Source organism: Phocoena phocoena, chromosome 2, assembly GCF_963924675.1.
Source record: "Phocoena phocoena chromosome 2, mPhoPho1.1, whole genome shotgun sequence".
Classification (NCBI taxonomy): Eukaryota; Metazoa; Chordata; class Mammalia; order Artiodactyla; family Phocoenidae; genus Phocoena; species Phocoena phocoena.
Genome location: NC_089220.1, coordinates 2,721,164 through 2,864,108, shown reverse-complemented (window position 1 = coordinate 2,864,108; position 142,945 = coordinate 2,721,164). Strand labels below are relative to the sequence as shown.

The window sequence follows — 142,945 nt, the reverse complement described above, 5'->3', positions numbered from 1 at the left end:
CCTGAGCCTTCATGATCCTTTCCATGTTTGCTGTCCAGCCATATGTGCTTGTGACAATGCAGCACGGGGATGTCACCAATCGGTTAGACACGACCACCTACAATCAAAACACAGTGATAACTAGGCCTAAGAAGATTTCATATTCTAACTTGTAAGTACTTGTTATCAGCTTTATTATGAACATCTAAGGAACTTCAGTATCGACGAATCAGAAATGCTATTTGCAAACTCAGATACCTGACGCTTTCTTCCTGTGAGTTCTCTTACACTTGAAGTCTTTAAGGATCTTGAGATCTATATCCATCATTAAATGGAAATGCTCAAGTTTTCTATTAGTAAGTTAAGAAAACTTCAGTTTGCAAAACACCTGACACTCCTTTTAAATGTAGGTGAGAAGACTGTATACACACCTTTTCAACTTTCTTCTCCAAGATGTCCTTCATGATTTTGCAGAGGTTTTCGAACTTTGTCTTCTTCTCTTCCTGTTTCTTTTTCTCTTCTTCGTCCTCTGGAAGTTCCAGGCCCTCTTTGGTGACTGACACTAAGGTCTTCCCCTCAAACTCCTTCAGCTGTTGCACACAATACTCATCAATAGGCTCGATCATGTAGATCACTTCCAAGCCATGCTTCCGAAGACGCTCCACAAAGGCCGAGTTAGCTACCTGGTCCTTAGTCTCACCTGATGTGTGAAAAAGCTTCAGATCCTTAACAGGAAGCAGTTTCATTTCCTTTTCTTTTTTCCTATGTAGTTTGATCTAACCACAGACAAGAGCTAGCTCACACTATGTTGCCTATAGCAACCCTTACTAATTTATATGTAACACCACATGGGTAGAAAACACACCCAACTGCTCCTATGGAATCACAAGCACAAAGATACGACTAACATTTACTGCCCATTACCTGTGATGTAATAGATGTGTTTCTGGTTTTCCTTCATTCTTGTGCAGTAGTCCTTGAGGGAAACCATCTCATCACCAGAAGCAGAAGTGTAGTACCGCAACAGCTCCGAAAGTTTCTTTCGATTTTGCGAATCTTCATGTATTCCAAGCTGAAAAACAGGTGAGCTTTAGGAAGACTTTCTCTGCATTAAAAAATCATTTAAAACGAGAAGCCAGTTTGACTACCAGTCCTAATGGTCACGTGTGTTTACAACTAACCTTAATGTTTTTAGAGAACTGCTCATAAAACTTCTTGTAGTTCTCTTTATCTTCTGCCAGTTCAGTGAAGAGTTCTAAGCATTTTTTGACCAAATTCTTCCTAATAACTTTCAAAATTTTGCTTTGTTGCAACATCTCACGGGAAATGTTTAAAGGGAGATCCTCCGAGTCCACCACGCCTCTGATGAAGTCTGAAAAAACAGACCAAATGCGCTCAAGGTCACTCCCAGGACAAAATCGACAAAAAACATAAACCTGAGAAACCACAGACGAACGATTTTTTTCCCCTTTAAAAATCGGGAGTTGATAGGCTGAACTCTGACCTGTGACGGCGACCGCTCTTTACGCCCAACCGCACTTACTCAGATACTCAGGGATCAGCTCCTCGCAGTTGTCCATGATGAAAACTCTGCGAACATACAACTTAATGTTGTTCTTTTTCTTTCTGTTTTCGAACAGGTCAAAGGGAGCACGTCTTGGGACAAAAAGAAGAGCTCTGAATTCCAACTGTCCTTCAACTGAAAAATGCTGTAATAAAACACAGCCAAGATCAAGACAACGCAATCAGCTTTCACCAACAGGTACCACTTAAACCCCAGAGCCAAACACTTGCAGTTACATAACTTCAAGACTTCGGGAGAAGGATGGGGCAGTGGGCAAGAGAAAGCTGCCAGAAACCACCCTCAAATTTAACAGCTTGAGGCAGACCACCTGCAGACACTAGCTTTGAAGCTCTCAGCACTCACCTTCACTGCCAAGTGATCTTCCCAGTCGTTGGTCAAGCTCTTGTAGAACTCTCCATACTCTTCATTACTAATGTCATCAGGATTTCTGGTCCAAATCGGCTTTGTTTTGTTCAGTTCTTCTTGATCAATGTATTTCTCCTTGATCTTCTTCTTCTTCTTCTTGTCACCATCCTTCTTTTCTTCTTCCTCTTCATCAGAGCCAACATCTTCTATCTCAGGTTTGTCCTCAGACTCCTTTTCTTCTTTTTCCTTTTCTTCTTCGTCTTCCTTTTCTTCTGCCTCATCATCACTGACTTCTTTATCACGTTCCTTCTCCACCTTCAAAAGACGTAAGTAAACTCACATCATCTCTCCAGCCCAGAACTAAAAAAAATAAGCTAAACAGCACTGAGGCACTTACACCCCAAACCAACTGAAAGCAGTAAGTAGCCAGAAAGCTTCTCATCAGTTCCTGATGTATCTCAATAGGCCTGGGTGCCTGGGCAGAGCAAGACAGAGCTCCACCCACCAGCCCAATAAACACTGCAAATTCACAACTCTTCTTTTATCAAGGACTCCAAGGACTAAAGATTTCAACTGCGTCGCTTTGGTTACCTACGTGAAAAATATACAGAAACTCACAAAGAGAGTGATGGGATAGCCAATAAACTGGGAGTGCTTCTTCACGATCTCCTTTATTCTCCGTTCCTCTAAGTACTCAGTTTGGTCTTCTTTAAGATGCAGAATAACTTTTGTTCCACGACCCATAGGTTCTCCTGAAAAGGAAATGGAGAAACGAGCTCAATTTCAATCTCAATGGCCTAATCAAGGTTAAGGAACTAGAGCATCAATTTAGCTCTCCTAGCACTCATTTCAACATCTATGAAGCAGGGGTTTACCCTTACTGCTAACGGAAAGACTCCCAGAGCAGTTAATGGCCAAGATAAACCACCTCAAGAACAGGCTATCCCACTTAAGGAAAACACAAATTTGTTTTTTTTTGTTTAACACAAACTTCACAGCACCTTCAGGGGTCCACTGCCTACAGCACCCCACCCTCCACAAACCACTGACCCAGGAAGATGTCTACCGGATGCCCACCTGTATCAGTCCTCACTGTGAAGGATCCTCCTGCAGAAGACTCCCAGGCATACTGCTCATCATCGTTATGTTTGGTGATAACGGTCACTTTCTCGGCCACCAAATAGGCCGAATAAAACCCGACACCAAACTGGCCAATCATAGAAATATCTGCACCAGCCTGCAAAGCCTCCATGAACGCCTTGGTCCCAGACTTGGCAATGGTACCAAGATTGTTGATCAAATCGGCCTTGGTCATTCCAATCCCGGTGTCCACAATAGTGAGCGTCCGATCCTGCTTGTTCGGAATGAGGTTAATGTGCAACTCTTTCCCAGAATCTAGTTTACTGGGATCTGTCAAGCTCTCATACCTGATCTTGTCCAGAGCCTAGTCAAAAAACACAGAATATTACGCACAAGGCCTCTTAAACGGTTAATTTTATACCGAAACTAAATCCAAATTCTACACTGACTTACGTCGGACGAATTTGAAATAAGCTCCCTCAAAAAGATCTCTTTATTCGAGTAGAATGTGTTGATGATCAGCGACATCAACTGGGCAATTTCCGCCTGGAAGGCGAACGTCTCCACCTCCTCCTCCTCCATCGGCTGGTCTTGGGTCTGGGTTTCCTCGGGCATCTGGAGAGGACACGGAGCCAGTGAGGCCGCCGGACGGGGTCCCGCCACGTCCCGCGCCCGCTTCGGAGGCCGGTGCGCGCACGAGGCGCCGGCTGACAAAGGGATGACCTCATTCCGGGGCCCCAGAGCCGCCGCAGCCCACGCCGGCCGCACGGGCGCCGCTCCCGCGCGACTCCGCCATGACACCTCCCCCCCCCTCCGCCGGCTGGGAACCGGGCCCGGGGACTCCTCCCAAGGCGCAGAACCCAGGCCCCCGCCCCCGCTCCCCCAGAGCCCCAAGGCCCGCCCGCTCCCGCAGGGGGGAGGGGAGGAAAGGCCGCAGCAGGCCCGAGGCCTGCGAGACGCCACGGCCGCCCCGGCACCGCCTGCCGAGGGGCCCCGGCGGAGGTGGTTGCACCCGCCGCCGTCTCCCGCCCGGCCCCGGATCCCCGTGGAGCCCCCCCCACCGTGGAGTCCACCCCCTTCGGAGGCCCCCGCGCGAAGAGCCCCCGCCCGCCGCCCCCTCACCTCGGCTAAAGGACCGCAAAGGCTCCGCAGCGACGCAGCACCAGGACGTACAAGCAACTGGCGCGCCGTCCCCGCGCCTCCCTTATATAGAGGCGAGCCCGCCCAGCGCGCGGCGCCTTTTCCAGAAGCCTCCCGAACCTTCCGGAAGAACCCTCCCCAACCGCCGCCGCGGCCGCGCGCCTGCGCCTGCGCCCTGGACGCCGCCCGCCCCTACCCTGGGCCCGCGCGGCCCCACGCCCTCGCGCCCCGCCCCTCACGGCCGCGCCGCGCGCGCCCGCGCGGACCGCAGGACGCCTGCGCGGCCCGGAGCTCTCGGGAAGGTCTCGCGCCTTCCGGGGCCATCACCCCGAGCCCCGCCCCCGCGCCCGCGGCGTTCTGCGCGCCGTCGGCCCCGCCCCCACGACCCCTGCTCTGCGCGCGTCGGCCCAACGGCCGCCCTGGTGAACCGCCGACCCTGTCCAGGCCGCGGGGAGTGCGACCGGGGACTGAGTGCCCGGGGACTGAGTGCCCGTGCTCGCGGCTCTGTGAAGTGCAGAAAAGTAAACTCTCAGTGGTTAAAACGTGTCCCCAGGTTGTGGAATCTTCGGGTCCTCCACCGTCAGGGCCCGAAACTGGGGGCCCGGGGCCAGGTTGGGGGCCTTGAGGCCGCATGTAGGAAATCGAAGCAGGGGTGAGGGGTCCGGTCCCGTGTCACATGTATACGCCCGGCGCACTGATCAGAGGCTCAGAGCCACGGTTAGGGGTTTGGGGGCCCGGGGCAGCGATTGGGCATCCAGGGCTGGGTCGGGAGGTACGGGGCGCACTTTTTTGCCGGGGTCAGCGATTATGGGTTCAGGGTACAGCAATTCTGGTAACAGGTGCCTGCCAGAGCCTCGTTATGCGGAGGCCCGGGGCTCCGGCCTGGATGTGGGGTGCAGAGGTGTGTGAGCGAGGGGTGACCCGCGTATGTGCATGGGGAGCAAAGTCCCCTGGGCCTCGTGGGGCTCCCGTGCAGCTGTTTCTGAAGCTGAGGTGGGATGGGGAACGAGGGCTTCCCTACACATCGCTATAGACCCCACCTCAAGGCAGGCCACCGCTCGTATTTGGGGACTGGTCCTGTCCTTAGGCCTCGCTGCGACCAGGAAGAAATGTTGAAACGGACACAAAATACGGAATTCTCCCAGCTCTTGCTCGGTCCCTTGGGGACTTGTACCTACTTTGGGTTTGTTGTAAAACCGTATCCTTCAACGCGTTGCGGGTCCTAGTCTGGAATTTCGGGACGTGGTGACCATGCAAACTGACCCAGCTACGCGCAAAATGATTTTGTAAAGATCTCTTTTACTTATTCTTTTGTGTAGTTTGAGGTTTCCATACGAAGTATGTAATTCATGGTTGGGGTGATTAACTTGCTTTAAAAGCCAATTTCTAAATGGGAATTCCAAACGTGTTTAGAATAGTGCCAGATCACGGAAGAATTTTGGAGGCGGGGTGGCGTCTTTGGGCTTCACCCAGGTCAGTAAGCGGGGACGGGGGCTGTTCACCGTTGAGGAAACCAACGCCCGGCAGCGCACCCCTGCCCCGCCCAGGCCTCTCCCGGTAAACCCTCCCCCTCCTCCCGGCTCCTTTGTCTCTAACTCCTCCCACCATTGCCCCCCTCCCCCCGGAACAATCTGGAAGCTCCTTAGGTTGTAAACAAACTTGACTGACGACTCCCTCCACTTCCTAGTCTCCAGAGAAACCCAGCTTTTCCAGCAACAGGGTTCTCCGCTGGGGCTGGAGACCCTTCAGGAGGCAGTGAAATCAACGCAGGGCGTCCTGACTATCGTTAAAACAGGCAAAATAGACTGGAAACTACCAGCCACGTGGTGAGGGTAGATGGGGGTTGTTATCGTTCGCTGGGGTGCGTTGTAAAATGTGTTTCTAGCCCCAGCTGTGTGTGGAAGCTCCCGGCGGCCCGGATTTTCCCTGCGGCCTGGGCTGGGGGCGGGCAGGGGGGAGGAAGAGGAGAGGGAGCGGGGGAGGGGAGATGGGGTGGTAGCGCTGAAGTTTCGTTGTCGCCACTGCCACTGTCAGCCGCGCAAGGGCTCCCCTCCTGTAGCCCGGCAGCCGCCCTCCTGTTCTCCTGACTCGGAGACCCGGCCCGCATCTTTCCACTCCACTCGGGCCACTGCCCGGGAGGTGTAAGATTTCTTGTAGATGAGCCGTTCAAGGCCCCGGCTGTGAAATTCTCGGTTTCTGGAGCTTTCTCCCCTCTCCTCCAGAGGCCGCTTGGGGAGCCAGGGTTTCCCAGCAAGCTCCGGCCTTAATACCCTTCTTCCAAATCCTCTTGCGCTCCGGCTCTCGCCTGCCTGCCTGCCTGCCGACCTCAGTCGCTGAGTACAAGGATAATTTTGGTCTCGTCCCTCCAGACGCCTGGGACCGGTTCCACACCAACCGCCGGTGCCCTCCCGACCCCTCCGCTTGGTTATACCAGCAGCACGCTGGGGTTTCCCTCGTCCCCGCTGCTCCTTCGCTGCCCCCTCTTCAGACTCGTCCTCTCCCCCTGGCCTTTCGCTGGCCCTCTTCCAACTCCAGACTCGGGTGCTGACCTCACTTCCCCCACCTACCTGGCTTTTTTCCAGGGCTCACTAGCCAGATGACTATCCCACCACCTTCTAGAACCCCAGGCATCCCCGCAGGGGACCTGGCGTGGTCCCTGCCACTTCTATCTCCTAGATACCTCTTGAGTCTGTCCACTTTCCTCCATCCTCGTTCCCCACCCCTCCCCCAGTGCTTGGAAGCTGCTCACCTGGAAGCCCTTCGTAGCCGCCAGACTGCTTCCTGCCTCTGCTCTGGTGTGTCTCCGCTCTGTAGCTGGGGCGAGCTGTGAGAGCCCAGATCTGGCCCCGTCAGTCCCCTCCTGCACACACTCCCCAGACACTGGCTGACACCCCGTCACTCCAGAGAGAAAGACAGCTCCTTACCTAGGCCTGCCAGGCCTTGTGGGTGCCCCTGCTGCCCACCGGTGCTCAGTTCCCGCTGTGCTCCGCATCGCTCTCCTTTTAAACCTGACTCCACAAGCTGCCCCCACAGCGCCGTGCATACACCCTTCCTTCCACCTGAAACACCATCCCCTCTCAGTGTTCTAGTGGACCTTCCGCAAGAATTTCCTTAGGGACCCCTGCGCACCCCCATCTTACCTTTCTACCAGGCCCCGCCCATCCCCTGATGGAAACAGGTCCTCAGGATGTGGGGCCTCTTCCCTCCTGGCATGGGCACTGCTGAGACCTCCAGCCCTAACGTCCACTCTCACTTCTTCCTTTTGCACCCAGCCGTCTCCTGCTCTCTCAACACTAACACATCTCCAAGTCCTGCAGATTTAGCTCCTAAATATTTGTTGAACTCATCCCAAAGTGATCTTGCTGTCAGGAATCTGACCATTTTTCTCTACCATTTGAAACCTTTCAGTGTCCCTCCATCGATAAAGTGGGACACAAGGCACGGACCCTGGATGCAGGTGTCCCAGATTCAAATCCCAGCTCTGCCACCGCCTATGTGCGTGACCCAGGCAAGTCACCTACTCCCTCTGTGCCTTGGGTTCAGTGTCCGAAAAATGGGTGTGCAAGTGTCTTCCTCATAGGGTTGTTCTGAGGCCTAAATGAGCACATTCTGTTTTTGGAAATGGCCCGAGACAGGGCCTGGCACACAGTAACTGCTGTATACATGTGTATTAAAGTAAATAAATAATTTTCTGATTTTCCTTTTGATTTCTTCTTTGACCCATGGGTAATTTATAAATGTGTTAGTTTCCAAATACTTGGAGGTTCTCCAGATGTCTTTTTCGTTACTGATTTTTTTTTTTTTTTTTTTTTTGGTTGTGTTAGGTCTTTGTTTCTGCACACAGGCTTTCTCTAATTGCGGCAAGTGGGGGCTACTTTTCATTGTGCTGTGAGGGCTGCTCATTGCGGTGGCTTCCCTTGTTGCGGAGCATGGGCTCTAGGGCTTCAGCAGTTGCGGCATGTGGGCTCTAGAGCGCAGGCTCAGTAGTTGTGGCGCACCGGCTTAGTTGCTCCACAGCATGTGGGATCTTCCCAGACCAGGGCTCGAACCCGTGTCCTCTGCATTGGCAGGTGGATTCCTAACCACTGTGCCACCAGGGAAGCCCTTGTTACTGATTTCTAATATTTAATTCCACTGTGGTCAGAGAACATATTTTGCAGGATTTGAATCCTTTAATTTATTGGTTTATGGCCCAGATTATGGTCTATCTTGGTAAATGTTCTCTATGCAAAATAATTATGCTGAGGGAAAGATGCCAGTCGTTTACATAAAATTTTAGGAAACGCAAACTGTAGTGACAGCGGATCAGTGGTTGCCTGGCTGAGTGTGGCCGACAGGAGCAGGAGGGAGGGATTCGGCATGAGGAAACTTTCAGTTGCAGCATGTGGGATCTAGTTCCCTGACCAGGGATTGAACCCAGGTGCCCTGAATCTGGAGCGCGGAGTCTTAGCCACTGGACCACTGGGGAAGTCCCTTGGTATGAGGAAACTTTAGGTGATGAATCTGATCACTATCTCGATTGCAGGAGTGATTTCACGGGTGTTTGCCTATCTCAAAGCATATCAAATTGTACTTTAAACATGTGCATTTTATTCCATGTCAATTATATCTCATAAAGCTGTTTTTAAAAAAATTGATGTGTAGCAATGACCTTGGAGAAGTGTTTACAATCAAATTATAACTATATTGGAAAATCCATACTTTGGAAAGAGGTACAGTTGACTTGGAGCAGGATGTCTGTTATAGCACAGTCTGCAGTTGGCTGTGTGACTTTGAGCAAGCTACGCAACCTCTCTGTGCTTAGGTCATCTCATCTCTACAACAGGGATGTGGGAGGATGCCCCGAGCTAATCCACAGGAAACCTTAGTGCCTAGCACGCAGTGAGTGCTGAGGGGATGGGGGCACTGTTGTTCCCTTGACGGAGAGCAGGGAGACAGGGTGACCATACTGGCAGCCACAGAAGCACCAGGATGCTGTCCTGCGCTAGTGACCATCTGCTGGGTTTGGGCTCAAGTTTGAGAGGGAAGGGAGGGCTGAGAGTAGAGACCCAAAGGCGGTGATGAATGCTGCGAGCAAGGGAAGGGGGCCAGCCCTCTGTTTCTGGCCATATGTGTTTTAGAATCAGCTCTAAGGTAGATTTCCACAGAGCAAACCAGTTTTCCTGTTGACTATAAAATTTTCCTGTTGACCAAAATTTTATTTCTTCTGGCAAATTTTAACCCATCCTTCAAAGCGCACGTTGGGCAGCCTCTCCTGGAAGTCTGGGAGGGGGCAGGTTGCTTCCTGACATGCTGTCACCAGAAGAGGGGACGGCGAACACTCCCTCCCCCTGCTGTCCCACCGTTGTCAGCACTGAGTGTGGCCGGAAAAAACTTGTTTGCCAGTTTCGATAGAGGAAATGGTGTCTCGTTTAATGAGCACCATTCATTTAAGCCCATCTACTGAAAGCCCGTGTCCAGGCCCTGGGACACACTGGGCGGCAATCAGGTCGCTGCCCTCGTGGTGGAGGCACACGTGCAGCCAGCACCACATTGACCCGTGGATTTATAAGATGCCGTGTGCTGGCAGGGTGTGGGCCCCACCAGAGGCTTCCCTGAGAGCTGAGGAGGGTGGGCTTTAGCCGTTGGGCTAGGAGGGGCACCCAGGAGAAGGAGAAGGAACAGTGCTTGCAAAAGCGAAATCTAGAAGGATTACTAGGAGTCCGTGGGGAAGAGGGAGAGGGCAAGGTGGAAAAGCAAGTGGCAGTGGGAAGAGCCCTTCCGTGTGATGGGGGGAGGGGGACACGGAGCAGCCTCAGGCAGGGGGTGGCACATCGTACAGTGCCCTGAGCCAGGGGACTCAAAATGTGGCCCGAGGACCATGGCAGGTATCAGAGGCCTTCCCCGGGGCCCAGTCAGACCTGTGTCCACTCCGACCACGGTGCAGATGAAGGTCTGGACCAGTGAGTCCCAAGGAGGGCCTGCACCTGCAGACCTGGTGGGTGGAGAAGGGGCAGGCGTGGGAGAGCCCAGGAGCGCGAGGTGACAGCCTGGGTGATGTGAAGGAGCCCCGTGGCGTCCTGTGTGCGGGGGCGGGGGGGGCTGCAGTCAGCATGGGGTGACTGGCTCAGTGTCACCATGCTAGGCGCAGACATCTATGAGGCATCCAAGAGGATGGGTGGCCAGTAAACGGGGTGATGGGGATGTGACCAAGAACACGGTGGAAGGGCCGGCCAGGCGGGAGGGAACTGGGCGTGTGTGGACAGGAGCACAACTTCCTGAAGACCACAGTCTCAGAGGAGCTGGGAGGGGGTGAGAGAAGGGGCTGGGGTCAGGGGCTGCACCTGCGGGGGCCTGTGGGCGCGAGTGCGCGGTGTGGGGTGTGGCCGAGGAGAGGGGTGGGGGCCTCTCCCTCCCTGTCCCACGCCCAGCCCTCCTGGTCTCCTTCCGAGCCTGTCCCGAGTCAGGCAGAGGACAGGTGTGTGCTGCGCCCCGGGGCAAGGCACACAGAGCTGGAGAATCCCGGGCCCCGGGTGCACCTTCAGGAGCTTACAGTCTAGTGAGGGGCGGGGAGATGGACCATAAACACGCTTACGAGTGCAGGCCTGTCCTCGGGTCCTAAAGGAACCCGTGGTCCTGGGCAGGAACGCAGACTGCTTCCCGGAAGCACTGCCACCTTCCCTTGAACTCATCTTCCAGCCTCTGAGTCATCGTTGGCTTCTCCCTCAGCCCCACATTCTGACAGCTGCCAAGTCTGCGGGAGCTCTTGCCCACATCCTCGTCACCTGGCCACCTTCAGCTACCTCTCCCTGGGTTTATCTGGTCTGCATTCAGGTTTCACCTGCCCACCTCCCGGTGCAGAAATGTCACTGGGCTCCCTAGACACTGAGCCAGAGTCCCGTCTAGGTATTCAGACCCCCAGGCCCAGCTACCAGAGCTTCCTGCTCCTGGGCCCCTCACTCCTCCAGCCGCTCACTGTGTGACATCAGCCCACATCATGACCTCGGGGCTCTCAGCTCTGAGGCCGGGAACGCTGGCTGCAGACACCCACCCGTCACCCAGAGCCCGCCACCGCCAACCCTGATCAGGTCAGCTGGAAGTTAAGAAGAATATGGCAGAGAGTCAGGTACAGAGGGAGGAAGGACAGAACGTAAAAGCGTGGTGGTGATGGTTTCTGGTTTTGTTCCAGCCACCCTCCTCCCTTCTCGGGCCCCTCCCAGCCTCCCGGCCTGCAGAATGACCCCAGGGCAGGGGATCCAACACACCCTGGTGGGGATGATGGTGGTGGCAGGGCCCGTCACCCTTTCGTTCATTCGCTGGACAGAAACCATCACAGACTTTAAGGCCTGGCGCTGATCTACTGTCCCCGACCCTGCTGTCCACTGCCAGCTGTTTCCCAGACACACCTGGAACCTCAGGGCAGTTCCTCCTCCCGGACACCCTTCTCTCTTCCAGGCAACACTTGTAGGAGCTCAGCTCAGCTAAGTAGCCACCTCCTCCAGCCCTCCTTCTGTCTGGGTGCCTCTTCCACAGCTCTAGCCCACGGGGACGAACTGAAATTAGACTCTGTCTTTCTCATCTCTTTACCCCCCAAACCCAGCTCACAACCGGGCACAGAGCAGGTGGCCATCTACCATCTTTGTGCAGAAGGGGTAACTGAGTGTTGGAAGGAACCGGGTAGGAACCCTCCGTCCATGGGCAGATTAGCCTTTGGTGCCATCTACCGGCCAGGTCATTGGTTGTGTTTGGGGTCTCCAACTGGAGATGGATTTGATGTTTAGGAATTTCATTTTTCTTTATTTCTCATGAACTGGAAAGTTAGGAAAGAGAGAATTATGTGAGTTGCAGTCTAGATCACTATCATTTCTTTCTTTCTTTTTTTTTTTTTTGGCCACGCCGCGCGTCTTGCGGGATCTTAGTTCCCTGACCAGGGATTGAACCTGGGCCCTCAGCAGTGAGAGCACAGAGTTCTAACCACTGGACCACCAGGGAATTCCCTAGATCACCATCATTAATGTCTCACCCTGGAGAGTTCGTGGCAAAGCTTCCAGCCTTCCACTGAGTAGGAATGAAACTAACTCTGAGAAAACAGGAGGCAACTTTTTAAAATTAATATGTGTATATATATATACACACACACACACACACACACATACATATTGTATTAAATTATATATAATTTGTATATATATGTATTTCACCACTAAAACCCCACATACATGAAGAAAGACCGGAGGATAGAAAAATGCCAACTTCAAATCGAATCTTCTGAGTCTTAAGATGGAGTTAGGGGTGTGCTCAGCCCTGCCTGGGCCTCTCAGCCTCCCTGACATCTCCTGGGATCCCCGGGTGGTAGCCCTAAAGCAGGGCCGGCGGGGGCAGCTCTGCCCTCCCTGTTCCCTTCTCTGTCTCGGCCAACGCAAGGGCAGAGGCCTTTAGGCTGAGACGCACCCTAGGGCAACCTCTGGTTCAGCTGGTAGGAGAGCAGACCCAGCTGCCCTGACAGGTGCCCAGAGGGTGGGCAGGTGCCCAGGGTGGGGTGAGGTGGGTCTGAAGCTGAAACGGGGCGGGGGGACGAGCAGGTGTGATGTCCCTGGCTGGCCTAAGAGCTGACAGTTCCTTTCCAGCTGCACTGAGCCAGGGGTCACCTGGCTGTCAGTTAGGACTCTGCCCGTGTGGCCCAGGTGGTGGGCAGCTTGGTCGGGCAACGAATGGGGTCGTCGTTTTTGGCACTGACTCCCCATGAGGGGGTCCCTACCAGGCCCTCCACAGCGAGGTGATCCTGTTGCTTCTCCCCCTGCTCCCCACTCGCCTCAAAACCCTGCAATAAAGGGTTCCCCTCTGTGGCCCAGACTCCTGCCACTTCACACCTCTGCACCTGTGCCATTGCCCCTGCCTCTCTCTTCTAGTCCTGCCTGGAAAACGCCCACTCCTTTAAGAGCCAGATCATCGTTGCCTCTTCCCTGCCCGGTGAGAGGTGGTGTCTGCCTCTTTGTCCCTCTTTTTTTTCCTCCTCTGCTGACTTTGGGGCAAGTCTCTTTAAGTCTCAGTTTCTTCATCTGGAAAAGGGGGGCAGGGATGGGACAGTCAGAGCAGGTTCCATCTGTCTTCATATGGTTCTAACTTTTTCCACTCAAGGCAGATCAACTGGGGCACAAGGGTGTTACTACATAGAACTGAGCAGTGAATGAGCTACTGGAAAATTCCACACTTTGCAAACACCCTCTACCTTCTCTGAAGTTAGGGCAGACAAGCGTGTGTAAATGTGTTACTTAACAACTGTGTCCCAATGAATATGTTATGACACATACGGTGCTGAGTTCACTGTTCAAGTTGCTACTGGATGTATAATAAGAACCTTTTAATTTCTAAACTACGTCACGATCCAGTATTCTGAGCAGCACGCCGACAGCATGCTGCCTGTAAATTCCGAGCCCTTCCAACAACTTGGCATTTCACTTAAAAATACAGGATAAGTAAATCCACCCAACACGACGTTTCAGTCAACGTTCAGTCTCATTATCCAAATTAAAATAACGAGGGAATTCAACCTTACAAGTGTATGAAGGGGCTGGTGAAGAATTTCGTGCTCTAGAAACCCCAGGGTGTTCTTAGGGGCGGGAAGCCGGCCGGTCGTGATCGCCGCTGTGCCCACCACCCCGCCGTGGATTAGCAACCTGCCCCTGTGTTCTCAGAGGCCTTGGTGTTCCTGTCATTAATGCTATCTCGTCTAATCTCTTTTTTTAAAAAAATCTATAAATAAAATTATTATTTTAAAATTCCCCCTTTAAAACAGAAGGGTTGGCAAGCCTCCCAACGTTTTTCCTTTTTCAGGGAGGATGGCAGCAGTGAGGGGAATTAAACTCAGTGAATTCTCTCAGGATGGTGATCTATCGTATATCTATCTATCTATCAGCTAGGGAGCATGTAGTATTAGCAGCCATGTAGGGCCACCCTGTGGAATGTTATTGGACATCACTGATCATGTTTTTAATTTTGAGCTTTATTTATTTTTAAACAATGAGCTTTATTTAAAAAAATTTTTTTGGCTGTGCCACGCAGCTTGTGGGATCTTAGTTCCCTGACCAGGGATTGAACACACACCCTCAGCAGTGAGAGTGCCAAGTCCTAACCGCTGGACCGCCAGGGAATTCCCCACCAATCATGTTGAAGTGCTGTGTTTACCATGTGTGCGTGTGTGTGTGTGTCCATCCTTAAAAGATGGATGTGTCTGAACATAAATAAACGGTTATCACATGTATTCTGTGACTTTTGCTTAACACTGTTTGTTCATATTGGCTCGAATAACTGTAGTTATTCGTTTTTCCCGTTGTATAATATTCCACCGCACGACTGTACTGCCGTTTGTGAATCTGTTCTGTTGGTAAACATTCGGGCTATTTCCAGATTTTTGCTATTACAAGCAGTGCTGCTGTGGATGTTCCAGTAACATTTCCATGTTTCATTGGGTACTGAACTCTTCAATTTCAGCCAATATAGCCAAATTGTTTTCAGAACAATGTTATCAATGGACACTCCCAGCAGAGTCCCCGTTGCATCATCAGTAACACTTGCTGTGACATAGTAAAAATTGTTTTCCAACCTGGTGGGTGTGCAGTGGCCTCTCACTGTGATCTTAATTTGCATTTCCTAGATTAGTAATCATATCTTTTCATGTCTTTACTGGCCACGGGTTTTTAAAAATTTATTTATTTAATATTTTTGGCTGCATTGGGACTTCGTTGCTGCGCGCGGTCTTTCTCTAGTTGCGGCGAGCGGGGGCTACACTTCATTGCGGTGCGCGGGCTCCTCACTGCGGTGGCTTCTCATTGCAGAGCACGGGCTCTAGGCGCACAGGCTCAGTAGCTGTGGCACGTGGGCTCAGTAGCTGTGGCTCACGGGCTCTAGATCGCAGGCTCAGTAGTTGGGCACACGGGCTTAGTTGCTCCGCGGCATGTGGGAGCTTCCCGGACCAGGGTTTGAACCCGTGTCTCCTGCATTGGCCAGCGGACTCTTAACCACTGCACCCCCAGGGAAGCCCCTGGCCACGGATTTGAATCCCTGCTCCATGGCTCATTTTGACCTCGGGGTCAAGTCCAAACTCCTCGGCACAGTCTGCCGGGCCCTGCCTTCATTCCACCACCACCTCTGGCCAGCAGCACTCTCGTCTCTGGACCCGTCGCGCCAACCCCCTCCCCTCCCCGCAGCACCCCCGGCCCAGCGCTTTCCCCCCGTGGGCAGGTGCCCTAGAGCCTCCTCTTCTGGGAGCCCAGGGAACTGGATGCCTTTCTGCTCCTTCCCGGTACTTTTCTCGCATGTACTCTAGCTCTGTACTGCGTGTCAGGTGCACTCAGGCAGGGACCTGGCACCCTCTTGGGCACCGCTTGGACCCTAGCAGGCCCTGAGGTGACGCTAGTGCAACGAAGGAAGAATGGGCAGACAAGGGAATGAACAGCGATGATAGCGCCAACGTTTGCCATTCTGTGGCCCTCACCTCTCTCCAAGGGTGGCATGGAAGGCTGGTGAGCTACTTGGGAGCGTTTAGGGCAGGAATTTTAAACCTTAGTCCCCTTACCCTGAACACTACAAGCAACACACGTGGCTGGCTCCCTTGAGGTCGGGCTGTCTCCCATGGGAGCCTGGTGACCCAGAGGGTGGGACGGGGGTGTGCTCCCAGAGACAGAGAGACTGGGCGGCGGATCCAGACACACGCCCGACACCCAGGGGGCACTTCGGCCTCTTTTGGGTCCAAGTGAACAAGCACCCCACGGGCGGCACAAACACCGTCTTCCGGACTTCCAAACCAAACACAGCAGAGACGAGCAGTCACCTCTTGGTAAAGACAGAGCCCAGTGGGGGCGGGGCCAGGGTTTCACCAGGTGTCAGGAGAAGTGTTCAAGCCAACACGACAGCAGCAGCCGCAACGTTAACACCTGGAAGCAGAGCCGGGGATTGGGAACGAAGCTGGTGAGAGAGGCTCTGCAGGAGGGAACCCCCGAATGAGGACAGATACCTCGAACACACACGTGCCGAGCACCTGCTACCTGCCAGGACCTGAGGGGGGGCACGGGATGAACTTGGACCTGCCCCAGTAGGACATGCCCGGCTTCCTTAGAATTGTCCTGTCACTGTCAAGGGGATTGACATATGTGGCATGTTCTCATCCTGCTTCGAAAGCCAACTTGGGGACCAGAAAGGTGGACAGAGTCAGAGGAAAGGGAGCTGGGTGACCTCAAGGACGTTCAGCTCACCCTCCCCAACTCCCGTTCCCGAGGAAGGCGGCACGTCTACCCTTGGTGTCGGACAGGCTAGAGGGCCTGCAGCAAAGCCGGAACTCGGTGCTTATTTTCCCAGGCTCCTCCGGGCAGCACTGTTCTGACGATGCAGGCGAGCTGAACTGGAGCGTCTGAAGCTGTGGTTGGGCGGCACAGTTGGTGGCTCGGGGGGCAGTCCCCCTGGAAACCCCCCTAGGAGGGCGTCTGTTTGTAGATGTGTGCAGTGGGTTTTCCTCCAGCCTGGAACTGGTGTTGGTTCTTCCTTGAGCACCACATGGGGTGGTTAATTTGATTTTAGGGGCCAAGTTGTATGAAAAACAAGGCTGGTTTTTTTTGTTTTTTTTTTAAACAAGGCTGTTTGCTCACTGGAACTATGTGAGGGCACAGGCAATGGTGACCAGGGCATATGGACACAGCGGTGGGCACGATTCCTGCACTGGTTACATGGCTGTGTGTGTGAAGCTAAATGCATGAATGACATGACCTCTGTAAATCACAAACTTCTGTCCTCTGTATTGACAGGCCCTGGAACCAAACACCTGGGCTCACATTCAGGCTCTGTCACATACTTGCCTTGTGATGGTTTCTCCTCATCAGCCAAATGGGAACGATAATACCTACTTCCTGTGATTATTTTGTATAATTTTTAAAAAATTTATTTATTTTTGGCTGTGTTGGGTCTTTGTTGCTGTGCGCGGGCATTCTCCAGTTGCAGCGAGCGGGGGCTCCTCTTCGTTGCAGTGCGTGGGCTTCTCATTGCGGTGGCTTCTCTTGTTGCAGAGCATGGGCTCTTGGCACGTGGGCTCAGTAGTTGTGGCTCACCGGCTCTAGAGCGCAGGCTCAGTAGTTGTGGCGCATGGACTTAGTTGCTCAGTGGCATGTGGGATCTTCCCGGACAAGGGCTTGAACCCCTGTCCCCTGCATTGGCAGGTGGATTCTTAACCATGGGAAATGCCTGGTACATAGTAAGTGCTCAGGAAGTGGGAGTTGATTTTGACTTGTCATCGTGTCTCAGCAACAGCGCTAGAACTAGAGACCAGCGGCACAGCAGCCTGGAAGATGGTCACCCACCAGCGTGGTGGACGCTGTTTCTGTTCCCCTGGGTGTTTTTTCCATCCCCTTCTTCTGGTGTCAGTACCTTTGTTCCTTGGGGCATGCTCCTATCTCATCCTAACCTATGACTCTGGACACATTGATTGGTTCAGGACAGGATCCAACTGAAATCGGACCAATCAGACCTTTCTAACTAGAATTGCTGGGAAGAAGCTTATTTTCCATTCAGATTCAAGGTTATATGGATGGATGTGAGTCTGGGATGTTGAGGCCTAAGTCTGGTATCGTGGGGAGTGAATGTCACCAGGATGGTGAGATTTCAAGATCCAGCCGTGGAATCAAGCTCCCCATCCCCTGCACCTCCCCTGGTCTGGCTTTTCCCTTTAGCTGCCGAGAGTCGGGATCCTGTTAGTTGCACCCAAAGAGTTTGACTGGTACGTCATGTAAGCATCTTCCAGCATTCTCAGGAAGGAAGACGTCAGAAGAAGAGTGCATTTCCTTTCTTAGGTAGAGCCCAGAGTGTCTTCCGAATCGAAGAGATGGAAACATATTTGCTCATGAACAGGACTCTTGGGTCACATAAGAACCTAAATTAATGACTGTTAAATGCTACTTACATTCACTGGCAGACACTCTTCATTGTCTAATCAGTTATTTCCAACCGCCTCTCCCTTGACAGCTCTCACTATGAAGGCTGGAAAACTGTACTTGCTTTCCCTGCCCCTGAGCAGTCAGAGGGGTCATGTGACCCGGTCCCAGCCAATAAGATGTAAGCAGAAGTCTGTTACTGGTGAGAGTGGTGGTGGAGGGCTGTGGTTTAATGGCTTGATATTTTCCCTTTCATTATAAGTTGCCTCAAATAATTTTTGGCAGTTGACAGGAGTATAAAAATAATGAAAAAGCTAAATGGATTTTCTGTTATAAAATTTTCTAGTTTCTTTTCTTTCTGGATAAGAATAAATATAAGAAAGTATTTCAAACATTTTAAAATAATTTATTTATAAGGTAGATGAATAGAGAATAGGCATTGCTAAGTGCCTGATGTTCCTTCCAAGAGACAAGAGATTTCATTCAACCTTCATTCAACACACACTGATCTAGGTCTGGAGAGTCCAGGGTCCACAAGACTCATTTCCTGGTCTTGGGAACTCACTGTTGGGGAGACAGACATGAGAACAGGTAATTGTACTCCCCGACGTAAGTGTAATGATAAAACTAGGCTCAGGGTGTGATGGGAGCACAGTGAGGGCCAGAGGGGGCTTCCCGATGGCTAATGACACCTGAGCTGAGTCATGAGGAAGAGAGTTAGGGCGGAGGAAGGGCACGCCAGGTGGAGGGGACCACGTGTGCAAAGGCGTGAGGGGGGAAGCAGTACAGCAAGAGCAGCCGGGAGGCAGGGAGCCATGTGGGGAGGAGGGCCCGTGAAAGAGGCAGGCCCAGATCTGGAAGGCCCGGGGCTGAACGGAGGGAAGTGGTCTCCAGCCTGCAGGAGACAGCAGGCCATTTGGAGATTTGTGTTCTTGGCGGCTTGGTGGGATTGGGATTCAAGGGTCTCAAGCCTGGGCGCACGGAGACAATTAGAAAGCTGTAACAAGGGTCCAAGCAGAGAAGGGAGAGTTCCGTGAACTAGGCACCCGGCATGCGAGTCATTTACATCACATCCGTGCACAGGCCGAGCGGAGTCTGCCTTCTCCAGTTCCTTGCTCAGAAGCAGCCCTCGGATCAATGATTCCTGACCTCTAAAAGCACCCACCCAAACAACTGTTCAACCCCTCCTGGAAGACTTTTGCTATTTTTATAGCAAAGAATAGCAAAATTCATTTCGATCAAAGTATTTCATTAGCTTTTGACCTTCAGGGAGCAGAAAAGAGCCACCATTTAATCAAGAACCTTTTATTCTGTCACCTACTGTCAAGTAGGGAGCTTCTTTAAAAAGACATCCTGATTATAAATCATGAATAATCATGATGAAGGCGAGGAGAGGGAAGCGGTAGTGGAGATCTGCGCGCCAGCCCCAGCTCCCCGCTGAGCTCATCTTTTGAGAGGAGGACAAAATACAAATGAAGGAGTGCATCATCAGAGATGGATCCTGGGAAATGACACAATCCCCAGAAACACTCAGGAAGTGCTGCGCTTTGCCAGAAACCCTGAGGAAAACAAAAAGGTCTTTAAGGTTATTCTTAGAGCAAGAGGAACACAGAAGGGATAGATCCACTGATGAGGGGACGATACCAAGTAGAGGGATGCTGAGAGAAGGCAGAAATAGCTTCAGGGACAGAAAAGCTGCTGCCTTAGCAGTGATTTCGGCAAAGTATAGGCCATTTCCCCCCATGAGCTCAGCCCTTTAAGAGGGCCTGGGGATGAGGACTCTGGCAGCTTCAGTGCTGCGGGGTGGGGTGGGGACAGTAGTTCAGGCACTCTCATGGTTCCATGGGGAAGGACTTCAGCTTCAAGAACTATAAGGAATTCCTAACCTTTGGGAGGTGTTTGTGGCTGCTGTCACAAATGATCACAACTGGGTGGCATAAACAGAAATTTATGGAGGCCAGGAGTCCAATATCGAGGTGTTGGCAGGACCTCACTCCCTCCTAAAGCTCTAGGGGAGGGACTTCCCTGGTGGCGCAGTGGTTAAGAATCCTCCTGCCAATGTAGGGGACGCGGGTTCGAGCTCTGCCACGGAGCAACAAAGCCCGTGAGCCACAGCTGCTGAGCCCGCGTGCCCCAACTACTGAAGCCTGCACACCTAGAGCTCGTGCTCCGCAGCAAGAGAAGCCACCGCAATGAGAAGCCCGCGCGCCGCAACGAAGAGCAGCCCCCACTCGCCGCAACTACAGAAAGCCTGTGCGCAGCAACAAAGACCAAACGCAGCCAAAATAATAATAATAATAAAAAATTTAAAAAAAAAAAGCTCTAGGTGAGGATCCCCCTGCCTCTTCCAGCCTTTGGTGGCTCCAGGTGTCCTTGGCTTGTGACCGCATCACTCCAATCTCTGCCTCCAACTGCAAATGGCTTCTCCTCTGTGTCTGAGTGGCTCTCCTCTGTGCGTCTCCTTAAGGACACTTGTCATTGGATTTAGGATAAGCCCAGATGATCTCAAGTTAAAATCCTTAACTTAATTAATCTACAGAGACCTTTTTTCCAAATGAGGTGACACTCACAGGTTTCAGGGATTAGGATGTGGACATTTATCTTTTGGGGGTCACTATACAACCTACTTCGGGATCATAAGCCACCGTCAGAATCTGATGAGAGCTAATGAGCCCTGAATTGGGTCAGGTTCCTGGAAGCAGAGCCTGAGTCAGGGGTTCTTGTACAAGTGAGTTTTGGAGGGAGTGCTCCAAGGAGAAAGAGAGTGATGGACGCAGGCTAGGGCAGGGGAGAAGGGCTAAGCCAGAAGGTGGTCTCAGCGGGAGATGAGCTCAACCTGACCTCAGGAGACGCCCTGGAGCATGAGCTGTGCTACACAGTTGTTCCCACCTTGAGGCCAGGGGGTGGCCTTCGACCCCCCCAAGGCAGCCAGCTTCCCCTGGTGGGGGCAGGTATAGCCCCTCTGGCTTGGGGTTCCCTTTTGGTCAAGGAACATTCGTCAAAGGAGGGGGAAGCTGTGACTAACAGCCAATACTTATAGCAGCCCCAGGTCGTGGGTTAAAGGGATCTGGTCAGAGTACCCACAACACCTACTATAGACTCTCTAGAAAAATATCACACACACACACACACCCTGTTCCATTTCAGGGACTTCACAGATCCTCAGAAGCCATGGACTGCAGGTTTAGGACCCCTGACTACTCACCTAACACTTCTGGTCTCTCATCCCACCCTGCACCTTTTCCTCCTCTCTTAGAGGACATGATTGGTGATGTTTGGGAGGAGAACTGAACACTCTCAAATCAATGCTCTTCTGATAACCTATGTGCAATCGCATGTATCCTGGCCGGCTCTATGCCCCGGGGCGGGGGGCGGTCTGTCATGGTCCCAACAGACTGAGGCAGGGTGGGTAAAATGAATTCAAAAGCAATCTGAACTCAAAGGGAAGTGTCTTTGGCCACAGATGTATAACCCTTCTTTCTAATCAGCTTTTCAGTAGTAAAGCTAATAGCTTAATCGCCACCTGTCCGACTCTTGTGTGTCTCAAGCAGTTCTGAGCTCAGGCAGGGAAGTGAGGTTATTCACAAAGCCCCTGAGACTGTAAGTCATCCCCTAAAAGACAGTGCTACTCAAAGTGTGATGTGTGGACTGGCTGCCAGTCCACAGACGCTCACCTGACTGCCTGCCCCAGGACAGACCCAACACGCCATTTCCTTGATAAAGCTTGCGGCAAAAGAAAGTCAGCTGAACTCAACCCTGTGTGCAGGAACGAAGATGGTGTGCATTCTGGTGCAAGCTCTTCTCGTAGACCAGCACCTTGACTAGCACCGATGTAACCAACCACTGACAAAGCCGGGATGGCTGAACCCAGACTGCCTGATGGGACAGGTGGGAACTATCTGAAGGGCTCTCATCTGAAGCTGGAGGACAGGACAACGAGCAGAAGTTAAAGAGAAGCAACATTTGACTCAAAATAATGTAATGGTGACAAAAATTATGAAAGGATAAGTGTTCAGAGCCTTTGCTGCTGCTGCTGCACGGCCAGCTTGGATCCTGGAGGCCCAGTCACGGCGATGCAGAGGCTCCATCCTGGGGAAGCAAGGGCTGCCCGGGGAAGGACCTGGCAGTACCCGTGGGAAAGAAGAAGGAACAGAGAGGAAAGAAGGGGAGGCAGTCGAAAGAGAAGTCCCGGGCTTCCCGGGTGGTGCCGTGAGCCACAACTACTGAGCCCACATGCCACAACTACTGAGCCTGTGCTCCACAACAGGAGAGGCCACCACAATGAAAAGCCCCACGTACCACAGCCAGGAGTAGCCCCCGCTTGCTACAACTAGAGAAAGCCCGCGCGCAGCAACGAAGTCCCAAAGCAGCCAGAACTAAAAATAAATAAAACAAAATAAATTAGAAAAAAAAAAAAAGGAAAGAGAAGTCCCCTGGTCTAGATGTGGGAGTGTGTTCTTGATTGGGAGTCTAATGGGGGGCTTGGAGTGTTTTGGGGAACAGTTACCATTAACAGGGGAGGTGGACCTACCACGAAGGGTCCCTCACTTGCACGGGCCCCCTTGGACGGGCCTAGCAATGTGCTCACATTTTTGTAAGTCTTGAAAAATTAAGCTACTTCACCGCAAATGGTTCAGACCACTCTCCCTGCTCCAGTTCCACTGACACCCTCCTCCTCCTGTTGGAGAGCTACACTTGGTTTGGGTTCTTGGGCGGGGCGGATGTGATTGGGTCTCTTCTCTGTGCGGTCAGCTGTCACTAGCTTGTCCAGTGAGTCAAGGGTGCAGGACCAGCGGTTTCAAGGAGATGGGAAGGTATCCGACGGTGCCTGGTAACGGTAGTGCGTGTGAAGAGGGAGAGAAGCAGGGTTTGAAATACATGAGGCCAGGAGTCAGCTGGTGAAAATTCTTACAGTTACCAGAGGTGTGAGATGTAAAAGGAGGATTCAGTGCCTGGTCAGAACAGAGGTCTCTTCTGTTAGGGATATACTCTGGAATGCAGTGGACACGATTATAAACACATCACACATTTTTTTTTTCTGTTTTGATGAGAAATACGTGAAGTAGACTTGATCCAAAATCCTGTGTCCTCTCCAAGAACCAGTAGCAATACCTCAAATAGCCAAGTACACCCATGTGTGACGTCATGTGTTTTCTACATCCCAGTCAATTGGAATGCAAATTGGCGTATCTCATGCATCGTATCCTAGTGAAGTTTGGCACGTGAAACTGTCCCAGAAGCAGCAACACAGCGCAGAAACAAGTGTCCCTGTGAAAAGGCTCCCACACATTTTCATCAATAAGTCAATATATGAAGTATAAGAACCTTTGATTGCGACAATGGGGGGGCCATACAACACGGAAGTGGAAGCCCATTTGAACTTTTATTCGTATGTGTTAATGTCAGATGAATGTTGTATATTCTTTCTGAATTATTGATCACACCAAAGTTCAGATATGATGAGAAAGAGGTAACCTAGTGGACGTGAAACACAAAATGAAAGAAGATGAACAGAAAGTTTGAAACATTAAAAAGTGTCATTATATCACAACAACTAAAAATTCTTATGGTCAAAATCATGAAGATAAGGAGAAGAATCATGACAGCCAAGAAAAATAGATAATGAACCTTAAAGCAGTAGAGATGAGGAAGATTATGAGAATCAGGACATTCCCAGATAGGAAATAAAAAAGCAGAAGGAAGATGGACTAGTAAAGAAAACGTTTGTACGTTCGATTGAAGATCAGCAGCAGCTTTCTTTAGATGAATCTGTTGACGTCAATAAATACCATAATCTTTCATTATGGTCCATTACAATGAGCAACCATACTTGTTAATTTGGCAATTTTACTTCTTAATTTTCAAAAGCTCCTTTTTTACACCTAGTGTTTTTTTTGTTTGTTTTTTTGTGTTTTTTTTTGCGGTACATGGGCCTCTCACTCTTGTGGCCTCTCCCGTTGCGGAGCACAGGCTCCAGACACGCAGGCCCAGAGGCCATGGCTCACGGGCCCAGCCGCTCTGCGGCATGTGGGATCTTCCCGGACCGGGGCACGAACCCGTGTCCCCTGCATCGGCAGGCGGACTCCCAACCACTGCGCCACCAGGGAAGCCCATTATTATTTTTTATACAGCAGGTTCTTACTAGTTACTTATTTTATACATATTAGTGTATATATGTCAATCCCAATCTCCAATTCATCCCACCATCACCCCTGCCCTGCTTTCCCCGCTTGGTGTCCATACGTTTGTTCTCTACATCTGTATCTCTATTCCTGCCTTGCAAACGGGTTCATCTGTACCATTTTTCTAGATTCCACATATATGCATTAATATATATGATATTTGTTTTTCTCTTTCTGACTTACTTCACTCTGTACGACAGTCTCTAGGTCCATCCATGTCTCTACAAATGACCCAATTTCATTCCTTTTTATAGCTGAGTAATATTCCATTGTATATACGTACCACATTTTTTTTAGTACATTTTTAAAAACATCTTTATTGGAGTATAATTGCTTTACAATGGTGTGTTAGTTTCTGCTGTATAACAAAGTGAATCAGTTATATGTATACATATATCCCCATATTCTCTTCCCTCTTGCACCTCCCTCCCACCCTCCCTATCCCACCCCTCTAGGTGGACACAAAGCACCGAGCTGATCTCCCTGTGCTATGTGGCTGCTTCCCACTAGCTATCTATTTTACATTTGGTAGTGTATATATGTCCATGCCACTCTCTCACTTCATCCCAGCTTACCCTTCCCCCACCCCGTGTCCTCAAGTCCATTCTCTACGTCTGCGTCTTTATTCCTGTCTTGCCCCTAGGTTCATCAGAACCATTTTTTTGTTTGTTTTATAGATTCCATATATATGTGTTAGCATACGGTATTTGTTTTTCTCTTTCTGACTTACTTCACTCTGTATGACAGACTCTAGGTCCATCCACTTCACTACAAATAACTCAATTTCATTTCTTTTTATGGCTGAGTAATATTCCATTGTATATATGTGCCACATCTTCTTTATCCATTCATCTGTTGATGGACACTTAGGATGTACCACATCTTCTTTATCCGTTTGTCTGATGGGCATTTAGGTTGCTTCCATGACCTGGCTATTGTAAATAGGGCTGCAATGAACATTGTGGTACATGACTGTTTTTGAATTATGGTTTTCTCAGGGTATATGCCCAGTAATGGGATTGCTGGGTCACATGGTAGTTCTATTTTTAGTTTTTTAAGGAACCTCCAAACTGTTCTCCATAGTGGCTGTATCAATTTACATTCCCACCAACAGTGCAAGAGGGTTCCTTTTCTCCACACCCTCTCCAGCATTTTTTGTTTGTAGATCTTCTGATGATGGCCATTCTAACTGGTGTGAGGTGATACCTCATTGTAGTTTTGATTTGCATTTCTCTAATAATTGATGTTCTAGAGCTTTAGAGTGATGTTGAGAAGCTTTTCATGTGCTTCTTGACCATCTGTATGTCATCTTTGGAGAAATGTCTATTTAGGTCTTCTGCCCAGTTTTTGATTGGGTTTTTTAAAATATTGAGCTGCATGAGCTGTTTATATATTTTGGAGATTAATCCTTTGTCTGTTGATTTGTTTGCAAATATTTTCTCCCATTCTGAGGGTTGTCTTTTCATTACACCTGGGTTTTTGACCCGAGCGATTTTGTGGGTGGTTGTGTTGCTGTTTATGGAGATGCAAAAGACTGGGGAAGCGTAAGTTTAGGGGTAAAATCAAGAGTTCTGTATTGTTCGACATCTGGAAAAGGAATAGGTAGCACTATTGAATTATAGGTCATTCATCCACTACTAGGTTGTCAACTGGCGCACTAGCTTTCTGTGGCTTTCATGATCTTTTATGCTCCTCCTGTCTTTTTTTTTTCTTTTGGGTCACACCACATGGGATCTTTAGTTCCCTGACCAGGGATCGAACAAGTACCCACTGCAGTGGAAGCACGGAGTCTTAACCACTGGACCACCAGGGAAGTCCAATGCTCCTCCTGTCTTAAAGCTACCTCTGGAAGGCATGGCCACATGCAGCTCAGATGCCCCTTCAAGAAAGGACTAGCTGCCCAGATGCAAGGCGTGTGCTTAGCTGACCAGCTCCAGCTTTTTCTCCTTCAGGGTCCATCTCAGCTTTCCAGCTGAGGTCATGCTCTCTTCAGGGCATCTCCCAGCCAATGACTGACCAGGGCACTCTCTTTCTTGGGCAGTCCCATGTCAATGACTGGGCCAGGGGGTAGCACGAGGACCTAGCCATTTCCCCTGGCACAGGACTTCTTTATGAAGCAGTCTTTGCTCTGGAGCTCCCTGCTGGGCCAGCAGAGATTTTGCCAGGTCTGCACTTCTGCCCTGTTGTCTGATGGCTCCCCCCTCACATGTGTTATTCTTTTTTTAAAAAAATATTTTATTTATGTATTTATTTATTTGGTTGCGCCAGGTCTTAGTTGGCCAGCAGGCTCCTTAGTCGTGGCAATGTGAACTCTGAGTTGCGGCATGCATGTGGGATCTAGTCCTTGACCAGGGATTGAACCCCAGTGCCCTGCATTGGGAGCTGAGTCTTAACCACTGCACCACCAGGGAAGAACCCCTCACCGGTGTTATTCTTCAGTAAATCTGTACTCCTAACTCCATCTTAGCATCTGTTCTTGGAGAACCCAACCTGTAACACTATTTGAGACCAAAATACAGTCTCAGTTTTCGGCTCTGTGCCATGTATTAGGAAGCTCACACGAAAGCTTAACTTGCAGTATGTATTAATCAGATATTGACACTATAATGCTGTGTAACAAACAGCCACAGAAGCTTGGCAGTATAAACAACAAGCATTTATTTCTTGCCTACACATGTGAGAGTTAGCTAGGGCAGCTCTGTTTTCACGTGTCTCATTCTGGGATCTGGGCTGAAATTATAACAGGGAAGCTCTTTTCATGGCAGAATACCAGAGTGTAAGAGAGCAATCCCAAATGCCCATGCACAAGCACATTTCATGCCTTTGCTCACATCACGTTCACTAGCATTGACCAAAGCTAGGTCACGTGGCCAAATCCAAAATGAAGGGGTAAAGAAAAACTTGACCACCCTGAGGTCACGGCAGAGGGTTTGGATGTATACTCCTCCTCCTCCAGAAGACCAATAATTCACTTACTGCCAATAGTAGTCATATCAAGTCAGTATAAGACTTGACATAACCATACATAGTCAGCTCATACTTCCGGGTTACACACCCTTTCTGTAAGACTGTTAGTGTTCACTTGCAGGGTTTTCTTGGCTTTAAGGATAACTGAGGATTTCTGGGGGAGTCCTGAAGATTATTCAGATTAAAATGGCTTTCTGAATATGCAAAGGCAAAATCTAATGCTTCTTTATTACCGATGTCATATAAAGATTGATAATGCTTCTTGGTTCACTGAACTCCGATTAACATGCTTGGTGGAATATATTCTGTGAATCTGTCTTGCTGTTAAGTAGCTCTTTCAGAAATATATATGTACAGGCAGACCTCAGAGATATTGTGGGTTTGGTTCCAGACCACCGCAATAAAGCAACTATTGCAATAAAGCTAGTCACACGAATTTTTTTATTTCCTAGGGCATATAAAAGTTATATTTACACGATCTTATAGTCTATTAAGTGTCCAATAAATAGCATTATGTCTACGAAATGTACATACCTTAATTTAAAAATATTTTATTTCTAAAAAACGCTAACCATCATCTGAGGCTTTCGGGAGTCATGGTAGTCACATCAAAGATCACTGATCACAGATAATAACAAATAATAATGAAAATGTTTGAAATATTGAGAGGATTAGCAAAATGTGACACAGAGACACAAAGTGAGCAAAGCTCAGTAAAATGAGGGTGTGCGTGCGCGTACTTAAACCAGTCTACCGAGGTATGTTTGACGTAGAGAATGCTGTACTTATTGAACGGGTACAACTTGATGCTTGTTTCAGGATGTTGATGGTAGGCCTGATCTACTGTCAGTATGAAAATGTAGACCTCTAAGCTCTCATCTTCTGATGTTCCTGAATCTAATCTCCTGCACGGATCACAAACACCCATCTTGAATCCTGGATTTCCAACTTTATGGAACAGGGTTATTAGAGTATAGCAGAATTCTCAGAACTTGTTACTGCTTTCATAGTTCTTATTATAACCTAAAATTATTTTTAATTTTTTCAAAGTAATATATAGTTTAAAAATAAAATTGTGGGGACGTCCCTGGTGGCACAGTGGTTAAGAATCCGCCTGCCAATGCAGGGGACACGGGTTCGAGCCCTGGTCCGGGAAGATCCCACGTGCCGTGGAGCAACTAAGCCCGTGCGCCACAACTACTGAGCCTGCGCTCTAGAGCCCGTGAGCCACAACTACTGAGCCCGCATGCCACAACTACTGAAGCCCGTGTGCCTAGAGCCCGTGCTCCACAACAAGAGAAGCCACCGCAATGAGAAGCCCACACACACCGCAACGAAGAGTAGCCCCTGCTCGCCGCAACTAGAGAAAGCCCGCATGCAGCAACGAAGACCCAGTGCAGCCAAAAACAAATAAATTAATAAATAAAAATAAAATTGTGAACTTATTTACAAAACAGAAGCAGATTTATAGCTACTAAAAACAAACTTATGAAACCAAAATTCAAAAAGAGTCATGTACCAAAATGTTCACTGCAGCTCTATTTACAATAGCCCGGAGATGGAAACAACCTAAGTGCCCAAAATCGGATGAATGGATAAAGAAGATGTGGCACATATATACAATGGAATATTACTCAGCCATAAAAAGAAACGAAATTGAGCTATTTGTAATGAGGTGGATAGACCTAGAGTCTGTCATACAGAGTAAGTCAGAAAGAAAAAGACAAATACCGTATGCTAACACATATATATGGAATTTAAGAAAAAAAAATGTCATGAAGAACCTAGGGGTAAGACAGGAATAAAGACGCAGACCTACTGGAGAACGGACTTGAGGATATGGGGAGGGGGAAGGGGCAGCTGTGACAGGGCGAGAGAGAGTCATGGACATATACACACTACCAAACGTAAGGTAGATAGCTAGTGGGAAGCAGCCGCATGGCACAGGGATATTGGCTCGGTGCTTTGTGACAGCCTGGAGGGGTGGGATAGGGAGGGTGGGAGGGAGGGAGACGCAAGAGGGAAGACATATGGGAACACGTATATGTATAACTGATTCACTTTGTTATAAAGCAGAAACTAACACACCATTGTAAAGCAATTATACCCCAATAAAGATGTTAAAAAAAAAACCTTATGGTTACCAAAGGGGAAACGTCGGGGGCAGGGATAAATCAGGAGCTTGGGATGAACACACGCACACTGCTATATATAAGCTAGATGACCAACGGGGAACTACTGCATAGCACAGAGAGCTCTACCCAATATTCTGTGATAACCTATATGAGAAAAGAATCTAAAAAAGAATAGATACATGTATATGTATAACTGAATCACTTTGCTGTACACCTGAAACTAACACAACATTGTAAATCAACTATACTCCAATAATATTAAAATATTTTTTAAAATAAGGTAAGGGCTTCCCTGGTGGCGCAGTGGTTGAGAGTCCGCCTGCCGATGCAGGGGACACAGGTTCGTGCCCCGGTCCGGGAGGATCCCACATGCTACGGAGCAACTAAGCCCGTGTGCCACGACTACTGAGCCTGCGCGCCTAGAGCCCGCGTGCCACAATTACTGAAGCCCGTGCGCCTAGAGCCTGTGCTCGGGAACGAGAGAAGCCACCGCAATGAGAAGCCCGCGCACCTCAACGAAGAGTAGCCCCCCCGCTCACTGCAACTAGAGAAAGCCCATGCGCAGCAACGAAGACCCAGTGCAGCCAACAATAAATAAATAAAATAAATAAATAAAAGAATGATGCATCTTAAAAAAAAAAATAAATAAAATAAGGTAAAATTGTTCTAGAAAGCTCATAATGGAAAAGAGCAGCCCCCGTTCTACCACTCCTCTTTCCTCTACGCTGCCACACACAGGCAACCCCTTTCAACTCTTTTAGCAGGTTCCAAATAGTCCTATTGCAGCTACTTAAAAAATTACCAATAGATACTACTGACCTTCTGTTATGATAGATGAAGATTTACCTCTTTTACTACCACTAACCCTAGCTTCTGCTTCCCAACCTTCTCATCATAGTTTACGATAAATTTTGGTTAAATCAAGAATCAGTGTTTATATTTTTAAGGATATGTAAAAATAGTTCAACGATGAGCCAGAAGGGTATCATTACATGCCTCCCTCCTCCCCCCTTTGTTTTTTGGCCACGCCATGCAGCGTGCAGTATCTTGGTCCCCCACCAGGAATCGAACGTGTGCCCCCTGCATTGAAAGTGTGGGGCCTTAACCACTGGACCACCAGGCAAGTCCCCTCCCTCCCCTTTTTGATAACTTATAGTTATTCTGCTAATGATTGCCTTGTATTTACATTTACACTGTTTCGGTTTTTTAAAAAAATTTTTTCCTAAATTCTCCAACAGATCCTTCAAATATCTATCAATATAATATTTTCAAACCACTTAAATGCCGTGGGTCAACTATTAATTTCCTGGCATCCTCCTTCCCACAACCTCGTATCCTTCTGCTCCAACCTAGCCCTGCCACACATTCTGGGAATTCCTTTCCTGCTTTCCTGGGCTAGAATCCTTGCTTCCTAGATCACGTGTCTTCCTCTTTCTTGGTGTAGCCCCTAGTTTTGCAGAAGCACATTCTCCAGGGACGTGGCAAACACTAGTGAGGATGCTGGTGGGAGTGTCAGCTGGCGCAGCTGTTCTGGACGGCCATCTGGAAGTGTCCATCAAAGGAAGACTATGTGAACCCCGTGACCCAGCAATCTTGTTCCCGAGCACTCCTCCAAGGGAAGTGGTCATGTGGGCCCATAAGGGGATGCACGTGAGGATGCTCACTGTAATGCCTTTGTGTGTTTGTGCGTATGAAGTTTTCTGACCTCTGTAGATAATTTATACCCTATCACTTCACTGAACTCACTTAATAGCAGTTTTTTAGCTGATTCTCTTGGGTTTTCTAAGTATTTGATCATATTATCAACAAAGAGTAAATGTTTTAATTCTTTTTTTCTAATTTTTTTTTTTTTTTTTTTTTTTTGCGGTACGCGGGCTTCTCACCGCTGTGGCCTCTCCCGTTGCTGAGCACAGGCTCCGGACGCGCAGGCTCAGCGGCCGTGGCTCACGGGCCCAGCCGCTCCGCGGCATGTGGGATCTTCCCGGACCGGGGCACGAACCCGTGTCCCCTGCATCGGCAGGCGGACTCTCAACCACTGCGCCACCAGGGAAGCCCCCTCTTTTCTAATTTTTATACATCTGATTTCTTCCTCTTGTCTGATTGCTTTTGTTAATACCTTTAGTACAATGGTAATGGTAGTAGAGTCGATGGCCATTCTTGTCTTGCCCTGACTTTAATATGTTTTATTTATTTTATTTTTATTAGACAATTGGATTTCTTTACTTTTTTTAAATTAAACTTACATAAAGTGCTCAAATCCTAAGTGTAGAGCTTGATAAAGTTTTTCAAATGTACACACCCAGATAAAAACATAGAATTTCCAGCACCCCAGAAGGGTCCCTGTATCCTCTCTCAGTCATCTCCCTCAAAGATAACCACTATTCTGATACTATTCATGAGTTTTGTCTGTTTTGTTTGTTTGTTTTAAATTTTATTTTATTCGTTTTGGCTGCACCGGCTCTTAGCTGCGGAAGGTAGGCTCCCTAGTTGCGGCTCACTGGCTCCTTCAGTTATGACATGTGTGCTCCTTAGTTGTGACACGTGTGCTTCTTCGTTATGGCATGCGAACTCTTAGTTGCAGCATGCACGTGGGATCCAGTTCCCTGACCAGGGATCGAACGCGCATCCCCTGCATTGGAAGGTGGATCCTTAACCACTGTGCCACCAGGGAAGTCCCGAGTTTGGTTTGTTTTTGAACTTCATATAAATGGAATTATATAGTATGTACTCTTATGCTGGGTACTTCCACTCAACATGTGGGATTCACCCATGTTGTGTGTGTAACAGTAGTTATTTTTTCATTTGTGCGTGGTATTCCACAGAAATATATGAATATACCACAACCTGTTTAACCATTCTACTGCTGATAGACTTTGGGTTATTTCCAGTTTGGGCTATTATAAATAAAGCTACTTTAAAAATGTTCGTATACATTTTTTTGTTGAACATAGTATGCATCTCAATTAGGTCTAAACTCAGGAGAGGAATTGCTAGGTCATAGGACATATGTGTTTTAGCTCATGCTTGCGCTTAGTTTCGTAGATGTTGCAGAACCATCTTCCAAAGTGGTTGTAACCAACTTTCAGTTGTTCCATTTCCTCACCAACAGTTGGTTTTTCAGTCCTTTTAATTTCAGCCATTCTGTTGCGAGTGCAAGGGTATTACGGTGCCTTTATTTCGTATTTCCCTGATGAGTGATGACATTTAGCATCGTTTCATATGATTATTGGCCATTGGAATGTTATCTTTTGTGAAGTGTCTGTTCAAGTCTGGCTTATTTAAAAAATTGAGTTGTCTTTCTCTTGTTGATTTGCTCTGTAGATTTAAATTTTTCATAGATAATGGAAAATTATACTCCAAAAAGTTTAGATCAATTTACATTCCTATCGAAATGTATGAAGGTGCTAGTTTTGCCACACACTCTCCAATGTTGGATATTATCAAACTTTTTAATGTTTGCCAATATGGCAAGGGCCAAATGGTATTTCATTATTACTCTATTTTTAACTTTTTAAAATTGTGGGATGATTCATACATGCATATATACATACAAAAGTGTGTGTGTGTGTGTTTAAAAGAATAAGAATAAAACCAATCAATACTACTGTACCCATCACTCAGGTTAAAAACCAGAATATCTTTGGATCTTAGAAGCTCCCTGTGTGCCTCTCCCTGAGGTAGCTACCACCTTGTCTTTTGTGTTATCATTTTGTATTAGTTGGGGGATGGAGAGGATAAAGTGCTGAAATAAAGATATTCAACATTGCATTAAGAAATAAAGAAGTTCTGGGGACTTCCCTGGTGGTGCAGTGGGTAAGACTCTGTGCTCCCAATGCAGGGGGCCCAGGTTCGATCCCTTGTTGGGGAACTAGATCCTGCATGCAGGCTGCAACTAAGAAGCCGCAACTAAAAAAAAAAAACAAGAAAGATCCCGCAGGCCGCAATGAAGATTCCGCATCCCGCAACCAAGACCTGGCGCAGCCTAAATAAATAAATTTTTTTTTTTAAAAAGTTTTTCCCATGCCAGTCCGATGTGAACAGTTCAGGTTGGTGGGGCAGCTCTTATTTTATGTGGTCATTCTGGGAACCTGATTCCTTACATCTTTGTTTTCCGCTATCCCTAGGGCATTTCACCATCTGTATGGTTGAAGCTGTCACTGGCACTTGTAGGTGCCAGCGGCAGGAATGGTAAAAAAGATGGGGGCGGGGCGCCCGAAAGTCTTAGACCCAGACCCAGAAGCAGCACGTCACTTCTACTAGGTCCCATAAGCAAGACCGTAGTCACATACTTAGCACCTCAGAAATGCAGTCCACCTGGACAGCCCTGTGTCCAATCACAATTCTGTTACCAGGGGAGAAGGGGAGAACACGTTTTGTGATTTTATCACCTTGGTGCATACCTTGCAACAATATCTTCCAGTAAATAAAACAAAGAGAAAACTAAATGGCAAGAAGACACCTAGCTGTGTAAAGAAAGGACAATGTTACCATGATCCGATGGAAGGTTTCCAGGAAAATATAAACTAAAGAGAGGTTCTAGGTCATAGCCTGGCTTCAGCTTCCGGAATTGTTTACAGGAGCCCCTCTTGGGTAAGATCAGTGGGCAATTATGCAGAAAAGAGCTCACAGAGCAGGCCTGAGACTGCTTTCCTTAGAAAGGTTGGCCCTTGCAACGTTGGCCCTTGGCTGGCATCCGGGAACTTGGATTTCAGGAGGGTTTCCACCAGTTCCTAAGTGATAAGTGTGGTTCCTTGTGCGTAAACTATTTATGCAAACAATATGGCGTGTGTTGAACACCAGCTTTCCTTCTGGGACTCTGGAAGTTTGGTGTGTGCTAGGTGGAGGGTGACTCCAATCACAAGTCTGGGTACTAAGTCTCTGATGAGCTGCCACGGTTGACATGCTTCACATGTGCTGTCACAATTTGATGCTGGAGGAATTAAGGTAGCCTCTGTGACTCCACTTGGAGAGGACTCTTGGCTCATGGCTGGTTTCCTCTGGACTATGCCCATTCCTTTTTTCTTTTGCTGATTCTGCTTTGTATCCTTTTGCTGTAATAAATCACAGCCTCGAGTACGACACTCTGCTGAGCCCTGTGAGTCCTCCTAGTGAACCCCCAAACATGGGGGTGGTCTTGGGGAACCTGACACAGTAGGGTTATGAAAGTATGCTGGGAAACCCAAGTGTCACCGAGGTTGGAGCATTTGACTGGACTATAGGGTGGGTCAGTTTCAGGATGTCTCTCGTGACCGATGTCAAGATGAATGGGATTTGCTGTATTTTTCTGCTTCTTAGTTCGTCTTGGCCGACCTCCAACTCTCAGGAGTAGTTCAGAGAAGAGTATTTCTACGGAGTGAAATGAATGCTCTCATTTCACTCCGTAGAAGGGGATGGGAGGGAGGGCGGGAACTTCATCAGTGCCTGGTCCAGGCAGCGAAGTACAGATAAGAATCTGGGTCAAGATAACCAGAGCGCTTTGTTCTCAGGCAAAATGGTACTACAATGGCGGTGGGCATCTCGGAGGCTGCTCCCATCTGAACTGGTTGTCCTTTACATCAGATGCAGAGCTATTCATCCTGGGATCTCTTTTCACGTCTTCCTAGGGGCTTCCCATGTCTCTTCCCCAGCGTTAGGTCTCCTATTTCCCGTACTGTTTGCCTTTCTATGGTTACTCTCTTCTTTTGGTGGACATATCCTCTCATTGCTTCCTGAGAGAGGGCACAGGGAGGGTAAATCCCATGTCCAAAAATGTCTTTATTCTGCTCTCATACTGGATTGATATTTGGCGTGGGTTTAGTTACAGGCTGGAAGAAGTATTTCCTCAGAATTTTGAAAGTATTTCTCCACTGTTCTCCTTCATTCAACACACTTATTTTCCCAAATATTTATTTATTTATCTAGGCTGCACTGGGTCTTAGTTGCAGCATGCAGGACCTTTTAGTTGTGGCATGCAGACTCTTAGTTGTGGCATGCGTGCGCGATCTAGTTCCCCGACCAGGGATGAACCCAGGCCCCCTGCCTCGGGAGCGTAGAGTCTTAAGCACTGGACCACCAGGGAAGTCCCAAAACATTTTTTTAAAATAAATTTATTTATTTTATGTTTGGCTGTGTTGGGTCTTCATTTCAGGCTTCACTGCAGGCTTTCTCTAGTTGCAGCGAGCAGGGGCTACCCTTCGCTGTTGGTGCGTGGGCTTCTCATCACGGTGGCTTCTCTTGTTGCGGAGCATGGGCTCTAGGAGCGTGGGCTTCAGTAGTTGTGGCACGAGGATTCAGTAGTTGTGGCTCGCGGGCTCTAGAGCACAGGCTCAGTTGTTGTGGCGCAAGGGCTTAGTTGCGCCGCGACATGTGGGATCTTAGTTCCCTGACCAAGCATCTAACCCTCATGCCCTGCACTTCAAGGCAGATTCTTTACCATTGGACCGCCAGGGAAGTCCCTTATTTTCTGAAGTTTCTTACAAAAAAGGTCATCCTGGTTTTGATTCATGGATACAGTATCTATTTACCTGAGAATACTAGCATTTGTTTTAAAATTTCATCTCTTTGCATGACCTGTTTTCTCCGACAATGCTTCTTTTTGTTCATTTGTTTCTCGGATGTACGGATAATCCTTGGTGGTCTGCTCACGATTAAGAGACGGAGATTAAAAAGTTGGTAGGTCTGAGCACATGGTCTTTAGGACTTTCAGAGTTTGGGGTTCACTGCAGGATAATTGGCATGGGCCATTTCTTGGGGGAAGCTTTTATGCCTGTATCTCGGGAACTGCCAGATTCTCCAGAAAAGAATCCTCTAAAATTTCTGTGTTGAGAGTAAAGGCTTGGTGGCCAGTATCCTGGGAGCCTAGTGGGGAGAAAGAGGGTTCAGCATATTCAGTAGTCACAGGCTCACTTCATCCTCATATTCAAGACACTACTTGTGACCTTAATTTGGCTTAGAATCCCCTGTACAGAAACTCTTTGTTTTGCCTTTTCCAGAGAATAAACTTTCAGATTTCTGCTAGGAGGGGGAATCTAGATTTGCAAGGGTATATGTAGGATCAACTCCAAGAAGTGGGATTGCTGGATTGAAGAGTACGTAAGTTTTAGATTTGTATTAGTCATTGCCAAATTATTCTCTATTGAGCTTGTACCAATTTACACCACGACCAGCAAGATACGAGAGTATCTGTTTCTTCAGACCTTGTAAACAGCAAACTTTTTCACTTTGAAAACAGATGGAAAATATTTTATCTATGCTATTTATTTGTGGTACGTGGGCCTCTCACTGTTGTGGCCGCTCCCGTTGTGGAGCACAGGCTCCGGACGCGCAGGCTCAGCGGCCATGGCTCACGGGTCCAGCCACTCCGCGGCATGTGGGATCTTCCCGGACCGAGGCACGAACCCGTGTCCCCTGCATCGGCAGGCGGACTCTCAACCACTGCGCCACCAGGGAAGCCCTATCTATGCTATTTTAATTTACATTTTTCTTAAGTCTGAGATTATCTTTTCATGCTTGAGACATACTTCCATTTTGTCTCCTCTTAAATGTTTGCTCACATCCTTTTGCCCGCTGGATTGTTAGCCTTCCTTTGATTTCTAGGAGCTCTTTACTTTTTCCAGTTTCTTGTTTGTTGAGTTTGCTTACAGTGGTTTATCAAAAGGAAAACTTTTTTTTTTAAATAAAGCAAACACTTTTCTCTGCAAAGGTGATTCAGAGAATTCATATAAAGGCAGGAGAGGGGCAGCTGACCGGGAGGTTTCCAGTGCAGCTTGCGTGATACAGCCGTGGGATCAGGCACACCTGCTGGGCCTTCTGTTTTCCTTGGTGGGAGTGGCCAACTGGATGGGCACAACCTCAGTCTCCACCGCGCCTGCCCTTCCCTAGGTGCCCAGTTAGCAGGGCTTTGGGCCTAGCCTGAGCTCTATCTATCACATCTGAATTTGGGGGTATTAGATACAGGGGGAGCAGAAGAAAACCGCCTGTGCTGAATCATGTCTTTCCTTGTTTTTTTTTTTCGTTTATTTTGTTTTGGAGGGAAAGGTCCCTGCAAGTCCCCTTCCTGGGCTGGGAAGGGACCAAAATGCCATAATAGCAGTAGGGATGACAGCGTCCACCACAGATGACCTTTAAAGAACACAGGTTCGAATTGGGCCGGTCCACTTATGAGATTTTTTTCAATAAATACCTACTACAGTGCTACACAATCTGTGGTTGGTTGAATCCAAGGATGCAGATCTGGCAATACAGAGGGCCGACTGTAAAGTTATACTGAATTTTTGACTGTGCAGAGGGTCAGCGAACCCCTGAATTGTTTAAGCGTCAACTGTATTGAGGGGGAAAAGCATTTTTTAATGTGGTCAAATTTCTTCTATGGCTTCCAAGTCTTGTGTCATATTGAGAAAGATCTTCTACTTCTGAGATTAAAATTGCTTCTATTATTTTTTCTTTCTTTTGGCCACACCTGACAGCATGTGGGATCTTAGTCTCCCAACCAGGGATCGAACCTGCGACCCTGCATTGGAAGCATGGAGTCTTAACCCCTGGACCTCCAGGGAAGTCCCTATTTTTTCTTTTTTATATTTTAGTTTTTCATCCATTTGGACTTTTTTTCTCCCAGATGGCTACCCAGTTGTCCTAATTCTCTTTATCAAACATTCATCTTTTACTTACAGATTTTAAATATTTTTTTTAAAAACATACAAAATTTTTACGTGTATTTGTGTTTATTTCTGGAATTCTTGTTCTGCTCCGTTGATCATGTGCCTTGCTACATTATTTTATTATAGTTTTATCAAACTTTTAATATTTGATAAGGCTGATTCCCCATTTAGTCTCTCTTTTAGAACTTTCATGGGTCTCCTTGTTTGGTTTTTTACTTTTTCCACTTGAACGGTGAAATCATCTTGTCTAGTTTCCAAATACAGTTTGGAATTTTGGAACCACATTAAATTTATAGATTAATTTAGGAAGAACGAATACCCTTATCATGTCGAGTCTTTCTGTTCAAGAACATTGTGTGCCTTTCCACTTGTTCAATTGTTCTTTGGAGTCCTTCTGTAGCATTTTAAAGTTTCTACCACAAAGATCTTGCAGTTCTTATTAAGTATATTTCTAGGTGTTTTATCTTATTCATAACTATTGTAAATAAAGCTGTTTATATCTCTGCTAACTGGTGTGGCTTGTGTACATAATGACTTCTGTACAGTAATTTTGTACCTAGCTACCTTACTGAAATTGCTTACTGTTTGTAATGGTTTCTCCATTCATTTTCTTGCATTTTCCAAACAAATATCATTTGTAAATAACGATAACTTTACCTTTTTCCCTAATTTGTGAGTTTTTCATATCTGAAATTCACTTGTTTTTAGATAGCCTGATTACCTCTAGCATCTGTATTCGTCTCTTACGGCTGCTGCAACAAAGTACCACAAACTGGGTGACTTAAACCATTTATGGTCTCACAGTTGTGGAAGCTAGAAGTTTCAAATCAAGGTACAGGCAGGGCCACGCTCTCTGAAACTTGCAGGGGAGAATCCTTCCTGCCTCTTCCAACCTTTTGGGGTTTGCTGGCAATCCTGGGGTTCCTTGAATTGCAGCTGCAGCACTTTGCTCACTGCCTGTCTCACGCGGTGTTCTCCCTCCCCTGACTCTGTCTCTTCTTCTCATGAGGACAGCAGTCATTTTGGATCTGGGCCCACCCTAACAGTGTCATCTTGATTTAAGTACATTTGCAAATGCTGTATTTCCAAGAAAGATCATATCCACAAGCACCGAGGGCTAGAACTTTAACATCTCTTTAGGGAGGACACGAGTCAACCCACAACAGCATTGAAATGTTTTCCTCCTTTTTTTTTTTTTTTTGTAAATGCATTTATCTTATTTATTTTGGGCTGCGTTGGGCTTCCTCTGGTTGCGGCGAGTGGGGCTACTCTTTGTTGCGGTGCACCAGCTTCTCATTGTGGTGGCTTCTCTTGTTGCGGAGCACGGGCTCTAGGCACGCGGGCTCAGTAATTGTGGTGCAAGGGCTTAGTTGCTCTGCGGCATGTGGGATCTTCGCGGACCAGGGCTCGAACCCGTGTCCCCTGCATCGGCAGGCGGACTCTCAACCACTGCACCACCAGGGGAGCCCCTCGGCAGGCGGATTCTTAACCACTGCGCCACGAGGGAAGTCCTATGTATTTGTTTTTTAACAGCTGCTATGTATGGCATTTCCATATTTTATTTACCTAATTCCTTACTGATGGCTATTTAGGGAATTTCCAATTTTTCACTATTAAGAACAATGCTTCAGTGAAAATCCTAATATAAACTTTGCACATTTGTGCAGGTAAATTCCTAAAGTTGGAGTTGTTGAGTCCAATCACATAACTACAACAGATATTTTGATAGTGATTAACAAACTGTCCCCCAGATAATAGCAATCTACATTCCTACCAACGGGGACTATAAGTGCCTTTTTCTTAATACTTTTGCCAACACAAAAATCTGTGGCAACACTATTATCAAGTTTTTATTGATAATTTATATTTTCCAATGTGACAGTAAAGAAATTTTTGTTTTAATTTGCATTTCTTTCATTATTAGAAAAGTTGAGCATCTTGGAGCAGGGAAGTTCTTTCTAGGCATGACAGGAAACTCAGAAGTCATAAACAAAAAGCCTGATAAATGCAACTTTTGTGAACTGCTTACTTACGTCCTTTGCCTATTTTTTAAACTGTGTTATTTTTCCTTTCTCATTGACTTAAAGAAACATTTTTAGTTTTAGGGACTTTATCCCCCTGCCATATGGGTTACAAATATTTTTCCCAAGTTTGTTATCTTTTTAAGCGGTGTTTTGTACCACGCAAAATATAGAATAAAAATAGACTAAGACTTGTGAGTTCTGGGTGATGTTCAGACAAGACTTCCCTATTTCGCGATTACCAATATATTTATTGAAGTAGTTTCTTTTTGGACTCGTGGTTAATTTTAATATTTAAATCTTTGATCCATCTGGAGCGTATTTTGGATTGAGGAAGGAATTAGGAACCCATATTTATTTCATTATAAACGGCTAGTTGGTTGTTCCAGTACCTTTTATTAAATTAACCCTGCCAACTCTATTATATGTCTTTTTTGTTGTTGTTGTTGCTGTGTTGGGTCTGCGTGAGCGGGGGCTACTCTTCGTTGTGGTGCGCGGGCTTCTCGTTGCAGTGGCTTCTCTTGTTGCGGAGCATGGGCTCTAGGCGTGCGGGCTTCAGTAGATGTGGCACGTGGGCTCAGTAGTTGTAGCACGCAGGCTCAGTAGCTGTGGCTTGCGGGCTCTAGAGCACAGGCTCAGTATTTGTGGCGCACGGGCTTAGTTGCTTCGCAGCATGTGGGATCTTCCCGGACCAGGGCTCGAACCTGTGTCCCCTGCATTGGCAGGCGGATTCTTAACCACCGCACCACCAGGGTAAGCCCCAAAACAGATTTTTAACTTAACAAATGCATCTTACTTCCTATCACAGGCCCCCAACCACTATTCTACAGAAGCCTATGGCTAGAAATCACTCAACTTTACTGGCTGCTTCTCAACAGCCCAGTAATATTACCCCAGAGAGTAGCTGAGAAGTTCTACTAATCACGTATAAGCAGCTTGTTAATTTTTTCTTTACATACAGCATACCAACTCTTTTGTTTTCAATCTCCTCTCTCTTTCCTGTTTCAGGTTCTCAGACAACAAGTTAGAAATTGTTACTGAGGCTAGTAAGCTTGAAGGTCCTCACTCTAATCCTTAAAGAGATAAAACCCACAAAGTTCATTGGGCTGCTTGGACAGGCTGTCATTGAATCTGTAACTGGAGGAGGTTCACAATGAAAAACAAAGCTAGCACAAGTTCTAGCCATGAAAAGCGATGTCTTAATTTGGGTGCAGTTCTAAGAATACTCTAAGAAATAGTTCAACTGGTTCTGTGTCTGTGAGTGACAGAATGTCACAGCCTTGTGATGACTGATTCTCTCATTCTCTTCCTATATTTTTTCCTTCATTACTATGGTTTGGAGCCCACATTTCTGTCTTATCTCTAGAGTCTAAGATAATTAAAACAGCACACATGGAATTGTATTTATATGAGGTGGGGGAGACAGCTGTGAGTCTTTTAAGGCTGGGAGTAGAGAGACTGGGCAATAGAGGTGTTTCATTTTTAAGTGGAGAAAAAGAGCACTTCTGTTGACTAGCATTCCTTGCTTGGCACATTTGCACTGCATGGAAGGAAGCAGTGGAGCAGCAGTGTGGGAACTTGTCTAGGAGACAGGGAACATCACTGCTGAAGCATGCTGTCCTGGAGTGCACAAGAGGGACTCACTACCAGAGCATGCTGGAGAAATTTGTTTTGAAAAGAAGACATGCCTCTTCCTTTGATTCTTGAAGAAAAGAGTAAGAATGCATTCAGAGATAAAAATGCAGGTACAACTTGGAAATTGAGGGAGGTTCATGCTTCACGGCAGATTCCCAAACTTTCTTGTTTCTCAGAGCCCTTAGCGTCTCAGTAATTTCTTCACGTCACCCCTAGACCAAAAGAACACCTAACAGTTCTGTTTATTGTTTATTAGGTGAATCCAAACAACCCAATACGTAAGTATTTATTCCTAATAATTTAGTGGCTGTTCGAAAAATAAACTGGGCCCTGTGTAGTTGGCTCTAGTTTTGATTTAATAGCACATACAACTCACTCATTTAAAGTGTATAGGGACTTCCCTGGTGGCACAGTGGTTAAGAATCCGCCTGCCATTGCAGGGGACACAGGTTCGAGCCCTGGTCCGGGAAGATCCCACATGCTGTGGAGCAACTAAGCCTGTGCGCTACAACTACTGAGCCTGCACTCTAGAGCTCGCAAGCCACAACTACCAAGCCTGCATGCCACAACTACTGAAGCCCTCGCACCTAGAGCCCATGCTCCGCAACAAGAGAAGCCACTGCAATGAGAAGCCCGCACACCACAGCGAAGAGTGGCCCCCACTTGCTGCAACTAGAGAAAGCCTGCGCACAGCAATGAAGATCCAATGCAGCCAAAAATAAAATAATAAAATAAATAAAGTGTATAAAATTCAGTGGTTTTTAGTATATTCAGAATTGTATGGGACTTCCCTGGTGGTCCAGTGGTTAAGAATCCACCTTCTGATGCAGGGGACACAGGTTCGATCTCTGGTCAGGAAACTAAGATCCCACATGCCCTGGGGCAATTAAGCCCATGTGCCATAACTAATGAGCCCATGTGCCACAACTAGAGAGCCCACGTGCCACAACTAGAGAGCCCACGCACTGCAACTAAGATCCCACGTGCAGCAACCAAGACCCGATGCAGCCAAATAAATAATTAAGAAAAAAAAAAAGAATCGTGCAACGATTGCAATCAATGTTAGAATATTTCTGTCACTTTAAAAAGAAAGCCTGTACCCATTAACAGTCAGTCCTCCTTCCCCCTCACCCTTCCAGCTCTAGGCAACGACTAACCTATTTTCTGTCTCTATAGATTTGCCTGTTCCTGACATTTCATATAAATGGAATCACATGATATACGGCCTTTTGTGTCAGCCTTCTTTCACTAGGTATGTTTTCAAGGTTTATCCATGTCGTAGCATGCATTGGTACTTCATTCCTTTTTATGGCCGAATAATATTCGACTGTGTGGATAGACCACATTTTGTTTACTAATTTATCAGTCAGTGGACATCTGGACTGTTTCTACTTTTTGGCTATTATGACTAATGCTGCTATGAACACTCATGTACAAGTTTTTGTGTGGACATGTTTTTACCTCTCTTGGGTATAATATACCTAAGAGTGTAATTGCTAGGTCATTGGTAACTGTTTAAACTTTTGAGGAATACCAGACTATTTTCCAAAGTGGCTGCACTGTTTCACATTCCCACCAGCAGATATGAGGGTTTGAATTTCTCCACATATTCATCACTTGGTATTATCTGTCTTTTTTTTTTTTTTTTTTTTTGCGATATGCGGGCCTCTCACTGTTGTGGCCTCTCCCGTTGCGGAGCACAGGCTCCAGACGCGTAGGCCCAGTGGCTATGGCTCACGGGCCCAGCCGCTCTGCAGCATGTGGGATCCTCCCGGACCGGGACACGAACCCGTGTCCCCCGCATCGGCAGGCGGACCCTCAACCACTGCACCACCAGGGAAGCTCTATCTGTCTTTTTGATTATAGCCATACTAGTGGGTGTGAAGTGGGATCTCATCGTGGTTTTGATTTGCATTTCTCTGATGACAGTGATGCTGAGCATCTTTTCATGTGCTCACTGGCCATTTGTATATCTTCTTGGAGAAATGTCTATTCAAGTCCTTTGCCCGTTTAAAAGCTAGGTTGTTTTTCGAGTTGTAGGAGTTGTCTATACATTCTACATACAAGTATCTTATCAGATATATGATTTGCAAACATTTTCTCCCATTCTCTGGGTTGTGTTTTCTAGTTTTGAATTTTAAAAAAAAAAAAACCTTTGAATTAAAAGAAAATACGTTTGCTAGAGAACAGACTTGTGGTTGCCAAGGGGGAGGGGGGTGGGAGAGAGATGGAGTGGGAGGTTAGGGTTAGTAGATGTAAGCTACTATATATAGAATGGATAAACAACAATGTCCTACTGTATAGCACAGGGAACTATATTCACTATCTTGTGATAAACCATAATGGAAAAGAATATAAAAAAGAATACATATAGATGTATAACTGAATCACTTTGCTGTACAGCAGAAATTAACACATTGTAAATAAACTATACTTCAAAAAAATTTTTTTTAATTTAAAAATACATGTTTGAGGGGCTTCCCTGGTGGCGCAGTGGTTGAGAGTCCGCCTGCCGATGCAGGGGACATGGGTTCGTGCCTCGGTCCGGGGAGATCCCACATGCCGCGGAGCGGCTAGGCCCGTGAGCCATGGCCGCTGAGCCTGCGCGTCCGGAGCCTGTGCCCCGCAACGGGAGAGGTCACAACAGTGAGAGGCCCACGTACTGCAAAAAAACCAAAAAAAATGTTTGCTTCATCTGAATTGCTATTCTTCCCCTTTTAGTAATGTATAGTTTAAAAATGAGCATATTGGAAAAAAAAAAAAAAAAGAGCATACTGGGACTTCCCTGGTGGCGCAGTGGTTAAGAATCCGCCTGACAATGCACGGGACATGGGTTTGAGCCCTGATCCAGGAAGATCCCACATGCCGTGGAGCAACTAAACCCGTGTGCCACAACTACTGAGCCTGCGCTCTACAGCCCGCGAGCCACAACTACTGAGCCTGTGCCCCAGAGCCCACGAGCCACAACTACTGAGACCTCATGCCACAACTACTGAAGCCCTCGTGCCTACAGCCCACGCACTGCAACAAAGAGTGGCCCCCACTCGCTGCAACTAGAGAATGCCCGGGCACAGCAATGAAGACCAGATGCAGCCAAATTAATTAATTTTAAAAAACAGTATATTTTGTTACTTTACTCCAACAAGTTTCTCTTTTGAGACCTGAATTCGAATTTTGTTTCTGCTAATAGCTAACTCTAGGGTAGTAACTTGGACAAGTCACTTCATCACTCTCTTTTCTCACGTGTGGACAGGAGATAAGGGTACCTCCTTCACCAGCTTGTGCATGAAGACCAGAGGCTGCGTGAGCACTCGGCATAATGCCCATATAGTAGGCGCTCCCCAAATGAGCTGTACTGGAAAACCCTAAAAGAGCTCTTTAAAAAGCACTTTTATTGCAAGACGTGTGAAATATTAAGTATTGCATCCACTTAATAATGATTATTTAAGAAAGAATAAGATGCTTCATACAAGATCAATTTGTACATACCATAACTGAACAATCCCAGTGGTGTGTCAGTTTAACCATTCTGCAAATCTGAAGCAGAAAGCTGGAGCGCTCTATTAAGGACACTATATTACCCGATGTTTTCCAAATTTGTTTTCAAGTCTCACAACGGTGTTATAAGGAAGTACCAAGTCATTATGTACTAATAGAATAAACTCATCCAAAAAGATAAATCTGGGAGATTGGTTACGTACATAGTGAGTCAGTAAAGAAGTCGAATGTGGTTCCTAAAGACACCCGTCTATGCCCGTTTCTCTTTATAAGGTCACTGTGGCAAACACTATTTCTCTTCAAGGTTAAAAAAAAAAAAGCTTTTCAGCATCTTAATGAATTAATCTCTGAATCAGAAAAACAGTAAGTTTGGACTGAAGTGAATACTCCGTATGTACTAAGCTGCAAAAAAATCGTATTTTTTCATCAACAAATATTCCTCCTTTTCTCCTCCACCTCCTGGATTGTCCCACTGTTCCCACTCGCTCCCTTGGTGACCAGATCCAGGTTTTAGAGACCATCAGCTAAGGACTGCCAAATACATGCCGGCGGGCCAGACTTCTCTCCAGACCCGATTATTCAACTGCCTGCCGGACATTTCCTGTAAATTCCTAATAGACGCTCCACACCCAACATGCTCAAAACTGAACTCCTGGTCCGCCTTTCAAGACCTACTCTTCTCCAGCCTTTTCATCTCAGTTCATGTCACTTCCATCCTCCAGCTGCTTATGTGTATTGCGGAGTCACTCTTGACTCCCCCATTTCTCCCACGAGGTCTTCTGGGAAATTCCATTGGCTTTGGCTTTACCTTCAGAAAACAACTACAATTCTCTAGCCCTTTTTCTGGGGGCCGGAGGGGCGGGGCGCCTGCACTGTGTGGCTTGTGGGATTTTAGTTCCCTGACCAGGGATCGAACCCGGCAGTGAAGCTCGGAGTCCTAACCACTGGACGGCCAGGGGATTCCTTCTTTAGACTTTCTTAACCTCAACTGCTACCACTCCCTGAGCAAGCCTCCATCGCCCTTGGCCTGGATGAACACCGCTAACCTCTGAAGTGGATTCCCCATCCACTCGTGCCTCCTTTAGTCTACACTCAAGCCAGCAAACAAATGGATTCTTTTTTATTTTAGGCCTCGCTGGGCCTTCGTTGCTGCGCGCGGGCCTTCTCTAGTTGCGGTGAGGGGGGACTACTCTTCGTTGCGGTGCACAGGCTTCTCATTGCTATGGCTTCTCTTGTTGTGGAGCAGGGGCTCTAGGTGCGTGGGCCTCAGTAGTTGTGGCACACAGGCTCAGTAGTTGTGGTGCACGGGCTTAGTTGCTCCGCGGCTTGTGGGATCTTCCCGGACCAGGGCTCGAACCCGTATTCCCTGGATTGGCAGGAGGATTCTTAACCACTGCGCCACCAGGGAAGTCCACAAATGGATTCTTAAACCCTGCAATGGCTTCCCTGCTCACTCTGCTCTAGCCACACTGGCTGTCTCGCGATTCCTTAACATGCTATGCACACTCCTGCCTTGGGGGCCCTGGGGGGCTTTTTCCTCTGCTTGGTCAGCTCTTTCCCCAGATCTTCCCATGGCCCACTCCGTAACCTCTTTCAAGTCTTTGCTGAAATGTCACCTCTCAAGGAGACTTATCTTGGCCACCACATTTTAAACTTCGAGCTAGTCAGCACACTCCCAACCCCCCTTATCTCGCTCTACTTCTTTTTCCTAGCACAATCACGGCATGATTTACTTATTCATGTTGATTGTTTATCGTCTGTCTTCTCCTTACAAGAATATAAACTCCATGAGTGAAGGATTTATGTTTTCTGATGTATCCCAAAGGCCACAACACAGTGGCATATGTAGGCGCTCAAATACATATTCGAGGAGACAAAGAATTTTAACAAGGTCCCTCACATGTTGGAGTGTGTATAACAATCTTGCTGAAAGGCAGCAGTGCATCCTAAAAGATAAACATCAATACAATTAGCACATGTTGATAAGTACCAAAAGAAGATAACATTTTAGTATAGTACACAGGACAAATGAGAGCTCAGAGAAGTGCCAAAGAAGTTTAGAGTGGTAATTTTTAAATTTGGGGGGAAGGTGGTCACACCTCTTTGAAAATTTGATGAAAGCTACAGACTCCGATGATATAATGAACATGTACACAAAATTTTGAATACTATTACAAGAGGTTCAAACACTCCCTGATGGCAGCTATGAATCCTGAATGGAGAACCCTTGGTTTCAAGGATTGTTTTATCACCCAGGGCTTGGGAAAGGCTTGGTGAGGATGGGACTCAAACCAGTTCTTAAAGAATAGGCTATGAAGAGGAAACAAGAGGAAGGTCTTTTCAAGCGAGAGAAAGGGCTAAGGGTGATGGTAGAAGGGTCTGACTGGAATGGAGGATTCATGCAAAACGTAAGGACAGGCTGAGAATTGCTTGGTGTATGACTTAAATGACATGGATATTCAAAGTCTTTGAGAGTGTTTGGGCAAAAGAATGTAATGTCTAAAGCATTGTTTTAAGACAATTAATTTGGTAGTTGTTTATAGGACGAAAGTTGAGAGAAAAAAGTGAAATTAAGGAAATACTCATGAAGCTATAATGATTCAACTTTGAAGATGTGGAAAGGGAACTGATAAGGTTTAGAGGCGGATGAATTTGAGGCACGAATCCATGTAGAAATGCCTGCTTTGAAACTGAAAATCAGAAATAAACTTTAGGTCAGGCCCAGTTATATAAATTTGGTGTTATTTATTGAATCTATGAGTGTGGGGGGGGGAAATGACAAGAGAAAAAGTATTAAGAACAGAGATTATTCAGAGGCTTTGGATAGGACAAAGTGAACAGCCTATTATTACTGTGATCTCAATAAAATGTTAAATTTATGTAGAATAAAACCTTAAGAGAAGACTAAGGTATACAGGTATTATGGGTAATTGAAAGTTGGTAGTTAATTTGAGGGCTGCTAATATAATTTTTATGTTTTTGCGGTACGTGGGCCTCTCACTGTTGTGGCCTCTCCCGTTGCGGAGCACAGGCTCCGGACGCGCAGGCTCAGCGGCCATGGCTCACAGGCCCAGCCTCTCCGCGGCATGTGGGATCTTCCTGGACCGGGGCGTGAACCCGTGTCCCCTGCATCGGCAGGCGGACTCTCAACCACTGCGCCACCAGGGAAGCCCTAATTTTTATGTTTTAATTTTTGCTTGCTGAGTTTTTTTTTTCTCTCCAAAATGTATTATTACGCTTTTTTCTCCTTGATAACTAGGGAACACAGCTGACTTATTTTTACATGATTCAGGATGTCACTATCCCTCAAGGAGAGTATACACATTTCCAATGTAAAATAACATGGTTATAGGAAATTTGAATAAATCCATGGGACCGCAGAATACATCCTGGTCATTTTAAAAGGCTTCTGATATCTTTTTGACCTTTAGCAGAAGACAGATAACATCAAAACAACTGTAACACAAAATTTTAGGTGTTTTAGGTATCTATTCTTTTTTAAAATTTTACTTATGTGTTAATTTTGGCTGCATTGGGTCTTTGTTGATGCGCGCTGGCTTTCTCTAGTTGCGGGCGGGGCTCCTCTTTGTTGCGGTCAGCGGTCTGGTTATTGCGGTGGTTTCCTTGTTGCAGAGCACGGGCTCTAGGCGGGCGGGCTCAGTAGTTGTGCTGCACAGGCTTAACTGCTCTGTGGCCCGTGGGATCTTCCCAGACCTGAAGCTCGAACCCGTATCCCCTGCATGGGCAGGCAGACTCTTAACAACTGCGCCACCAGGGAAGCCCATTGGTACCTATTCTTTAAGTAGGATTTACTCCACTGCTTTTTTGCCAGCATGTACAAAGGATACAGGATGTTACTGTCAAATGCACTATTACATCATTGGCACAGTTTCCACTATCATTACCTGCTTATGTATATAAGATGTTTAGGATTCAGACTCCTCTTTAGAACCTACTGCCCTCTACTTCTTTTGTGACCCTCCAGCTATGATTTGTACTTAGAGGGATAAATCATTCTTGGTGTGTTGGCTCCCCACCACCCCCACCTGAAATTCTATCAGGATGTTTCTGTCACTTTAGAAACTTTCGTATTCTACTGCAACATGCCAAGAAACCCAGCTACAAAACGGTGATTGTTTAATCTGCAACACGTGTGCCGGCCTTAAATTTGTTTTTCTGTCTTACAATCTAGACCTAGTACAGTATATCCACACAACTATGCCTAGTGAACAATTCTGCAGATTCCACTTGAGCCTTAAAAAAAAAAAATCAACAGCCTCAAACTTTACTAAGAACTCTTCATAAACTGTTGAGCAAGAGAAGTGAATCATGCTTAGATTCAGCCTCTGGTTCCCAAAGCCATTTCCCGACCTGACCCGACCCTCCCTTCTCTAAACACCTGGTGGAGACAAACTTAAGAAACAGAAGCGCCAACACAACCTGCTTTCCTTAAAATTAGCCAATGCTCACTACAGATAGGTATTCAGATATTTGACTAGATTACACAGATGCTGTGTAATCTATACGCTCCTCTCCCCTCCACCCCACCTTAAAAAAAAACCAAAACAAAACATGGTGAAGCGGCAAACTGAGGTCCTTCAGTACCTTCTCGGAAATTGACTCGGGGAGGTGCACAGGGGTTTCCTGACCCGGGCATCCAGACGACTGTGCGGGGCGGCCGAGGGGAGACCCCAGAACAGGGGGACCGGCCCTCTCCCGGACTCGGGGCTCCCCCGCACCCTCCTGCGGGTGTAACACTGGGGCTCGAGCGCTCGGTTCACGGCACCCCACGTGCTGACCCCGAATCTGCGTTGGCAGAGGCGGCTCTCTCCTCCGCTCCGCGGGGTCCCGGGACCTTTCAGGACAGGGCGCGAGGCAGCCGAGGAGGCCGCCGCGAGCTCCCTTCAGCGGCGCCGACCGCAGCCCCGCTGCGGCTTCCCCTTGCCGGCTCAGCCCGGCCGGGGCAGCGGAGTAGGCGGCACCACTAGGCAGCCCTCGGACCCTGGACAGCAACACCTGCGCCGCAGCGGGGTGGCCCGGAGGCCCCGCCCGCGGGAGGAGCCTGCGGACACCCTGCAGCGTGGAGCGCGCCAGGTGAGCACGCCTGCGCAGTCGGGCCGTAAACAAGCCCGCCCCTTCTCCTCGCTGGCCTCCGCGGGGCCGGCTCACGGGTGGGAGGGGCCAGGAGGAAGGGGCGGGGGGGAGGGCGAGAGCCCGGGACGGCGCCTGCGCGGTGGGCGTGATCCGGGCACTTAGGGCAGGATGAACGCTGCTTTCCAAGATGGCGACGGAGGGAGGAGGGAAGGAGATGAACGAGATTAAGACCCAATTCACCACCCGGGAAGGTCTGTACAAGCTGCTGCCGCACTCGGAGTACAGCCGGCCCAACCGGGTGCCCTTCAACTCGCAGGGATCCAACCCTGTCCGCGTCTCCTTCGTAAACCTCAACGACCAGTCTGGCAACGGCGACCGCCTCTGCTTCAATGTGGGCCGGGAGCTCTACTTCTATATCTACAAGGGGGTCCGCAAGGTACCGACCCGGGCGTCACCGGGGCTCGCCAGCGGCGTGAGCAGAGGCCAGGAGCAGGGCGGTGACAGCGGGGGCCAGGGTGACCGATGGGCTGGCCGTCGCTCTTACTTTTGAGTGGGCCGGTAACTCCACTGGAGTGCTCCTGAGGAAGGGGGATTCGGGAGTGAGGAGGGTGGTGGCGGTGGTGTTTCGGGGGGAGGCGGTGGAACGGGACCGCGGGGCGCGGGGCTGCGGCTGGGAGGCCTCAGAAAGGGCCGGCTGCCGCCCCTGAGGGTCCGTCAGGCTCTGACACGGCCCGGGAGCGGGCCTGCGAGTCCCCGGAAGAGGTGGGGTGGCCGTCTGGTCTGCTGAGACCGCCTCGCCTCCCAGGAGGGTGGAGAGTCTCGCTCTGGGTTAGAGACCAGGGGCGCGGGGCGGCTTGGGAAAATCTGTAAGGCGGAACCGGGTCTGGGCAGCAGAGGACTTGAGACTAGGTCAGAAAGGACCTGCTCGGCACGAAGGGCTACTCCACCTGCTGCCACACTGACACTTCCTAGGAGCCCCTCTTTCTGGTGTTAACACTTTGTTTCCAAAAACATCCGAGGGAGGACGGCTGTCACTGCCTCCTCGAAGGGAACCTTCTCCTGAGAGAATGTTAAAGAGGGTCCTTCTGTCCCTTATAGGTATGGGAAGGGCTGAGTACTACTACAGTTAAGAGGTCCAAACGATGTTTCCAGTGGACTGGGCTGGTTCATAGGGGTTGTGTGTGAGCGTGCTCAGATCAGTCTTGTCCAACAAGTCAGACTGTGTCACAAACAGGGAGGGATATGCCTTAAAAGCTACTTCACAAGAACCATTATTCTGGGCGGGCGATTTAACAGGAATGCTGTCAAGCATGTAATCATCCTTTAAAAATATCTCTTTAAAAGAAGCAACTTATTAGAGCTGTTCTTTCATTGGCTACGTAACTTTGTTCTCATTGAGAACTGCTTCTGAGATATGTGGTCTTTGAGTTGACTCTTGGAAGAGTGAGGGAATTAATGCCCTCCACAGTACCTGGGCGTGGGAGAAGGTGATAACAGATTAATTTATAAATAGTCAGTTAGTGTGAAAATAAATTGTGTATATTGAAGAGTGGACATTTTCCAGGATTTACTATATCCAGAAGCAGTAGGTTTTTGCTTGGTTACAAGAACTAGGGATGTGACGGTGGTATCTAAATGTAACAAGTTGTCTCGTTTGTTCGAGGTGAGTCTTTTTGTTAGTGTTTATGATAAGTGTACTACTGTGTTTGAGGTATCTTGATATAAATTACTGGAAGTAAATCTCTTGACTTTACTTTTTCGGAATTGGCAAAGTGTGAAGTAATTAGTAGTCTAGGAGCTGAAGTTTTAGTCCTATCCCCAACTTTGTCACTGACTTGTTCCGTGACCTTGGAGGAGTTGCTTAACTTCTATCTGCAGCTCTTTAGAAAGAGAATATTGCGATGCACCCGTTGTGATTAATGGCGTAATGACTGTAATGAACTTTAAAGCCCCGAAACACTCAGTAGATGGAAAATATAGTTAAAATAGTCACTAAGAGCACCTGTCAAACGGGAGCTGCTATCTTGACATTGATACAAGGACTGAAAGGATCAGCTTTTTCTCTGGTAACAAGTTTAAAATTTTAAGTTATTAAATGGATTTACATAAAAATTTAAAAGTGCATAAAAACTAAATATATTAACGATTACTAGTGTAGATGTTACCTTTTAAAACAAGTTTTCTTTTAAAGTATATTATTTCTGAAGCATTCTAGTGGCAAACCTTATCTGGATCTGGTAGCTCTGGTTTGCATCATAAAAACACGTCTCTTGCCTGGAAGGATCATAATAGTGTCCTCTTTTAGTGGGATACTATTGAATGAAGAATAAACTAGGAGAGCTTTTCAAAGCTACAGCAAAAAATTATTTTAAACAAGACAAATCTTAAACATGTAGATTTGCCTTCAGCTGCATAATTTACTTGAGCACATTAACTTTTTTGTAAAATTTCATGGTAGTATCTTGTAGATATATTTGCATTATATGGTAGACATTTCAACTGTCTCCTAGCCACTGTAATTTTTTTAAAATTTCGTTTTCCATGAATGAGTTTGCATTTATTTTTTGTTATTTCTGAATACACGTGATTGTTTTTGTGACTTTTTTTCTGATTTTAAAACAGAGCAGATACTTTTCCTTAATCAAAAAACCAAATTTTACTTTTTGGGGTTAGGAGTTATAAATCCGTTTTTGACATTTGGTCGTTTTGACTCTTTAAAATTTTTTTTTCTTTGGGGCATATAAAGTTTTACAACAATTAATCAGATTATTTAGAACATTCAGAAGGTTTAAATTGGATGAATACATTCAACTTAAATCTGCATGTGAAATGAGTGGAAACTAGGTCTTTTTATTCTTCTTTAAAGTATAGTTGATTTACAATATGATATTAGTTTCAGGTGTACAGCATGACGATTCAGTATTTTTACAGATTATACTCCATTAAATGTATAAGATAATGGCTATAATTCCCCATTTTATGCAACATATCCTTGTTGCTTATCTATCTTACACATAATAGTTTGTATCTCTTAATCCCAGATTTAGGAGGTAGTCTAAAATCTAAGCTAAGGAGTGTAATCTTCGTCCCTTTAAAACACTTACAGGTCAGTTTCTAGAGCTAGAAGGCACCTTCAGTTTATGGAGTCTCACCCTTCAGAGAAAGCCAAGGCTAGAGAGCGTGTGCAAACCTGTGATGCAGTTTCTTTCTCATGGTAAAGAATTCATGGTAAAGAAGCACAACTGAATCTAAAGAACTGTCTTAGAAGAGACTGATCTAGCTTTTTGGTTACACAGATAACCGTATACTCCAAGCACTTCAGAATTTACCCCAGCGTTTTACCCTATGTTATCTCATTGAATCTTGCAGTCCTGTGAGGTAGATGAAAGCATCTTCTTTTCTTTTTCTTTTTTTTTTGAATTTTATTTTATTTATTTTTTTATACAGCAGGTTCTTATTAGTTATCCATTTTATACATATTAGTGTATATATGTCAATCCCAATCTCCCAATTCATCACGCATCTTCTTTTCAAAACTGAAGTTCGGAGTAGGGTTTCTTGTGTGAGGACATCTAGTTTTGTGAATTTGTTTTGCTGAGCTAAAAATAATATGAACATTGATTTAATATGGAGGTGAACTCAGCATTTCAGCAAAGATTTGAGTGACTACCAAGGGGATGTGGGGTAACCAAAGATGAGTGAGACACTGCCCCTCCTCCCAAAGAACTTTCAGCTACTAGCTTTCAGATCTCTTTATAGCATACTTTGCTTTCCTCTTTTTAAAAAAGAGGTGGTTTTAGGATAAAGATGCCAAAGGTACTGGGCTTATTGTACCAACCCTTTCATTTTATGGAGATCCGTTTTTACGTAAATGCAAATGGCTACCATTCAGATCTAAGTTTAAACATCACTTCCTCAGCATGTCTTTCTTTGAATTCGCAGGCTAGATCAGTTTTCCCTGTTACACGTTTTTATAGCATCCTGTACTTTGCCTTTCTAGCACTTTTCTCAATTTGTAATTCTCTGTCTCTTCTGTAAACAAAGCTCCCTTAGAATAGGATGTCTTTTCTGCTTTCTCTGTCTTCCTAGTGCCCAGCACAGCATCCGGCATAGAGTAGACCCCTACTGTTAATTTGTTGAGTGAATGACTGGATAAAGCATCTCTGTCCATCTATGTCTTACTTTAAAAAGATCTTTAGGAGCTAAAAACCTGTTCAATTTTGGGCCCAAAAGTAACAGGTATTTTTAGTAGCTCACATCTTTTAAAAGACATTTTTATTTAATTAAAAAAAATTTTTTTTTGGCTGTGCTGCATGGCTTGTGGGATCTTAGTTCCCCAACCAGGGATTGAACCCAGGCCCCTGGCAGTGAAAGCACCAAGTCCTAACCACTGAACTGCCAGGGAATTCACAAAAGACATTTAAAATTATTGGTAACAAATTTAGCTTCTTATAACTGGGAAATTATGTAGCAAGAGACAGTGAAGTAGTGGAAAGTAGGCAAATGATGCGGATTACTTTTGATCTACTTCTGTCAAACCATGTTACCTACCAGATCTGTGTACTGTCAAACAACTTTTCAAATTTAAAAAAATTGTTTTATTGAAGTATAGTTGATTTATAATGCATTCGTTTCTGGTGTACAGCAAAGTAATTCAGTTATACATATATATATATACATATCCTTTTCATATTCTTTCCCATTATGGTTTATTACAGGATACTGAATACAGTTCCTTGTGCTATACAGTAGGACCTTGTTGTTTATCTATTGTATATATAGTAGTTTGTATCTGCTAATCCCAAACTCCTAATTTAACCCTCCATGACCCCACCTTTTTTTTAATTGAATCAAGAAACTTTTTAAAGCTATACTCAGAATTACTTAACATTCAAATCAAAGAGCCTTTACTTTTTTACCCCCTTCTTAACATTCTAGGCCACAAATATACTGTCCAGAGATTGAAGCAATTCCTACAATAGATGAAAGGTAGACTTGGATGGTTTCCAGGGCCTTTTCAACCCTTAAGGTTGTATAATTCTGTGCTCAGTAATTTTTAAATGAAAATGCATCTTTGTACTGGGGAGATGTCTTCATGTCTTGGATTCTTTGCCTACTTCTCTGAATGGGAATTGGGAAGAGTGAGGTGTGTTGTGAAGGCAAGTTGAACACATAGTGACTCTAGGTCTTTGTGCTAGAAAAAGCTCTGGTACTCACCAGGCTGAGATAAAGCTGGGGCCAGAAGTCAGTTAAGAATAACAGCTAAAGGGCCTTCCCTGGCGGTCCAGTGGAAGCAGACTCCGCGCTTCCACTGCAGGGGGTGCGGGTTCAATCCCTGGTCCGGAAACTAAGATCCCACATGCCGCAAGATGCGGCCAAGAAGTAAATAAATAAAAATTAAAAAAAAAATAGCAGCTAGAATATTTTTAGAGCTGGAGTTATCCAGGAGGGTAATGGGTTGACTTGGGAGAGAATGAGTATTCCATATAGGAAATATTCTGTCTCTTTATCAAAGACTGCAGGACTACCTGTTGGTGACTGAGGGATTCATGCTTCGTGTGGGAGGGTGAACTTAAATGCCTTTGAAAGGTTTTTACCCACAGACTAGTTTTAGATACTGGATTGCTCCAGAGAGGATCATGTTCGCACCCTTCTCCCCATTTGTTATTTTCACATCTCTCTGCTCTCCATTTATTATTTAGAAAAAGGCTTAGAAGTCTAGAATTTTTTATATCAAATTTACTTTAAGAAAATTTGTACTTAATTTAGTAGGGCATATGTGGAATTGGATGGGAATCTGTTTTGTTTTGGTTTTGTTTTTCCCCATTAAGGGCCACTTAATGACTTCTGAAGTATTGATATAAAGATTTAGTTATTTGACTATAGCATCTTCTATACTGAGGGAAAAGCATGTTAATTTATCCCTTAAAGCAGGCTTGAGAAACTTTCATATGATACCTTGGTTCTCTTGACCTTGAAGAGGAGGATGGTGATGAGATTTTGAGAGACTCCATGGATGGATGTAAGCAATGGTAAACTCCCAGAGTGTGTCAGGGAGATCCATGAGCTAGTCATGAATGTCAGTTTTTCAGCAAATATTTGTGGGGCACATCTACCAGATATGAGGTACTAGATATGTTTTAGATGCAAAGTCTTGCCCTCAAGAGACTTGTCACCTATATTTATTAACATTCAGTTAATCATCTAGTGCCTTTATTTGTTTATTGTGCTCTGGTAGAAAACTTGAGCAAGAATCAAAACACAGTTAGTGGATTTTGTCACTGAGTACTTTGGCTATATGCCTAAAGAACCTTATTTTAAAATTAATGTAGGGCTTCCCTGGTGGTGCAGTGGTTAAGAATCCGCCTCCCAATGCAGGGGACACGGGTTCAAGCCCTGGTCCGGGAAGATCCCACATGCTGTGGGGCAACTAAGCCCTTGCACCACAGCTACTGAGCCTGCGCTCTGGAGTCCGCGTACCACAACTACTGAAGCCTGCGTGCCTAGAGCCGGTGCTCCGCAACGAGAGAAGCCCGTGCACCACAATGAAGAGTAGCCCCCAGTCGCTGCAACTACAGAAAGCCCGTGCGCAGCAACGAAGACCCAGTGTGGCCAAAAATATATAAATAAAATAAATAAATTGAAAAACAATTTTTTAAATAAAAATAAATGTAAAGATTTTTGTAGTTTGATGTTTGATGTCTTAGAGAACAGTTTTATTTGTATTTCAGCTAGGTTAGTTTGTGCAGAAATATCAAATGTCCTATTTGTTTATTTAGGAATAGATATCAAAAACAGAAATAAATTGGCAGACATTCTCAGTTTTAATTTTCAGGACATTTAAAATTCAGAATATCAATGACAAGTTATCCTCTGCACATTTGGCATCTATTTTTCATAATAGAATGCAAGATGCGTCTTGCTTTGAAAAAAGTAATCCTCATTCATCAAGTGTTTAATGCTGAATTGTTACATACAAGTTACTGCTGTCTGCTGTGGGTGATGTGAGGGTAAATTAAGACACTCCCTGTCTGTAAGGAGCTTGTATTTTTGTCTTGATAATTGTAAGGTAAAGTAGGTGTGTGCTCAGCACATGGCATAAGCAGTATAGGCATCAGGTGGAATTAAGGAGTAAAGGTGAAATGAAGAGGTATTTCTCTGCCTAATGGAAGAATTTTGGGTTGGATTTCAACTAGATGATTTGTCCCAAAATGTTGTGTACAGATCACATTTTCATAAATTTCCAAATGGGTAGCCTTGTATTTTTCTTTTTTTTAAAAATAGATTTATTTATTTATTCAGTTAGTTAGTTTTGGCAGCGTTGGGTCTTCGTTGCTGCCCGTGGGCTTTCTCTAGTTGCAGCGAGCGGGGGTTGCTCTTCGTTGCGATGCACAGGCTTCTCATTGCGGTGGCCTCTCTTGTTGCCGAGTACAAGCTTTAGGCACACGGGCTTCAACAGTTGGAGCGTGGGCTTCAGTAGTTGTGGCTCGTGGGCTCTAGAGCACAGGCACTCGGGCTTAGTTGCTCCGCGGCACGTGGGATCTTCCTGGACCAGGGCTCGAACCCGTGTCCCCTGCATTGGCAGGCGGATTCTTAACCACTGCACCACCAGGGAAGCCCAGCCTTGTATTTCTAATTTCAGAAATGTTTTATCTTCATTTGTGATTAAGCCTTACTTGGCAGTTACTCTTACCTTCCCCCACTTTCCATTTATTTATTTATTTATATTGGACTGTAGTAGATTTACAATGTTATGTTAGTTTCAGGTATACAGCTAAGTGAGTCTGTTATACATATATCCACCTTTTTTAGATTCTTTTCCCATCTAGGCCATTACAGAGTATTGAGTAGAGTTCCCTGTGCTATATAATACGTCCTTATTAGTTACCTTTTTTTTAAATTAATTTTTGGCTGTGTTGGGTCTTCATTGCTGCGCGCAGGCTTTCTCTAATTGTGGCGAGCCGGGGTTACCCTTCGTTGCAGTGCGCGGGCTGCTCATTGCGGTGGCTTCTCTTGTTGCGCAGCACGGGCTCTAGGTGCGCAGGCTTCAATAGTTGTGACTCGTGGGCTCGGTAGTTGTGGGTCACGGGCTCTAGAGCGCAGGCTCAGTAGTTGTGGCGCTTGGGCTTAGTTGCTCCGCAGCATGTGGGATCTTCCCGGACCAGGGCTCGAACCCATGTCCCCTGAATTGGCAGGCAGATTCTTAACCACTGTGCCACCAGGGAAGTCCTATTTTACGTATAGTAGTGTGTATATGTCAGTCTCAATCTTCCAATTTATCCCTCCCCCCCACTCTTATAGCATTTTTCTCAACTTCACAGCTTCTCTTCCAATTGGTAATTTGTAAACTGAGTAATGTTTTGCATTGTCAATTCTATTTGGTAGTATGGAATTTTTAAAAGTAGGGTATATTGTACTAAAAACAGGCCAAATCAGTCTGTGCTACATTTTATCTTGTTTTGTAGCAGTAGGAAAATGTACTTGAAACTATAGAATTTATGAGAAAGGAGCAAGAACCATTCACGAGGAAGGAATTTTTAAGGTTTTTGTATTTTAAAGTAAGAATAGGAATATTTTAATATATTTTCAAGTAACTAAATTGTAGGTTATCCCTGTGACCTTAAGCTGTTTTTCCTTTGGTTGGTTCACAGCCAGCTCACTGTTGGGCTGTGTGTGTTTTTTGTTTTCCTGCGACAGCAAAACTGGTACAGGTGCTCATTCTCTACTTACTTTGATCTTCGTTTCAGAGGCTCTGTCATGTCTTAATGCTTCATTTAATAGATATTTGAGTGGTTTTATGTGAAAAGCAGTGTACTAGACTATGGGAAATCAAAGAAGTATAAGACATCCCTGACCTTAAGAGGATACCTTCTAACCAAGGAGGCAAGATATCCACACACTCATTTATTCTACAAGATTCGAGTGCCTGCTCTATATTGTTGAGACAGAATCTCAGCCATCAGGGAGTTCACAGTCCAGTAGAATAATAAATGGCTTGTCCATCCACCTAACATTTATTGGACCTATAGGCCTAAAGACAAATAAGACAGCCCTTGGCCTAAGGTGACTACAATCTAGTGGGAAGATGGATGAGTAGATAGTGGTGAGATGTACGGTGTCTGCTATTTTAGACAGTATTCACTTCTTAGGGCTTTTTTTTTTTTTTTTTTTTTTTTTGCCACACCATGCGGCTTGTGGGATCTTAGTTCCCTGAGCAGGGATTGAACCCGGGCCCTCCACAGTGAGAGCACCGAGTCCTAACCACTGGACTGCCGGGAATTCCCTAGGACTTCTTAATCTGATTAGAATTTAGGAGGTATGTCAACCTAGATGGAAAGAAATATTTTACATCCTTATTTTTAACTGAACTTCTAACTGAATTTTAACATGTTCTTCAATTATGAATATAGGCAACAAATCACAGTAGTAACAGACCTGTGACTTTATCACCAGTGAAAATCACAGATGTTTGCATATCACATTATGGTTGTTGCAGACATATCAAATATCATTTGTACTCATCACTGCTTTGAAATTACAGTAGTTAGTGGATCTGCTGCTAGAGCCTTTCAATGTGAAATAAACTTTAAAAAATCCTGCATTTGTTTAATGTAGTACAACTGTATTTTAATATAATTGATCTCCTTTGTATTTAAAAACATTATTTTGAGAAGGAGTCCATGCACAGAAAGTTTCAGCACCCTGGTTAGATGTCTTGGCTTACCTTCTTTAGTGTCATGTGTGTGATTGAATGCGAGGAGGGTAACTGTTTCTTCTGTCAGGTGAAACTTTTAGCTCCGTGGAGAGGTCTTTGTGGTGCTTGTGGTGGTGTAATATTTTACAAAGCAGTTGAATATGTAGAATTCTGAGTTGGTTGTGCCATGTGCTTCCTTTCGTTTTCCTCCTCATCATTCTTTGCCCTTGCTGTGCTAAATAGAGGGAGAAATACAAGAACTGCTCTACCAGATTGACTCTGTGTTCCTTTTGGTTCAGATGATTGATTACATTGTAATGTTTGTTTGTCTCAAACGCAGTGGGAACTTAGGTTTTAACAAGGTGACCTTTGAACTGAATTCTTATGGGTGGGTGCACTGAAGGGGGAGAGAATTCTAAACTAGGGAACTAGAAGCCCAAGGCCTAAGGATGTGACATTTGATGGCTCCTCCTGAAAGTCGTGAGCCGCTCTATGAGGTTTGAAGCTTGTGCAAGTCTTGGGAGGATAAGATTATCTTCCTTGGGGCTTCCCTGGTGGCGCAGTGGTTGGGAGTCCGCCTGCCGATGCAGGGGACGCGGGTTCATGCCCTGGTCCGGGAGGATCCCACATGCCGCAGAGCGGCTGGGCCCGTGAGCCATGGCCGCTGAGCCTGCGCGTCCGGAGTCTGTGCTCCGCAATGGGAGAGGCCACAACAGTGAGAGGCCTGCATACTGCAAAACAAAACAAAAAAAGATTATCTTCCTTAGTGGTGATCATTTAACTGTTGGCTATATCCTAGCTTCTAAAACTTTCAGTATGATTTTTTTAAAGATATTTTTTAATGTATTTTCTTTCTTTTGGTACTACTTCTGAGGTGATGTACTATGTTAGTGTATTATCCTCCTTCAGGATTCCTAGTGTATTATCCTCTTTCAGGACTCAGCCTATCAGACTGTGTCACCACCACCTGTCATTGGACCCTCATCACTTTCCTTCAGTTCTCCTGCCACCCACTGCTGTCTCCAGCACACTCCTGTCTTAAATGCTGTGGCTAATCACTTTAACTTCCTTTGCGCACACTCTCTGTTCTAGCCCTGACTGAATCAGATTTTACAGCAATCATGTTGTTATTCCCTCCATCTTAAGAAAGGAAGGGAGAACCCTTTTCTGGCCCCCACCCACTCCCTGCAGGTCCTTTGTCTGGGGCAGCTACTGCCCCATTTCTCAGCAGTTGCTTAGAGCAAAGCTCCTCTAGTTGTCTGGACCCTTCGAAGTGTGGTCCACAGACAAGCACCATCAGCGTCGTCACCTGGGAGCTTGTTGGAAGTTCAGAACTGGGCCCCACTCCAGACTTACTGAATCCAAATCCACCTTCTAGGAGGGTCCCCAGCTGACTCATGTGCTCACTAAAGTTGGAGAGACGGTGGTCTTTACAGCTTTCTCTCTTTTACTGCCTCTTCAGACTTAATCCAGTCAAATTATTGTACCTTCCTGCCCTCTATTGTAAGTGTCCAATTCATTTTTTTTGTTTAGTAAATTTACCAAGTTGTGCGACTGTTACTGTAATCCAGTTTTAGTATGTGAGAGATCTTTTTAGAGTTTAATTTTGTGTAAGTTCAGTTATGCCAGATGCATGAATTCTAGAGATCTGCTGTATGGCATAGTGCCTGTAGTTAGCACTACAGTATGTGTACATCACAATTTGTTAAGAGGGTAGATCTCTTTAAGTGTTCTTACTACAAAAAACAAAAACAAAAATGAAGGGACACAAGGGAACTTTGAGAGGTGTTAGGTGTGTCTGTTACCTTGATTGTGGTTATGGTTTCATGGGTGCTTGCATATGTCCAGACTCATCACATCGTACACATTTAACATGTGCAGTTCTTTGTATATCATTATACCTTTATAAAGCTGTCGAAAATACATTTTTTGTGTGTTTTAATTATGTAAAACATTTATGTGGCTCTAACATCGGAACTATAAAACAAGGTGATATTCAGAGACCTCAAGTTTCCATTTCTGTCCGACCCCTCACTCAGTTCCCTTCCTCTCCCTGTAGTCATTTTATTTGTTTCTGACTCATCCTTCTCTTATTATAAGAATAAGATGATATTTGAGCAGAGATTTGAAGGAATTGAAGGAGCATACTGTGGTATTTTGCATCTTCTTTTCTTCTGCTTAATGGTATATACCGAAGATCTTTCCATAGTAGTAAATAGAGAGCTTCTTCACTCTCTTATAATTGCTTTATACTCCATGCTGTGCATGTACCACACTTTATTTAACCAGATGACTCTCGACTTGATATTCTTTAAATTACAGATAATGCTGCAGTGAACAGCTTTGCGTGTATATTATTTTGCAGCAGCAGGTATATCGGTAGTACGTATTTCCAGAGGAGATACTGCTGAGTCAAAGGGTAAATGTGTATATGTTTTCAATAGATATCATCAAAGTGCCCTCCACAGGGAGGGGTTATGCTAATTTGTGTTGCATCACAGCCACAGCCTCACCAACAGTGTGTCACCAGACTTTTGCATTTGATCTGATAGGTGAGAAATTAGTGTAAGTTTGGTTTTTTCCTTGTACCAAATGAGATTGCGCATCTTTCTATATATTAAGAGTGAAACGTACTTCTTTTCCTATGAACTGTTTCGTATCCCTTACCCATTTTTCTGTTGGGTTTTTGGACATCTTGGGTGGGTTTTTTTGTTTTTAAGGAGCCCTTTATACATTAGGGAGATGAGTCCTTTGTGATAATGAATTAACAGATTTTTTTTCTTCTCAATTTGTCCCCTGTCTTGTAACTTTGCTTAGGGGTGTGCATGTGTAGGTATGTTTGTGCTTGCTTGTTTTTGCTATGAAGAAGTTTCATATTTTTATAGTTAAGTTTATAAATTTGTAAATTTCCTTTTATAATTTTTTCATAATTTTGAGCCACAGTTTTATTATTTAGGTGTTAACCAGTTGCCCTTCTCCAAGGTTTAAATAAGAGGGAAAAGATTTACGTTTTAAAATTTAGCCTTAACAGACTTTTCTGGAAGCAAGAGATGAACATTAGAATGTGCTATACAGCAGCTGGTGGGCAGTGATTCACTAGTGGTTTGGGGATTTAGCACACCTTGAATATATTATAATGTTAGGTATGTTTTGGTTTGCAAGTAACAGGAAACCCAACTCAAACAAGTTTAAACTTTATAGGGGATGCGTTGACTTTTGATATTGAAAATTCCGGAGGTAAGGTGAGCTTCAGATGTGGATTGATTGTGACACCAGCTCTGTTTTGCTGAGAGTCTCTGGGTTTTGCTTTCTACTGTGTATCAACCTGTCTTCGGTGGCAGAATAGTGGTGGGGTGCTAGGCTTCACATTTCTGTGCCACTGGACCACATTGAGAGCCAGTACCCAGGATCAGAATGAACAGTTCTTCTAATCACTTTCTCAGAAGAATAAAGAAGATTGTTTCATAGAAGCCCCCAGCAAACCTCCTTTGACTCATTGCCCCAAACTGGATTACCAGCCCATTCTTGTGGCCAAGGAAATTTGCAGTGTTTGACCGGGGGTCTTGACTAACCCACACCTTTAGCATGGGGATTGGATTATCTGATATCCTGATTGCTCTGGAGCTCATGCTGGAGCTGCAGTGTGGGTAGATACCAGCCCGGAGAATAGATCTGTAGATCAATACTGGGTGGGCAACCAAGAGATGCAAACTACACTGAACGTCTTACACTGCGTTAGGTATTGGGGATCCAGACATAGTAGACACAGCTCTTTCCTCAAGAGAAGAGCTCATGGTGAGATGAATCAGTAAAGCAAGGAAGGAGTACAGCACACTGCAGCAGCACGCTGACACAGCCTGGGCTGTGTGGTCTTCTGCGTGGCTTAGAAACCTCTCTTTCCCTTGCTCTTGCTGTTGGACTATTATGAATGTCCTCCCACCTTTTCACAGTGTTGGAATTTTTTGTTTGAATCTTTGTCTCCTCCACAAAACGGTGAATCTTGAGGGCAGAAATCATCTTATTCATGTTATATCCATTGCAGTGCCTGTACATAGTAGGCATATTGTGTTTGATTTTAAATGAATGAATTGGTTGAACTTAGAGTCCCCTAAGGATTTACTGGAGTAAATTCAGTAATCTCTCAAAATCCCTGTCACAAGACAAACATCGTTAGTGTTTGTTACTAAAGCTCATAGAGCTAGGCTTGCCAGCCCCTTTTCATTGGTTGAGAGGCTCTTAGAAGTTAGTCACAGCCTCAAATCTTGTGCTGTTAGAGTTCTTCTGGGCTAACCCAGGAGGCAGCTTCATCTGGTGTCTTGATTGCCTGGTGCTAGCTTTGTTCAGAAGCGACATCTTCCTTTTCCTGGTGTCCTGGAAAAAAGTGCTCAAACTCTCCCTTCCAGTCCCTTCTTACTTCCCACTTAATTCTAGGAATTGTACAACTCCTTACATTTTTCCCCCCTCTGGATTTTGGAATAGGTGTACATGTAGCTAGCAAGACTGAGGGCGATATTAGCTCAGCTAATTAAAAATTGGTAGGTGTTATGCTCAGGACTTTACTTGGTGTGGCCACAGTTTGCAGTCCCAGAGAGCTCAGAGGGCGGGGTGCGTGCGGGCTGCGCTGGAAAGGCTCCGCCAAGTCCTGACCACTACGCCTCACGGTGCGCAACAGTAGACTAGGAGTAGGTCCGCTTGCCACTGCTCCTGGCGTCCCTCTGGAGCCTCTGCCCTTAGACTCGTGCCACCTTTCTCTTTCTTCCTCACGGCCATGAGCCGACTTCCTAGCCACCTCTGCTCATTGAACACCTTGGTACCTGCCTCACAGCCTTCCTTTCCACTCCAGTTCCTGCCACCGTCCTGGGTGGTTTCCTATCCACTGCATAACCCATCAAACACCTTGGCATCTCGATTTCTTGTCCTCCATGTCCACCCCAAGTGACCTCCTGTAGTCCACCTCTGGCGCTCTCTCCTCTGGTGACACTCTGGGTCTTGTCATCAGCTGACGTGGCTTCAGCTCCACAATTACTAATTCAGATGGAAACAGTTGTCCCCCCGCTCCAGTGTGTCCTTGGCTCCCACTGCTCTAATTTCTTCAGGATACAGGTCACTCAGCGTCACACTGCCAGATCCATTGGACACCACGCAGCCCACAACTTCCTTGACCTCTCAGCAGCATTTGACACAGCTGATCATCTTCTCTTTATTGGAACCCTCCTTGCCGTGACGCTTTAACCTTGACTTCCTTTCTCCCTCTCTGGTCCACGTGCCTCTGGCCACTCTCTACTTCACCTCTGTCCGTTCCTTCTGCTCTACCTAGTCTGTAACTGGATTTCCCTATGGCTCAGTCCTATTCCCTTTTCTTTTCTTACTCCCATTATATGGAGTAGAGATACTCCTCTGTATCTGTATCTTTTGTACCTAAAATTGTTTGCTTGTGCCTTTTCTCACTGCCCCAAAGGAAAAAGTATTTATTGCAGCAAATTAATCCAGCGGGTATTCCCCTGAAAGCACACATCCGTTTGTTAGGGCAATTAAAACTCACACTACATGCGCTCCAGCAAAGCTCCGTCTCTGTCACTGTCATCTCTAGAGCTTCCTTCTTGATAGTGACTTTTGCCAGTTCCTTCTTCTGCTCCTGTTGTCTTTTGCTTTCTGGAGCATCTGTCAGCCATCATGTATGTGGTCATCTCTGGGTTGGAACTGTGGCCCCCTCTGCAGAGGGACCTGTTGTGGAGTCACTGGGACCCTCATGTTTCTGCCATTCTTAGGCAGCTACTGGCCTCAGTCACCAGCTTGAGCTTCACCCCTCATTCATATTTTAATTTTTTCTTGAACAGACTTGTAAGAATTTGTCAATTAAAATTTTGTTTACAGAATCAGCTGTTTCTTTGTTTTGTAATATCTGTTATCTTTACTTCCTTTGTTTTCTTTAGATTTACTCTATTCTTTTAATAGCTTTCTGAATTGAAAACATAGGTTATTAGACTTTCTTGCTTTTTTTTTTTTTTTTTTTTTTGCAGTACGCGGCCTCTCACTGTTGTGGCCTCTCCCGTTGCAGAGACACACAGGCTCAGCAGCCATGGCTCACGGGCCCAGCCGCTCCGCGGCATGTGGGATCTTCCTGGACCAGGGCACAAACCTGTGTCCCCTGCATCGGCAGGCGGACTCTCAACCACTGCGCCACCAGGGAAGCCCGACTTTCTTGCTTTTTTTTTTTTTTTTTTGCGGTACGCGGGCCTCTCACTGTTGTGGCCTCTCCCGTTGCGGAGCAACAGGCTCCGGACGCGCAGGCTCAGCGGCCATGGCTCACGGGCCCAGCCGCTCCGCGGCATGTGGGATCCTCCCACACCGGGGCACGAACCCGTGTCCCCTGCATCGGCAGGCGGACTCTCAACCACTGCGCCACCAGGGAAGCCCGACTTTCTTGCTTTTTAACGCTGTGCTCAAGGCTGTAGAAATCCCTCTTTTTTTTTTTTTTTTTTTTTAAACATCTTTATTGGGGTATAATTGCTTTACAATGGTGTGTTAGTTTCTGCTTTATAACAAAGTGAATCAGTTATACATATACATATGTTCCCATATGTCTTCCCTCTTGCGTCTCCTTTCCTCCCACTCTCCCCATCCCACCCTTCCAGGCTGTTCCAAAGCACCGAGCTAATATCCCTGTGCCTTGCGGCTGCTTCCCCCCAGCTATCTACCTTACTACGTTTGTTAGTGTGTATATGTCCATGACTCTCTCTCGCCCTGTCAAAACTCACCCTTCCCCCTCCCCATATCCTTAAGTCCGTTCTCCAGTAGGTCTGCGTCTTTATTCCTATCTTACCCCTAGGTTCTTCATGACATTTTTTTCCCTTAAATTCCATATATATGTGTTAGCATACGGTATTTGTCTTTTTCTTTCTGACTTACTTCACTCTGTATGACAGATTCTAGGTCTATCCATCTCATTACAAATAGCTCAATTTCATTTCTTTTTAAGGCTGAGTAATATTCCATTGTGTATATGTGCCACATCTTCTTTATCCATTCATCCGATGATGGGCGCTTAGGTTGTTTCCATGTCCTGGCTATTGTAAATAGAGCTGCAATGAACATTTTGGTACATGACTCTCTTTGAATTTTGGTTTTCTCAGGGTATATGCCAAGTAGTGGGATTGCTGGGTCATATGGTAATTCTATTTGTAGTTTTTTAAGGAACCTCCATACTGTTCTCCACAGTGGCTGAACCAATTCACATTCCCACCAGCAGTGCAAGAGTGTCCCCTTTTCTCCACACCCTCTCCAGCATTTATTGTTTCTTGATTTTTTGATGATGGCCATTCTGACTGGTGTGAGATGATATCTCATTGTAGTTTTGATTTGCAAGAAATCCCTCTTATGTATTGCCTTAACAGTCACCCATATGTTACACATGTGGTAATATCATTGTCATGAAGATCTAAATATTTTGTAATTTCCATTTTTTTCCCTCTTTAACCCTGAATTTCTAAACAAGCATTTTTTTTTGTTTCTATTCATGGTGTTTAGTTTTGTTATTGATTAACTTATTCACATGGTATGGTCATAGAGTATGTTTTTTTGATACCAGTTACTTGAAACGTAATGATCTTTTTCCTTGTAACCTAGTTAAAATGTTCCATGTGTTTTTAAAAAAAATTTATTATTTATTTTTTGAGCCACACTTTCATTTATTTATTTATTTTAATTAATTAATTAATTTTTGGCCACATTGGGTCTTTGTTGCTGAGTACGGGCTTTCTCTAGGTGTTGTGATCAGGGGCTACTCTTCACTGAGTGCGAGGGCTTCAGTAGTTGTGGCACGCAGGTTCAGTAGTTGTGGCATGCAGGTTCAGTAGTTGTGGCACGCAGGCTTAGTAGTTGTGGTGCACGGGCTTAGTTGCTCCGTGGCATGTGGGATCTTCCTGGGCCAGGGCTTGAACTGGTGTTCCCTGCGTTGGCAGGTGGATTCTTAACCAGTGCGCCACCAGGGAAGTCCTATTTATTTAATTTTTGGCCGCGTGGCATGTGGGATCTTAGTTCCCCGACCAGGGATCAAATCTGTGCTCCCTGCATTGGAAGAGTGCAGTCTTAACCACTGGACAGCCAGGGAACGCAATGGTGAGAGGCCCGCGTACCGCAAAAAAAAAAAAAAAAAAAAAAGGTTTTCTGAGAAGGAGAGTCTGCCGATCATTCAAATTACTAATAAGCTTGCCCTGTAGGAATTTTTCCTTCATTGGCAGCAGTAAAAAGGAGAGATTTTTTTTCCTCCTTAAAGTTAAAAGTAAGTTATGTTTATGGTAGAAAATTTGGAAAATTCAAGGAAGAAAAATACCTGTATGCCACAGCTATTAATATTTTGGTGTTTTTCCTCCCAATCCTTTTATGGTGCTCAGTTATATAATTTAGGTCTCTAGTACCTAATACTGTGCCTGGCACAGTGTAAATGCTCATTAAGTATTTAGAGAATGGACCCAGGTGTATGTTCTATTTAGTATGTAGATGAGCATTGCTTTTTGTTGATGGTATTTATAACCCATTTTAGAGTAGCTGAGCTTTGTATGAAGGTGTGACTTTTTTTTTTTTAAATGAACCTATTAGATCATTGTAAAAAGTTGCTTGGGTAGATACTTTGGAGTCACCTTTGACTTCTTTCTTTTTCTTAGTCTACTTGCAACCGTTCAGTAAAGCCTGTTGGCCGTGCCTTAAATTATATCCAGAACCTGATCACTTCCCACCTCCACCCACTACCTTGCGAGTTTGAGGAAGCACCACCTCTCACTTGGATTGTTACAGTGAGCTCCGTGGGCTCCCTGCGTCTACCCTTGCCTCTTATGGTCTCTTCTCCTGATGGCAGCCAGAGGGATCTTCTAAATAATACAGGTCACAACACATTTCTCCACTGTTTAAAAATTTCTAGGGACTTCCCTGGTGGCGCAGTGGTTAAGACTCCGCACTCCCAATGCAGGGGACACGGGTTCAATCCCTGGCCAGGGAACTAGATCCCACATGCATGCCACAACTAAGAGTTTGCATGCCACAACTAAGAATTTGCATGCCACAACTGAGGAGCCCACGTGCTGCAACTAAAGGAGTCCACCTGCTGCAACTAAGACCCGGTGCAACCAAATAAATAAATATTTTTTAAAAAATTTCTAATGCTTTTCCATATCACTTAGAATAAGACCTAAATTCCTTATTATGATCTGGTACCTCCCGCCCGCCCCCAGTGAGATTTTCTGCCACACTCTCTCTCACTCCCTCCGTTCTCCTCCTTGAAGGGGAGTACATCCCACCCTCAGTGCCATTATGCGTGCTGTTGCGTGCATTATGCATTCCTTCTGACAAGAATCCTTTCCCTGGGCAGCCAACAGGGCTGGCTCCCTCACTGCTTCATATTTCTGCCGTGTGTCCCTGTCAAAGAAGCTTTCCGACACCTCTACCCAGAAAGGCTCTATAATCACGCTTCCACCTCAGTCCCACAACTCCCTTTTCCTGACTGAATTTTCTTCATAGCCCTTTCCACTCTGATGCTCAGTCGATTATTTGTTTACTGGCTGCATCCCTCCTAAGTCCATGAGAGGAGGGTTTATCTGTCTTCCCTGCTGGGATGCAGTGCCTACAACAGTGCTTGGCACACGTAGAACTCAATAAGTATTGAGTGGGTAGTGAAAGGAACTTATTATCTCAGGTAACCTAGTGAGAAAATCTTCATTTAGAACATAGGTATTATCACCCCAAAGTTCATAGCAGCACTATTCACAATAACCAAAAGCTGGAAGCAACCTAAATGTCTGTCGACAGATGAATGGGTAAAGAAGATGTGGTACATATATACAATGGAATAGTACTCAGCCATAAAAAAGAATGAAATAATGCCATTTACAGCAACATGGATGGACCTAGAGATAATCATACTAAGTGAAGTAAGTCGGAAAGAGAAAGACAAGTATCATATTATGATATCACTTATATGTGGAATCTAAAAAAATGATACAAATGAACTTATTTACAAACCAGAAACAGACTCACAGACATAGAAAACAAAGTTATGCTTACCAAAGGGGAAGGGGGGAGTGGGGGTGGATAAATTAGGGGTTTGGGGTTGACATATACACACTACTATATATAAAATAGATAATCAACAAGGACCTACTGTATGGCACAGGGAACTCTGTTCAGTACTCTGTAATAACCTAAATGGGCAGAGAATCTGAAAAAGAGTAGATATATGTATATACATATAAACTGAATCTCTTTGCTGTACACCTGAAACTAACACAATATTGGAAATCAACTATGCTCCACTATAAAGTAAAAATTTAAAAAAGAACATAGGTATTCTGACTTCTCGTAGGCATATTGTATTTTTTAAATAGGTAATACATGCATGTGGTTCAAAGTTCAAATGGCATGCAGTGAAACGTCTGTCATACCCTGTCCCCTAGCCACCCTGTAACCAGGGTTATGTTCATGTGTATATTTCCAGAGACAGGCTGTGGTTCTACACATAAAATCACAGATATATTCCTCCCTCCTTTAAAAAAAAAATGTAAGTTTTAGCATCTGTACTGTTTTGTACCTTATTTGTTTTATAAAATATATTTGGGAGATTATTCTTTGTCAGTGTGTAAAGAGCTCTTTATTTTGTGAATAGCTGCACAATATCCCATTGTATGACTGTGCTATAGTTCCTTCTTTGATGAACGTTGAAGTTGTTTCCAGTCTTCAGCTGTTACGGACTATGCTGCAGTAAATAACCTTGTACATATATCACTTTGCCCTGTTGCTAGTATATCTGAGGAATAACTTCCTATGAGTGGAATTGCTGCGTCAAAGGAATGTGCATTTGTACTTCTGATAGACACAGATTATCTTACACGGGTTGTACCAATTTATACTTCTGGCTTCTAGCTAACAGTGTGCTATTAGTTGATCTTTGCCAGTTTGATAAATGAAAAGTGATATAAGCATCATTTCATATATTTAAGAGCCATTTATATTTTCTGTGAGTTGTCAATATCCTGTGCACATTTTTCTACTAGGATTTTGGTCTTTCTTTCTTTCTTTCTTTTTTTTTTTACTTGTAGGAGCTCTCCTTTATGTAAATTAGCCCTTAATTTGTGATCTGAGTTGCAGACATTTGGTTCCATTTGTCATTTGTTTTCTGATTTTGCTCGTGGTGGTTTTTCCTAGGTAGAAATTTTATTTTTTAGAGGAAAACGTATTAGTCTTTTCCCTTTGGGCTGTGGGTTTGGGGTCATACTTATTAGCCCTTCTAATTTTATTTTTTAAAATCCTCATGGTTTCTTCTTGTACTTCTGAAGTTTCATTAGTTACATTTGACATCTCTTTGATACTGCTGAGATTTATTCGGGAATAAGATGTGAGATGGAGTTTCAGCCCCCCCTTATTATTATTATTTTTTACAACAATCTTAGCTTTTTTTATTTCTTTTTTTTTTTTTTTAGCTCTTTTTATTTCTTATGTCTTACGTGGAAAATAATCTGTCAGCAGTTTTTTGCTGAACTCTGAGTAGATCATGATGTCCTGTGTATTTTTTCATTATAAGTTATAGTTATCTTTTTTTTCTTTTTTTTTTTTTGTGGCACTGCGTGGCTTACAGGATCTTAGTTCCCCAACCAGGGATTAAACCTGGGCCATGGCAGTGAAAGCACCAAGTCCTAAGCACTGGACCACCAGGGAATTCCCAAGTTGTAGTTATCTTTATCTTACCAATGTTGACTTAAAAATAATGATTGAAGTATAGTCTATTAGTGAGCATTGTTTTGAGATAAATTTTGTAGAATTTTCAGTTGGTAAATTAAGATTAGTTGGACATATATACACTACCAAATGTAAAATAGCTAGCTAGTGGGAAGCAGCCGCATAGCACAGGGAGATCAGCTTGGTGCCTTGTGTTCCCCTAGAGGGTGGGATGGAGATGCAAGAGGGAGGAGATATGGGCATATATGTGTATGTATAGCTGATTCACTTTGTTATGCAGCAGAAACTAACACACCATTGTAAAGCAATTATACTCCAATAAAGATGTTTAAAAAAAAAGATTAGTAATAATAGGTATAATGATAGCTAATTAATATTATGTACTACACTAAAGGAACATGTTTAGTAAATGATATAAAACTAAAGAAACTAAAGCTCTTAATTTGTGATCTGAGTTGCAGACATTTGGTTCCATTTGTCATTTGTTCATGTGTATATTTCCCTCTCATTTGAGTGAATCGTGTTTGAGGTCTCTTGGCTTCCTTGATTAATGCGTGGCTGTGCTACGTTAATAAATAGGGTTTACTGGGGCTTGATTCTCATGTCTAGTAGGCTCCCTTTATGGGTGATCATCTCGCAGACTGAAGGCTCTGAAGGTCCTGGCTGTAAGTGAAGGAGGATGCTTTGGGATCACCTGCATAGACTCAGTGGTGGTCCTTCACTACTTTTGTTCTTTTCTTCCTATTTCTATGCCACCTTGCCTGGCCTTATCTATTGTTGCATCTCTGCTTGAAGTTGCCATTTTCACCATGTGGTTAACTTTTTCAAGGTTTGTAAATGGCTCACTTTACTAAACTATCAAAAATCCAAGCTGAGCCTAGTAAGAAATTTAGCCTACCAATGGCCTCTTCAAAATCTTTCTGACAGTTCTCATAATGAGATACTTAACTGGCCAAGCTGACACCTTGTTGTCCCTGTACATTTGTTTTGTCTGTCTGTCTGTCTTGGTCTTTTCTCAAGTGCCATCCCACACCTTTTTGCTCAACTATACCATTGCCTAAATATTTGACTTGTCACATTTTCAAAAACAGAAGGGTTCCTCTTCTCTCTTCCCTTACATCAGAGGTTCTCTTACATGTGGTCCTCAACTAGCAGCATCAGCATCTCCTCAGAACTTGTGGAAATGCAGATCTCTGCCCTCCCCCTTGACCAACTGAATCAGATACTCTAGGGGTGGGGCCCAGCACTCTGTTTAACTAGCAGGTGATTCTGATGTGCTAGTTTTGTTTTTTTAAAAAATAATGAATTAATTAATTTGGCTGCATCGGGTCTTAGTTACAGCATGCGGAAACTTCGTTGTGGCGTGCAGCTTCTCTCTAGTTGAGGTGCGCAGGCTCAGTAGTTGTGGTGCGTGGGCTTAGTTGCCCCAGGGCATGTGGGATCTTAGTTCCCTGACCTGGGATTGAACCCGCGTCCCCTGCATTGGAAGGTAGATTCTTAACCACTGGACCGCCAGGGAAGTCCCTGATGCACTAAAGTTTGAGAACCACTGCCTTATGGGATCTAATTCAGGGCTCTCCTCATAGCTTTAACACTCAGTTAAAGCTTATTGGCCATTTAATTTGTGGAGTATATTAATAGCCATTGATTAATTTGTTTATCATCACAGTTATCATTTATTGAACACCTACTCGGTGCTGGGCACTAAACTAGGTGCTTTCACATACATTGTCTCATCCTCACAAACACTTTGCAAAATAGGGAGTGGTGTTTCCCACTTTATATATAGATGAGAAAGGGGAGGCTCTGAGGAATGCAGTAACTTGCCAAGGCGGCTGGCTACACAGCTGGTAAGTGGCAGCGTGAGATTTCAGTGGGTCTGTCAGACTCCTAAGCCTATGTCCTTTCTGGCACATCACACTGCCTTTCATATGAAACCTTGTTCCCAGAGAGTACATGTGAGTCTGTGGCTGTCATGTCATATAACAAATGGTTGTAATACACATGATTCTGGACTTCTCCCCTCACATTCTTTTTTTTTTATATAACTTTATTTTATTTATTTATTTTGGGCTGCGTTGGGTCTTCGTTGCTGCGTGTGGGCTTTCTCTAGTTGTGGAGAGCAGGGGCTACTCTTCGTTGCAGTGCGCAGGCTCCTCATTGCAGTGGCTTCTCTTGTTGCGGAGCAGGGGCTCTAGGTGCACAGGCTTCAGTAGTTGTGACACGGGTTCTAGAGCGCAGGCTCAATAGTTGCGGTGCGTGGGCTTAGTTGCTCTGCAGCATGTGGGATCCTCCCGGACCAGGGCCCAAACCTGTGTCCCCTGCATTGGCAGGCGGACTCCCAACCACTGTGCCACCAGGGAAGCCCTCCCCTCACATTCTTAACCCAATCTACTAAGCAACAACCTTCTAGCTTTTTTTTTTTTTTTTTTTTTTTTTCTTCGGTATGCGGGCCTCTCACTGTTGTGGCCTCTCCCGTTGCGGAGCACAGGCTCTGGACGCGCAGGCTCAGCGGCCATGGCTCACGGGCCCAGCCGTTCCTTGGCATGTGGGATCTTCCCGGACCGGGGCACGAACCTGTGTCCCATGAAGCGGCAGGCGGACTCTCAACCACTGCACCACCAGGGAAGCCCTAGCTTTTTTTAAATAGAAACACAGACTTTTATTTCCTTTTCTTAATATTCATTTACTTAACAGTATATCAGAGAATTGGGGGGTAAAAGAGACTTTGAGATCATAGTCCAGCCTCTATGTTTTCACACATCTAGTCATTACATTATATGTGCTACTCAGTATTTTTGTCTCAGAAATCAACTTGTATTTTCATTGAGGTATAAATTGGTATACGACACAAATCTGGCCTGTGCACTTGTATTATTTTTGCAACTTAAAAAAATGTTACATTGAACTTAGAAAATTTTTAATTGGTTGGGAAAAGTAATTTTGCTGGCTTTGCTTTAGTCCAGCTGTGTTACGAAAGTGAAGTGAACACGTGTTAGCAGATTGAGCACCGCTTTGACCCAGGGGACAGCTGCCGTCTCTGGTGAGGGGAGAGGCGTTGTTATTTAGGCTCTGTTTGCTCCTCTCACCTCTTTGACCTTTGCTCCCTCACTTCCAAACCCCCACCCCTCCAAACACATTTTTGGACAGGCAGTTAAATAGAAAAATACATTTATTTTTAAAATTCCTACAAGGAATTAACTGCTTATTTCCAAGCTTACTCACTGTACTTCTTGGTTTGAATGCATTTATCAAATGTGAATTGATATTATTTACTTAATAATGATAATAGCTAATACTTGGGTAGCTTTTTGAGTGAGCACTATTCCAGTCGCTTTACATATTTTAACTCCCTAATCCTCAAACATTGTATATAGTAGGAACTATTGTATTACCCCCATTTCCCCATTTTGTGGTAACAGTAGTGTGGAAAACTAAATAACTTGTCCAAGCTCACAGCGCTAGGAATGGCAGAACCCAAATCAAACCCAGGCATCCTAGCTCCGCAGTCTGCGCTCCTAAACACTCCTCAAAGTGTAGTGTTAGGTTTTCAGCCAGAGCTTTCTCTGTAACATGTCACTTTACATTTTTGAAATGGTACCCTATTCAGTGTTTTCGTTTTCCTGCATTAGGACCTGTGTGGAGGATGGGATTGATGTGTGAGCTTCCATAAAGAAATAATTTAGGCCCTTCAAAAATGTCAAATAATTGAGGTGTGCTAGGGACACAGGCAGAGGACCTGTGCTGAAGGCAGGTGGCCTTCTGGAGTGGGACACACCAGGCTTGAAAACAGTCTCCCAGTGCCTTTCTCAGCCTCGTCCTGCACCAGGACAGGCCCTGGCTGGCTCTCTGTGCTTTGCCATGCTCTCCCTCCTTTGGGGTCTTGAGTGTGCCGTGGTTTTTCGCCGCCCAACGAGCATGTATGTGCTTGAGGTCTGAGAATTTTGTGAGAACAGCACAAGTACTCAGACTTGCTGTGGACAACAAGAAAATTTGGGGATGTCATGTTACTGTGTGTCTCTTCTAATTTAAAGACAAATCTAGCGGCAGTACTCTACATGGAGGAGAGATGAGATCTTTCCATACCACCCTGAAGACTGCCTTTTAGTTTATGGCCACTTATAAACTTATAAATGCTGCTTATTGGACCTGCTGGTATTTGGAGCCTCAGCCTTTGTCATAACCATGGGTACCACCAAGCTGAGCTCCTGGCCTGCATTTCTTAGCTTTCAGTGTCTATGCAGCCTAGCTTAAAATTGCTATTTCTGCCATCCTTCTTGTATTTGCATACAAAATTTGGGTACATCCCTGCTGGCCAGAATTTTATTAGTGGGCATTTGGCCTGTCTGCAGAGGGAAGATTTTCTGGAAGACAGTCAGGGGCTTTGGAAAGAGCTGTGGGAGTGGGTATTGACCTTAGTTGCTCAGGACACAGCAGCTCCAGAGCTTTGACTTATCAAGAGGCAAGCAGCTCCCTTTCTCCCTCCTCCCTTCTCAGCCTGGAGAAGGCTCGTAGCAGTTGGAACTTGGTGCCAACTAAATGAGCGTCATTTGGTTATGCTAAGCTTAATGCGTTTTGAGAAGTCTTGTGTATTTCTTCACTCTATGTTATAAATAATGTAATTTCAAGTTCTGACAGCTAGTTGTTACGTCTGATGTAGAAGCAAGAAGACCACAGGTGAAAGGAAAGGAGACGGAAATGAGGGCTTTGGGTTAGGCTACTGTAGTGCTTTTCCTGAGTTTACTGGGTATAGAGCTCCACGTTCAGCTGCGGTATGAATTGATTTTGTGATTTTAGACAATTTACTTCCTCGGTCTTAAGTTGTAACATCTTGAGAGCAAATGTGACTTTTTTAAAGCTCCGCTCCAGCTGTTGTCTGTCTTCTGATTCTGTGAATGTGAGACTTAGGTTACCTATGTTCACATAAGACCATTGTCTATAGAGATATGTTACAGAATTATTCATGCTGGGAAATGAATGAGTTGCTTCTTCAGTCCACTTCTTTGTGACTAGCTTCATATTTAACTTTTTAAGCTAGTAGTTGCGAGTTTTAAATTATGTTTTATTATGTGAGATGATGAATGATAAGTGCTTAGAGTGAAGCAGGTGTGCGATTGTCGCCAAGTGCTACCTTGTGGATTATGGTTGATTTCAGGCTTCAGTTTGAAACTGCTTATTCAGCTGGTTGGCCTGCTAACCTACATTTAAAATGCAGTACTGTCCCCGTGGAGACTACAAATACAATACTGTCCCTCTTGAGCCTAGTATTTTTATTTCAGGCCTCCAGATTTTAAATGTTAAAATATTGCCGAATACCAAAGGAGGAATTCTACTATGTAACCCTTTTAGCTATTTCTTCTGGATTGAGGATAATTTAGGGCCTAGAATCTCTAGAAAAGCATGGGATTGATGATAAATTTGCAGTTCAATTCTTGTGAGAAAGATGGGGATTCAATTTTAGACCTACATTAGAGGCAAAATTGGGAAGTAAACTTGGAACAGATTGAATTTCCCAAAGAGGACTCTGGGAAAAGTTATCTGTATTTGCCACTGTAGCAAATTAGGAGCACACAGTAAATGCTTCTCACACTGTAGTACTATTTGAAGAGTGAAACAATAGAACCAGCCACCGCCTCCTTATCTGTCCCCTGAATGGTTGGCTTCTTTAAAGAATTTTCCTGTCCTGTCTCATCTCATTGAGTGACATCACTGGTGCCACAGAAACATTATTAACAGACACCAGCAGTCGTAATTGGTGTGAAACTTATGATTTGGCCAGTTCAAAATATATCATCACCTCTTGGCGATATATCATCCCTGCTTATACATTACTTCGTGTAACCGTAGGCTTCCTTTTACGGTGAATTTTACTGTTTGTTCACAAGGCATGTATTTTCCGGTGACCCTCTACTAGGCCATGACATGCTTTTAAACTACCAGAATAATTTTCAAATAGTTTCAGTTGGTTTTTTGGCCTGTGTTTTCTTCTTTTTCTATTTAAAAAATTACACAAGTAATATATAATTATTGAGGAAAAGTTAGAAATTAAGATAGGCAAAAAATTGTCATCTAAGTTCTACCCTCCCCTTTAATAACCACTTTTAATACTTTACTGAATATCTTTTCAAATTGTTCTCTTTGCAAACATATACATCTCAAACTGAATGAAACTTTTTTAATTACGGAAAATTTACAACTTACACAGAAGTAGAGAGAATGTCTCCCAGCTTCACCAGTTGTCGACATATGGCTAGTCTCATTTCATCTATTATCTCACCCGTACTGCATTATTTTAAAGCAAACCCCAAACATCATCTGTTTTCTTCTGTACTTTTTCTACAATTCATAGACTGGAGAAATAAAACCATATTTTCACATGTAAAAACTTTACATTCGATCAAAGTCTGTTCTTTGACAGATTCATAAATATTTTTTACAGTTGGTTTCTTGATACATAAGGATCTTTTAATTATTTTATTTATTTTTTAATTTGAAATATAGATTCATGGAAGCTGGCAAAAAATGTGCAAGGAGGTCCCATGTACCCTTCACCTAGTTTCCCCCAAATGGTAATATTTTGCATAACTATAGTATAATATCAAAACCAGGAAATTGACATTGGTGAAGTCTACAGAGCGCATTTGGATTTCACTAGGATCGTGTGTGTGTGTGTGTCTGTCTGTCTGTGTATATTCCATGCGGTGTTATCCCATGTGTAGATTCATGTAACCACTGCCACAAATAAGTGTTGTTTCATAATCAGTTTATTCAAATTAATTTTGTAATTGGTTTGTTTAAATTTGTTTCCAAGCAAGGACCACACATTGCAGTTAGTGTCCATGCCTCTTAAATCTATTTTTAATAAAAAATTAGTTGGTTGTAATTTCACTTACAGAAAATGACAATCATAGTACAAAGAACCCTCAGATGGACTAATTATTTAAAATTTGCCTATTTGTTTTATCATTTGTGTTTTCCCTCCCCCTCTTCTCCATTCCTCCTCCCTTCCCTCTATGTGTATGTATGTACATATATAATATAAATCATTTGAGAGTAATTTGTAGACATCATGTCCATTTATTCATATAAACCTCAGTTTTCTATTTACCAAGAACAAGATTTTCTCTTACATAACCCCAGTACTGTACATTTATCAGAATCTAAATATAACTGATCTGATCTGCAGTTCACATTAAAATTTCACTAGTTACCTCCATGCTGTCCTTTAAGAACCATTTTCCCCTGGTTTGGGAGCCAGTCCAGGTTCACAGACTACAGGTAGTTGCAGGCTCTTTAGTCTCATTCAGTGTTCAGTAGTTTCTTCTTTGTTTTCACGACCTTGACGTCTTGAAGAGTTCAGACCAGTTATTTTGTAGAATCTCTCAGTTTAGATTTGTCTGATATTTTTGTGATTAGATTCATAGTCTACAGTTGGGGGGGCACCACAGAACCACTGTTGTGTCTTTCTTGGAGCAGCAGGTCAGGAGACACAGGACGCTGCTTTGTTCTGGTCACAGTGGTGATGTGAACATTGACTTAGGTTGTGTTTGCTAAATTAATCCATGGTCAAGTTCCACTTTTCTCTTTGTAATTGGTATGTAATTTGTGAAGGGATACTTTGGGACTACATAAATACCATTTTTCTCCTCAGACCTTTATCCACTAGTTTTAGCATCCATTGATGATTTTTGGCTGAATTGGTTATTACTGTATTACTGTGATGGTTATAAAATGGTGATTTTCAAACTCCATTATTTTTTCCTTCTACATTTATTAGGTGTTAGTCTACTGTAGAGGAAAGCTTTTTTTTCTCCCCATTTATTGAGATTAGCGTGAACTCAGATTCTTATTTTATTCCATGATAATTCTGTAGTATTGTTTTTATGTGTAAATTGTCCCATCATTGACCAATGATAGTCCCTCTGCTTTGCCCCCTGAGTCTTTTTTTTTGGCCACACTGTGCGGCATGTGGGATCTTCCCCGACCAGGGATCGAACTAACGCCCCCTGCAGTAGAAGCGCAGAGTCTTAACCACTGCACCACCAGGGAAGTCCAGCCCCTGAATCTTTTGGACACAACTTCAGTGGTCTTTGATAGCTTTCTTGCTCAGCGGTACAGAAAGATGTTCCAGATTCATCTGTGCACTTCCTGCCCCATACCTGGTATCAAGTATATAGGAGCCTTGATGACTTTGAAAAATAGCATTCGTGACACAGTCTGGGCACTAGGATTTCCTATTGTCATTTGGTCATTGCTTCTATACATTTAATACATCTTATGTGGAAAATCTGAATTCCTAATGACATTCACATAATTAATTTTTTGTTTTATTTTACAAGACATTGAGAATGACAATATACTGGGACTTCCCTGATGGTGCGGTGGTTAAGACGCTATGCTCCCAGCGCAGCGGGCACGGGTTCCATCCCTGGGCAGGGAACTGAGATCCTGCATACTGCACGGCACAGCCAAAATAAAAGAGTAACAATGTACTCTTATTGCTAACAATATGATTACAGTATGAATACAGTTTTAAGATTTCTTTATAACTCTTTTAATCTTTTGAATTCTATTTTTTTATTGTTGCATTTTTCACTTAATGCTATACCATATAACATCCTTCTTTGCTGGTAAGTAAATGTCTTCATTTTAAATGGCTGCATGATATACTTACCCATTTCATTTTTCAAACACGTAAGATGTTAATAATGTTTTGTTAGAAACAAAGCTGAGTTGACTGTCTTTGTATGTGTGTTTGATCATTAAAATTATTTATTTATTTATTTATTTTTTTGCGGTACGCGGGCCTCTCACTGCTGTGGCTTCTCCCGTTGCGGAGCACAGGCTCCGGACGCGCAGGCTCAGCGGCCATGGCTCACGGGCCCAGCCGCTCCGCGGCATGTGGGATCCTCCCGGACTGGGACATGAACCCGTGTCCCCTGCATCGGCAGGCGGACTTACAACCACTGTGCCACCAGGGAAGCCCAAAATTATTTTTTAACTTAAGGATAGCATCCAAACAGAAATGTGTATAAATGTAAAGTTCTATTAGTTTTTCACAAAGTAGAACCAACCCCAGGTTAAGAAACAGCATTCCTAGCCACCTGGAGCCTCCCTGTGACCCCTTCCCACACTCCTGAAGGGGTAGCCACCGTCCTCACTTCCAGCATCACATGAGTTTTCCTTATTTTTGAACTTTATATAAGTAGAATTATTTAGTATATGCTCTGCTTCTTTTATATCTGGCTTCTTTCACTCAAGATTATTTTTTGAGGTTTTTCCATGTTTTTTCTCAGTGCATGTCTTCCATGGGTAGTATTCCATGTATATAGCCTGCTATTCACCTAGCCTACTGTGGATGGGCATTTGTGTTGGGCCAGCTCTGGGCTGTTACAGATAGATTACACACTTGGAAAATATTTTCTAAGGACAGATTCCTAGGAGTTGAATTTGTGTTTAAAGGAAAGGAGGCTTTTGCTCCGTGCTGCTGAATTGCTCTGCATGAAGGCTGGCCAGTTTACACTCCCGTCATAGTTAGGTGAGGCCTGCCCCTCCACATTCGTGTATGTGCTAGTCTTAACTGGTCCACATTTTGAAACTCGCTGCTATTGCATTACTAGTGCTGTACCAGTGCATGGTGCATTTCAGGTGCCTTAAAAGGCATTTTTAATCTGGTAGGAGAAGAAACATCAGAAATGTTTGAGTGGCTGTCATTGAGGTAGCCTATAAGACAGTTATGTCCCCCCAAAATTTGACTTAGCTGGGGAGATAAGACATGACAGAATGACAAACAGCAGAAGTGCCAAGTGAATGGTAGTTCCAGTGATACTATAAAACTTTAGATGAAGGAAAGAGCAAGGCTCTTCTTCATAGTAGTAGTTAGAAATCGGTCAGCTCTCTGTAACTGTCATTGAATTGAGTCTGCTTTCTTCACCTGAGGCCTGGCTGGATCAGAAAATAACTATTTGAATTACAGAGGCCAAATCCAGTGTTTTGGCCGTCGATTTTAGTGGCTGGTCTCCTTTCATTGTAAGATAAGTTTAATGTGCTCTCTGGCTCTCTTGCTTCCTATTTGAAAACCCAGCAATGTACTGGCTCCAAAGTACTGTCATTTGGTGTAAAATTACTGGTACACATCAGTGCCATTTTTTGAAATTTCATATGTTACAGATTCAGTAGTTCATTGTTCCACCTGAAGTTGGGTGATTGAAAAGGTAGCAACTTGATGTGACTGAAAGCACAGTTCTAAGGTCTCTGCAAACTTGGGCAGATCACCACCCCTCCCTGGGCCTCAGTTTCAATGTAGGGTAAGGAAATGAGTGTCAGAAAATTGCAGGGCCTCTACACAATTGGAGATTTAGGGCATTTCCCCCTTCGAACGGGATCTCCTCTGCAGAGCGCTGCTTGTGTTGCTCAGCACCTTGATTGAGAAAATTGAAAAATCATCTGTGTGCCACGCCAAACATAATAAGCTCATGGGCATATAAATGCCAGGAAGGCAGTGGGATGGCAGCCAAGCAGCATGCAGGAGCTACTCACTGCCTTGGAGTGGTCTTTACTTTACCAGTGCTGTCACAGCACCTTTAGAAGGTCACAGAATTTCTCCCCACCCCCACCCCTTTTAGGGGAAACTTTAAAAATACCTATTTTCTAAGAATTTGAAATGAGTATCTTTTGCAGAAACGAAAGCCCCTTGCCTTTTCTTCCACTTGAGATGTTGGTATTCCCTTGGGAATAGGAATGCATATGTCTGCATATTTAACAGAAGGGTTTAATAAAAATAGGTCATTTGACTATGTCAGCATTTTAATGGGGTGAGATCTGGTGTTAGAATGTGTGCAAATTGTTTTTATCTAATGTTTATTCATAGTTTTTCTTTAATGAAGAAATCCGTATTTCATTAGCCTAAATGAAGCACCAGGACAACCATTTGTAGCGCTTCGCACTGTGATAAGAGCCTTAGCCTGAATGTGGAGTGCAACATAAGAAAACGAAGAGATGGCGGAGATGTTGCAGTTTAGTAGCTTATCAAGTTCATTTTGGAAAAATCACTCTGGGGGAAGAGGAGTAGAGTTTACATAGCTAACAGTTTTTAAGTAACAGACGGCCTTGGGAAAAAATGGCATGTGATAACAACAGAAGTTTATTATTTCGGCAGACACTTGACAGACAGTGCTGGGCCAGGGGAGAAGAAGACGCTTCACATAATCTCAGCCCTGCTTCCTCTGGGTGGCTGCTCCCACCCCGCCCGAAACAGGGTTCCAAAGGAGGAGCCTTCTCCGGCTCCTGTGAGAAGTGTTTCTTTGGTGAACAGTATGCAGTTCCACGGATCTTTGCTGTGAATGAACACATTTTATGCATCTTGTGACTATGCATCTCTTCCCATTTTGGAGTGACCTAAAGGTGGCGCCCCTCGCATTTTCCGTCTTGTTATTTGCCTGTATTCTGATGGTGGATGGCATTGTTCGTCCCTTCTCTCTCCTTGCATGGAGTTCCCTGCCCCACTTCTCACGGCCTCGCTGCTGCTGTCGTGCGCAGGAGAGGAGCTCTGGAACGTGAGCGCTGGGTGCTCATTCGGGGGTCAGGGCTGGCAGAAGGCTGCTGGCAGATGACTGACAGTTGTTTTCAGTAAAGGGAGTGGGTCTGGTGTGCCAGTGCAAGTGTGGGCGTGTGCTAGGATGTCTGACGATGAAGGAGGAATAGAGACTAAGGAAGGGAAGGTACTGTCTTGTTTTGGAAAATTACATTGGAAGGAAAACATGCTCTAAACTTGGCTTCTGCTGTTTTTCTCCAGGAAATTTAGGGCAGAAAGAAATATCCCTGTTTTCCCTTATTTAGATCTCTTTGAAAGTATTAACGAATGATGAGGATTTTCAAAGCCTCTCTGATAAGCAGCAAGTCCTTATGTATTCAAAAGGAGAAATATGAGTTTTCACTAAGTTTTCTAAAGTGCCTTTTAAGTGTCAGGTATTATGCTTGGGATTATCTCCATTTTGAGAAAACGGCCCTGCAAGGCAAATGCGTTGAGAAGGTGGGTCTGGAATCTGGGCCAAACTGAGCAAGGCTGGAATATTCGATTGCCACGTCAGCAAGGATAGGAGCATGGAGTCACACAGTACTAGAATTTTAGACTAAGTGCTACCTCTGATGTTATCTCGTCACCTTCCTGTCACAGCACCATGATGCAGTAGACGGAGCACGGGGGCTGGGATTTAGAGGCCTAAACTCCACCACTTGCTGCTGCTTGACAGCTGGTTCTGTTTCTCTGTTTATAAAGTGGGAGTGGCCATCGTTCTTATGTGCACAGGTTCCTAATGATGGTCAGAAGAATTGATGCTTGAGGGTGCACCCTCTTGAGGGTGCTCTGTAAACCATCAAGTGACTTTCCGGTATTTGCTAATGGAGGTTGTTTTCTTTCATAGATGGGCGCCCAAGAAGGCATTAGTTGTTAGTTAGGCTTTTGGTCAGCAGAAGGATTATATATTTGCTTTTATATATATGTCTGGCTCTGAGTTTCTTCTGGTTCCCATCACTTTACTTTTCTTTCCTGTTTTCGGAATTGTTTCATTTCTACGGCAGATACTTAACAACGTCTTCTGTGTGTCGGGAGCTTTATTAGGCATTGGAGGTAGAGTGGCGAGTAAGACAGACATGCTTCTGGCCTTTTTGAAACGCTGGAACGGTACAGTTGAGTGACCTTTTTTTTCCTACTGGGATAAGTTATCCCAAACCTGACTTCCTAATACCCCTGGTATCTCTTTTTGTAATGGGTTGGACTCTAAATACCATTGATGCCAACTATGCAGATATTTCGAATGTAACTATTGAACTGAAGAAACTATGAGAAAGATGAGTTGTGGGGCTATTTCACAAGATTAGCCTGGTTTTGTGTCTACTTCAAGGGCAGGTGGCTTGGACTGTGGAATCAGCATCTGTGCAGTGCCTTACAACTGACTGTTACCTGAGTGTTAAACTGCTCACCTGGGCAGTGAAGATGTTTGAAAATCACTGTTCGGTATTTTGGTCATTAGAGCCCCAGGTTATTTTCCACTGTGCTGAAGAAGATTTGTATTAAATAGTACATTGATCTTTGTTCACAAAGCAAATATAACAGCTCAGAGAGGTCTGAGTCTCATTTCATTCACTCTTGTGACCGGGAGGCGTTTCCCCAGGATGACCAGCTAGGTGTGGTCCAGCCCCAGGCTGTGCACAAATCCCTCACAGGCATTAGAAACCCCAAGCCTGACTAGGTTAAAAGTCTCCCCCAGGAAAAACTGTGGAACAGTCTTTATAATGTGGTTTATTCTGGATCCCAGGTCTTGAGATAGGACTCCAGTTGTTCCTCCTCTTTCCAACTCGGTGATCTTCTGGGGCACTGGGAAGTAATCCCCTGTCCACTTCTGGCTCCTGTTCTGGTTGTCTGAGATGTGGTCAAAAGGAACGGTAATAGAAAGCACTACAGCAGTTCTCTTTTGATTTTCAAATGGCATAATGGAGACCTTTGATGCCCCTGGAGCTGCTCCTGCCATTTTGGGTTCATCCATTCAGGCAGTCAGTGACTGAGCAGCCTCCTGACTTTGTTGTTTCGAAAGGACTTTCACAGTGTACGGAGTACAATTCACATACACCGCTAATAAATGGGGCACCTGGAGACAGGCGCTCAGTGGAGGCCCAGTGAAAGCCTGCCTCCCGGGGTGAGATCAGGAGGAAATGACACTGGCGCTGCGGTGAGCAGCATTTGTGTGATGGAGGGGGGAGGGGGAAGGGAGTATTGTAAGTGAAGGGGGAAATGTAAGGAAAGGCAGGAAGGTGCAAAGAGCGCAGGCAGCGTGTGAACACGTGCTGCCCTTGCGGGTAGTGTGTGTGAAGGGGCAGGGGATGGTGAGGCCTGTAAGAGGAAGGCTGTGGATGCCAGCTAAGCAGTGTAGCCATGGGTGCGGCCGGGCAGAGCCGAGGAGGTTTGGAGTGGGAGAGTGACCTGAGTCTTCGTGAGGCTTAATCTGGCAAGTGCGGGGGGGAAGAATGGCAGGTGTGTCGAAATGGGTGGAAGGAGCCTGGTGCTAAACCCGTAAGCTGCCCCTAGGCTAGGAGGGGGCCTGGAGGAGGACAGGCTGCTAGCAGGGCTCTGAGCTGGCATGGGGGGTGCCAGGCGGGGACCCAACCAAGGCGACAGGCTTAAAGCTCGGGAGAGGGGCTGCGGAGGGAAGAGAGTGATTTCTGGTGTAGATGGGGTGAGCTTCTTGTCGGGGTGGACATTTGGCAGCTTTTAGATAGACCAGTAAAAGGAGTCTCTTCTGGCAAGTTCTGTGAGACGGTTCTCTCTGAGGTGATTCTCTAAAGGGGAGGGAGAATGTGACATTTAGGGAAAATAAAGCCCCCCTTAGTACCTACATGCCTCCCACATACCATCATCTGGCATACATTTTTCAGAAGAGGTCTTTCTGAGATTATTTTCCACATCACACCAAATGCTTCTGGGCACTCAAGAATATCAAGTAGCAGGTTCCCATGACGAGGGCTCGGCCCGGGCCCACCGTGTGCCTTCTCTGAGCTCCTGGAATGGCCGTGACAGGGCGCCTGTGGGAGCCCATGCCCTACTGGTTCAGTCCCTCCTCCATGTTCCTGTCGGCTCCCCAGCATTCCCTGGGACCGGGCAGGGATCTGCGGTGAAGGTGTGAGCTGCAACAGCTTGGTTTCTTTTGCAGACCTTTGTGATAAATGTTCGTTAATTCCATGCTAAACCCACCGAGCTGACTTCATGTCTTGACAGTATTCGTCATGAAGAGAATTCCAGGGATTTTAAGGATCAAAAGTCCAAGGAAAAAAGAAACATGACATTTTAAAGTTTGTACTTATTGACAGGATTTTGGTTAACCAGCTCTGTTAATGTAGTAGGAATTTTTAAACCATCATTTAAATTTTTTCTGTTGAGAATGAGACACTGACAAATCAATTGTAATCGTAACTCCTTATGCAGAAACTAATGAGCATAATGATGAAATTTAATTGAAAAATTGAAAAGTTTGGAACAATCGCAGTTTCATTTGTTAAACAGATATTGAGCATTTATGACAAACTGGATACTCTGTTGGGGCTGAATAACCAGATATTTTTACCAGTTCGTAAAATTCTTGTCAATTCTTAAAATTGGTAAGACTTTTAAATAAATTGGTTCTGCTATAAATTCACATTTAAGAATTTAGATAATTGGCAATAATTAGGATGCAAAAGCACTAAAAAAATACCAAAGTGTCTGTAGCCTGTCTATGCAGGATTTACCAGAAAGCTGAGAAACAGAAGTAGTTTTGTGGAATAACAATAGTAACTGTTTAATAAAGAAGTTCTGCTTTTTAAGGAATTTTCTGTTGTAATTTTAGTTGTAATTCTAATTGATGATAACAGACATAAAACAATACTGTGATCACGTAAGTGATTAAATACTAAATTTTGTGCAACGAACTAAGTACTTGAGAATTGTGTTAAAGGAGACAGCTCAGGAAACGGTAGTTGGGAAAATGCTTGCTGGAGGTGGCGGGACTTGAACTGACGGGTAATACTCCTGGGAACAGGGGCAGAGGAGACTATCCCAACCAAGGGGGCGACTTAATGAAGCCAGGAAGAGAGGACGTCTGCCTGCACCAGACTCAACACACCTGGTCGGAGGCGAGGACGGGTGGGACGGTAGAACAAGGTGGAGTGGTGGGACATGGCCCTCGACCCCTTAATTCCTTCCCAGGTTCCTCAGCAGTAAAACATGGATGGTATTAGTGCCGACTCTGAGGGGCGGACTGTGAGATTAAACGAGATGATAAGTGTTAACGTCCTGGTGCATAGAAAGTGTTCAACGGACAGAAGTTGCTGTTGCTGTTAGGGGAGATGGCTGGGGCCCAACCACGAAGGGCAGGACTGCTTGGGAGTTGTCCTATTCTGATGTGATGGAGATTAGGAAGCCACTGAGACATTTGCCCCAGGTAGGATGTGACAGGGGTAAATTAATAATGGTAGCTACCGTTTGAGTGCTGATGCGTGCTCTGTGCTTTATATCCATTACCTGCGGGCCTTTCCGTGACCCTGTGGTGGAGCTAGGGGACTTTGTTCTCTGCGGCTCTGGGAGAGGTGACGAGCACCTTGGCCAAGGCCACCTAGCTACCAAGAGGGAAGGCGAGGTTTGAACCCAGGCCTGCCTGGTTCCAAAGTCTCGGCTCTTTCTCCTCCTACCAGACTGCCTTGACCTGGGAAGCCATCTGTCAGGGGGCTGACGACCCCACGGGGAAGGAGTGGCTGGCTCAGGTCGTTGTTACTGCTACTGAAAGGGGGGTGGGTTCAGGATTCCCAGTGGCACACCGCCACCCCACCTCCTAGGAAAATAGGAGGAGGAGGAAGAGGAAAGAAGACAGCGGCACAGCAATGGAAAAAGAGACAGGACTCGGTGATTGGCTGTAAGAGGAAAGAGGACGAGATGAGCTGGAGGTGACGGTGCTGTTAGAAATGAAGGCAGGCACTGGTGGACCCACCTTTCCCTGCACCTGGGGTCGGGCTCCAAAAAGCCCAGGCACTGCTGGGGGAGTCCCCAGGCTTCTCGGAAGAATAACACCCCTCGCAGTCACTACAGGGCTCACAGTAGGTCTTGCTGGGTGTAAGTGGCATGTTGCTTGGCTAACGTTCTGCTCTTGAGTGCCATCAGGGCCATTGGGGGTTTGTGGGGGAAGGAGTGACCTTAGGTAAGAGATATTTTGGTGTTTCTTGGGCCTAGGTCTACTTTTATGCCTTCTAGGACAGTGTTTCTCCCACCAGTACTGAAAGACCAATTCTTAAAATTTCCAGTCTATCTGGGCTGATACTTTTGTAAAATAAAAGGAGGATTACTAGAAAACCTGAAAAAGACATGGAGAATGCAAACTTGAATTTTTTGTTATTGGGTTCAACAGGTATAAAATCACTCTGTCACGTTGCCGTAAAAGTTTCTAAACGCGTATTCGCAATCTGTGTACTTAGTGTGTGTGTGTGTGTGTGTGTGTACTTAATTTTGACTGCAGGCTAGCAGACCGTTCATGGTCTGGCACACCTTGAGAGCAATGATCTAGGGAGAAACTTTGTTAAGCAAATTAGTAGCAGGACGTTTTTGGAATAGACACATGATTCAAGAGTAAAAAGTGTCTTTCAGTTGGCATTTAAAATACTTTAGATGTGCGTTCCTGTGTGATCCAATGACATCTGTGACAAATGACATCTTTTCAGTAAAGTTCCATATTAGGGGGCAGGAATGTGAAAGAAATATACCAAGAACGGAGGCTAACATTGTTATTGTAAGGGATCCATAAGTTTAAAACTAGTAGCAATACTTGGAAAAATTGGTGCTTTAAACTTTCTCTGTTGTTCTGAGAATCATTGTATTTCTTTTGCTCATTTAAGTTATATTTGTTCTCTCTATTAATGTTTGGTTTGCCTTTGAATTGATTTTTATATTTTGGTGCATAATTTTATGTATATTCTTTCACGGGGTAGTTGCTTTTTTTAATATAAATTTATTATTATTTTTCGCTGCGTTGGGTCTTCGTTGCTGCGCGTGGTCTTTCTCTAGTTGCGGTGAGCGGGGGCTACTCTTGGTTGCAGTGCGCGGGCTTCTCATAGTGGTGGCTTCTCTTGTTGTGGAGCACAGGCTCTAGGCGCATGGGCTTCAGTATTTGTGGCACACAGGCTCAGCAGTTGTGGCTCCTGGGCTCTAGAGCGCAGGCTCAGTAGTTGTGGCGCATGGGCTTAGTTGCTCCGCCGCATGTAGGATCTTCCTGGACCAGGGTTCGAACCCGTGTCCCCTGCATTGGCAGGTGGATTCTTAACCACTGCACCACCAGGGAAGTCCACAGGGTAGTTGCTTAAGCAAACTAAAAAGAAAAAGTCTCGAGTTAACATATGCCGATATAGAGATCATATAATAATTTAGTTGTTCATATTTCAAATTTGATTTTTGACTCTATCTTACATTTTGAGCATTTTTACTTTCGCTGCTCTTTCCTTGCACTGAGATCATTTGCTGTGTTGTTCCCTTAGCCTAGACTTCTCTTTCCCTGCCCTTAGGGCCCAGCCCAGGAGCTGCTTCCCTCCAGGCAGACTGTCAGCAGTGAAGGGGCTCCTGTCTCTGGCATCCGACTTCTGCTGAGCACCCGCTTCCTTGCTCACTGTCCCTTTTCTCCTTGCTCCAAAGTCAGGACTTCCTTTTGTTTTGCATCATACTATATATTACACTTTTCAAGGCTCTTTCATGTATATGTTCTCTTATTTCATCCTCCAGACAGTACCATGAGGTTGGTAGAATGGATTCTCATCCCCATTTTAACTGAGGTGAGGCAGGGAGAGTGTCCACGTGGCATGAATCTTCATTCCTTTGCCAGGGCTCCCAGGGTCACTTGTGCCACTCAGGTCCAGACTGCCAAATGCTCAGGTTTTGAGCCTGTCATTTTGAGGTCCTCTTTTTTTTTTTTTTTTTTTTGCGGTACACGGGCCTCTCACTGTTGTGGCCTCTCCCATTGCGGAGCACAGGCTCCGGACGCGCAGGCTCAGCGGCCATGGCTCATGGGCCCAGCCGCTCCACGGCATGTGGTACCTTCCCTGACCGGGGCACGAACCCGTGTCCCCTGCATCGGCAGGCTGACTCAACCACTGTGCCACCAGGGAAGCCCTTGAGGTCCTCTTTTTTTACACTGTATTTGTTATCTGAAAAATCTAGAATTCTCAGTGCAGTGTCACAGGCCTCTTTGGAAGAAAATAATCTTCAGAACCTAACCCTGGGGATGGTCCATAGAGAGCCAGAGCTGTGAACCCAGGAACCGCACACAGGGCCAAAGTGGGTGTTTTAAAGGATGTGTTCAGTTGTCTCCACCTGTGATTTTCAAATGACAGTGGGAGGGGTTGGGTTTCCTTTATTTCAACAATAACAGCCCAGCATTTTGGATTGCACAGAAGGTTTCTCATGAAGAGAAGATCCTGCTTTAAAAGGGGTGAGGCACTTTGAAAAATCACATTTAGCCCAAGTCAGGAGTCAGAATTTGGAGTGTGTGTGGTGTGTTTCCTCCCCATCCCCTTTACGGTAAAACCGACCTGTGTTCTAAATCCAGCCCTTCCACTTACTAGGTAGGTATGGTGACCTCGGCTGAGTTACTTAACGTCCCTAAACTTGTTTTCTCATCTGTAAAGTGGGGGAAATACTATCTATTTTGAAGGATCATTGTAAGGATTAAAGATGATGCATGTACCAGACTTGGGGTGCGGGCTCGACGAGTGAGAGTTACTTGGAAGCTGATGCAGAAGAGAGAATGTGACCCAGTACAAGAGTCACTGCCTGTGTACAACTGGCCATAGTAGTGGTTCTCAGCCTGGGTAGGTGTCAGAATCACCTGGAAGACTGTTTTAACTACAGCTTGCTGGGTCCACCCTGCCTGCCCCCTGTAGTTTGATTCATTTGGTGTGGTGCGGGCCTTGAGAATTGGCATCTCTTGAGTTTCCAGGTGATGCTGCTGCTGCTACCGCTGGTCTGGGGACCACGCGTTGAGAATGACTGGGCTGCAGGTGAACTCACCCATGAGCGTTTAGGTGCTGTAGCTGTAGTTGAAAGCCGAGCTTTTATGTGGTTAAAGTTAACTTTGTTAGAAAGTGCTCGGAATGCATTTCGCAAATACTGAATTTGGTATCTCAAGGATTTTTCCTCCTGAAGTCCAGGAGTCTTTGTTAAATATACTTGAAGAAGAATAAGCTACGAGAGTAACAGTTATAAACATATTGTGGATAGTCAAACAATACCAGATTGGCTGAGGTATGTGAAAGTGCTTTTATAAAATGCTAAAAACCGCAAAAATATTTTAATACTTTTTATTTTTAAGATTGAACATCATAATGGAGTATAAAATAGTGTAACTTAGATTTCTCATCTCAATGTGCTGTTTACCGTGTGTATTTTTCTCTTTCTCCTCCAGGCTGCTGACTTGAGTAAACCAATAGATAAAAGGATATACAAAGGAACACAGCCTACTTGTCATGACTTCAACCACCTAACAGCCACAGCAGAAAGTGTCTCTCTCCTAGTGGGCTTTTCCGCAGGCCAAGTCCAGCTTATAGACCCAATCAAAAAAGAAACTAGCAAACTATTTAATGAGGAAGTAAGTAGCACCCTGTCTTAGCTGTTAAGAATCCCTTTAAGAATGTATACGTTCTTACCGAGGGTAGTGGGCCTTATTTTACAGTGAGCGAAGCCCGTTTTCCATTCTCAGATGTCCTACCTAGTATTACCCAAGTTTAAATGTGGTGCGTTACCTTGTTGACTTTTACCTGTTCTTCCTTGGGCTAACTGTTCTGTGCATTTTTTATGGAGATGCTCAGGTGTCTATAGCAGGTGCTTTAAAAATTTTTTTATAATGGAGATAGGGATGAGACTTGTAGCTTGATATTTATAATTTAAATAAGAAAATAAAGAATTTATTCACATCACCAGAAAATTTCACGAAGATCAAAGAACTTGATAATATTTCCTTAGGTTGCTTAAGTTGTAGCTAAAATTTGGTGTGTATGTTTGACAGGCGTTTGACTGAGAATTTGTTCTCTTGCTCTTGTAAATGTTTGCTATTAAATCACCTTTGACATGGTTAGAAATCCTGGCACTTAAAATTGGATCCTATGACATAGCTTTTGCCAGTGTTGTAGCATGTGCTGGGGTTTCTAGTGTCTTCAGTTTCATTCTGGCAGGAGCCTGAGATATCTGAGCTGTCCATTCAGGAACATGTCAACCATTAAACATAGTAGATGTAAGTTGCCAAATAGATTATATTTTTATAAGCGATTGAAGTGGCTTTTCAGCCCCAAGTATTGCCATTACATATTTGATGTACTTCCTCCTCTGTGTCTGTATGACTTTCCTAGTAAATGGAAGAGGTGAGGCAGTCTTGCTGAGTTAGAAGCCCTGGGTTGCAGTCTACTTGTGACCTCAGCCCTGGTATGACAAGAGCCAGGTCACATGGATTCCTCTCAGGAAGGGCAAGTGGTTTTGATTGTTGCATGGTTTTAAAGTCATTAACTTGGAACAGAAGTGCATTATAAATTCTGATTTTTAAGAAATAATTTTGCTTGGGGAAGAATACTCCACAAATTGCAGTTAAAATTCTGACTCTTTTTGCAGTCCCCGTGGTATATGCTGTCCATGCATATCCAGTCTCCAGCCACGGTGCTCCTGGTTGGCATTGCCAGTGGATTTGGTGAAATCCTTTGAACCATGCCATCTCTTCTTCTAGTTTCATCTGGGTTGACTGGAAACAAAACTTGCCGTCTGGATTGACAGAAGTATTTCAACCCATTTTCTGTTAAAAAAAAAAAAATCTTAAGCAGAAAATGATTCTGTTTACCTAAACATTTTATAACATCATTTGACGGAGTGACTTCTGAGTAGCTGGATGATCTTTTCGGGGGTAGTGGTGGGGCAAGTGAGGGCACAAAACTAGACCGCTCTGCATTCTTAATAGAAATTGTGAATTTGGCGTCACTGTGGGGTTTTATTTGTGTTTAGGTAGGGGACGTGTTTTTGAGGGGGAAGGGATTGGAGCCATGTAAAGGGCTGTTGGTAAACAAGGTCGGGAGGCTGATCGGCTGAGGATGGCACAGAATGCCACTTAGAGAACAAGAAGGGTTTGTGTGTCATCGCTGGGGGAGGGTGCAACAGAGACCACAGGGCCCTGAGAGCACTCGGACGCATCAGCTAGACCCATTCCTTACTCAGGACAGCTGGGAACCACGGGCCGGAAAGCAGCTCCTCACTCTTCATGAGTGAAGCATGAGTTACCTCCTACTCTTTTTACATTTTATTTGAAAAATGGCTGTTCAAAGTTCTAGGATTGTGTATGGTTTAATACCAACTTGGCATTTACAGCTTGGGGCAGATATGATTGCCCTTCGCAGTGAGGACATTCTTTGGCTTGTATGGGTAACGTTCTCATCAGATTTTGCTGAGGATGTCTAAGAGAAAGGGTCATCGGGGTTTGTTTCTCAGAGAGTGCCAGGGATGGTGGTCGAAGCTGTCGTTAGGCTGTGCTTTGCATTGGTATGGGACGTGGAGGTTTCAAAGTGTTTTGTCTCTTTCCTCGGCTTGGGAGGGTGGGTTGCTGTCTCCATTGTGCGCAGATGAGGAGGTAGTCAAAGAGAAGGTAAGTGAATTGTCCACATCAGGTAACAATTTGATGATAGAGCTGGATCCAGAAATTAATTCCACGAGCTCTTATTGGTCATAGATTGTAAGCTCCACCATGTGTGGTTGCCAGATGGCCTCTTGCCTCCTCAGGAGCTCACAGTTTAGTGAGATGGACCGAAAGGATACTGGAACGTGTGTTATCCCAGTGTTATGAACAAAGTACCAAGGGATAATGTATTAATTGCATTCCTCAGTGTGTATCAAATATCATAAAATAAAAACAAAAGTTAAGTTCAGTGGGGACAGTTCGAGAAAGCTTCCAGAAGGTGACATTTGACCTGGGTTTGAAAGATGCATAGGAGTTGGAGGAGGATGAGAAAGGCCTTCAAAGCTGGAGAAAACAGCTTAGCATGTGGAGGCCAAGGGTGGCCGCACCACAGCATGTGGGTCTTGGAGTGGCAGAAGTTAAAGCCAGACAGATGAGCTGGAACCAGATTGTAAAAGCCCTTTGATTACATGCTGGGAGATTTGGATCTGACACTGGATGCTGTGGGGGACCTTTGGGCTTTTATTTAATCAAGGGAGTGACAGGATCAAATGTGTTTTTTTAGAACTCTTGTCAGCACTTGTGGAAGGTGGATTGGAATGAAGAAAGAGAGAATGAAGGTAGCAAGACCAGTGAGGAGGCTCTAGTAACTGTCCAGGTGAGAGCTGAGGACTTGAACTAGAGTTGTGGCCATTTTCTCATCCATTTGACAGACCTTGATAGCCTACCACGTGCCCGGCACTGGGTCTGCAGCGGCAGATAACAGCTGCCTTGTGTTTCCCCTCCAGAGAGAGGGGAGAGAAGTGTGAACAGCACCACACACACACATACACACAATTACGGCAGATGGTAGTGACTTGTGATGTCAGAGGAGATAGAGGGCCTGAAGGAGAGACAGACATGGAGGCCTGCTTTAAGGGGACGTGGGGAGCGTCCGTCTCTCGGAGGAAGTGAAGTGCTTTGAGCTGAGCCTCGCCTGAGGAGGCCCCCAGGCAAGGAGCTGGAGGTAGAGCGTCCTTGCAGAGGGAGAGCCGGTGAAGGCCCCTGGAGGGAAGACCTTGGGGCCAAGAGACCTGAGAGAGGACGGTGGACCTGGGAGGGCGTTGTGAAGTGAGAGGGCATGAGTTTGGAGGCCCTGCCACTCAGGGCCTGAGCCGGGTTTGCTTCTTCGAGCTGTGGGATCTCACAGACGGGAGCAAGAGGTGGTCAGATCGATGTTTTTGAAAATAACCCTGGCTGCTTCTTGGAGACGGAATTGGAGAGACGAGGGAACAAATCTTGAGATTCTGGCTCACTTACTACACTGGGTAAGGTGGGGAAGGAGCAGGTGCTGGGAACAGAGGTAAAGATCAGAGTTCCGTTCTGTACTTGTTAAGCTTGAGAGGCCAGTAGGTGGTTGGATACATGGATATGGAGCACAAAACTAGAGGTGAATTTTGGGAGCTGTCAGCATATAAATAGTAATCATGTCCCTGAGATTAGATGGCAGGTCTGTGGAGAAGGCACAGTAGAGCAAAGACGAGTCTTTGCTAACTTCTAGATGTGTCTGGGGCTGAGCCCTGTTTATACTCCAAGATTCTGGTCATCTGCTCATGGCCCGCAAAGGAGCACTTACAACCGTCAGTGTATTACCATGAAATTTACAGACTCACAGCCCAGTGGCTAAGAACATAGACCCTTGAACCCGAATGCCTAGAGCTCAGACACCCTTCTGCCACTTACTGCCTGCAGGATGTGGTCTTTACTTCATCTCTTCTCCTCAGCCAGAAAGTGGATAAGAGCGGTCCCCGCCTGGAGGTGTGGTGAGGATGAGATGTTAGCAGAGGGCCTGGAGAGCAAGCCCTGGGGAGAAAAGTTCCAGGTGGAGGGAAAACTCAGAGGGTTTCTTTCACTAGAGCTTGGAGGAAAGGCTTCTTGGGAGGTGAGATACCAGCAGTTTTGAAGGAGAAGCACAAATGATTTTCCAGGACAAGAAGGTAAGAGCAGGGCAACCCAGACAGAGAAGCAACATGAGCAAGGCAGACGATGGGGACTGTTTATCATGACTGTTTGGTGTCTGTCTTACTCACCAGAGAGCTCCGCCTCCCATTACACACGTGCACGTGTGCGTGCACACACTCCACTATTGATTACTCTGACCTTTGCTCCTTTTTGGAGGTGTCTGGTGCATGAAAGTATAGTAAATGTTTGGATGGATGGATAGGTGGGTAAGTGAACGGAAAAGAAATGATAAGTTCCAGAAATCCACACTAGACCGAAGATAGGTGAAAATTTCTATCTGGGAATAGAGTGTATCTTAAAAGGTGATTTCCCCCCCCCCATTGATTAAAAAACTTAAAATACTTGTTTATAGAAAAAATTGGGACATAGAGAAGTACAAAGAAGATGGGGAAACATCACCTAGAAATCCCATTGCTCACTGTTAACTTTATTGTCTTTGTAATTTTTTATGTTTTTAATGAGGCAGAACTGTCAGATTCACACCTTCCGTTAGAGCTGCTGGCAACCTTCACCTCCTGGTCTGGCCCTCAGTCCATCCAGTTCATGTCAGATAGCAGAGGTGAGCCCTGCTCCCCGGGCCGTCCCAGTCATACTGAGACCCTGGCCGCTGCACCAGTTCAGCCCCGGAAGAAGGCTGGTCCTTGCTAGCATCCCTTGGGGAATGATAGCCTAGATCCCCTGAGACACTGCTTTCTCTCAAGCCTTAGAGTAGACTTGACGTCTCTGTGTGTAGTGTTCTGTATGTTTTATGCCCTTGATGGTATCTAACGGCACATCTGATGAGCTCCCAGACCGTGGAGCCTACCTTCATGGTAAGGGTCACCAGGGAGGGAGAGGTGCCCTGGTCAGCGCCCGGAAGGGGTGAGGAGTCCACTTTTTATCACTAACGGTTACGATGCACTGGGGAGAAAGTCATAAAGGGGCAGTTTCTGTGTGGTAATGAACTCAGCCTTGTTTGCCTTTGTAAAAATTCTGATTATATCTGGGTTGTATCCATAGAACAGTAACTTCAAAGGATTTTTAAGTATGTTTGGTTATTGGGTGGATGTAAAATCTAAGAAGAACTTGTCGTTTCAGCTTCTTCATCCCTGGCGTGTAATGAGCCCCCCTGTTCTTGACTTTCTCCTCTCTCGCAGGTTGTGAGGCCAGGGCAGCGCACTGGGTAGGCTGTAGGCTCCTCGTGGACGCCTGTCCCTGCTGCTGCCTGAGGCTGTGTCTGCTCTTTCATCCCAGGCTGCAGGCTCCCTCTGCACGCAGCGCCCCCAGGAGTGGGGAGGAGAGGAGGCCCAGCTTCGCAATATTCTGTCTAGTCCTCTAACGACAGAGTGGCTCTGGGCATCTTGTTAGTTTTGTTTTTGTTGTTGCTTTTTTAATCAAAGGAAGGAAATGAGCACTTAATGATCTACTCCTTAAAGTTTTGACATTGATAAAAATGACATCTGATCCTCTTTCACAGGGCTTTGAAATACCTTTCCCTAATACTTCCTGAGGGAAGAAGCAGCTGTCTTTAAATGCCTTTACAGAATCAAAGCCCTTAGTCACCGTTTTTGCTTGTGGCTACATTACTTTGTGGCTACATTACGGCTTTGCCAGCAGCTGCTGTGGTTTTGGAATTGTTTGTTTTTAGTACTTCTGTTATAAATTAATATCTGCATTGTAAAATGCATACCCAGCAACCCCCCAAGAATTTTTTCCTGCTTATCATGTTGATAGCAGTGAAAAAAAGAAAATTAAAAAGTATGTGCTTTGGAAAGCTTCATTTTAGCAGTGGTGCTTTAATGTGGTTACGGATTTATTTTTATTCTTGCTTCCTCTAAACTAGTTTAGTATAGTTAGAAAGTCTTGTTTGTGAATGCCATTAAGGACGGTAGTTTTGGTGTTTGTTGGACTTTGACTGGATTGATGTTAGAAATGAGGCAGTGTCTTCTGCATTCAGAAGGGGGAATGTGGGAGCCGTGGTGATTACCAGGGAGAGAAGTGGGTGCGGGAGCCCGCTTCCTGGGTAGGTGGCTTGACGTACAGACCTGGCATAGTAATACCCAGATTTTGGTTTCGGTTTTTATGGAAGTGATTTTATTTATTTTTTTTTTTTATTTATTATTTTTTTATTTTTATTTTTTTTTTTTGCGGTACGCGGGCCTCTCACTGTTGTGGCCTCTCCCGTTGCGGAGCACAGGCTCCGGAAGCGCAGGCTCAGCAGCCATGGCTCACGGGCCCAGCCGCTCCGCGGCATGTGGGATCCTCCTGGACCGGGGCACGATCCCGTGTCCCCTGCATCGGCAGGTGGACTCTCAACCTCTGCGCCACCAGGGGAGCCCAATGGAAGTGATTTTAAAAGTAGGCCTTTGAGTGTTATGGAATTTCCCTCTTTAATGGAAAGCTCAGTGGTCCTGCCAGATGACCTGAGCACCTGTCTTTCCCTGAGACCTGCCCCGCTCTCCTCTTCTTGCCCTTCCTGCCAGGGCGGCCTCACCTCAGCCTCGGAGCAAGGGGCTTTCTTCTCCTGGACCCCCGCCCAGCTCCCTCACTGCCTCCCCCCCTGGCCTGTAGCACAGAGCCGCCCCCAGTGACCCTGTGACGGGATGGAGGGAATCGTGATGCAGGGAGCAGAGCCCCTGGCCTGTGAGACATTCACTCAGTGTCAGTTCCTTCCTCTCCTCATGGGACTTCTGGCTGGTTTTCTCGGCTTTCCTTCTGCTTTCCTGACTTTTGTCCTGCTCCCTATAAGTAGTCTTTTCCCAAAGTTGCACACTCTCCTCCTCTTCCTTGTACACCTTCTGCCTTGGAGAGCTCAGGATGTCACAGATCTGGCTCTTACTGTTCACAGCCCGTTTCCTCATCTTCCACAGTCATTTTCATCAGCTGCCTACTCAATGAGGACACTTGAACTTCTCCCCAGCATAGTCACCCCTCCTCTCTTTTCTGTCACCCCCCCTTCCCAGTCACTCAAGCTCAAAACCTAGGAGTCTGTTCACACCCCTCCTTCACCCCCACCCCACCTCCTACTCCATCCAGCCTAGCCCACTGTTAAACAGTCCATCCTGCCACACCTCCGCTGGTCAAGTTTAAGACCTTTTTGCCCACGGACAATTGTCATAGCTTCCTAACTGGTCTCTCTTCACCCGCACCATTCTGTACCTGCTGATGGGAGACTTCACTTCATTCTGTTGCTTCCCTTTTCAGAAATCTTCAGTGCCCCTACTGTCTGCAGCAGTACAGCCAGCAGAAATATATTGTGAGCCACAAATTCAATTTAAAATGTCTAATAGCCACATTACATCAATTTAAAAATAGGTGAAGTTAAGATACTTTATCTTGGGACTTCCCTGGTGGCGCAGTGGTTAAGAATCCGCCTGCCAGTGCAGGGGACATGGATTCAATCCCTCGTCCAGGAAGATCCCACATGCCGCAGAGTAACTAAGCCCGAGCGCCACAACTACTGAGCCCTCGTGCCACAACTCCTGAAGCCCGTGTGCCGCAACTACTGAGCCTATGCGCTGAAGCCCGCGTGCCTAGAGCTGATGCTCCGCAGCAAGAGAAGCCACCACAATGAGAAGCCCGCGCACCGCAACAAAGAGTAGCCCCCGCTCGCCGCAACTAGACAGAGCCCGCGCGCAGCAACGAGGACCCAACGCAGACCAAAAAAAAAAATGTATTACTTTATCTAATACATCCAAACATTATTTCAACATATAATCAATATAAAATTATGAATGAGATACTTTCCATAATTTTTCAGGTCTTCAGGATCTAGTGTGTAATTTACACTCACAGCATGTCTCACTTTGGACCAGTCACTTTCAGGTGCTTGGGGCTGTGGGATTGGTCAGCACAGGGATTCAAGGTCACAGCCCAGACCCCTTAGCCTGGTACTGCATGTCCTTGAGTCCCAGCTCACGATTCCAGACCTAATTTCCTGCCCCTGCTCAGGTGCTCCAGCCAAAACGGTTACCGTGCACATCCGCAGACCTGACTGCACTGGGCTGAGCCTCGATCTGGCCGCCCGGCCCCACCTGTACTCGGGAGCTCCTCAGGGGACCTGGGCTTTCGCCAAGGGTGTTTTTTCAACATACTCAAACGCATCATCCAGATCACGGCCCCACTGACACTGGAGAGGTCAAGCCCGGCGGGGAAATCCTGTTAGTTAGCTCTGAGAACTGACCAAGATGCCTTACTTTTTTTATTAGACATTTTCTGGAACAAAAATATACCCTTATGGTGCAGAAAGTGGGTTGCATTCTTTATATTTATTGAATAAGATGTTCTAGGTATTTGTTTTTTAATTTCTGTTCTCTAACTTTTTTGCTAAACCCAAACCAAGTGATAGCCCAGGGCAGTTTACTTCAGTGACTCCGAGCTAGCCCTGAAGTTGTGCCTCCCACTGCCCGGGGTCTGCAGGAGGGGCACCCTGGTTTATTGACGTTTGTCGGTGGCACAGAAGGCGCCTTTGGGGCTGACGGGCCTGTGCTGGGTGTCATCTTACCCGCTCCATCCCCCTTGCACCAGTGCCTTCCGTGTCTCTAGGATGAAGAGCGCTTGGTTTGCTCCCCCACCATTGTCCCCTCTGTGAGGATGCTCTGACCTGCTTCCTCCCAGCCTGCTTCTTCTGCTGCCCCTTTACCTCTTTGCTCAGCGCGCCCTCATCCCAGAGATAGAGGCCTTTCTAGGCCTTCCTCCTTGAGACTGGAATCACTCTAATCCTCCTGCCCTCTGTCTTCTTTCCCTGGTTGGGTTTTGCTCACAGTACAGCACTCCTCACCGTCAGATCCTGTCAATTTCACTACCTTTTCATCCCACTTGAACATCAGTTCCACTCAGGAAGGGATGTCTGTCTGTTGGTGCTGTCAGTGCCTGGCGTGTAGTGTACATTCAGTAAAGGATGGAAGGAGGAATGAACGAAACATGAGTGGGTGGTGAGCGGGAGGGACCACAGGCGAGTTTGCGGACCTCTCTGATCCTGTTTCTTGGTGGGTAACACGGCAATAGCACCTACCTTCCTATGGGGAAATGAGCACTCATACTTACACTGCTGGTGGGAATATAAATTGTTACATCCTGTATGGGAGGTAATTTGGCGATATCTATAAAAAATTATAAATGTATGTACCTCCTGAGCCAGCTATTCCAGTGGGAATTTATCCTGCAGGTATATTTATACATGTGAAAATTGCCATATGCGCAGGTTATTCTTTGCTATACAGTGTCCTTCAGTGGGGGACTTCTCAAATAAACCACAGTATATCCATATAATTGAGTACTCTGCAGCTGTAGAAAAGAATGAGGAAGCTGTCTTCGTTCCAGTACAGAGAGACGCACGTGTGTGACTGCATGAGAAAGCAGAGGCCCAGACAGCGAAAAAAAGGGAGTGTGGATAAACTTGTATCTGTGTTTGTCTTGTCCACGCAGGAAGACACTTGCAGAGGTAAACAAGAAGCTAATGACAGTAATTCTGGGGGCAAGGGATCTGGGATGGAGGAAAGGGGTGTGAGTGAGGCTTTCTACTGGATACTTTTATTAATATATATGAATTATGACTGTATTACCTATTAAAAAAATAAAAGCTTACGTTGCGGGGTTATTTTGAGGATGAAACAGCATGTGTGCAGAGCCACTGCTCAGTGCTTGGCCACAGAGTAGATCCTCAGGTTGGAAGTTAGCACGGCTGTCCTGATATGCCTGCCACGTACCCCAAGATGAAGCAGACGTTTTCCCTGCACTTGAGCACACAGTCTGGTAGGGAACACTGATGGTGTAGAACAACTGAGAAAGCCTTCCCACGCTAGAGTTGGATATGTGGTCCTTGAATGGTTTTGGTTTGCAGTTGCTTAAGCTGCTGTACCTGCTTCCCAAGTGCTGAGGTGTGACGTGTCTACATGGGGGCCCCAGCAGGGGCACAGAAGGTGGGCTCAGGTTTTTGTCCGTAAGTTACATCCACGTGTCTACTTACAGCAGGCTCAATGCACCTTTTGAACGTGGAGTAAAATCTTTAAATGTGTCTCGTCACCCTAGTAACATGTATTTTAATAATGGTGCTATGATTATTTATCTCCATTCCTCACAGTTGCAGGGAAATACCATTTTTACTTGACAGTATTCCAGTTTTGAGTTCTAATGGAATTATTTTTGTTTTGCCTTTTTAAGCCAAAAATAAAATTTTTCTCCTAACCATAGTGCTAGTTTTTATGTCCATCCTTAAAATTTTCCACACATGATAGAGTAACGGTGGAGAGCTGTTGGGAAAATTGAGATTAGATTTGGTTGTGGTGAAATGTGAGGTGCAGGGGTTGAAAGCCACACACCGCGCCAGGGTACGGCCAGCAGCCTGGCTTCTCAGCCTGAGGTCGCTTCTGTAGCCGCCCAGTGAGGCCACCAGTGGGGGTGAACCGGCACCACCCTTGGACACTAGGCCAGCAGACCAGTCCCGGTTAAGGGATCAGGAGTGCTGGGGCAGCCTGAGCCCGGTGGGTACAGCAAGGTCTGCTGGGTGGGGGTAGGCTCCCTCAAGACCAAAGCCCTGACCTGGTCTCGTAAGGTGCCTCTGACCTCTGTGGAAGAAATGGTGACGGTCTCGTGGAAACCCTGACAGAGCAGCGCTGGGCTTCCAGGTTGTTGGCGTTAGCATAGGTCAGCTGCCGTATACAGGAAGGTCACCGGGCAGGAGAGGAAAGAGGCAGGGGGTGACAGTGCGGCTGTGACACTGCAGAGCGACAGCAGTGACCCCTGCTGCTCAGTAACCCTTGCCGGGCCCGCTAGCCCCGGGCCCTCATGCCAGGCAGGGTCAGGCCTCTCCACTCCTCCCTGGCTGGGACCATTGTTGGCCACCTCCCTTACAGGGCCTAATTTTCTGCAGCAGTTTGCATGGTTCATTAGTCCCTTTGAAGAAACCAAGTGTTTTCATTTTCTGTGACTTTCTGTAAAGATGCAGCACACACAGCAGACACACAGCGCAAGGCCGACAAGGCAGGGGGCCCTGTGTCCCGGTGGGCTTCCCGTCCCTGTGGCCTGTGGCCCTCTGAGGCTCGAGTCGAGGAACCCCAAGCACGTGAGGCAAGTGGGAGCGTGTAGCTCACCGAAGCCCGCCGGGCTCCCGAGACACCCAGTTGCCAGGCTGGCAGTGGGGAGCGTCTGGCAGCAGGACCTGCTGAGAGCTCAGGGGTCTTGGGAACTCCCAGATGGTTTCTGGTGCTGTGATTTGGGGACCAGGCAGCCTCATGGAAGCCGCTGTGCCAGTGAGCCCCACGAAAGGTCTGCAAGCAGGGAAGCGTACTCGGGGGGTGGTCGTCCCTTTGGGGGGTTTCTCCTTTTGCCTTTTGTTCTTTTAAAGGCAAGCCTCCCGACCTGTGCCTGTTAAAGAAACAGTTGGTCAGTGGATCAAAAATAAACGTGGAGCAGAGTGGCAGGGATTAGACACATACTCCTGAGTGTTAATCATCTGTTTATTTTTTTAAACACCACCTTGTTCCAAAGAAGATGGAGGATGGCTTCTAAAGATACACACATGACAGCGACCGTGAGTGAGGAAGTTGCAGTGCATCAGGGCCGAGGCAGAGCCCAGGGAGGTGTGCGTTGCTGTCCTGGGTGCTGCTGGCTGCACGTGGACTAACCACCCCCACCCCCGCCCCAGCAGCCGGAAGAGGCAGGGGTAGTCAGCACGGGGCACGCGGGGCTGATGCAGTGCAGAGAGCCCCTGGGGGCCCAGGGCTCCCGGCCGTGGGGACTGCGAGACTTTCCCGGGGACCTCGTAGTGAGGACCCTGTGCAGGTGCAGGAGTCACGGGCCCAGCCGCTCCTGGCGTGAGACGTGCGAAGTGCCCGGGGCTGTCCCTCTCCCCGGTGTGTCCCGGCGCCCGGTATAGTATCTGTCGGGCACATACTAGGCTCTCAACAGTGTTTGCTGAATGACTGACTCGGTGAAACCCAGTGGCCTGACACCCAGGTGCAGTTCTAGAAGGTAATTCCACAAGGGGCCAAAATGCCTTCGCTGGCCTGACCGCGGGATAGGACGTGGAGTGCCTGGATGGACGCGTCCCTTCTCACTGAGAAGCAGACAAGTTTTCTTGCTGGAAAAGTAAACCTTTAAAACTACTCCATTGTGATAACTTGTTCTCCTTTGTCTTCACAGAGACTAATAGACAAGTCACGAGTAACCTGTGTCAGATGGGTTCCTGGTTCGGAAAGCCTTTTCCTAGTAGCCCATTCAAGTGGGAACATGTACTTGTATAATGTGGAGCACGCTTGTGGCACCACAGCCCCCCACTACCAGCTTCTGAAGCAGGGAGAGAGCTTTGCCGTGCACACTTGCAAGAGCAAATCCACGAGGAACCCTCTCCTCAAGTGGACGGTGGGCGAGGGGGCCCTCAACGAGTTTGCTTTCTCCCCAGATGGCAAGTTCTTGGCGTGCGTGAGCCAGGACGGCTTCCTGCGGGTGTTCAGCTTTGACTCAGTGGAGCTGCACGGCACCATGAAAAGCTACTTTGGAGGCTTGCTGTGCGTGTGCTGGAGCCCGGACGGCAAGTACGTCGTGACGGGCGGAGAGGACGACCTTGTGACCGTCTGGTCCTTTGGAGACTGCCGCGTGATCGCGCGGGGCCACGGGCACAAATCCTGGGTCAGCGTGGTGGCGTTTGACCCCTACACCACTAGCGTGGAAGAGAGCGACCCTATGGAGTTAAGTGGCAGCGACGAGGACTTCCAGGACCTTCTTCACTTTGGGAGAGACCGAGCAAACAGTACCCAGTCCCGGCTGTCCAAGCGGAACTCGACCGAGAGCCGCCCCGTCAGTGTCACGTATCGGTTCGGCTCCGTGGGCCAGGACACGCAGCTCTGCTTATGGGACCTCACGGAAGACATCCTTTTCCCCCACCAGCCCCTCTCCAGAGCAAGGACGCACACGAACGTCATGAACGCCACGAGCCCTCCTGCCGGAAGCACTGGCAACAGCGTCATGACCCCCGGCAACTCGGCGCCCCCTCCCCTGCCGCGGTCCAACAGCCTCCCGCATTCCGCCGTCTCCAGCACCGGCAGCAAGGGCAGCATCGCGGACGGGGCCATCGCTTCCGGGGTCAGCAAATTCGCGACGCTCTCACTACATGACCGGAAGGACAGGCACCATGAGAAAGATCACAAACGAAACCATAGCATGGGACACATCTCTAGCAAGAGCAGCGACAAACTGAACCTAGTTACTAAAACCAAAACGGACCCAGCTAAAACTTTGGGGACGCCCCTGTGTCCTCGGATGGAAGACGTTCCCTTGTTAGAGCCGCTCATCTGTAAAAAGATAGCACATGAAAGACTGACTGTATTAATTTTTCTTGAAGACTGTATAGTCACTGCTTGTCAGGAGGGATTTATTTGCACATGGGGAAGGCCTGGTAAAGTGGTAAGTTTTAATCCTTAATGCTGCACCAGATCTAGAACTTGAATAGGTAGTGATTTTTTTCTTGCGGGAGGGGCGGGGTGTACAATGAATGTGAATGACACTTCTTATTCTTAATGTAAATCTAAATGCATCAGAGCCATAATTTTGGATACTGCATGCCATGTAATTCTGAATCATTTGATAATTCACCTTAGAACGTTTAAAAAATATAATCAAACTAATGGCCAGCCAAGTCAGTCACCCTCCTGGGAGTATATAGAGTCCCGAGGTTAGCGCTCCTGTATTAGACTATTTCGATTTTAGGGAAATCATGACAGTGTGGGGAAACAGCGACTTCAAAATGCTAAAATTAAAATTTCTGCTTTAACTGGAATATTTTTGCTTAACTACTCAATTAGAATATTGTACACCTGATCAGTGTGTGTTCAATACGAACGGCCGTTAATTGTCATTTATAGTCCAACTTTTTATCTTAATCATCAAATGTTTAGGAATCTATGAAATTTAACTCTAGGAACAAAGTGTTCAGCAGGGTTGATTGATATTATTTTTACATCGTTCTGGCAATCCACAGAAAGAGAAGAGCCTTAATTTTTAAAACCCATTTTAGTCATTTTATGACAATTAAAATTGTTTAATAAACATCTTTTTTCAAAGAAGCAGTTTGTAGCACTTTGATTGAGACTCTGTGCACTAAATAAAATACCCATGTTTCTCAGAGCCTGGACAGTTACCGCGAACTGCGGGCTGAGGGCGCCAGCAGTGTTGTCAGAAGTGCCTCTTGCCACACGAGCCAGGATCTTTTATGGTGGATGTGATTTGCTTACGTTTTTTCCAACAAGGGGAAGGAGCTTTTCTTTTCTTTTCCTTTTTTTTATTTTTTATTTTTTGGTGTGGGTTTTTGTTTTTTGGTCAAAAAGGCACATGACCGTAGGCCCTAGGCAGACTCCTCAGCCTTGTTTATAAAGACTGATAGGCCCCCAAGGTTCAGAGAACTTGAAATTTTTCCCTCGTTTGGGTTTTGTGTTCCCACCAGAGGGGAAGGGCAGGTGCAGGTTGCTCCTCTTCTCCTTGGAGGGCAGTCGTGGTCCCGGGTCTTCCAGATCATTCTCGGGATGCCCTCGGCCTCTGTCTCAGGGACCCTCTCCCCTACCCCGGCGCCTGCCCCCGGGGGCCTGTGGCTGCTGGGGGCAGGGCTGGCTCTCCCTCTGCCCGGATGGCTGGACTCAATTCCTTCAGGTCCTTACCAGCTGTCAGACGAGTTGCTTTTCAAATTCTAGTTTTCACAGTGGATGAGAGGGCTCTTTGGCCCGTACGTTTCGTGTCAAGACGATAATGATCTCATTTGTTAGCTCACTTTGGTCACTTAGGTTTGTTTTTCTGTTGTGCACACGCCTTTGTAATTAAATATAGAGATACTGATAATTTATACTGGTTTGAGTAGTGAACGCGATTCAGCCAAGTGCCGACCTGGAGGCTTCAGTTTGTCAGGGTGCGAGACTCTGGTTGATGGAGCAGCTCCGTGCTCTTAAAGCCGCCCTCCCGGGAAGGCCAGGCCAGCTCCCCGCTCCACACGCGTCTGGGCCGAGCCGTTCACTCTGTGTCCCCCGTGCTCATTAGTGTGGTGGTTTCTGCGACCTGTGACAGCGGGGGTGTGACCTGTGACAGTTCTCCCACGTGAGAACCTCGGGCCGGTTCATGCATCACGGTCCATGGGGATGTTAATGTCCTGTCAGCCTTTAAGATACGGTCCTTTGTTCCTAAATGTTAACTGATCTGAGGTAGCAAAGACAGCCATGCTTGTGGACTGTTTCAGCTTTGGAGGCTAGGGAATTGGGCCGTCAGGTGGAGAGCAGGAGCCAGCACTCCGTGTGCAGTTTCGCGTACCTGCATAGTTTTAGGAATTCAGTTTCAAATGCTTCTGAGGCATTGAGTATGCAGTTTCAAAATTCAGGACTTTGTAATTGGCCCAAGTGGCTGAATCCCAGGTGAGTAGCCTTCACGGGGGAGTGTGTCGCGCACAGCCTTCCGATTCTGAGCGCTGTGCTCCTTCAGCGCGGGCAGGAGAGCCACGGGCGGGGCCCGTGTAGCTGATGCTTGTGCGACGGGGGCCCCTTCTGGTTCCTTCTGTCCTTCAGCGTCCGCTGGGGCAGCTTACCCAGGGGCGGTCTGTGGGTGGGAGCGGGGGTGGGAGAGGCAAGAGGAGGGTGTTACTGGCCCCTTAAAAAACAAGCCCCGCAGCGCGCTCGTAGAAGCCGGGCTCCATCTCCTCCACGCCGCCCCCACATCAAACCACCGTGGTCCCTGCACAGTTTGGGGTTTGGGGCTTGGTCACAGTCTCAGTCTTCCAGCTCCTGCTGGTGAGTGTATCCTTGATGTCTGGGGGCCCTGGCTGAGTGTCAGGTGCCGGGGAGGGGCTGCTTGGCCCGGCCCGGCCCGGCCCGGCCCGGCTCGGACACGGCAGGGCGACGCTGCTTCCGCCCGCTCTGCCCCTCTGATGCCTCCGCCCTTCTGTGACAGCCAGCAGCACCCTTTTCCTGCAGTCAGGAGGGCAGAGCGCGAGGTGCTCTCCAAGACCAGGACTAAAGTCGCCGGCAGCTTGAGGAGAGGGGGCACAGGGCAGGGAGGGAGGGGGCGGGCGGGCCCCTCCCCCCCACCCTCGGGTTTGTTTCGGGGCCGCCAGGGCTCCTGCAGACCGGGGTCAGGAGGGGGTTGCTTCGAGGGGTTCCAGGGTGCCAGTCGCAGGTATATAAGGCACCGTGGCCACTAAGGGAAATCTGGGGAGTGTTTTTTTGTAGTTTTCTCCCCACATTTTGAGCTTCCTCATTGAAACTTTTCAGTTTTTCAGCTTAAACGTTATCCTGAGCAAGAGTATCTTTTCTAACCTAACCTCTGGAATAAAACAGCTTGTGGCCAGAAGAGGTTATTTCTACTCGCTCAGCACTATTTTTCCACCATGCACTGAGACGCATCGATGAAAAGCAGAGAAATAAAGTGCTCAGGGTAGCACGTGAGCCGAGCTGCTCCACCCCCACCCACCCCCCCAACAAGAGGTGGCTCTGCCCGCCTGCGGCGACAGGACCCCTCGGAGGGCACTAGCCAGGCTGTGGGGTCTTCTCTGCCTGCCCTGCCCTGGCTCACCCCTTAAAGCTTGTGGGAATTCCAGAGCCGGGTTTGTGTTGTGACCTGGGCGATGCAGGCTTCTGAACCCACTGGCCGCCCCAGCCCCAGCCCTTCTCTGTTTCTCCTCCGCTGGGAGAGCTGGGGTGGGAAGCCTTTGGAAAACCTGGTCTCTTATTTTATTTTTATTTTTATTTTTGGCCTTCTTTTAAAGGCAAATGTGGAAGAGGGAGTAGGCAGACTCTTTAAAAATAACCAGTAGCTTTGGGTTCTAAATTGATTTAAATAGTGGTAAAGAATCTTAATTTTGTTTTTTGTGCTGACTGGACCTTCTCACATTTTTGAAGGGTTCACCTGTGAGCCGTTGGCTTGGGACTAAGGATAAATGCCTTAATGGAAGAAAAAGAGAGGAGTGGAAATACAGGGATAAGCTATGGCAGTGATTATTGCCTCAGACATCCAGAAACGATGAGGGACAAAAGGCCCTGAAGCTTTCTCAGTTTTTACAGGCGTGTAACACGCGTGCCCCCAGTATTCTGTTCCACCGCTGGCTCCACAGCCAAGTGCAGGCTGGCAGGTGGCCCAGCAGCCGTTTCCCCCCGATTCCTCCACTTCCTGTGGTACATCCTGAATTTTTAAGAAATTGTCAAGTATTGAACTTGTGCTGAAGTTGGTGAAGCAGCTTTATCGATGTCCGCACCCGTGTACAAGGTTCTCGTTACCTCCTGCTTGGGAGGGACAGCTTTGATTTCCTGGTTGAGGAAGCTCAAAGTGTGAGGGGAGAGCCAAAGGGCCGGGGAGCACCGCGGAAGGAATCCTTTGAAAACCCATAGGCCACGTTCGTGGACCTGTCTGTCCGAGGAGGAACTAGAAGCAGAGGTCGACCGTGGTTTCCCAGGAAAAACACACGGCGCGCCGCATCCCCTTCTCTGCGGGAGGGCTTGGCCCAGGGTGACCGGCCGCGGCCCCTGCACGGAGGGGAACGAGGGGCAGCGGTTGGCCGCCTGTGCGGGTCGTCCCGCTGTGCCGGGCGTGTCCACTCCTGGGGCTTCCTTCCTCCGCATTCACGTGTAGGCCTGATAAGTGACCCGGAGGAGAGGTCCGCCTCGGGCACCACGGCAGGGAACAATGGGCAAAGGCTCCCTCCTTGTCCAGGGCACACCTGTCGCGCCGGGCTGCTTGGGACTGTCACCTGTTCAGGTAGTCAGGGGGCTCAGCCCCGCCACCCCAGTGCTGGCCAGTGAGAGGGGCGGTCTGGGAGGGTGGAGTCCAGGGCTCCTCTTGCAAGGCACTTGTATCCAGCTGTTCCCTTTGAAACTCAGAGCCAAGTTCAAACCTGTGTGTAAAAGCCCCTCCAGGAGAGGGAAGCTGTTCCACTGGTACTTTTTATTCATTGCTGCATCTGTTACGTGGACTTTGTGTCAGGGTCACATCGCTGTTGCTCGAGTTAAATCTGTAAAAGAAAACTTCTCTGCATTTTTGATTTCTGTCTACCTAAGTTCATTAAAGGTTACTGTGTTAGGTGACACTGTATAAAATTGTATGAGTATTTACCCTTAATGAAAATCAAAACTCATATGTATTTCCTTTTTTACATTCTCATCTAATTTCTTGAAAACGTGAATAAATTTCATAAAGAGCCTTCCTCACATGAAATGTTGGTAAATTAAGTTCTTAACTGTTGCAATAATTAATGAAGCTTTAATACCAGTATTCTTACTTTATAATTTTAAGAAAATCGTGTTTGTTTCACTGCCTTGGTTTTTAGCTGTTCCCTTGTCACTGTCACAGCTAGAGACTTACTACGTACTTGATATTCTGAAGAACTTTGGGGTTGTCCTCTGTATAATGACGTTAAATAAACGCGTGAATGAACCGTAAATGTAGATAAATTTTCAGTAGTCACTTTCACATCAGAGCTTTAAAAAAAATCTCAGTGAACCAAAAAAGAAAAGCTTCCAAATGCTGTGAAATCAAGGGCCTTGTTAATGTTTATAGAACAAAGAGCCCCAGGAGTTGCTACCTCTTATTACTGATGCTGAGTTTTTCCGAATTAGAAGCTTTCTAAGTGAGATGTTCGTTCTGAGCACGGGAGGTATGCACTGTTTTCTGTGACCTTTCTCTGGGCCAAGTCCCATGTGGGGAAGGACCGTGTGCACGTGTGCACGTCACTCTCGTCTGGGGTGAAGAGGGTGATTCTGGGAGTCGACTGACCAGGCTTTGAACAGTGCCAGATGCCCATCCCACAACCTCTCTCTCGAGGGTCTGCGGTCTCACACGTTTCCAGACGAGTCCATGGTAGCTGGGGTCGGATGGGGAGGCCTGCCGTGGGCCCAGCGGGACTTCAGGACGAGGCCGTTCTCTGACGAGGGCCTCTGAGACCCTCACGGTCTTTTCTTGCTGTCAGGGTCTCTGATCTCGGCAGCACCCACGAACAGACATGTTCCTTTGTTGTAAATTGTTTTTTAGCCGAAATATTACTTTTTCTATATATACATTCTTATGAAACAAGGTTTAATTCTGTTAGTATTATAAATTATAATCAAACCCAAACTAAGAGCTGGGGTATTTTATCAATTTTTCACATGAAATCTCTAGCAGGAATAAAATGGCAACTCTGGTGAGAACAGAACAACCTATTAAATATTAGATCCAAGAGCTGCCACTATTTCTGTGATAGGCTTCCTTCCTGGAGGGGTAACGGGACATTAAGCAGGTTCTTGGCTGGAGAAATCTTTTGCTTGAGTGATATATGTAAAGCCCTCGTTTGCCAGCTGTCCGGCATCAGGTGGAGAGACCAGCAGCTTCCATGCTGCCCGGACAGCTGGAAGCCAGCAGGGTCGCTGAGGCTAGGCGCTTGATCCTCCCCGAGAGTCATCAGGGAGGATGCAGTCAGAGGGCAGGCCGCCCCCACGGGCAGCCACAGCGGGGCAGATGGCGGCGGGTCCTCCTCGCTGAAAAACCGGCCCCAAACTGTGCCCGTAGGTTAACGTGTCCAGCCAGGCTTCCCCCTAAGAGTGTTCTGGAGTCTTCGACGGAGGCCTGCGAGTGTGTCTTCCATCTTTCTTATCATCACCCAGCAACTTCGAAACTAAAGCACAGGCTTCCAGAAATAAGGTTACTCTTCACATTTTCTTTTGAATAGTGGTGTTTCCCCCGATGCCTCCACGGTGTGTCTGTCCTGCAGAACAATTCCATCTCTGGGAAGAGGACAGGGGTCAGGCCTCGCCCCCCGACAGGCTCCTGGCCTGCGTGCCGGGCACCGAGCAGATCCTGAGGCCTTGCTCTGCTCACCCCGGGGAGCTTAGTCCCGGGCCGCCCTCTCCTTGCCTGTGGCTGACCCGCGAAGGTCAGAGTCCCCTTGCTTCAGACACCTTAGACCGGATGAGGTCATCTGTGATGTTACAGGCTTCTTCCCTCCAGGCTGTCCGCGACGGACAGGGATTCGGGCCTGGCGGCCTCACTGCAGCTCAGTTCAGACTCGGGGGGAGCGTTTCTCGTCACTTGGCCAAAGGTTCCCTTCATCACCGAGGCGGTAAACCAGCCGTCCTCCCCTCTGTGGACTGGGCCGGGATGGGCACAGTGTCCAAAAGAGCTCCTCCCTCCTGTTGGGCCGGCCAGAGCTTTACCTCTTCTGTCAGGCTCCGTCCACGCCATCTTGAGGGGTTTGAGTGAGAAGCTGCCCGTCGCCGTGGAGATCACACAGGGCTGTGTGTCTTTCCGGCAGTAACTCCAAGGTCAAGGAAAAGCACTCCTGTCGATTCTGAGCGGGGGCGAGTTGCTAAGTTCCATTCGTCCCTGCTTCCTGATCTTGCCTAGATGAACAGATTTCGGGTTTAAGGTGAGAAACTGGAGATAAAGTGACTTGGAGCAGGACCGCGTGCTTCCCGGCTTCCCTCCAACAAGGCGTGGGCGAAGCTGAGGGTCAGTTTCAGATCGTCACTCTTCATCTATGCCAGCCCAAGGCTAGGTGTGAAAACGCAGCCATGTTTGCTTAAAGGCGTGTCCTGTGTGGAGCATTTTGGGGACAGCTTAAGGATGTTTGTGTTCACAGAACTGAAAATTTGTAGCTTCAGTGTTGCGATACTGTAACCTTAAAATTATTCTTAATAAATGATGCCAACCTGTGCTGGACTGCATGCATCCCAGCAGATGCAGGGAGATGTAAGTGCTCTTTGCTGTACAAGAGGTAAAAACCCTTTCAGGGTTACCTGAGCTCACGCCTGTAATTGCAAGAGATCCGTGAGAGCCTCCTGCCTCTCCGTAGGAGCCAGCCCGAAGGGACAGACACCACCCCTTACTTACCGCAGCCAAGCGGCAGCCTTTGTCCTGAGCCTCCCCACCCACATGACTGGATCCTGCTTTCTCTACCTGCTGGGCCCGGTGGGCTGGCGCTAATGCCAGAGGGGCACCACCATCACACCACCCATCAGAGAGAGCAAAGAAAACGCCTCTTCAAAAATGCCACTAGACTCTGTCCTTGGCGGCCGGGACCCCGGCCCTTGGGGGACTGGGCGTGCAGCTGTCTGGCCTCACTGGGCGAGCTGGCCTCGGAGCCGGGGGGACCCCTCTGTGGCCCGGAGCTGCAGCCCTTGGGGAGGGCAGTGAACAGCCCCCCTGGGAGGTGCCCCTGGCCTTCGGGCAGTGATGCTGCAAGGAACCCTGGCCCTGAGAGACCACTCTCTCCCCCAGGCCAGCCCTGCCCAAAGCGTGACACCCGAGGGGCGGGGGCGGGGCAGGCTCAGGATCCCGATGTTAGGAATGAAGTAGATGGACACGGAGGGGCTGTTAAAACCCTGGCTTCCAAACCAACAGAAAGCTAACTGTGCGCCTGTGAAACTGCTGGAAAGGGTGAGTGACTGACCTTCTTCGCGGCCCCGTGTTTTGCTGGATTAATGTAAACTGCTTTGTTTGCAGGGTTTAATGTCAGCCCCAAACCAGGCCAGTTCTCCAGGTGGGACTATAGTGTAGCGAGCCCGCTCCCCGCTCGGAGGTTCTCACCCCAGACCGGGTCTTGAGGGAGCGACGACGGAGCCCAGGGCCGCACGTGAGCCACGTGGGCGTCAGGCCCCGGCCGCAGGCAGGCATCGCCCGCGTGGAGAGCAGCGCGGAAGAGGAACGCGGGGCTCGGCGCCGCTCACCCAAAGAAGCTGTTTCCATTTTTAAATCGTTCTCTTGGGGCTGCAGTAAAAAATAAGAAATGAGATTTTCTTGCTTTTTACTCTAAAACTCACTGTAATAAAAATGTTATATATATTTATGTAATACATACATATATACATAGTGTGAAATAAAACGTTTCTTGGACAAGAAATCCCCTTAAATCCAACTGTTAAAAATAGTACTTCACTCTGTTTTTGCTGATTTTCTTTTTAACACCTTAGGTGTCAGAAGACAACCTGGAATGCACTCATCAAGAAAGTTGTTACTTTCTGGCTTAAATATGCAATTCAGGAAGACGGATGCTGCGTGCATAGGTTTTTAAAAATTGTTTGCACTTGAAATAGTTTAATGCTGTTAAAAAATAACTTTGAGGGCTTCCCTGGTGGCTCAGTGGTTGAGAGTCCGCCTGCCGATGCAGGGGACACGGGTTCGTGCCCCGGTCCGGGAGGATCCCACATGCCGCGGAGCGGCTGGGCCCGTGAGCCATGGCCGCTGAGCCTGCGCGCCCGGAGCCTGTGCTCCACGACGGGAGAGGCCACAGCAGTGAGAGGCCCGCGTACCGCAAAAAAAAAAAAAATAATAATAATAACTTTGAGTATGGGTGTAGTGGGCCTCCAAGGTGTGGCGTGAAGATGCCCTTTTTAATCTGTTAACATTTAACACTCTTGTTCCAATGCAATCGGCTCTGTATTATATGTATAAATAATGTCATTCTGCAATTGGGGAAATGGTCGCTTCAGTAGTACTTTTCATCTTCTAAGAGTGATATTTCTAATTCACAAAAATTATTAAAACTTTCTTGAATAATTAATATTAAAACTTGCTTGAATATACCATTTGTTTATTTTCTGTTAAATTGGCTCAACTTTTACTGTATTGTTTTTGTTGAATTAAATGTTTACACCATGTCCCTTGCAGCCCTGATGTGAGGCAGGCTCTTCAAGACCGTGGCTCGTCCGGAGAGCCCTGCGGTTCTCTGGCCCCTTCTTGCTGTCTCCCCATCTTCGGCCTTTGTGGGCAGCTGCCCATGCGTGCGGACTGCGGTCTCAGGGAACAGTTTTCTCCTTAGAGCTTCAAGTCCACGAGTCCACCTTCTGTTGTTGGAAGATCACACACGACTCTGTACGGTGAGTGTGAAAGTGCTTTGTTAGGGATGCAGAGAAAAAAAGGCTGATGACAATTACATGGGATTTTTATCTGGCTGAAGCCAGCTGGTGAGCATCTTGGTCATGCCCACGCCTACTTGTAGGCGCTACAGGGGACTAGAATCATGACAGTGTAGCTGCCAAGTACAGGAACTTTTCTCAATTGAAAAAAATCATACACAGTTGAACCCTTTGAAGGCCTTTTTATGTGGTCAGACTCTAAACCGCGAAGTGCCTAAAACACATTTCTCTAACTAAGTGATCCCAATAAACTGGGGGCGCGTCTAAGTGATTTTAGGCTAGAAAAGATGTGTCCACGCTCCAGTTCCATCATTTCTGTGAACGTAGCAACAGGATAATGTTACAGTTTCAGAAAAATTCTCATCAGCCTGGGTCTTGGCTTCCTTCTCAGAGGAGAGGAGGGTCAGGGAGCCAGTTCTTCACCAGCCGCCGGGCCAGGAGGGCTGCGCCACGGGGAGCCTCCGTCACAGGGCAGGGGAGCCTTCGCGAAAGGTGGAAACCACCACACACCAGGACACCCTCTCGCTGTAAGTGAAAGAAGCAGGATTTATATGTTGGACACATTCAGAATGCCCTTCCTATGAAAACATCAGCGCGTTTTAGATAGTTTGGTATTTGTCATCCTAGTCAAAGCACTGGTCTCTAAGTGCTGTCCATCACACTGAAGGCCTACGAGGAAGCCACGCGTATTTCTGGAGATCAGAAAAGGCCGCCTTGGAACTCGAGTCCCGAATCCTGAGCCTTGCGGTTCTCCTGGGTCGACTCCTTTTCCTGTGAACTTCCTGCTTGTTTGTAGGAAGCGACGGGTGGGTACATGGTGGCCCCAGGACAACAGCAGTGTGAAAAGTCCGAGGACCCAGGGCGCGGCCCAGCTCTCGGCGCCCCGAGGCTGACGTCGCTCCGGCCCTGTTAGCTCCGCCCACCGCCCTCCGTGCGACTCTGCAGTTTGCGAGATGCATCCGTGCTGGGAACGCATCTTTTTCTTTTATTATCGGCTGGTCCCTGGCCAAGTGGTCCAAGATGGCTTCCAAAATCGGCCGGCCTCCTACCCGCCCCCGCCCGCCCGCCCCGCCAGCACGCGCCCCGCGGCCGCAGGCCCAGGGCAGAGGGTCCCCAGGCCGGCCCCCACCCCTCCTCTCGGAAGCCACGGAGGGTCGGCTTGGCGCACCCGGTACGCTTCGACGGCTCTTACTGCTCGCCTGGAGCGCCCTCATCCCTCGGCAGCGTCGCCCCTGCTCTGTCTTCTCGGGAGCAGGTTTACATCAACAGCCGGCAGGGCCGGGCTCCTTGGACTGGGGTGTCCGCCTGCGGCCTCTGCCCCCCAACCTCGGCCCCAGCCGCGTCTCAAACGTGGACGAGGGCGTCGGTCGGGGTGGTGATGAGGGAGCTCCCTTGCTCGGGTCTGTGGAGACGGGCCCTCCAATGGCCCCGGGGAGGCCGAGATGGCCCAGCCGCCCGGCCTCGCAACCGGTCAGGTTTGGGGTGCACGGAGACACACCAGCGCTCTGGCAGCAGGGCCCGGCGGCCTCCTGTGCCCCCAGAGCCTGGCCAGCGCCCGCCCGTCGCCAGGCCCACGGGGCACAGAGACCTGGTGGACGCAGGGGCCCCCTGGGGAAAGCGGACCCGCCCCCTGAAACCGAGGCGGAGGCCCACGGGGCCCAGGGCACCACGCCCGCAGGGAGGAGGATTCCTTCACAAAAAGGTACAGCGCCGAAGAACTTTAGCGAGGCCCTTCGCGTTTATATACTTAAAGGGGGTGACGATTTCCCTAAATTGTCCTTGCACCTGCCCTCACTTGGAGCCGCGCTCAGAGCGCGGGCCTGTCCCTGGCCTCTCCCGAGTTCGCCGAGCCCGCAGCGCCCCCGGGGCGCGGCGCTCCCAGCCCTCTGCCCACCCCGCCCCGACGCCACTTCCACCCGGGGCGTCCCCGAAGCCCCCCAGGTCTCCCCACGTGCACCGGCTCTGCCCGCCCTGGGCCCGCCCGCGCCCGCGCCCACGGCTCCCCCTCTCCCGGGCACCGGGAAATGCTGGCCACGGCCTGCCGTCCACCTCCCCCAGCCCCTCGTCCTGTCCCTCCTGGCCCCTTGCCCTGCCCCCTCCGGCGCCGCCGCTGCTCTGCCACCTCCCCTCCCTGCCCCACGGGAAACAGGTTTCTTCTTGTGCCCGCTTATTGCTGGCACCCCAGAAACGAAGCTGGGCGCGCCCGCAGGCCATCGGGAAGCAGCGGCCTCTACTCACGGAGGAAGCTGGGCCTTGGGAGCTGGACCGGCGACCTGCCCGCGGCCCGCACCCGGGGTTTCCGAGGGCCGAGCGCCAGCCCGTGTCGTTCCTCAGTGGACGGTCAAGTGAACAGTGAAGCTGCACCGAAGTCTCCCCAACAAAATCAATGCGCCTGATACGCTCACAAAAGTCAAAATAAAGGAATGGATAATCAGGACACATGTTTAACTCAAAATACATCAAGGTGCAACACTGCAATGATAGCTTATTGTTTAATAGAAATCAGGGTCTCCAGTGGCACAGCCTGGAAGCCAGACGTGCTAGGACACTGCTGGTGATGGATGCACTAAGGAAGGCACCGTGTGCAGAGCCCTCGGTGAAACCGGGCCTAAATAATTCATAACGTATAATTTCTGTTTTGATTCATATAAAAAATTACAAAATATTCCCTGCCCTAAATTCTTCTGTTACGGAAAGGAACCGAAACCCTAGAATGAGGTGATTTTACAAAGGTATGAGACTGGAACCTACAGTACGGCTGCCTTTAGGATGCAAGCAGCCTCGGGCCGGCGGGCTCCAAGCTGAGGTGCTGGTGCTGGTCTGGGGGCAGCTCTCCCGGGACGCTCGCTGGGGCCCGGCCGGGTGGGAGCCGCCCCGAGCAGGGGAGCCGCAGCGCCACTCAGTAGGCTCCACCTCTCCGCTCTACTGTGGGCCGGCGGTACTGTCTCAGGTTAGGCTGGATGTCCTTCTGTGTGTCTGTCTGTTAAAGCAAGTGACAGACACTCAGCAGAGGCCGGGATGGGCGCAAGCGCGGCGCCAGGGGAACCGGTGGGACGCCCACCTTCTGGTTTGGGCCAACACACTTCGGGGGTCTCAGCACCGGGACCTTCCGGGTCGTTCCAGGGGCAAACACTGACTGCAGCGCTGGGCTGGAGTACGAGGGCTGCTTGGTCACTCCCGATAGCTTGAGCTTGGGCAGTGCCATCACGTAGGCTGGTCCGTGTCTCCTGGGATGGTCCTCCTCTTGCTTTAGGGGCTGTTTCTAGAAATAAAGCAAAGGTCAGATGAACATACAATGCTTTCCACTTTGTGGGAATTAGGAAAAGCAAAAGGGGCTCTTTTGTACTACTTTTGCCTCATACAATTTCTTGACCGTGAGGTGTGACGGTATGGTGACTGGACAACACGTACTGCGTCCCAGCCCCCTAGAAGTGCGGTGGCCGCTCCCTGGGCCGGGGCCCGGGCGGACAGCAGGGGAGGCCGCGCTGACACACGTGCAGCTCCAAGGGCCGAGGCCACGGTGACGCTTCCCGCTCGGATTCCCTGAGGTCGGCCAAAGCGGCCTGCAGCCTGCTTCTGTGTGGCCAGTGCGCTAAGGATGGATTTCACATCTTCTAATAGTTGGAGAAAATTTCACGGCATGTGATTATGAGACTCCAGTTTCAGGGTCCACAGTTTTATTGAAACCCATCCCCACCATTCGTTTTTTTTATTTTTTGCGGTACGCGGGCCTCTCACTGCTGTGGCCTCTCCTGTTGCGGAGCACAGGCTCCGGACGCGCAGGCTCAGCGGCCATGGCTCACGGGCCCAGCCGCTCCGCGGCATGTGGGATCTTCCCGGACCGGGGCACGAACCCGCGTCCCCTGCATCGGCAGGCAGACTTCCAACCACTGCGCCACCAGGGAAGCCCCCCCACCATTCGTTTATGTATGGTCCGCGGCGCCACCAGCCAGAAGAGTGGGCAGTCGCGCCAGACGTTATGGCCGGCACAGCCTGAACCCTCACTCCAGGGCCCTGGCAGACAGCGTGCGCCTCGGCTCTGCCGCGGGGGCGCCCACGGCGGGTGCCAGCAGGAGAGACACCAACAGCTGACCAAGAGGGAGAGGAGGCCCGGCAGGGAGGGCAGTTAGGGGCAAAGTGAGGGAGGCTCAGCCAGGGGGCGGGGCTCCGCTTCGTCCCCGGTTGGCGGCCTGAGCAGCTGAAGGGGAGCCGTCTTCACCCGCCCTTGAAGGGAAGGCACAGGGAGAGAGGCAGGTCTCAGGGGAGAGACAGGAGATCGGGTTTGAACAAGTCTGCCTTTTGGACATTCAGCTGGAACCATCAAGCAGGTGTCTGGACACGGGGGTCCGGATTTCTGGAAAGCAGCCTGGCTGCAGGTATACCTGCGTCCTCGGCTCCCAGCGCAGAGTGACACTCAACAGATGCTGGGCTGAGTGAGAAACGATGTAAGGCCACGGTTACCACAGAGCTCGGTGCCAGCCCACAACTGTAAAACTGGGGGAGCCGAGCAAAGGGGGGCCCCGCGGCACATGAGAGAAAGGGGAAGCTACCGCGGGATGCAGCTATGCTTTCTACACCAAGAAGCACGCGAGGCCACCTCTGTGCCAGGCGCAGCGCTCCTCTGGGACTCAGCGGCCGAGTGGGGACGGTCACCTGGGCCAGTGTTGGCTTCCCTGTGCCCCGGCTAGGGTCCTCTGCGGGCACAACGTGCTTGGGCACCGGCCTGGCCCTGCGGCTGGGAGGATCCCAGCCCGCGACACTGTGGACCTTAGCTGGGGGCGCAGAGGTGCCACCTGGTGTGGTGGCAGGTCGCCGACGGGCACACTTTCCAGGCAGATGTAGCACCTCCCCAGGTGGCATCTGCGTCAGAGAGACACGGACCCCTGAGGGTGTCCGGTCCCAGCTCAGACGGCCTGATCGCTCAGTACCTGCTTGCTGCCCTCCTGTGCTGGCTGCCAGTTGTTACTGAGTAGTTCCGGTGCCACCGGCCGCTTGGGGCAGAGAGCGGAGGCCTTCCTCCTGGGCCTGGCTGGAGCCTGCTTCTCAGCTGCCCTACAGGACGGAAGGGGCACGGGGCGCCTCTGCTGAGAACCTGGCCGCCACAGGGCTTGTCGGCCTCCTCTGTCCCCAGTGTGGGCTTGTGCCTGTCGCCCCTCCTCTCATCCGAGGAGCTTTTCTTTTCCTTTCCTGTCTCAGCCTGACAGCCTCTGGGCTCCGGAGCCGTGGGCCCAGCCCTGCCTAGTGACTCGAAGCTCGGGTCAGACGTCACCCCACGTCACACACGCACGAGGGGACAGGGGGTGGAGTCCGAAGCCCTCAGGGCAGGTACTTCCAATGGCAGGTGTCACCCAACGCACGCGCCCTGGAACCTCACAGCGAGCGAGCTCAGCCCGCTCCCCCCGCTGTGTGCCACGTGACCCTCCGGGGCTTAACACCACAGCCTTGGCATCAACCGCAAAGCAGCCACAGACCCTCCTTCCACCCTGCCGTGATGCCACTAATCGCCTCCTTTTGGGGGAAGATACCAGAAAGGAGCAAGGTGCGTGTTCCCAGAGGGACCGGCAGTGTTCCCGGGAACCAGCCACCCATCCGCGTGCCCCACGGGAACCCAGCAGGGCGCCTACCTCTGTTCTTGGAAGTAGGGGTGCTGCAGGGCCTGGTGGGCAGTGATTCTCTCATCGGGATCATAGGCCACCATTGCGTGCAGGAGGGAGAGGCATTGCGGGGACAAACTGGCTGTCAGTAGAGGTATTCCTGATCCCTTTTTAAAAGTAAAATCAAAACTCATAGCTCTCGACCTGTATTGAAAGCCCAATGATAATAAACGATCACGCCGTCATTTAGAGCACATGGCCGGTCCAGCATCACGACCCTACAGGGACCTGCACTGCAGGTAACAGCTTACAATCTAAAAAGGGCAGGGGGCAGGGGGGCATAAAGCCCATAGAATACAAGATCCTCGTGGAAACCGTGGACTTTGGGTGAGAACAACGTGTCAGCACAGGTTTGACGACAGCAGACATGCCACCCCGGGGCCGGTGCTGGTGGCCGGGAGGCTGTGCACTGCGTGGGGCCGGGCGGCAGATAGGAAATCTTTGTACCTTCCTCTCAGTTCTTCTGTGAACCTAAAACCGCTCTAAAAAAATTAAGTCTGTTTTTTTAAAAAGGGTGGGAGGTCGTGAAATCTGTTACGCTGTAAGTATAAGAAAACTTTTTCTTGAGAAGACTAATACCACATTCCCACCAGAAAAGAATGAAATAAAGTTTTAAAAAAGAAAAAGAAGGGCTTCCCTGGTGGCTCAGTGGTTGAGAGTCCGCCTGCCAGTGCAGCGGACACGGGTTCGTGCCCCGGTCCGGGAAGATCCCACATGTCGCGGAGCGGCTGGGCCCATGAGCCATGGCCACTGAGCCTGCGCGTCCAGAGCCTGTGCTCCGCAACGGGAGAGGCCACAACAGTGAGAGGCCCGCGTACTGGGAAAAAAAAAAAAAGAAAAAAGAAAAAGAAAAAGAATCCAGCATGGCTGTCATCTCCTTACCTCCCTAGGGTTCTGGGAGCTGCTGGGTGCTGCCCACGCCCCCGAGTCCCCCTCGAGGGGTCAGGGTGGCCAAGCTGCCGGCTCTGCAGGGTCTGTGCGTGCAGCCTGTACTGGGGAGCCTTTCCCACCCAAAGACATCTGTGGCCTGAGTGAACATTCCCGGGACAAAACCCACGTGCCGGGCTCGTGGGACTGTGAAGAGGCCCCTGGGGGCAACAGAGGCAGGGCGGGTCCGCGGTGTTGAGGCGGCCTGTGGGCTGCACTTACCGTTTGAACTTGGTGATGGTCTTCCCAGCAGGTGTGCCAATGACGTCGTGGATCCTCGAGATCTGGTCCAACTCGTTGGCTCCGGGGAAGAGGGGCTGCAGGCTGGGCGGGCGGCCAGGGCTGCGGTCAGGGCGGCGGCCTCCCAGCAGAGGGACCTCCAGCCCCCCCGCCCATGCTTGGGCCTTCCTCCTCCTACTGTCCCTACGGGTCGGTGTCTTTCTAAGGGACAGGGCCACACTCCCGTATCTGCACAGCAGGTGCCTCTGCCGGCTGAGAGGTGAAAGCCCCCAGAGCCTCCTTACGGCCCGGGGAGTTTAACTGACAAAAGTTCAGGCTGGGTCAGGTCGGGCTGTGTAGACAAATGAGGTCCAAGGAGCGTTTGGGTTTTGGAGCAGTCATGGATTTGGGAATTGTGGATAACAGATTTTAGACCCATACACATTACAGGCCACAAAGAAGATTTTAAAAACGTAGCTCTGGGCTTCCCTGGTGGCGCAGTGGTTAAGAGTCCGCCTGCCGATGCAGGGGACATGGGTTCGTGCCCCAGTCTGGGAAGATCCCACATGCCGTGGAGCGGCTGGGCCGTGAGCCATGGCCGCTGAGCCTGCGCGTCTGAAGCCTGTGCTCCGCAACAGGAGAGGCCACAGTGGTGAGAGGCCCGCGTACCGCAAAAAAAACCAAACAAAACAAACAAACAAAAAAACGTAGCTCTGACGGTAAGATGACTTCTATTCAGGGAGGAGAGGAGCTGGACGCCTCTGAGGTGTGGCAGGCCGGGCACAGAGTGCAGTCAGCGAGGCTCAGCGTGGGCTGCCCAATGCCCTGAGTGGATGCTGCCAGCACCAGCGCCTCTGACATCCCTCCAATCTGACTCAGGGATTTTAGCACGGGAGAAAAGATCATTTGTTGGTACTTTAGTATCAGTGAAATCACCACTCTCCTTTCCAAAAATAACAGTCACTTATCAATACGAATGATCTAGAATCAGAAGGCGTGTCCCGAAGGGCCCAAACATCTGTATTTATCAAGGGATCAGTTGAGCAGGCGGGACTGGACAACCCGGGTCCTGCCTGTGCTGGGCTGTACCATCCTGACGTGCGTCACCCCGAGGTTAAACCCACCCACCCATCCTGCATGACCCACTACGAGCAGGTGCCGCCCCACCTCCTCCCGGGGCTTCTTCCACCCAGTGCCCCCGCCGCCAGTGGACGGGACAGGCCCTCCTCCCTTCCCGGGCCTCTGCCCTGGCCCTGCTGCGCCCAGCGGTAAAGCACAAAGGCTGGGGGAGGGGAGGACGGTTAGGGCTGGGGCTTCCTGGACTCCATCCAGCTCACCCTCACTCCCGGGGCCAGAGCACCCCACCCGAGCGACTGCACTCTGAGGGTAGACCGGGGGGCACCGCTCGCACCCCGCCCCCATGGCAGGCCCCACGAGGTGGCAGTAAGCACGCCTCGACTCTGTTCCTTCACTTGGCTTCATCAGTCCTGTCGCTGATGAGACCAAATGGAGAGGCGCACCGACCCAGGGCCGGGGCGGGCCAGGGGGAAAGAAGTAACTGACAGCATTCTTTCCTCCACGCCCAGAAAGCAAGGGCAAGCGCTTGACACCTTTCCTGTCGAGTTAAAAAACCACCATGACACCAGGACTGTAAACTTGTCACTGCAGAGGGAGGGACTGGCACGAAGCCACTGGACGGCCGAGCCCCGCGTGGACCGGCCTCAGGACCCTGACGCAGCCCCCCTAGCCCAGCAGCAGCCGCAACTCGGGCACCACCTGGCCATCTCATAGAGCACGCAGCCCGCGCTCCACAGGTCCATCTTGTAGGTATAGAAGCCATCAGTGAGGAGACACTCTGGGGCCCGGTACCAGCGGGTGGAGATGTATTCCGTGTACGGCTGCTTGGAATAGATACTCCGGCAGGACCCAAAGTCCCCTAATTTCAGGACATCCTGCTGCAGTGGGGGAGAGAAGCAGGGACAAATAACATCTCATCAAGCAGCGATTGTAAAACAAACCATTTCAAATATTTATGCACCAACGGGAAAATTCCTAGCACCTAAGCTAGCTTGTAGAACGTAAAGTACTGGCTTTATAAGCACCTGAAATAGCCTGTAGCAGGTGAGGAAGCGGTATTTCTCTTCAGTGGAACACATTTACGAATATTCTGGCTATGTTTAACAGACATTTCAAAATGTCTACAGGTTTCGGAAATTTTTAAGTCGCAGCGTAAGTCTACAGATGAACTATACACCCTGGTCACACGCCCTGTTATGCCTCAAACTCCCCACCGTGTCCAGTGCTTCTGGAAGCTTGGTTCCCATTCGGGGGAGGCTGGAGGCCTGGCCTACACCACGTGGGATCCTTGAAGGAAGTCAGACAGCCCAGGGAGACAGGTTTCAAGGTGTTTCTTCCATCTTCTCTACCTCTCACATTCAAGTAATAAAATTCATGCCATCGATAAATTTGAAGCCTCTGGCACCTACAGCCAGAGCAAACATTAAACAGCAGTTCTCTTAGCCAGATTACCAAGAAACCTACCCTGACAGCCTTTTACCTCTGTTCCCATTCCCCGATACGTTCAACAAAAATTACAAGGCATATTAAAAGGCAAGAAAAAACAGTCTGAAGACACAAAGCATGCATCAAAACCAGACTCAGATGTGGTGCAGGTTTTAGAATTTTAGAATTCCCAGACAGGAAATTTATAATAACTATGATTAATTTGTTAAGGGCTCTAATGGAAAAAGAAGACAGCATGCAAGTTCAGATGGGAAACGTAAGCAGAGAGATGGAAACTCTAAGAAAACATCAAAAGGAAACACTAGAAATAAAAAACACTGTAACAGGGACTTGCCTGGTGGCACAGCGGTTAAGAATCCACCTGCCAATGCAGGGGACATGGGTTCAAGCCCTGGTCCAGGAAGACCCCACATGCCGTGGAGCAACTGAGCCCGTGAGCCACAACTGCTGAGCCCACGTGCCTAGAGCCCGTGCTCCGCAACAAAAGAAGCCACCGCAATGAGAAGCCCGCGCACCGCAACGAAGAGTAGACCCCACTCGCCGCAGCTAGAGAAAGCCCGCGTACAGCAACAAAGACCCAACACAGCCAAAAATAAGTAAATTAACTTATTAAAAGAAAAGAAGACACCACAATGAGAAGCCCGCGCACCACAACGAAGAGTAGCCCCCGCCCGCCACAACTGGAAAAAGCCGGCATGCAGCAACAAAGACCCAACGCAGCAAAAAATTTTTAAAATTAAAAACAAACAAAAAACACTGTAAAAAAAATTTTAAAAGACTTTGATAGACTCAACACAGCCAAGGAAAGAATCAGTGAGCTTGCAGATATGCCAATAGAAACTTCCCAAACCAAAATGCAAAGCCATAGAGGAACGTCAAAAACAAAACCAAACATCCAAGAACTGTGGGACAGTTTCAAAAGGGGTGGCACACACACTACAATGTGGATGAACCTCTCAACATAGCCATGCCGAGTGAAAGCCAGACCAAGGAAGAGTACATGCTATGTAATTCCATTCATAGAACGTTCTAGCTCGTCTTTGCCTGGGGACGAGGGACAGGGGGCAAGGATTACCAAAGGGCAAGAGGGGGCTTTCAGGGGTTTTGGATTTGTTTGTGAAGTTGACTGGGATGATGGATTCGTGGGTGTACACATATGCCCAAACGGAGCAAACTGTACACAGGCATACTTGGAGGGCTTTCAAGTGAGACATATCAGAGCTCAAATCCTGCCTCTTCCACTTTTATATTTAGAGTTTAGCATGATAATTTAGGCGGAGTTTATTTTGTATATAGTATAAGAAGGGTGCCTTCTTCCAGATGTACAGTTATGTGGATGGCATTTATTAAATTAACCATTTTTCCCCAAACTGGAAGGAAAGAACCAAACATGTTATAACAAACATGGTATCTACTGGGACTGAAAACATATCCAGGGAAAAGGTTTTATATTCTACCTTTCTTCTGATATCAATTTTTCATATAAAAGTTCTTACCTTTATTAATATATTTTCTGGTTTTACATCTCTGTGAAATATTCCATTTCTGCATTCAATATAAAAGGAAGGATAGAATTAATTGTGCCTCATTCATTCAAATCCTTTTATACTATATTCTTAATGAACGGTAATACATTTTATTAACTTGAAAGCTGCCAAGTCTCCAAGTGCCTACCTGTGCATGTGATCAAGGGATTTACACAACTGGTACATATAGTGCATAATTTTTTTTTCTGATAATGGGTGTCTTCTCCCTGTGTAATCAAGGAAATAGCCAGATATGGTTACCAATGATCCGTATCCCCTTTCTTGAAACGAAAGATGGAATCCATTTTTATTTAGCAATGTGTGAAAATCTAACTTCCTCAGTGAAAATAACCTGGAGTAGTTCTAGGAAATATGGAGTCTATCTACAAAATATGCCATTTAGAATTCTACATACTGGCATGATTTCATTTAAAATCACAGAGCGCCAGGCCTTCTGATTGCAGTCAGGACAGTGCTGAGGGATCACCGCAAGGGCAGCTCGGTATGGAGGTCCTAACACAGCCTCGGGTGGGCCTCCAGGGCACCCTCCTTCACGCTGATTATGAGCTCAAATCCAGGCTTTTCCTCGGCTTCCTGGCTACGTGGAGATCTCCGTCTTTAAGGGGATGGATTACGTTTTCTTAACCCAAGAAGACCAATGGCTGCTCTCACGTGCACAGCCCCACGTTCCTCTCTCACAGAAGGAAGCGGTCACTGGGCGCCGGCTGACAGCGCCCTGCAGCAGCCTGTAATCTACACCTGCTCCCCTCCTGCAGCTTTCAGGATGCTCCAAAACTCTTAATACCACACTCCAGCATCAGAGCTGCCCTTGTTCTCCAAGGTGTCACATTTTACTTGATTTTACTATCAGAGGTATGTGTTTCTAAGCCATTAGGTTTTAAATCTGCAAAATACCCACTCTCACCTAACAACTCAGAAAACCACTTTCCCCTCCCTCCGTGAGCACATATCCCTCTAGACATTTTTCATCCTAAGCTTGCAGTTTCTGTCGAAAAATTAATGTATTCTTTTTCTCGCATAACAAGACTGGTTATGTTAATAATAGAAAGTAATTTAAATTACAAAGCGTCTAAGTGCAATGAAGTTTTTCCATGGCATACTATAATCTTTTTATTCTGTTTCACGTAATTTATCATCAGTTTTCCAGAATTTAAATTGAAAGAATTAAAACTAAGACTTTGTCAGCTTCCCCCCACTTGAGGAATTCTATCAAATTATTATCTATATAAAGGTGAAAAGAAAGTAAAATTTCTATTCTCTGTCACATGCGAGGCTGGACGAACCTTCGTGGGGCTCGGCCCTCATCGGGCAGGGGGTATCGCTGCCCACTGACTAGCCTGGCTCTCCAGACACCCGTTGGCAGACTCCCTCCCAGCACAGGGCTCTCAGGACCCAGGAGCACCCGAGTCCCCGGGGCTTGTGAAGATACAGAATGCCCCATCATCAGCCCCGGCACTCCTGGTTCAGTAGGTCTGCGGCGGGGCCCCAGCAGCTGCCTTTCCAGCAAGTTCTCAGAGTGGGCCGCCAGGCCTGGTCCCTCCCCTTAGGAACTGCACCCCATCACATCCTGCTTGTTTATAGAAGGCTCCAGCCACATTCACTCGGGGACATTTCTGCGCGCCCCCAAAGCTCTCCTGCTGCATCCTGTACTCACGCTGCTCTGTTCCTAGAAGCACCCTTCCCAGCCATGTCCACACGTCCACATCTTATAGTGTACAACTGCCATTACAGTCATCTGAACTTGAACTCAGAAAACGTGGACTCTTTTAGGAAAAGTCTGATCCATCCAATCTTCATAAGCACCGAGGGAGCTTTGAAAAAGTAGATTCCAAGGCCCAAACCTAGACCCAGTGAATCACAAATCCAGGCAGGTGGGCCAGGAATCTGCATTTTTGGCTGCCTTCAGTCCCCAGTGGCGGAGGACTCTTGGGATGCCTGCCCTTACTTTCCTCCTGGGCCTCCCCTGCTCCCCCCATTCACAGCCGTAGGGCAAGCCCACGACTCCCTCCCCTGTCCTCCGTGAGAGCGCCTGCCTGCACACGGGGGCTCCAGGCAGACAGAGGTGCCCTCATGAACCATGTGGGCCACTGGTCTGAACCATTGGAGTCCACACCCTTGACAAGGAGGGGACTGACCGCTGACTTTCACACTATTTTCCCAAAACAAGATCTTAACTCGCCAGGCCCAAGACTGCACCTGGTTCCCACCAGATGCTTGCTCACAAACATCTTGAAACAAATACACATAGTACAATCAATAAACCACACTGAAGTTCCTGGTGTGACCCTGTACTGAACGCCCGCAGACTGCAAACAGTACTTCTCTCTTTTGCCTCTCCCGACCAAATTAATTTTCCCAAGTTAATTTTTACCCAATATTCTCATTAAGAAGGTACTAAAAAATGTCATATACAATACCAGCAATGTAAAAACTCTGAAGTGAACACCATGATTAGCTATGGCATTGGCTGTCAGTACTAACAGAAGGAAGAGGGCCTCCAGCGTGGCCAGCGCTGTAACAGAGTACCCAGCACACTGCCTTCTCACAAGAGACCCTGTACCCAGGCCTGCGCCTGGCTTTCCTGGTCAGGCTTGGGGGTGCATTCTGGCTCCACCACGGCACAGCCAAATGCCCACAGTCTACACTTGGGCCCAGAGGCTATGCCCTGCGGCACCGCGTGAGCACGTGTTTGCCATCGGTGTTTTCCAAAGGAGAGCCTTGCCTGATGGCACACTGTTCTGAGAGAAGTTACAGGGTAGCAGGTGGGGTGTCAGGCTCAGCATGGAGCTGGAGCCATCACCAGCACCCCTCTCTCAGCAAGACAAAATTCCAGGAGGGGTCCTCCCAGTTCTGCTCTTTGAAGCTGGCTCGTCTCAGGCAAGTGCTCTAAGTTCTTGGAAGTTCAATTGCCTCACCTCTGTCATGGAGTTGAGCTCACAGAAATGGGAAGAGCAAATGCAGGAACACAGAGCAAGCACACTATAAACTGTAAAGTCATAACGACAATGATGGTAATGACAGCAGCTGACCTTGATTGAAGGCTATGCAAGCCAGCACCGCGCCGAACACCCCACACATATTATTACTCCTCACGACCCTAAGAGTCAGGCACTACGATTATCCCCATTTGATAGACAAGGACTAAGGCTCAAAGAGCCTAACCAGGACCGACCATCATGAAATGCACACAGCACTGGGCATGCTCTACCCAGTGGGTTGACGTGGGACATCCAAGCTGCGTCAACACAGCCAAACTGGAACGGCCCTTCCCAGAAGCACCTGCATTAAAAGTAACAGGATGGGCTTCCCTGGCAACACAGTGGTTAAGAATCCGCCTGCCGAGGCAGGGGACACGGGTTCGAGCCCTGGTCCGGGAAGATCCCACGTGCCGCAGAGCAACTAAGCCCGTGCGCCACAACTACTGAGCCTGCACGTTGCAACTACTGAAGCCCGCACGCCTAGAGCTCATGCTCCGCAACAAGAGAAGCCACCGCAATGAGAAGTAGAATGTCGAGCAGCGGCAGAGCCGGGAAAGATGCTAGAAGGGGACGGGCTTGAGGAAGGGCTGAGCTGCCGCCACCCTCTGCGCCCTCCTCACCACGTCACCCAGCCGGTCTGAACGCCTCGTGGCTTTGCTCGTTTGCAGCTGAGTTCTGAGCAGACAAGACTGCCAGAAAAACACCTCCCATGAGTACTGTACGTGTACAGCCCAGTACCATATATTTAGATGAAACTACTGCACAAATGATTTTGAGAACTAAAACAAATATATGGGAACTACAAGCTCTAAAAGACCTTAGATTAGCTTTGAGATTATTCTACGTACCTCGTATTAGTTCATAAATATTCATGTCCATAAGTTCACATATTAGTGCAAGAGAACCAGATTTTCTGTCACTGAAGAAGAAAGCAGGTTTTTAAAACGTTTTTTTTCTTGTCTTCATCAGAAAAAACAATCAAATATTTAATTCATTTGTAAACACTTCTGATAAACACAAAGCACTCCTACATCAGACAAAGACCAAAGTGTAATGATTGAAACAGCAGAAGTTTTGATTTTTAATCAACGTTTCAGGCAAAAATAATTTAAATAATAGTAAAACTCTACTTCAGGCAAAACTTCTAAAAGCCCCCCTCCCCACAATTTTTAAAGAGAAGTGTCTTGAAAATTGAAAAGTTAACTGTCAGCAGAAAGAAGAAATGAGGTTTGAGGAGTTGTAGAAGCAAAACAAAGAAAGTAGGATTTGATTCATGCTCTGTGGCTGCAAATTTAGTTTTAATTTTCCTAAATTACTTCCATGTGATCGGGATACATCCCAGTGCGGGGAGCAAAACCAAAAATCCAGCCGAGGCAAAAAGGAGGAAGGTGAGTCACATCACACCCCTGCAGTGTCACCCCCGGACCCTGCTCCAGGCGCCTCTGGTGGGGCTGGAAGGGGTCCCCGCTGTCACTCAGGACTGTCAGGAGGCCCACGTGCAACCGCGCACAGAAGTGCTTTGCGGAGTGCACATGAAGCGCCCTCAGCACAGGCAGTGCTGTGACCGCCACACGCAGACCGCGGGCTCCGGATCTGGCCCCAACTGACGGCTCAGAGCACGCGGGCCAGGACGCCACACAGCCATGACGAGACATTGCATTTTGAGTTTAGAACTGTTCAGCCTCCTGATTAAAATCTCCTGCACTTTAAGGGTCAGAGGCTGCGGTTTCTCGGCTGGTTGTACAGGCCAGGCTTCCTGCCGAGGGGCGCCTTCTCAGAGCTCCAGGCCAGGACCCCAGCCCCAGCCCCTGGCAGACAAGCCCCTCCAGACAAGCTGTGCTCTGCCTTCTTGATCAACAGGTAAACCTTACGGAAGCTACTCTATAATTAGAAGAGAAATTAAAAGTCCCCTGAAATTACGTCAGTTGTAGTAAGGAAGGCCGCATGAGACCACACAGAGATGGCAAGTGGCAGCAATAAAGCGCAGCTCCTGAAAGAGGACGACAGGGCCTCTCCCAGTAGGTCACAACTCACACTCGGATGCCCAGGGCCACCACCGTCTACACAGAAGCCCAGCTGCTACAGGAGAGGAACCATTTGAATGTTGTTTGCTTTTATGAGGTGGAGTCACTGAAATGAAGGCCTTTCCACGTTAGGACTCAGATACAGACACTGGTCCAAATAAGTAAGTGACTTAAGGTAAAATAAAAATTATTATTCTCTGAGCTACAAAGCAAATATTTAAAATGCCTACCATGGTTTTCTTTCTTAAAAAGAGATTTAGTAATTATCATCAAATTTAGATAATGTTTAAAGCCCCAAATATACTTACAAAACCACTTCGTGCAAGGTAAGAATGTTTGGGTGTGGATTCAGGTGCCTCAGTGCTTGTATCTCTCGTAGATTGTTCACTTGCTCAATACTATGGTGTAGGTAAAAATAAAAAACTAATTTATAATTCAGGTCAACTTCAGGTCAACTTCAAGCCCCCCTGGTGAATTATTTTAAACATTTAAGAAAGAAACACCCAGGCTTCCCTGGTGGCGCAGTGGTTAGGAATCCACCTCCCAATGCAAGGGGCACGGGTTCGAGCCCTTGTCCGGGAAGATCCCACATGCCATGGAAAAACTAAGCCCGTGAGCTACAACTACTGAAGCCACGCGCCTAGAGCCCGTGCTCCACAATGAGAGAAGCCACCACAATGAGAAGCCCACGCACCACAATGAAGAGTAGCTCCTGCTCGCCGCAACTACAGAAAGCCCGTGCGCAGCAACAAAGACCCAACACAGCCAAAAATAAATAAAATTAATTAAGTTTAAAAAATGAAAACATATAACCACAAGAAGTCTTGTGTAAAGTTATATAGCAGATTTATTCAGAGCAGTCCAAAACCAGAAACCCAGAAGTTCCTCAACAGGAGACCAGATAAACAAGTTGTTCTGTAGTCATAGATTGGAATAAATACTACTCAGCAGTAAAAAGGCATGAACTACCGGTACGACAGTATGGATGAATCTCAAGGACTTTCTGCTGTGCTGAAGGGGCTGGACACAAGAGCACAGACTGCGAGATTCCATTCAATATGCATTTCTAGGGACTTCCCTGGTGGTACAGTGGGTAAGACTCCGCACTCCCAATGCAGGGGGCCTGGGGTTTGATTCCTGGGCAGGGAACTAGATCCCACATGCCACAACTAAAAAATCCTGCACACTGCAACGAAGATCCTGCGTGCCGCCAACTAAGACCCGATGCAGCCAAACACATAAATAAATACTTAAAAAAAAGAATTGTATAATAATAACCAAGTGGGGAAGGAGACTGGGTGGAGGTATAGATTAAAGAAAAATCACAGGGGCTTCCCTGGTGGCGCAGTGGTTAAGAATCCGCCTGCCAATGCAGGGGACACGGGTTCGATCCCTGGTCCAGGAAGATCCCACATGCCACGGAGCAACTAAGCCTGTGAGCCACAACTACTGAGCCTGCGCTCTAGAGCCCGCAAGCCACAGCTAGTGGAGCCCACATGCCACAACTACTGAAGCCCATGCGCCTAGAGCCAGTGCTGTGCAACAAGAGAAGCCACCGCAATGAGAAGCCTGCCCACTGCAACGATGAGTAGCCCCCGCTCACCGCAACTAGACAAAGCCTGCACATAGCAATGAAGACCCAACGCAGCCAAAATATAAAGAAAGAAAAAGAGAAATTTATTAAAAAAAAAAAAAAAAACAAGAAAAACAACTTGGTCATGTTGCAGACCTTACACAAGTAACTAACTTCATTATCTCCAAACTAAGACTTTGAGCCACTGAGGAAAACGGTCCTCAGGAGCTGAAAGCATGCCTCCTGACACAGTATTAATGAACTGGTTTATTATACCTTACCCGGACTTCATATGAGCAAAGATTACTGCAAAAGCCATCAATTTCTGGGAGGAGGTGGGGTCAGAGGCTCCAAAACCAAGCTCCTCCGGCCTGTGTGAGTCAGCGTGCTTTTCCCGTTACTGACTCTTGTTTCTCACATCACCCACACAGCGGCACGAGGTGAATGTGAGGGTTCAGTTAGGCAACGATAAGCAGAGCAGAAATGGATTTTTAAAGGAACCTAAAATTATTCTTCAAGTGAATAAGATTAAACTGTTTTATAGTGATGATAGATACTCTGGAACTCTAAAAGCTAGAGATATTATTTTCACAGTTGAAAAACAAAAATAAAACCAAAGAACAGCATAAAACTTGTGGATCAAGGATCAGTGACACTGGACCATCCAATAAATTATTAGCAATAATATTCCTAGAAACGACACCAAAAGCAGTTGTCTTTCTTCTAGAACTTTCTTCTAGAAACTATAAAGTCATTTCTTCCTGTAAATCAGAAATAACAGCAATACCCTTTTCAACGTTAGAAGCTATGTGCAATATGACTCATTCCAGATCCTCTATGGTCATTTTCTGTTTGTTTTGATTTTTTTATATAAGTTTATTTATTTATTTTTGGCTGCGTTGGGTCTTCGTTGCTGCGAGCGGGCTTTCTCTAGTTGCGGCGAGTGGGGCTACTCTTTGTTGCGGTGCGCGGGCTTGTCATTGTAGTGGCTTCTCTTGTTGCGGAGCACGGGCTCTAGGCACGCGGGCTCAGTAGTTGTGGCGCACGGGCTTAGTTGCTCCGCGGCATGTGGGATCTTCCCAGACCAGGGCTCGAACCCGTGTCCCCTGAATTAGCAGATTCTTAACCACTGTGCCACCAGGGAAGTCCTGTTTTGATTTGCTTTTTACTTTTAATTTTGAAATTATTTTAGACTAACAGAAGAGTTGCAACAACAGTAAAGGAAGTCCCCTTCACCTGGCTTCCCCTAATGTTAACATCTTACATAACATTTATCAAAACTAAAAATTAACATTGGTACAAATCTATTAACTACAGTAGACACTTTATTTGGATTTCCCCGGTTCTTCCATTAATGTCTTTTTCTCTTCCAGGATCCAGGAGACCACACTGCAATTAAGATGTCATGTCCCCTCAGTCACCTCCACTCTGTGACAGCTCCACAGTCTGTCTTTGTTTTTCGTTATCTTCACAGTTTTGAGGAGTACTGGGCAGGTATTTTGTAGAATGCCCCTCAATTTGGTCTCTTCTGATGTATTCTCATAATTCAGCCGAGATTATGGATCCGTGGGAAAGAACACCATGGAGGCGACATGCTCTTCCCGTGCCGCTTTATCAGAAGGTACATGATATCAATATGTCTTATTACTGATGATGTTAATCATCATTTAGTTAAGCTGGTATCTACCAGGCCTCTCATTGTAAAGTTACTATCTTTCCCTTTCTATTTTCTATTCTTTATCAGCAAGTCAGCAAGTCCAGTCCACAGTCAAATGGAAGGAAATTAAGCCCTACCTCCTGGAGGAAGGAATATCAAACAATTTGTGGATATAAGTTAAAACCACCACAGTAATTAATAAATATTTGGGAGGAGATCACTCGAGGCTGTGCAGAAATTCCGTTCTATTTATTTATTTAAACTTTTTTTGGCCACAACACAGGGCATGCAGGATCTCAGCTCCCTGACCAGGGATCGAACCCGTGGCCCCTGCAGTGGAAGATCAGAGTCTTAACCACCGGACCACCAGGGAAGTCCCAGAAATTCTGTTCTCTTTAAAGTTTCACCTTACTAATTATAGCATTCATCAGTTTATCTTGCCTGCAGAAATGATTACTATGTATTCTAATGATGATTTTCCATTTCCCTCATTCCTCTGTATTTATGAATTAGAATTCTTCTGTAAGGAAGAATTTTCCCTTCATCCCAATTTGTTTATTCATTCGGCCATTTATTTACATCAGTATGCACTCATGGTTATTTGAATGAAGAGGGAGAGAGCGAGGTGCACACATGGGTTAGTATACATACACACTAGCTCTGTCTGCTCAGAGGACCCAGACGTGCTGACATTGCAGGAGCAATGAGCGTACCTGGTGCCAGGGTCTGATTTTCTAGATACCTTTCTCCGATAAAAGGGACCAAAACTCCTTTGAGAAATGGAAGATTCTAGGGGCAGGGAAAATACAAGATGAGCTTAGAGAATCTTGTAGTACCAAAAAAGTAAAGAAGTGTTAAAAAAAAAAAGAAAATGCTGGGTGATGTCAAAGGAACATAGGAGCCAACGTGAAAATGCTCCCCACGGCCAGAGAGGGCTCAATTTTAGCTGGAACAATTCTCAAATAATGATAGCACTGGATTATAATCGCCTATAGTTTTGGACATGTGTATCAAGAGCAAATGAGAACTCACAAGAGGAAACCCAAAATCCAATTCCCCGTGGGTTTAGATTACACAGGCTAGCAGACACCTATAAGAACTAAGCTGGAGACTCCGTCACTGATTCTGGACATCAAAGGGCCACAGGCCACCACCAGCTCAAAGTGCATTTCCTTTTAAGTAAAGGAAATATGTGACAATGGTTGACAATAACTCCCCCTGCAACACACACACACAAACTTTGAAAAAAAAAGTAAAGTATCACTGATTCCGTGTTCTTTTATTTTTAAATATCTTTACTTATTATGGGATTTTAAAAGAAAAATATGTGTCCTAATCAACCACTTTTAAAATGAAGACAATGAATTGTTTCTGAAATATGACAAACAATCACACGTCCTGTAATGCAGGCCACCATCTACTGAGTGTCTATCACGTGCCCCACGTCGCCAGCTCCTGTCTCCTCACTGCCTTGGTCAGTCCTCCAGCGTCACACGACAGGAAGCCAAGGCTCGGGAGGACGAGGCACTTCCAGCATCGGGGACCTGATGGATCCAGGACATACTTCACTGCTAGGAAACCACGTCCCTCAGGTAACTCCACATTCTCCCCAGGGATTCAGGTTACCCGAAGGTACTTTTCCAGATAAACTGAGTGTTTCCGCCTCCCCAGGGAATTGCCCTCAAGGCATCCTCATCTTCTTTCATGGGAACATTTCTAGAATGTTACAGATCTCTCTACCTTCCTGAAGGCACATCGGTGACCCAGCATGGCCTCTCCTTGACGGCTGGCTCAACAGAGCGAACTGGACTGTGCATCGTTCTGACACAGCAAGAATCCCAGGAGCACCTAAAGTCTGCAGGCCGTATGTCCGGTCCACTTTTGTATTTATCTCTTCACTAAAATAGCACCTGGCAAGTCCTGCTGTCTGCAAGTACATCTACCCCTGAGCCCGAGAGCAGGAGGGACAGGGATCCGGGCCTCTCCGACGGCACAGATGCATCACACCTGCCGCTCAAAGCCCCTTCTCGGCTCTGCTGGGTTTGTGGAGCATTTCTCCAAGGCGGCTGATTCAGGCAGTCTGCTCTTTGGATACGGGATCATCAGAACACTGTGCGTCAAATTCTCTACCACGAGTACTTTAAAGGTAAAGACGGAATGTGGGTGGGGGAGGCGGGAGATAAAGAAGTACAAAGAATTCAGAATACACAGAGGAAGCCATGATAGAAGAGAGGAAAAGCAGAAGCCCCAGTGACTTCAGAGTCTTGGCAGTGGTAGGTAAACACCATATGCTTTGGCCTGGCTCTGCCCACCTAGTGACCTAGAGTGACAACTCTCTAGTAACTTCACATCACTAACCACCTTTCCTCACGTGATTACGCCTACTGTCTGGGGATGTCACGAGGATGACATTACTGTTCTCCATACTCCCTGACACGGTTAACTGGCCTATACTCCTTCCTGATCTGAAAAACTATCTTTCATACTAAGAGTTTGAAATCAAGGTCTAGACCCCAAAACACTTCGGAAGGCTCTACATCAATGTAGGGCAATTACTGTGTTTTTTAAAAACTTTGCTTTAGATATTTAGATGTTTCAATTCCTTTGAGATTAAAAAAAAAAAATTGGAACCAGAGTTTCAAACCTTTTTTTTTTTTCCCCCATTTTTTTTTTTTTTTTTTGCGGTACGCGGGCCTCTCACTGCTGTGGCCTCTCCTGTTGCGGAGCACAGGCTCCGGACGCGCAGGCTCAGCGGCCATGGCTCACGGGCCCAGCTGCTCCGCGGCATATGGGATCTTCTCGGACCGGGGCACGAACCCGTGTCCCCTGCCTCGGCAAGCAGACTCTCAACCACTGCGCCACCAGGGAAGCCCCAAACCTTTTTATTGAAAAGTTTAACAGTTGCAGTGAAGCCATCGTTTACTTCATTATTCTGACAGTTTCCTAAACACATCTGGTCTTGGACTCCTTAGTGTGACACATGTGAAGAAGCTGTAAGCTCAAGCACTTTAGGAGGCTGCTCTGTGGGAGGAGCCCCAGCAGTCTCAAAGGGGCTGATCTAGAACCGGAGAGTTGCCCTCTCCACAAACTGCAACTGGTCACTCCCAGGGAATACATTTCTCTAACCCTATCTGAAACTTATTTTTCAATATATTCAATAGTAACTGATTTACAACTAATTAAATCACAAGGACCTCTAATATCTTTCTTTTTAACTTTTTTCTTTTCTTTTCTTTTCTTTTTTGACCACATGGCATGTGGGATCCTAGTTCCCCGACCAGGGATCGAACCCGCGCCCCCTGCATTGGAAGGGCAGAGTCCTAACCACTGGGCTACCAGGGAAGTCCCCGGACCTCCAATGTCTGAAATCTAAGGTTTCAATGATAAAAATCCAACATACACACAACTCTTAGGAACATATAAGTTGTAGTAAACTTGGACATGAACAAACTCCAGTACGATAATATAAAATGAGCCTATAATCCTCACTGCCCAAAGAACTCTGATATGACATGTTATCACATGAATACAATTTCCCCATTAAGTTGCTCTCATCGATTTAAACCTGTGTCTGCAGATATAGAGAACAAACGTATGGACACCAAGGGGGGAAAGTGGCAGGGGTGGTGGTGGTGGTGGGATGAACTGGGAGGTTGGGATTGACACGTACACACTAATATGTATAAAATGGATAACGAATAAGAACCTGCTTTATAAAAAAATAAAATTCAAAAAAAACAAAAACAAAAACCTGTGTCTGTATTTAGTCTCAAATAGGTCTCACGTTGCCTACCTTTCAAAGTGCTGTTTCATTTGTTTACATGCGTAATAGCTTCCATCTCTCAGGTTCTGTATCTTCACAACCTCAGAAAACGTTCCCTCTCCTATTTTGCCAATTGCTTTATAGTCTATAAATGAAAACAATTATAAAAAAAAAGTTTATTTATGCATCTGTTTTGTACTCACTTCCAGATAGTAGACGTCTTTATCTGTAAAATAATCCAACGGCAATACATTGAGGATACTTCGCCTATGTTTTCTAAGGTTCAGTGTTTCCCTCATTTCAAGAGAGACTGCGTTGTATGTTGGCAACACGCAGTCTCTGCTCCCCGTCGTGCAGCGGGGAACCACATGACCTGAATCCTGACCAGCGAGGAAAGACTCAGCTCCCCTACGAGATGCTCGCAGACCAAGCATCCACTGAGCCTGTCGGCCCAGGGAAAGTGGCGGGAAGAGTCAGAATGACAGTGCGTTGAACACTACTGACTGCCTGGGCAAGAGATCTCAGGACAAAAGTGAGCTCAGGAGAAAACAGCTACTTTCCAAGCAGAAATGGAAGCAATGAGAGAAGCCCAGAAAGCAAGAGTCTCTTTGGGTTGGAAAAGCTTCCGCAGCCCAAATAATAGGAGGATAAAACCAAAAAAATCTTGACAGAAAGTAGCTGTGAGACTTGACTAACAAACTAGTCAGCCTTGCACCAAGGTCACGGGAAGGCAGCCACTCCCCACCCAACCCAGGCGCTTGCCTCAGAGAGGAAGGGGGCTCCTGCAGATTGAGACAGAGAAGCAAAGCAGCAAGGCCCCAAAGAAATAAGACAGGCTTGAGAAGAATGTTTAGAAAAGAACCTTGAGTGTGGAACTGACCAGAAGCAAACAGATCAGAAATCTATTAAACAAACTTGGACCAAAAGGAGCCCATCACCTTTGGGTCCCAAACCGACATCAACACAGAGCAGGCTTTTAAAACTGTCCCGCTCCAAAGGAGGGCCTCCCCTTCAACACCTCTTTTAGACAACACCTCTTTTAGACAGAGCACATTTTTAACACCTTGTGTGAATTCTGATTTGAACAAACCAACAGAAAAAAGGCACAACTGTTTTTAGAATAATGTTTTTTAGAAATGATATGTTTAAAGATTTTAAAAGTCCTTATCCGTTAGCAAGAAGTACTAAACTGTTTTAGGATGAAATGATACTATGTTTAGATTTGCTTTAAAAGTCTATACATTCCCATTCACTTCTGCCGGAAGTATAAACTGGTATAGTCATTTTGGAGGGCAGTTTGACAATATCTATTAAATATTTTAGATGTGTATATCCTTTGACCCAGCAATTCGAATTCTACAACTTATCCTGCAAAACATACTTGCTCAAGTATATGTGAGATGAGAATGTTAGCGTAACATTACTTAATAGGGAAAAACTAATGCCCCCAAACAGAAAACTGTATAAATTAAATACGGTTTATCTATATAATGGGATGTATTGAATATATTTGAAAGAATGACACAGATCCTTAAAAATAATGTCCTTAAAGGCAATACACACACACACACACACACACACACACACACACACACACACACGCACGCACCAGTTTGTGGCTGCTCTGAGGTATAAGGTTGCAGGTATTTCACCATCTAAGTCAGGTATATTCCATAATGAAAGTACTATTTTATTTAAAAAACAACAATAAAAAATAAAGACTCCAGGAAAAAAAAGTGATGGGGGTAAAAATGACAAAATGTCGATCACTGTTGAAACTAGGTAAGAGATACACAAGAGCATTCACTCTACTAATTTCTCTACTTCTGGCACGCTTAAAAGTTTCCGTGATGCAAAGTTAAAAGAAAAGGGCAAAACCTCCTCCAGGATCCTCCCTGTCAATGCCCCCTTGTGACGAGCCAGAACAGAAATGACCTCCAGGAGACCTTGGAAGCCACGACATAAAGATGGTGGAAAAGCCACCAGGAAAGACTCTCAACCAGGAATACCCACGTAGGACATTCACACGAACAAGAGAAATACCTTTCTGGTACAAAGGCCATGAGAATTGGGGGTTTAACCATTACAGCACCTAGTAAGCATTATCCTAACATACTAATATATAAATAAATGTCATAATTTACAAAACATATAGAACAGTAGACTTTTCAGAATTTGTATTTGCAAGATTTCACTTGTTTATATTTGTCTGAGATTTTATCCCACTTGTAAGTTACTATCTTAGCCTGCCACTGTTTCATGGATGCTGGCAGAAGACACAGCTTCTTGGGTCAGCGACAAAGGACTTCATTTCTCATGGTACAGCAACATATATGAGCATCAGCATATTAGCATTGGTTCCCGTTGCCCCGAAGTCCCACAGGGGTGACAGGATGGGCCCAGGTGACACCTGCACACGCAGTGGATTGCTTTACAGGAGAGGAATCTAGGGCCAATGGCCCAGCACTTTTTCAACAAGCAGTAAACAAGATGAATAGCCCTTGCCATCTGGCACACCCAGCAAGAACACGCAGGGAAGCTCAGGGCCTGAGGCAAATTGTTTTCCCAATGGTTCATTACAGTTTAATACCTACATTAACCAGTTTTGCTGATACAGGGTACTTGGTATGGTATTACTCTTATAAAAATTCATATATAGGTAATATTGATTTTAATGCTGCTTTTTTTTTCTTCTTTTTTGGCTGTGTTGGGTCTTCGTTGCTGCGTGCAGGCTTTCTCTAGTTGCGGCGAGCAGGGGCTACTCTTTGTTGTAGTGCACGGGCTTCTTATTGCGGTGGTTTCTCTTGTTGCACAGCACGGGCTCTAGAGCGCAGGCTCAGTAGTTGTGGTGCACGGCCTTAGTTGCTCCGCGGTATGTGGGATCGTCCCAGACCAAGGCTCAAACCCGTGTCCCCTGCATTGGCAGGCGGATTCTTAACCACTGAGCCACCAGGGAAGTCCCTAATGCCAATTTTTTTTTCTTTTTTTTAGCAGATATTCATTTTTAATTATTATTTATTTATTTATTTTTGGCTGTGCTGGGTCTTCGTTTCTGTGCAAGGCCTTTCTCCAGTTGTGGCAAGTGGGGGCCACTCTTCATCGCGGTGCGCGGGCCTCTCACTATCGTGGCCTCTCTTGTTGTGGAGCACAGGCTCTGGACGCGCAGGCTTAGTAGTTGTGGCCCACGGGCCCAGTAGCTCCACAGCATGTGGGATCTTCCCAGACCAGGGCTTGAACCCGTGTCCCCTGCATCAGCAGGCAGACTCTCAACCACTGCGCCACCAGGGAAGCCCCCTAATGCCGCTTTTTAATCTTACTAAAAAATAACAATTTCAGTGTACATTTTCATATATACTAGCTTCAGGCCATGCAAAATAAGAAAATCCTATTTGTAATCACATATTTGTAGAAATTGGAAAAACTACTTTTCCCCAAAAACAGCATCTATGTTATTACCATTCAAAATACCGTATACCACTACCAGTCTGTAGTAACTGTCACAGGAAGAAAGAAGAACCTGTAACTGCTGTGCATATGGTAGATGCCCAACAACTCCTGAAGAGAAGGTTTGAAGAAAATAATTCTTAAAGCTTTACACAGGGCTTCCCTGGTGGCACAGTGGTTGAGAGTCCGCCTGCCGATGCAGGGGACACGGGTTCGTGCCCCGGTCCGGGAAGATCCCACATGCCGCGGAGCGGCTGGGCCCGTAAGCCATGGCCGCTGAGCCTGCGCGTCCGGAGCCTGTGCTCCGCAACGGAAGAGGCCACAACAGTGAGAGGCCCGCGCACCCCCCCCCCAAAAAAAAAGAATATACATGTATAACTGAATCACTTTGCTGTACAGTAAAAATCAACACAACATTGTAAATCAACTATACTTCAATAAAATAAATTTTTTTAAATGATGCTTTCAAATAACATATAACAATATAAGAAATTGTTCACCCATAATTTAATACTAAGTGAAAAAAGGACGGTAGTGATCATACGAATACATATACATGCAGACTTGCTTTAAAAAAAAAAAGTCAACTCTGCACTTTATTTATTTAGGCCAAGCCCCACAGCTTACAGGATCTTAGTCACCAACCAGGGATTGAACCCGGGCCACAGCAGTGAAAGTGCCGAGTCCTGACCACTGGACCACCAGGGAATTCCCAACTCTGCATTTTAAAGTGGTTTAAGTACAAACTCCAAGTGTGCGCCAGCATTCCAAGCTGGCTCCAGACCATCATGACCAGCCAGCAATAAATGGAACCCAAGGCCCTGGAGATAGCCGCGGGGGATAAAGAATTACTTGTTTCCTCCATGGCTCTTCCAATAGACAAAGGGTCTGGGTGTAACAAGGATGAAAGGCAGGGGAGAGAAAAAGAGAAACACCCCTATGAGAAAACACTTACTTAGGAAAAGTATCTTCCTATTCTCTCCAACAGGATGTCGCATATTTTCACAGGCCTTTACTGTTAGATAAGAAACATTAAGATGAACACAAAGCACAACACAAAGCTGTGAAGGATATAGAGCTATGCTAGCTGTGAAGGATATAGAGCTATGCTAGCAAAAAAAAACTCTGCCCCACATCAATGGGAATAGAGAGAGTAAACAATCACTAAAAAGCAAACCAACCAAAAAATCACCCAGACGCAAGGACAAAGAAAAGTTCAAATAACATAGGTATATGACAAGGGTAGAGAGGGACTTCCCTTGTGGTCCAGTGGTTAAGACTCCGTGCCCCCCATGCAAGGTGCCCAGGTTCAATCTCTGGTTAGGGAACTAGATCCCGCATGCCGCAACTAAGACCCAGTGTGGCCAAACAAGTAAATATTAAAAAAATAATAATAAAAGACAAACTCAAGGGTCAAGACCTAATAAAATTAATACTTTTTAAAACAGGGTAGATAGAACAAGGAGGATAAATAGGTCCGTTCATATTAAGATTCTATTCATTTTTACCAAACCAAGGCTTGTTTAAGTGGAATTTAAGCCTTATTTAAAGCGTGAAAATGGAGTTCAGATTCATTTTTTGTGAAATTCTAAACCTGTCACACCCAAATCCAAATATTTGTATTCAAACACTGCTTCTAAAGATTTTAGTCAAGGCAGGTGATAAGCGTCCCAACGATGGGGCTTCACCAGTGGAGGGGCGAAAAGAATTGAGGGAGGTTAATTAGTGAGTATAACCCTCAACTAGAGTTTAAAAGGAAGAGGATTCAGCTTGTAACTCCCACTCTCCCTGAGAGATTAAGTAATTCAAACCAAATCACTAAAACAAGGTCAGGAACCTTCAATAAAGAAGGCTGTGACCAATTAATGACTTGCTGTAGTGTGGAAAATTGTGACCTGAATTACCAAACACAGTGAAAACACAAAAGGACGTAAAAGTATTCATAAACTCATAAAAATGGTGATCATTTTGTAATGTGCAGAAA

At 46.9% G+C, this 142,945-nt stretch overlaps 3 protein-coding genes across 10 annotated transcripts in view; 1 reads left to right on the top strand and 2 right to left on the bottom strand.

The window, feature by feature from the left end:
• HSP90AA1 (heat shock protein 90 alpha family class A member 1) overlaps positions 1 to 4,249 on the bottom strand; it is a 5,590-nt gene extending 1,341 nt beyond the window's left edge. The window contains exons 1-10 of the mRNA XM_065871476.1: positions 4,112 to 4,249; positions 3,443 to 3,604; positions 2,987 to 3,353; positions 2,528 to 2,661; positions 1,907 to 2,224; positions 1,523 to 1,688; positions 1,161 to 1,351; positions 904 to 1,051; positions 411 to 679; positions 1 to 97 (exon numbers count right to left, since the gene is read on the bottom strand). The exon at positions 1 to 97 is cut by the window's left edge and continues 237 nt beyond it. Of these exons, the coding sequence (XP_065727548.1) occupies positions 1 to 97; positions 411 to 679; positions 904 to 1,051; positions 1,161 to 1,351; positions 1,523 to 1,688; positions 1,907 to 2,224; positions 2,528 to 2,661; positions 2,987 to 3,353; positions 3,443 to 3,604 (1,852 nt within the window). The 5' untranslated portion in view covers positions 4,112 to 4,249. The remainder of the gene's footprint in view (positions 98 to 410; positions 680 to 903; positions 1,052 to 1,160; positions 1,352 to 1,522; positions 1,689 to 1,906; positions 2,225 to 2,527; positions 2,662 to 2,986; positions 3,354 to 3,442; positions 3,605 to 4,111) is intronic.
• Positions 4,250 to 50,349: 46,100 nt separating this feature from the next.
• WDR20 (WD repeat domain 20) lies at positions 50,350 to 113,294 on the top strand. Of its 8 annotated transcripts, XM_065871020.1 has the most exons (5): positions 50,380 to 50,628; positions 91,578 to 91,760; positions 94,387 to 94,479; positions 103,944 to 105,203; positions 113,241 to 113,294. In XM_065871020.1, exons 1-5 carry the CDS (start codon positions 50,380 to 50,382, stop codon positions 113,292 to 113,294), a joined length of 1,839 nt encoding a protein of 612 aa, XP_065727092.1. The 8 variants fall into 8 exon arrangements, with proteins under 8 accessions (XP_065727096.1, XP_065727092.1, XP_065727094.1 ...); XM_065871022.1 differs by lacking the exon at positions 94,387 to 94,479; XM_065871021.1 differs by lacking the exons at positions 94,387 to 94,479; positions 113,241 to 113,294 and adding an exon at positions 107,724 to 107,789.
• A 4,257-nt stretch (positions 113,295 to 117,551) lies between these two features.
• Positions 117,552 to 140,617, bottom strand: MOK (MOK protein kinase). The gene is made up of 12 exons (XM_065872024.1): positions 140,611 to 140,617; positions 137,548 to 137,662; positions 130,833 to 130,922; positions 129,349 to 129,419; positions 125,650 to 125,728; positions 125,472 to 125,520; positions 123,229 to 123,407; positions 121,456 to 121,557; positions 120,277 to 120,450; positions 119,581 to 119,704; positions 117,714 to 117,914; positions 117,552 to 117,632 (listed from the first exon to the last, which is right to left on the bottom strand). The coding sequence occupies exons 1-12, from the start codon at positions 140,615 to 140,617 to the stop codon at positions 117,552 to 117,554; spliced, it is 1,272 nt and encodes a 423-aa protein (XP_065728096.1).
• Positions 140,618 to 142,945: the final 2,328 nt, after the last annotated feature.

Bases quoted from the DNA above. Each gene is read 5' to 3' on its own strand.
- MOK (XM_065872024.1), bottom strand. The intron at 120,451-121,455 runs GTAAGTGCAGCC...CTTTCAATACAG, and splicing joins ACCATCACCAAGTTCAAACG to GTCGAGAGCTATGAGTTTTG. The intron at 117,915-119,580 runs GTACTGAGCGAT...CTTTATTTCTAG, and splicing joins CACAGGAGGGCAGCAAGCAG to AAACAGCCCCTAAAGCAAGA.
- WDR20 (XM_065871020.1), top strand. From the start codon at position 50,380: ATGGCGACGGAGGGAGGAGGGAAGGAGATGAACGAGATTAAGACCCAA. The intron at 50,629-91,577 runs GTACCGACCCGG...TTTCTCCTCCAG, and splicing joins TCTACAAGGGGGTCCGCAAG to GCTGCTGACTTGAGTAAACC. The intron at 94,480-103,943 runs GTGAGAGCTGAG...TTGTCTTCACAG, and splicing joins AGGCTCTAGTAACTGTCCAG to AGACTAATAGACAAGTCACG.